General features: G+C 41.0%; 1 protein-coding gene across 4 annotated transcripts; it reads right to left on the bottom strand.

Moving 5' to 3' along the window:
- Positions 1–28,589: 28,589 nt before the first annotated feature.
- On the bottom strand, positions 28,590–133,964 carry LOC124717173 (mitochondrial 2-oxodicarboxylate carrier-like). 4 transcript variants are annotated; one of them, XM_047243947.1, is made up of 8 exons: positions 133,830–133,964; positions 101,176–101,293; positions 69,830–70,053; positions 68,380–68,442; positions 59,833–59,985; positions 52,566–52,685; positions 48,967–49,148; positions 28,590–29,190 (listed from the first exon to the last, which is right to left on the bottom strand). In XM_047243947.1, the coding sequence occupies exons 2-8, from the start codon at positions 101,219–101,221 to the stop codon at positions 29,070–29,072; spliced, it is 909 nt and encodes a 302-aa protein (XP_047099903.1). In that variant the 5' UTR covers positions 101,222–101,293; positions 133,830–133,964; the 3' UTR covers positions 28,590–29,069. The 4 variants fall into 4 exon arrangements, with proteins under 4 accessions (XP_047099903.1, XP_047099902.1, XP_047099904.1 ...); XM_047243946.1 differs by lacking the exon at positions 133,830–133,964 and adding an exon at positions 133,706–133,817; XM_047243948.1 differs by lacking the exon at positions 133,830–133,964 and adding an exon at positions 133,521–133,692.
- Between the last annotated feature and the right edge of the window lie 10,215 nt (positions 133,965–144,179).

Here is a 144,179-nt window from a genome sequence, read left to right as displayed (position 1 = left end):
AGTTTTGAACCTTTAACAAAACTACTCAAAAATTCATAGTCCTCCAATTTACAGGTTTTCACAATACTGCTTTCTGACCTGGGAAGAGTACTGCATACCCCCCCCCCCCTTTTTTTTTTTTGCAGATGTAGAAAACATGTGATGTCTTCTTTTTCTTGCTAACAGGACAGACTCTGCATGTTTTCCTATTCTTAGGGCCTACATCTGCTTCCACTGTTTCTTCTGTTGGAGCATCTAGGCCTAAGATCTGGCAGGTTGTTAGTCACAACTCATGCGGAAATCATGGGTCCTGAGCCCAATTTTGCATAATGTTTTAGCACAAGACTATAGGCTAGTTCTCTTGGAAACATATGTGTCAACACGAGCTCCATCTGACACACTCTTCTGTAGAACATAAGTATTTACTGTGCTGACACCCAATCATACACATTCGCCAACACTGAGTTCTTCAACTGCAGAAGTATACGGAGCACTTCAATCCAGTTCATCGACACCTCATTTAGTGGCATTGTAATACGATATGAATTCTGGGTTTAGAGAAGACAAATCCTCATCAGGGCTATGATTTACAAATGAAACACGAAGACCCACTTTGTTTGTCTTTGATATATATGACAAAAGAGTGGTGCATTTCATAAAACAATACAAAGCTGAACCATCTCACCTATGCTTATTTGGTTGAAATGCTTCAGGAGTCTCTCTCTTATTCTTTTTTCAAGCTCCTACAAAAGTCAATCATCTATTTCTCAACTCTTCCACAGTCTGTGTTGAGCTGAATCAGTTATCAGCAGCAGTGTTCCAATTGTACCATGATGAATAAGACCACTTCTGCTGTACAAGAAATCTTTATTTGTGATACAACTAGTTTCATGGCATTAAAGCCACGTCTTCAGGGTACATACTTATTTCATAACTTTCTCCAAACGATAACCAGTGGATGACCCACCATTCTCCGTCCAACTGTGATAAAAATATTTAACTATCAAGAGATTGGTAGTCCAATTTAAAATGGAACAGAATGCAGGGATCATCATCTCGGGAGAGGAAATCTAAAGAACAACACTGTCATGACAACATGAGGTCTGTAGTCATCATCTAAACGAACCACAATACAAAAATTTTCTGTAGTGTTGCATTACAGTAACATTTCCGTGATAAATCATTAAAGTTCTAGTAATATTAATGGAATACATCAGTAAGGCAAAGACACAAATCGTTAGTGAACCTCCTGAAGGAACTCGTGGAGGCTATAGAAGCAGTGACAAGTCAAATATGCTTTAACAGTTGCTTTAATTTGTGCGAGAAGTTTATTATAAATAACTTCCCCATATACAGAGTTCCTTTTTTATTCAGGTTGGTGGGCTCTAGATGAAAGTCTCCTTTTTGCCTGGTGTTATAGGAGTGGATATTTTCATTTTTCTGGAAGAGAGTGGGATTTTCCATTGAATATTTTTTCACAAACACCATTATCTCATACACGTATATACATGGATGTGGGAGGATTTCTGCCTTTTTAAAGAGTGGTCTACAGGTTTTATTCCATTTTACACTTTCCATTATTCTTATAATTCTTTTTTTGTAGGCTAAAGAGCATTTGGCTAAGAGGAGAGTTACCCCAGAAAATAATTCCATATTTCAGTTGTGAGTATACATATGCATAATACACAGTTTCCAGAGAATCTTTGTTCCAGCATCCCTCTAATATTCTCATTAAGTATCATGTAGTGCTTAATTCCTTACAAACTTTTTCAATATACATCCCCCATTTAAGGTTGTCCTGGAGCCATACCCCTAAGAACTTAATGTTGTCTACATTCTGAAGGTCTTTCTCAGATACCTGAATCTGAACAGTTTGCTCATGTTTTTTTCACATTATAGAAATTTAGTGCCACTGTCTTACTTGCATTTATTACCAATTTGTTGTGACTGAACCAGTTTTCAATATTGTTCAGTGTGTCTGTTGTAGACTTCTTAAGCACTGCCATTTCTTCCCCACTCACTAGCACTCTTGTATCGTCAGCAAACTGGATGACGTTCCCGCAGAATTTGTTTAGGTCATTCACATATAATAGAAATAGAAGAGGTCCCAGAACTGAACCTTGTGACACTCCACTATAATGGTTTCATAGTTTGAATAGTGTTGAGCGAGTTTGATGAAATTTTGATGTTGCACTTCAACCACTTGTTTTCGACCGCTTAGGTATCACTTTATCCAGTTGTTAGATGTTCCTCTATTCCCTATGTTGTCAAGTTTAGGCAATAGTTTTGTGTTATCTATGATATCAAAAGCCTGAGAGAGATCTAGACATATTCCAATGACATTTTCGCCATTATCTAGTCTCTGAAGTACTTCACTTAATAGTTCAAAAATTGCTGTATCAGTTGATCGGCCTTTCCTAAAGCCATGTTGTGCTGTAGATAGTATTTTGTGCCCTTCCAGATAATGTATTACTATTCTTTGAAAAAAATTTTTCTATGATTTTTGAGAATACAGATAGTACAGAAATGGGCCTGTAGTTAGCCACTTCATCCTTTTTACCTTTTTTGAATAGTGGTTTGGGCTTAGCTGCTTTTAGGCATGGTGGGAAAATTTAGGTTTGAAAAGAACTATCATAAAGGTGAGCTAATGGTTCACTAATGAGATCTCCACATTTTTTAATAAGGCTGTCTGGGACGCCACCTATTCCAGTGAAATGATTCACTTTTAAAGTTCTGATAACTGACAGGACTTCTTTCTGGGTTGTTGGAAAGAGAAACAGTGAAGTAGGATTTATGTTGGTATTTACAGATGATACTGGGCAGTTTATATTGCAAGGTTTGATTTCAGTGATTAATTGCTCACTTATATTGCTAAAATAAGTATTGAACACATCTGATATTTTTTTAGGATCATTAATTTCTTTGCCATTACAATTCAATTTAATATTGGAATTTTGAGGAGAAACATTGTCAGTTTGCTATTTCACTATACTCCATACAGCTTTCATTTTGTTATTCGCATTATTTATATAGCAGTCATTTGCCATTACTTTAGCTTCTTTGATCACTTTTAAAGTATCATTTTATAATTCTTGAAATATGCAAGGAATTCATTTGATACTATGGAAGACTTGGAGATCTCATATCATCTTCGTTTTTCAGCACATGACTCTTTTATACCTGTTGTCAACCAGCAATTTTTTTCTGTTAAGCTTACTACACTTGATTTTCTGATTTTTAGCTGGAAATGTCATAGTAAAATAATGTGTAAACATATCCATAAATATGCTGAACTTCTCATCTGTGTTTTCGTATCTGTACATTTCAGTCCATGTTTCCTTCTTTAGTAAATTCCTAAAGTATTCAATGTTTTGATGGCTGAAGGTGGTTACGTTTGGCACTGAAGATATTTCAAGAAGCTGTGCATAGTGGTCACTGAAGCCTGTGTTGAAGTTCCTAGCTGCATATTCATGGCTATCATTGCTTATCAGTATCATATCAATAGTGGTGCTGAATACACTTGTAACTCTGGTAGGGGAATTTATAATTCGGAGCAGGTTGTATGTTGCACAAATAACCATAAGATGACCACTATCTTTTGAAACTTTGTTAAAGTCTCCACATATTATAACTGTTTTGTGTAGGTCACTGATACTGTCAAGTTGGTTAAAGAATATTTTTACGTTTGAGTTTGAACTTCTGTACAGGCAAATGATGATTGTTTTTACTGAGGTTAGTTCTACAGCAAATACTTCAAAATCGTCTTCTTTTCCTAAATTTTCAAGAGATTTTAGGCAGCAATAGCTGATACTGTCTTTCACAAATATACATGTTCCTCCATTCCTCCATGTGTAGATATTTTTCTATAGAAATGAGATGTCATAACATAAACCTGTATACTTGTGATTGCTAACATCTCATCAGTTAGCCAATGTTCACTAAAACACATTACAGATACTTCTTTGAATTGATCTGACAGTAATACCTCTAGCTCATTCACAAACCCTAGGCAGTATGATATTCTTATTGAGACTTCTGCCCCAATTTTTTTTTTTTTTTTTTTTTTTTTTTTTTTTTTTTTTTTTTTTTTGTGGGGGGGGGGGGGGGGGGGGTGGTCCTTTTTGCCAAATCTTCATGACATAATCGAGAATTACACTGAAAAGTGGAGGGTTTAATGCATCACCTTGTCTTTAAGACTCGATTTTATTGTGAAATCTTTTGAAATTTTTTCTCTCACTACACCTTGGAATTTGTGTCAGTTAAGGTTAGTTCCATGAGTTTTATTTTCCACGGCCAAATGTCTGAGGGGGCATCTTCAGATGATGATGAGAGATAAAGAATGATGCTGTTATTTAATACAGATTTCTTTTGTTTTTGATCACTAACGTCACAGACATAGCCAACCAAAGGAAGAAATATATCATATTATAATAAAAATGGGAAGTCAGAGCAAATTGTTTTGCTAGGCCACTACCTTTTGGAAATTTATTCAGTACGGACGGTTTTTCAGTTATTCACTCCAAATCTGAAGAAAAACTGTCAAACTATTCTTGTAACATGTTTTTGAGAATGCCAATTACACAATGTTTGTCTACACTTCTGTCAGTTTGGGCTTGGTTTCCACTTTATTTTCAGATCATACAAGTTTTTTCTTCTCGAGGGCAACTTTTTCTGAAGATATATGTTACAAGTGACAAGTCCATGAGAAATACTTATGTGGTGGACCTTATTAGTCTCTTTCTGGAATGAAATTAGCCAAAGCATTGAAAATAATTATATATAAATAAAGAATAATGTACTTACTCAGGCAGGTGGATATTTTTTAAACAAACTGAGCTTACCAACACTGCATGTCTTTGTCCCATAATTTAATAATGATGCAATGTGTTATACATATGCAAACAGAAAGAGAATAGTACACTGGCAACATTTCTTTTGTGTCTATATTACTTTCTGAAAATTAGGCTCTAGTGACAGGTGTATGTACTGCAATCCAAAACCTAAGTTGGGTTGGAACTGGCAGTTTTGTTGAGAGTTGATTGAAGCCAACGAATTTGAATATGAAATACTGGATCTGATGACATACTCATCTGCAGCTTAGCCTACTTTGGTTGTGAACTAGCAAAGAGGTATTGAATACTTCAGTTAACCCACTTTTTTCTATATCTATCACTATATTCAGTTGTCTAGCGTTTCCTATGTACAGCATGCACACATTTCTTCTAAGTGTTTTGGATTTTACTGTGCAGCCCTTATAAATTTCTTTCGTACCAATGCACCATTACTTGTTATCCTAAATTTTCTTCCTATCAAGTAGAATACATAAACAAAGCACCCTTTTCTGAAACTCAGAGAGGAAAGTCTTACATACTGACTGGGTGAAAGGCACGATATCACAACTCCACAGACACTGCAATTATGTCTGATGATATCACCAGTCAGCTCACAGGACATTACTGAGGAACTTAGACCACAGATCCTATGGTCTAAGCTCAGTGCAGCTGTTCCCATGAAACAGGAAAGTAACTATGTCCTGTAAAGTCCTGTTTGATGGACTGACCGAAAGATATGACATCATTTAGAATAGTACTCTCAAGGGGTTACTGAAAATTCTGATTGTCGATTTTCAGTCATTCAGTTATGACAATTATTTCCACAAGAGAATTCTGTATTGTATTTTATATCAACAAAAGAGAGGAAGCACAGAAAATATAATCAGTTATACAAGAAAATGTGAAATTCCTTTTTTCTCAGTTGCACCAATAGCTTCTGAAGGAGTAAGCTGTACGCTCATATTTGAATGCATGGTTTATTTTTGTGAACTGAAACATTTCATAACCTGATGTACAGGTACTTACAAGATGATGATGTTCTGAGTATATTCTTTTGAAACAGAAAATTAACTGTTTGGGGATACACCAACAAAAAATGTAAGGTTTCATTTACTGTTTACATGATACCACACTTGTTAGGGGTTGCAGTTATCGACCACGGTCCGTACAAATATCACTGGACCTGCGAGTCACAAATAGTGCCACTCTGCGGCTTCTAACAAGTCTCTAGCGAGTGCTCGTCCACTCTTGCTTGGGACATCAAGTGGGAAAGTAGGATAGCCGTCACCTGATTGGAAGCAACCTCTAAAAAGGCGCTTAGTTAAAGAATGGCCTATGTGATGCCTCTATAGCTTTCTGTTTGTAATTATATTCATCCTGACTATGAAGACTCCTGTACCACCAGTTAAGTACAATATGTTATTTTTTATCAATTCCTTTTAATTATTATAGTCACTGTAGACCCAGACCACGCGCCCAGTTCCTTATCGACTTCACTGACAAACCTGCTGTATATGCAAAGAAGAGATTTGTACGTTTCTATTTAGCATTGGCCACCAGTCATTCACATTGGCGATGGATTCATTCATCATCATCATCATCATCATAACAATTGGTGACGAGGGTAAAAGTATTTCATCGTTATTTAACAGTGTCGACAATGTACAGTGTATATCTCTTGTTCATTTCTTCCATCGTTATATGGGAGCAGAACAGTGAAAGCAGAGTGTTCACACTATCTCTAATTATGTGTGTTTACAGGCTATATACCCAGCTGCGCCACCCATCCTCTCGGCATCGTGTGACTGAAGAGTGAAAGACATTCTTCCTACTACCATTTGTGATTATTTGATTTATCTGTGGTGACAAATCTGGAGGAACACAATGTACTGGCAGACCTGTTACGATTACAGAATCAGCAGTCCAACGCCCTACTGCAAGCCTTCGGACAGCTCATCCAGGGACAGCAACACGCTGTGCCACAGGTACCGGCTGCACAGGAGCAGCAGGCCACAGCCCCGCCGTTTCGAGCATTCAACACCAGTGTGGAAATCTGGCAGCAGTGGCACGCGCAGTTTTCACACCGCCTTGCTGCATACAACATCCAACGTAAAACAAAGCTGCATGCGCTTTTATCTCGTGTTGGAGTGGCATCGTACAGAATTCCCCTCAAAATCTTCCCAAGAAGTTCTCAAGATCAGCAAAGTTTCGAAGAACTTGTTCGGGCATTAACCAATTATTACAAGGGAAAAAAAAATATTGTGGCTAAGCGGTACATATTTTTCTGCACAACACGTGCCCCTCAGCTGAATTACCATGAGTGGGTAGCCACTTTTCAAGGCCTCACTCGCGACTGTGAATTTTCATGTTCTTGTGGAATATCATATTATGATATAATGGTAAGGGACACTATTGCGCAAAACGTGTTGGACGCGTGCATTAGAGAGCAAATTCTTAAATCATCCAACCTCACTTTAGAACAAGTGTTGGACATTTTGGACAGACAGGACACTTTGGACTTTGCTGCAAATTCTTTCGAATTGCCTCCCGCTGTCGGTCAGTTAGGAAGCCAGCTGCGTGCGTATCACAGATACATGCTGCTATATTGGCTCGGCACACTCCTGCCTAATTCGCTTCCGGGAAACAGACACCTGTTACGTTCCGGCAGCAGCCACCTGCTTTGGGCTCATGCCTGCAATGTAATTCAAAGCACTCATACCATAATTATCCATCCCGCAAGGCCGTCTACCATTTTTGCAACAAGAAGGGACATGTCCAGGCAGTGTGCCTCAAAGGACAAAAATCTGGCACTCAGTATCACGTTTCCAGAGAAAGTAACTTCTGCCAGACCGGTTCCTGATATAAGACTTCCTATCACAACGAGCCACAAGCAATGGAAATAAACGTAGTAAATTCACCTCCAGTATCTGTGCTTTTGCCCAATTGTGACAATTTTGCTTGTAAGGCTAGTGCATGCCGACAAAAGGCATCCCGCCACGCCCCCATCTGCCTGTCCACATTTGGCTTCTCAGACTGACATTTTTTTGCCGACGGCAGAACCAACTTTTTGTCGACTTGAACATTCAGAATCATACGATTCCTTTTCAGTTGGTCACTGGAGCATCTGTTTCACTAATGAATTGTGAAACGCACGAATTGCTTGCTTCACCTCCATTGCATTGAAAATGTTACATTAGATACCTACGGTGGTCAAAGTATCTCGGTATTAGGACTGTATAGTTTGCCAGTAACATACTGTGGACAAATTAAAGTGGTTTCTTTTCATGTACTGTGTTCCCCCTCATCTGTAAACATTTTTGGTCTTGATTTATTTGATGTGTTCTCCTTAACTGTGTGCAATGATGTACTAGCCTCACTAAAAGTGTTCCCCACAAACTGTGTTTCTGAACTATGTAAAGATTTTGCTGACATTTTTTCGCCAGGTTTAGGCTGCATGAAAAATTTTCACGCGCATATTGAATTGCAGGACAATCCACAGCCTAAATTTTTCTGTGCTCACACAGTGCCTCACGTGCTTTGTGAAGAAGTTGCTAAAACACTGCGTATCAACTTGAGGATCAAGGAATGATTGAACCAGTGACAGCATCACTATGGGCTTCACCGTTGGTTATCTTAACGAAATCATCAGGCAAATTGTGACTCTGCAGGGATTTTAAAGCCACCATCAATCCTCAAGTTGTTGTTGCAACATTTCCTTTGCCACGTCCAGAAGACTTGTTTGACAAATTGTGTCCAGGCAAATATTTTTCTAAGTTCGATTTGCAAGATGCATATATTCAAATTCCTGAAGAGTACCAGAAGATTCTTGGAGTGAATATCCATTTATGTCTCCACAAATTTAAGAGACTTCCGTTTGGATGTGCCTCTGCCCCGGCACTATTTCAGCAGTACTTTCAGACTCTTTGTGTGTCGATTCCTTTTGGGTGTAATTACCTAGATGATGACATAGTTTCTGGTTCTACACAGCATGAACATTTGCATAATTTGAGACAGTTATTTTAAGTGCTACGTGAGAACGGACTTAGACTCAATAGGGACAAGTATAGTTTTTTTTCTGGACAGTTATCCTACTTGGGACACATAATAAACTCTCAAGGCATCCATCCAAGTCCGGATCATTTACGAGCAATATCAGAGCTACCAGCACCCAGGACAGTTAAAGAATTACAATCTGTCCTTGGAAAGCTCAATTCTTATCACAGGTTTTTGCCTCACGCATCACCTCTTGCAGCACCATTACATCGACTACGTTGAAAGAACGTTCCGTTCATTTTCTCACCTGAATGTGAACGTGCCTTTCAGCAGCTTAAATCTGCAGTGTTATCTATTACATGTCTTACGCCCTCGATCCTACAAAACCTCTTGTCCCCATGGTTGAAGCTTCAGATTTCGGGATTGGAACTGTTCTTGCTCACAAATTTGGTTTGCGCGATCACCCGATCGCATTTGCATCATAGCTACTCTCCTCTGCACAGCATAACTACTCGCAGATCGAGAAGGAAGATCTCACTTTGATTTTTGGAGTTACAAAATTCCACGGCTTTATATATGGTCGCAAGTTTACAGTTCTTACCGACCATAAGCCTTTGACGTCTTTGTTTCACCCGTCAAAGCCCGTGCCTCTGCGTATGGCTCAAAAATTTATTCGTTGGTCACTATTTTTGTCGCAGTACCATTACGTCATCTACTACCCAGCATGGTAATGCCGACACATTATCTTGATTGCCAATAGCTGAAGACACGCTGTTCGACTCTTCTGAACAGGCTTGTATGTTCATAGATGTGCAAAATAATGATGTTGTGGAAAGTTTTCCTGTTGACTTTCGTCATATAGCCACACCAACAGCTACCGACCCAGTATTAAGTCTTGTTTTGCGTTATGTCACTATGCAATGGCCTTTGTCTGAAAATCAGATTGAAGATTAGTTGGTTCGTTGTCTTTTTGTGCACAGACAACAACTTTTTGTCCAACATGGTGTCCTCTTGCTCCACACGGAATCGATTGGTCTCGTGTTGTTGTTCCATGTTCTTCACAGTCAGCTGTGCTACGACTTCTTCACCAAAGTCATTGGGGTATCGAATGGACAAAACAGTTAGCTTTTCATCACTGTACCTGGTTTGGAATTGATGCTGACATTACCAAGAACTGTTCTTCTTGTTCTGTGTGTGCAGAAAATCAACCTGCATCTCCGTACAAAATTTTCTCTTGTCTTAAGGCAACTTTGCAGTGGAATCCTTACATTTAGATTTCGCTGGTCCTTTTTGGTACGCATGATGATTAATTCTTTTTGATTCTTTTAGCGGTTTTCCATTTGTTGTTTGCATGTCATCAACGACACCGTCTGCTACAATCAAAGCTTTGTCTTCTATATTTTGCATACATGGGTTGCCACAAGTCACTGTCACCGACAATGGACCTCAATTTGTGTCTGCGAAGTTCAAAACCTTTTGTGAATATAATGGTATTCAGCATTTAACTTCAGCACCATTCTCTCCTCAATTGAAGGGAGCTGCTGAAAGATTCATTCTGATGTTTAAGTCGTAAATGTGTAAATTGCGTGCCTCTCATTCTCGTGAGGACGCTCTTTTGTTGTTTTTATCTTCGGACCAAAAGCAGCCCCGTGACGGTTCTTCGCCGTCTTAATTGTTGCATGGTCATCCTCACAGAACTTTGATAAATTTGTTGCATCCTCCGCACCACGTTTCTTTGCCACAGCAGAGCCACAAATTCTTGCCAGATGATATTGTCTATTTTCATCATTTCCATGGCAATCGCTGATGGTTGAAAAGGGTGCATTCTTCGCCATCTTGGCTGCACTATGCTTGTCATATCAGATCCACCTGGTGAAGTGTGCAGGCATCAGAATCAGATGTGCCTCTTTAGTCGTGAGGTCTCTGCTGCTTACTCTATGTTTCCAGTGTCGGCACCGACAGGGCTGCCCCCATGGGGACCTCTTCCTTGCTCTCCTCACCCCTGGGTGCCAGGGCCCCTAGCTCCATCTTTGCCACGCGCCAATGCGCCGGCACGGACGCCATGTCTCGCACTGGAGTCGCCCGCAGTACCAGCATTGCTGCGTCGAGCAGATGAGCATATGGACCAGGTGCCTTCAACTGTGATGGTGCACAGTGAAATTACGATTTCAGCGCATCACCCACCATAGAACAGTCTGCACTTCTGAGTTTCCAGTCCTTGTTGCCAGTCAGGTGCCCCGACCCGATGGAGGTCGGCCCTTTGGTTCCTCCCATAATTGCAGAAGTGCAAACACCTCATGTTGACGAGCACCCTGGAGTAGGTTTCCAGGTGTTTCCACTCTCCCCTTGGTCTGAATGGCTAGGTGTAGGTGGGCATGCCCCGCCTGCAGTCAGGCTCCCAGCCTCCTCAACTACATCAGCATGGGGTCCTCCACCCGGCGGTTGTAAGCCATATTCAACAGCCATTCGCAGATTTGCGGGAGAGGAATGTGGTATCAACATTCGATACCATACTTGTTGGGGTTGCAGTTATCGACCGCGGTCCGTACAGGTATCAGTGGACCCGCGAGTAGCAACTAATGCCGCTCCGCGTCTTGTAACAAGTCTCTAGTGAGCACTTGTCCACTCTTGTGCCGGCCGTTGTGACCGAGCGGTTCTAGGCGCTACAGTCTTGAACTGCGCGACCGCTGCGGTCGCAGGTTCGAATCCTGCCTCAGGCATGGATGTGTGTGATGTCCTTAGGTTTAAGTAGTTCTGAGTTCTAGGGGACTGATAACCTCAGAAGTTAAGTCCCATAGTGCTCAGAGCCATTTTTCCATTCTTGCTTGGGACATCAAGTAGGAAAGTAGGATATCCTTCAGCTGATAGGAAGCAACCTCTAACAAGGTGCTTAGTTAAAGTATGGACTATGTGATGCCTCTATAGCTCTCTGTTTGTAATTATACTGATCTGGACTATGAAGACTCCAGTACCACCAGCTAAGTACAATATATTATTTTTTACCAACGACTTCTAATTATTTTAGTCATTGCAGACCCAGACCATGCAGCCACCTCCTTATCGACTCCAGTGACAAACCTGCTGTATGTGGAAAGAAGAGATTTGTACGTTTCTACTTAGCATTGGCCACCAGTCACTCACATTGGCGACTATTCATTCATCGTCATCATAACAGTTTATATACAATCTATCTACAAGTAGTTTATGTCAGATGGTAAATATTTTTGACAGTTTGATTTCATTTTTTTTAAACTGTGTCTTAGGAGGTGGCTAACTGTATTCAAAATGTAGTTACTTCACCTACACCTGCTGTTAATAATTCCTAAAGTGACGTACATTTTCATATCGACATGTCACAAAGAAATGAGATCCTCAGGATGCAAATAGTAAGACAAATGGAACTTATACAACATGTTTAAAAATGCAGAACTAATAACAGAACTAACTGGGATGACGACAAAAAAGAAGTTTGTAAACGGTATCAGCAAAGTGAACTACATTGAATTTCACTATTTCTTTTCAGACTTTTACAACAAATTAGTTTAAAAACAAAGCAATCCAGAAAATAAAGTGACTCAACAAAGTAAGATGCACTCTCTTTGCATTTTGTTTCTGACAGTAAATGTTTCTCTCTGAGTTTGTGAACTTGGGTTCCTACTGTAAATTTTTTTATTTCTCAAAACAAAATGACAGTGAAAAATCAGCTGAATGAGTGTGCCTTAATTTGCAAATTTCAATTAGAAAGACTTCAGTTTGTGAAATTTCCATTTACTAAAAAGTTAAAGCAGTGTATGGTTGATTAATTACATCAGTTCACTTGTTACAAATATTGATATATAAGCAGTATTTGATTCTACAACAGGTTAAAAAATTATATTCATAGGGTAATGATATGAAACAGGATAGATTGCTACTCACCACGTAGAGGATCTCTCGAGTGACAGGCAGCAGCATTAAAAGAAGACTGTTAGGTATTACAAGCTACCAGAGAGAATCCTTCAGATGTGGAAACACACACACACTCGGACTCTGTCATCTCAGGGCACTAGTGCCCAACTGCAACGAATAGCGACCTCAGCTGGGCGGCTAATGGAAGTACATTAGAGGTATGGAGTGGGAGGCAAAATGATACTATAGTGCTGCCTGAGTGATTCAGCAGGGGGAGACAAAATGGTGGCAGATCCACTTGGGGGTACACGGCACGTGTGAGGCTGGGCACAGAGGTAGATACAGGGACTAGCGAAGGTTAAGATCAGAGGGGCTATAGGAACAAATGACATACGCTCACGATCGTAAAAATCACACCACTCTGAACGACTAGAGATAGGATATTCATATTCACAGGATGTGTACATTAGTATGCTATGCAGAAATGAATAGCATTTGAACCATGTCGGCCTGCGGGTTCGAGGTCAACATCAATATCACAGTGCAACACCACCTACAGGTAAAATGTGCATGCGATTCTCATTGTCACTATAAACCAATGGTAATGTATCAGTGACAGCTGAGCAGGCATGCAGGATGCCTAGCAGATGTATGCACGACCCGTACCGTCAAACCAGCGAGTTTGAAAGAGGGCGCATTACTGGTATGAGAGAATGTATGCATCCATCTGGGAAATTGCAGCTCATGTAGACACAGTGCTTCAGTAGTGCAACAGATGTGTGCAGAATGGTTCACGGATGGACGTAGAACAGAATGAGATGGGTCAGGTCACACAACCCAGACAGCCCCCACCACCCGAGAAGATCGACACCTTGTCTGAATGGCACTGTAGGACACATCTGCGTCCTCCTCAGCTCTGGCGCGACAATGGAGAAGTATAACACATTGTAAACTATCATGGGTGACAGTCGGTTGCCATTTATTACGTGTAGTGTGGGTTACATGTGTGTCGCTCACTTCTCCACCTACCTTTGAGGAATGTGCAGAAACATGCTTGATGACAACAGTGTATGAAACAATGTCACTGGAGACAATAATGGCTTCAGATAGTGTTTTCACATCAATCCAGGTTACATTAGTTTGAAAATGATGGCCACATTTTGGTTCGCTGCAGGCACGGAGAGTGGCATCACAGTGACTGCATTCACACAATATATACATTGCCAACTTGAGGCCTTATGATGTGGGGTGCTATTAGGTACAACCACAAATCACAGTCGTCTGTCCAGGGCACTGTGACAAGGGTGACATACGTGAATGAATCCTGCAACCCATAGCCATACTCTTTCTATACAACACCATTTTTCGGCAAGACAATGCACGATCACACATTGCTGCAAGAACATGTGCCTTCTTGGTTTCACAGGACATCACCCTGGCCTGCCAGATCACCAAACTTATAGCCAACAGAAGATGTGTGGGAAATGGCAAAATTATGGGTGCAGCGCTGTGACCCAGTGCTAACCACCACAGATGAACTATGGAACCAGATGAATGCAGCACAGATAGCTTATACACATCGATGCCATCACGCTTGGAACAAGTTATCAGGGCCCATTGCAGATCCTGTGGCTACTAGGTAACAGGACACTTGCTGAACCAAGGTGACTGAAATGCTAATCATTTCTGCAGAACATACTAATGTACATGTCCTGTGAATATAAACATCCTATCTCTAGTTGTTCAAGATATTTAAATATGTCTGCTTGTGTCTGTATGTGTGGATGGATATGTGCGTGTGTGCGAGTGTATACCTGTCCTTTTTTCCCCCTAAGGTAAGTCTTTCCGCTCCCGGGATTGGAATGACTCCTTACCCTCTCCCTTAAAACCCACTTCCTTTCGTCTTCCCCTCTCCTTCCCTCTTTCCTGATGAGGCAACAGTTTGTTGCGAAAGCTTGAATTTTGTGTGTATGTTTGTGTTTGTTTGTGTGTCTATCGACCTGCCAGCGCTTTTGTTCGGTAAGTCACCTCATCTTTGGTTTTATATATAATTTTTCCCACGTGGAATGTTTCCTTCCATTATATTGAGATTATATATATATATATATATATATATATATATTTTTAAATATCTTTTTCCCACGTGGAATGTTTCCTTCCATACACTGTCCCTTTTTTATATTCTTTGTCAAATGCTTTAGCGTCAAATCAAGAGATTCGAATAAGACTTCAACTTTTCCAAATGCTTCTACCTCAGACAACATTCCCTACTTGTGAATTACTGTTCCAGTTTCTTCTGACAGGCAACTGTATCATTCAGTACATTACTCAGCTTTCTTTCAAATATTTCCTCTGAACAAGCATTTCCTACCAACAACATTTGTAGAAACAACTGCTCCACTGATGCACACTCGAAAGTAACTGACAGAAAAACTCATTTGTCAGCCCAGAAATACTTATCAAACTTAACAGACATAGTGTTTGCCCTCTTATTGTTAGTGAGACCCCACAAAATGTTCAAATGTGTGTGAAATCTTATGGGACTTAACTGCTAAGGTCATCAGTCCCTAAGCTTACACACTACTTAACCTAAATTATCCTAAGGACGAACACACACACACACCCATGCCCGAGGGAGGACTCTAACCTCCGCCGGGACCAGCCGCACAGTGAGACCCCACAACAAGCACATTTTTTTCTTCCCAGGAAACAATGGAACAGTATCAAAGGAATTTGGAAGTCAGCAAACTCGGCATCAATCTTAGCCTCGCTATCTGCTACTACACGGATGTAAGTGATTGAGAGAGTGCAAAAGCTTTCACACGACTGGTACTTAAGGAACTCAATAGACTAATATACACAAATGCTAAATACATTCCAGATTTCTCAATGATATTAATGTCACTGAGACTGGTCAGTCATACTGTACAGTTGCCTTGTGGTGCTTATTAGAACCTGGAATGACATGCAGCATTTATAGTCATCTGGAATGCTTCATTGTGTGATTTTGTGTGTGTGTGTGTGTGTGTGTGTGTGTGTGTGTGTGTGTGGTTTTTTTTTTTTTTGGTGGGGGGGGGCGGTGGCTTACAGGCGCTCAATGTCTAGTTCATCGGCGCCCTGACACACATTAAAAGAAATGAATGTCGACAAATTTAGTAAAATGGAAGAATATACACAAAGAAAGTGGGGAAGGATGCAAAACAGAACGTAAGGAAAACGAGAAAGGAGTGTCAAGGATGCCACAGGCACTGGCTGGCCATTTACGTAAAATATGGGTGAGGCAGTTATCCTGTGAACAAATTAAGACTCTCTCCCTAAAATCTTGGTAAAAACATTGGACAAGTCACAGAACTTTAAAACTTTAACCACATCCATTGAGTATTTCCTAAAAGAGATGGCATATCCGCCAGCAAGTCAGCCGTGGCCCACTGGTCAGAAAATAAAACACAATCCAATAAAATGTGGCACACGGTGACCTGGACACCACAAGTACCACACATTGGAGGGTCCTCTCGCCGGAGCAGGAAGCCATGCGTCATAGGACTGTGGCCTATCCGAAGCCAAGTAAGGATAACCTCGTCTCGCCTACGGGGCTGGAAAGAGGTACGCCACACATGAGTTGTAGGCTTACCTAAATGGAGCTTATTGTCAATCATTCCCAACCACTCATCCTCCCACCAACGCATGACTCGTGAGCTCAACAGCAAGGAGAGTGCATGCAGGGGGAGGGCACACTGAAATACTTGCGGATTGAGACAAGCCTCCTTGGTTGCGAGATCTGCCCTTTCATTCACAGCAATGCCAATGTGCCCTGGAACCCAGCAGAAAATCACCTCCTTCCGCAGTCATTGTAGTTGGAGGAGGGCATCCTGGATGTCCTGGACTATTTTATCTGCTTGATACAAACATTGCAATGAGTGAAGGGCACTTAGTGAATCGGAACAGACAAGAAAATTAGGATGGGAAGAGCATCTCATCTGCTCCAGTGCCTGCAAGATTGCAGACAATTCTGCATCAAAGAAAGTAAATGCTTGAGGCAGTCGGACATCGAGGACACGATCCGGAAAAGCAACAGAGCAACCGACGGAATCCCCTTGTTTCAACCCATCCGTAAAAACAGCTACATAGTCTTGGTGCTCGGATAAAATAGCAGAAAATGTTGCATTAAACACGGTGGCAGGAGTGCAATCTCTCTTGTAACACACCAAATCTAAAATCACTCTGGGCCTCTCCAGTAACCAGGTGGCAGGCGGTTAAAACCCTGGATTTGGGGCTGCATGGGCTCTACACCAAGGGACTCCAGCACACATTGCACACAGATCCCTAACGGCATTGTGGCTCATGGGCAGTTGGAAAAAAGGCACTCCAGAGGCGGACGAGCAACAATATGGTGAGTGGGTGAGGTTGGAGCTGCAAGAAACTTACAAGCCTGGTGAACCAACAGGAGCTGCTGCCAGATGGTAAGTGGCGGTTCTCCCGCCTCAGCACAGAGGCTGGGTATGGGACTAGTCCGAGAAGTGCCCGTGGCCTGTCAAATACCCGCACTGTGGACAGCGTCAAGCATCTGCAAATAAGAGGGCCTTACTGACCCATACACCGTGCACCCGTAATCTAGCCGCAAATGCACAAAAGCTTGATAAAACTAGAGAAGATGTGCTCCATCTGCTCCCCAAGACCTGTGGCTAAGGCACTTAAGGATGTTCAGCACCTTCAGGGTTCTGGCTTTCAAGTCTCGCAGGTGTGGCAACCCTGACAATCTGGAGTAAAAAAGAAGGCCCAGAAACTGCACCGTGTCTCTGAAATGTAGGATAGTGTCCCCTACATGCAAGGGAGGCAAATTAAAAGGACGACGAGAACTATTAAAATGAACACACACACACACACACACACACACTTATTGGCAGCCCACTCCCCAAACTGCTGCACTGTAAGTTGCAACTGACGGCTTACCGTTGCAACACTGGAGGAGGAACAGGAAACAGCAAAGTCGTCCACAAATAAAGAGCACTGTACTGGACTGTTTACCCTAGATGTTATACTGTTGATGGTGATGGCAAAGAGGGTAACACTTAAAACACTGCCCTGGGGGACACCATTCTCCTGCTCAAATCGATCAGGCAGTGTGTGACCAACTCGGGTCCGAAAAAACCACTGAGACAGGAAAGACTGAATGAAAATGGGGAGGTGGCCATGACAGCCCCATTGATGCAGTTGTGCGCGAATACTGTGTCTCCAAGTAGTATTGTAAACCTTACTGAAACTTACGGAATCCACAGAGAGCGGCTAAGGAGTTGCCTGGTCTCTAAAAGCCAGACGAGATGACAGTTAACCACCCGTCCCAGGGTCTTTCCTACACAGCTCCTCAAGGTGATACCCCGATTAATACTGGGACATGTGCGGTCCTTTCTTGGTTTGAGGAGAGGGATTAGAATTGCCTCCCTCCACGAGTTGGGGAAGACACCTGTCTGCCATATTAGATTAAAACTTTCGAGGAGGCTTTCCTTTGATGCACATGTCGAAGCATGAAGTACCGGATGTGGTCATGACCGGGTGCAGTGTCAGAAGTCTCAGTCTGTGCCGATTCAAGCTCCCACATCGAGAAAGGGGAGTTGTAGGCCTCAGAACTGTTCGACCTAAAGTCCTACTTTTCCCTCTCAACAGTCACACGGTAGTGACGAAACGCTGGATCCTGGCTTGCATTGGCAGTAGTTTGTGCTAAATGCTCAGCCAGCGTTTGAGCAATGTTTCTAGGGGTTGTTTGGAGGCACCCCTGGTTCAACACTGAAGCTATTGGTAAACGGCTGTGTTTACCAGAAATCCTCCGGATGGCTTCCCATACTTTTGAGGAACAAGTGGAACGATTGATTGAGTTCAGGAACTCATGCCATGACCACTTTTTGCTCTCTTTAATGAAAGGGCGAGCCTTGGCTCTCGCGATTCAAAAGGTTGAGAGATTGTGCGCTGTCGGGCGGTGTTTAAACTGTCGAGGAGACGCATGCCTGTCCCGGATGGTTAAATGGCACTCTTCTGTCCACCAAGGGACAGGTCGCCTCTGAAGAGGGGTGAAAGACGTTGGTATGGATAGATCGGCAGTGTGATGGATCACAGGCATGATGTGATCCACCCATTCTGGACGCTGTCACGTTGTTCAAACACAGCCAACTGGCCGAACAGCGTCCAGTTAGTGCTGCCAATCATCCATGTCGGTGGCTTCTGTTCCAGCAACACACCATCGAGTAGCTGGAGGATCGGGAAATGGTCGCTGGAATGAAGGTCGTCAATGACCTCCCAGTGAACAGAGTTGGCGAGTGCTGGAGAGCAGAGGCATGGGTCGATGGCTGAGAATGACCCAGTAGCGCCATAGAAATGAGTCGGAGTACCAGCGTTTAGGAGGCACAGCTCTCGAGATGTCAGGAGGCTCTCCAAAACTCGACCCCGATGGCAAGTAGATGTTGAGCCCCACAAGACACGGTGGGCATTGAAGTCTCCCAGGAGGAGAAATGGTTGGGGGAGTTGTGCGATAAGGTCTGTGAGAGCCTCAGAGTCTACTGCATCCAGTGGAGGTAAATAAAGAGAACAAACTGTAAGCCACTGACGTGCAGAAATTTCAGCTGCAACTGCTTGCAGGTCAGCATTGAGGGGAAGAGCAGAGGAGTGGTGCACATTATTGACAAACACAGCAACCCCTCCTCTGGCTCTTTCCCCAGTCATATCATCATTGCGATATAGGGTATAGCCCTGTAGTGCAGGGGCATCAGGTGCTTTGAAATGTGTTTCTTGCAAGCACAAGCACAGATGGCGCTGCTGCTCTATCAGTTTCAGTTCCTCCATGTGTGTACTGAACCCATTCATGTTCCACTGTATAATGGGAGCCATCTATCGGGGAATAGTACTTTCATCCTGACTTCCTGACGGGGAGGGGAGCCCACAATGGGTGGAGGCTCAGGTTTGGAACGAGATGGTTGCCCCAATCTGACATAAAGCTGCATAGCCTCTAAAGAAAAATCGACCGAGATGTCAGAGAGGTCAATGTCGACATTGTCGGGCTGTTTTCTGCACGATTCCACCGGTGTTGGACGTTTTGCCTTGAATTTTTTTCCCTGGGTAGACTTTGCAGCCACAACTGCAGTTGAGGGCATGGCAGCATTTGACAGTGGACTAAATGGAACCTTTGGAGAGGCAGGGAGCTGCACAGTGTCAGCAACCACAGCTTTTTCTGGAGTTCTCAGGGGAACGACAGGCCTAGACACAACTACAGCAGTGCAAGTGCAGGGACACACGCAGGTGCTTGTGCTAACAGCAGCAACCTCCATTTGTATAGCGGTATCAGTTTTCAGGACCGGCTGTTTCAGAACGGAAGAAAAGGAGGCAGTGAACGTGGGTGGCTGCACGGACTTATATAGCTTTTTCGCTTCACCATACGGAATGCGCTTTGTGGTTTTAATCTCCTGTATCTTCTATTCCTCAAGGAAAACTCTGCAGTCGTTGCTCCACACAGGATGATCCCCAGAGCAGTTGACACACTTGGGAGGAGAGGAGCAAGCAACTCCCTCATGGGTGGCTTCACCACATTTCCCGCAAGTGGCGTCCCCTCGACAGCCGTGAGTAGTGTGCCGGAAGCGCTGGCATTTAAAAGACAGCATTGGATCGGGGTAATAAGGCCGTACACTGAGATGTAGGAGACCTGCCTTCAGACGCTCCAGTAGTTGGGGCTGTTAAAAGTAGGGATAAACGAGTCTAACTTCACGAGAACGCCATCCACCCGTTTCATAAAGTGTTGCATATCGACAATACCTTCCCGGGACCATTCAGCTTTCAGTTCTTCTTGGGGAATGTCAACGAGATCCCTGCAAGTCAAAACACCTTTGCTCTGTAGTTCAGGGTGTTGGGAAATTCAGTTTCTATCGCAAATTCCCCAAGGCATTGTACTTCCTGAAGGTTCTTGACTTGTTGGAAGCTAGATGTCTGAATCAACAAGGTCCCATTTCACAAGCACTTAACAGTTTTCAAGGTGTCTGCAATGCCTTCTAAGCCTTTCTGTATACAAAAAGGTGGAAACTCTCCTCTTTTCTTTTAACTACAAGACACACATTCTGCAAAGCAGCATGTGTTCTGTTACTATTGACTGAATCAGGAGGACTGGCTACACAAGCCCTCTTATTGGATTGGGTGTTAATACCTACCTAGCGACCCACCCTTTCTGCTGGGAGGAGGCAAAGACAATTTTGAAGGATCTATCTCGGTCCCACGACCAGCTAGGGAACTAGAAGTCCACCTAGAAAAGAGCCCCACATGCCTAGGTAAGCCTTAAAAAGCTGAGGTGTGGCAGGTTGCCCAGAGGTTGCTCGCTAACGACTGTTCCACCTCAACAGCCATGCATCTCATCAGCGCGCAGCACACCTTGAGATTGAGGTTTTTTTTATAGAGCTTTATTTCATCCTCGCGGTCGGGGCGGTCAAGCCAAGATCCCCATTCCCTGAGACACACAACATTCCACCGCCGCACCACGCGGTGGTCGCTGAAGCATGCCCAGAGCTTACGGTGCCAGGGGACTGGGCGGTGCTAACCAGTCCCCACCTCAGGAACCCCAGGGTCGCCAAGCCAGCACTCAGCAAATGAATGCCAAGTGCCTGGGGGCATTGTGTTGGCAACAGTAGTTCTTAGTACTGTTATAAAAAGGGGCCATATCACCCATATCTTTCATTCTGAATAGAATAGCATCCCATAGTGCCCAATGTCCTGAATTGACGTCAGTTTCACACCTAGCTATTTCTATACTCATCACTTTAGCATGTGTACAACAGTTAAACTTTGGGGCTGTTTGTCTTCAGTTAAGCAATTTTGAAAGACAAAATTCAGCATTTGAACTCTTCTTTTTTTCGAGTGAACGGCTTTTACACAAACTTTTAAGAAGGAATTGAAAGGGAACCTTAAATATAATGAAATGTTGGTGAGTTGTAGCAAACAAAGCCTACTATAGAATTTCAAATGAGATGATTATGGAACACTAGTATCTTAATGACAATATCCCAAAGTTGAACATTTCTCATCTGGGAAGCCTTAAATGTGTAACACCTAAGTCCAGTATTACAAAGCTGATATGTCAAATATTTATGTCAAAGAGGTTTGATGGTGTAATAGGGCACTTTGTCAAATCTTGTCTGTCGTCAAATAAATCTGATTGAGTCTAGGGCCTCACTGTAGATTTGATCATAATAGTCGCTTGTCTTCTGTTCAATTCAATGTGACGTGTTACCAAGTGGAGTGCTAGCATTGCTGCAGCATTCTGTCATCTGTAGTGTGTTTATAAACATGGCTAGTAAATGCAATTGGTGTGTACTATCAACTACAAAATTAATCAAGATGTATGAAGTTGATGAGGCGCTTCACAATATGAGGCACCATGAATACAAAAATAGTTTAAGACGATTGGAGTGCTATAAAAATATTGTAGAGGTCATTAGCTGTGAGATACGATTTTCGGACAAAAAATGTAATTGATTTGTTTGTAAAATAAAAATAGTTCTTAATGCACATAAAGTGTATTGAACATTTATTTACCTTCAGACATTGGTCCTTTAGTTCTTTTATAAATTGCTGCACATGTTTCAGGTATTATTTTCGTTAATGTGCACTGTGGTATTCGAGTGCTGTACTGTAAGCTACAGTAACTCTCTCCTGTAGCAAGGAATCAGAGTGTTACAGTGAGCCTCTCTTCTGCAGATATGTTGTTGTTGTTGTCTTCAGTCCTGAGACTGGTTTGATGCAGCTCTCCATACTACTCTATCCTGTGCAAGCTTCTTCATCTCCCAGTACTTACTGCAACCTACATCCTTCTGAATCTGCTTAGTGTATTCATCTCTTGGTCTCCCTCTATGATTTTTACCCTCCATGCTGCCCTCCAATGCTAAATTTCTGATCCCTTCATGCCATGGTAAGACAGAGATTTAGGAACGAGGTTTTAAATTGTAAGACATTTCCAGGGGCAGATCGAGCTTCAAGTAGCCTCAGAGAGCTATTGGCAGCCGACTGACACAGAGACATTTACAACTCCTGGCTGTGAACAGTGATTGCTCTGGCTGCCAGCAGCTGGTTGTAATAATGCGACTCAGCATTGCAGCTGTTAAAGCTTGTGTCATCATAAAAGAGCCCCTGTTAAACAGCACAAGGTGAGCTGTGTGACAAAGAGCCCTTTCATGCATTTTTCCTGTCTGTCTGTCATCCCACATACAAGGAGAGGTTGCAGTGGGGTCATCTTTTTGAAACCATTTACACAGTGACGTAGGTTAAGATCCCAGCTACACCACCTTGTAGCCATTCACTCTGGTGGCCCTTCATTTACAAGTTATGGGGGGGGGGGGGGGGGGGGGGGTGTAATGGATAGGGTAAGACATTGATGTGATGGATAAGGTAAGACACTGATGTGCGTACGGTCGTGGGTTCGATTCTTGTAAGGTACTTTGATTTTCTTTTCTTTTTAAATTTCTATCAATGTTATTTTGAACATTATTTTTATTTAACTAATTGGTTCAAATGCAATTTTTATTTCTATTCCTTTGTCACATCATTTTAATCATCATTTGAACTTCTTCATTTGCTCTCATTTTTCTCCCTATAATTCTTTTTCCACTTGAAATCTTTGTTCGTGTGATTTTAATTAATTTTAAGTATTAATTTCAACTTGATTCGTTTTGTTTTATCATCCTTTTCTTTTGTCCATGTTATTGCATCCATTATTTCTATTCCTCATTTTGCTTGAATTTAGTTTTATTTATAATCCCTTCTTTCATTTAAATCTTCATCTGCGTTTATTTTTCCATAACACAATAGGAATTTAGGCTATGTTTCAAATGCTTGTACAACAATTACACACACATCTTCGGGCAAAAAATACAATTTTGACACTATTGCACAGTCAATATAAATAGATTGTTTCGTCTTTTGATTTTTAACCAATAGATCAGCATTTTTAAATATATAGTAGATAAGTATGATTAAATTCACATTCAAAAAAATTCCGAGTGGAAAAGGAATGATATAAAAAAAACTGTGAAGAAATATAAATAAAAAACTACATTTAAACCAATTAATTAAATAAAAATAATGATCTAAGTCATTTAGACAAAGATTTTAAAAAAAATTTAAAATACCTAATGAGATTTGAACTCACAATCTTCAGCTTGAGAAGGCCTTCCCTTTCCATTACATCAGGCAATCTGTCTACAAAATTTTTCTCTTAACACTACTGAGTGTCATGTAAAATTCAAAAATTTTTTTTCCATCGATTATTCGAAAATGAGGGTCCACTAGGTTGTATGGCTACAGCATGTGATACCTGAGATCGAAACCTATACCACCTCTCCTTGTTAGCCCTGGAAGGAAGGAGCACTGCTACCTCCACATTACATGTAAAGTCATTCCATGTGGGTGGTTACAGCAATGTGTATATCACAAATGAGAGTTCAAGGTGGCTACTGAAACTTGGAAGAGAGAGAGAGAGAGAGAGAGAGAGAGAGAGAGAGAGAGAGAGAGAGAAAGGGGGGGTGGGAGGGGGGGGGGGAGCTGATAATTCCTGGTTTCAGGAGGAAGGGTGGCAAGAAGCTCCTGATAAATTACTGGTGAGTGGGAGGGGGAGGGGGGAGGTATACAACAATACTGACTTTTCTTTCCTCTCACTTGAGCTATATACCAAGCATGAACTGTTTTTTAACCACAGTTGTAAACATTGATAATTTATAAGGAATAATATCCATACAGTTACCACACTTTGAAACATTAAGTATTTTAAAATTTGTGGTTTATAAAACTGAGTAAGATTGAATCTCAACGCTAGGTTAAAACACAGCATTCCCAGAGATTTTATGAAATTCCCTGATTTTTCCAGATAAAATGCAATTCCTTCAGAATTCTGGGTTTTCCAGGAGAATCGCCACCCTGGAATTACATATGTGGTCACCCTTCAAACACAAATATAGTGCCAATAATAAGCCAGCATACTCTGGTAACATTTTATCTAATATGGGATGAGCAAGGACAAGAAGATGACTCTGCAGTCTTTCCAGAACTGAAAATTGAGAAACACTGATAACTTTGTTTATCATGACAGCATATTTGAATTATTGTGTCATTCACACTTGCTCCTCCAGCATGTCACTCAGGCTATTTCTTCTTCATCCACAAATCTCATACTCACTTCTCCGTAATTATGTTTCCTCCATTGCTAATGGAAATGTCTTGACAGGATTTGTTGGGAACCTGTTAACATTAAGTCTTGCGTAATTAAAATGTGAAACCCATCAATATGGGTACTGGATGGAAGCCTTTGTTCAACCCACGTGAAAACAATGTTTAAAACTCTAGAAATGGACAACATTCTTATCTGAAAGTTACAATAAGCAAGTGATTCAATTGGAGGTGAGGACAGCAATGTAACTGTAGTTTGTTTTCATTATGTCCTGTGTTTCTCTTTGCAACATGGTAATTTTACACTGCCGAATGTGTGAACCAGTCAGAAAAGTGGTTGGCCTATTCTGTTACCAAATTCAACAGTGTGCAAGAATACAGAATGTGTAACTGTATCCAGTACAGAACCGCACAGCTGGTACCACATGTGCACTGCAATGGTGAACCAATAACACTGCCCCCTTCCACACTTAGGTATCAGTGACTTTGTTGTTTCTACCCTGGTGTGTAGGATGTCCTATTTATCTTCATCACCACAAATAACTTTTGCCCAGAAGCAAAATAAAAAAAAAAAAAATGTATCATGCAATTAATATTCTATATGAGTAGACATTAACCAGCATTACTGCCTTTCTGGTAACTATGTTTGTTATGAAGATAACAGCAGCAATAAGTCTTTTCTAAGTAGCAGCCTATATTTCTGACTTGGGAATTCACTTGCTATCACAGTGCATTTTTCACACAAACATCACATTACTACAAATGTAGTGGAGTAACTTTGGCGGATTCATCTGTGTGAGTTTAACGATGAGTGCTTTGCCTCATGTCAAAACTTCCTCTTTCCTGAAGCATCACAAGGTGGGAAATCCTCTGCCTGAGTAGTGTTATGCCCACCTTCAACAACAGAAGAAAAGTAATGAAGATGCAGTTTTGAATCAAGGACTGCTAGTACTGTGCACAAGATATTACTTGAAAGCTGTAGTGCTGTCCTAAATACCTATAGTGTCAATAAGAAATAATTATAGCACTTACTGCATAAAAATTTCTCAGCTCATTAGCCACATCAAATTTGGATAAAATTCCAAGCTTTCAATGGTATCCTCTATCACCTTCATCAGCGACTAAAGCTGGCTGTCATGAAATGGCAAGATTCCCTCTTTTACACCCACAGAAGAACATCTGATTGGCCGGATTACACGACGATGGCACATACAGAGGTGGCGCCCCTCTACATCTGTAGATTTTGCTCGCACTCTATACCTAGCGTTGCTTGCAGTAACACCCATCGCATCAGGTGGTGAATTGTGAGTATTCCTCTGTGTTTTTTCCTTATCAAGTGCAAGCTTCCATGCATTGCTAAGGGCATAACTGGTGTCTCTATTGAAGTTGTTTTCACAAAGTCTAGTTTCAACTGCTTCTCCAATCATAGGGTCCCAATAGTTTGATTTGTGAGCAACTATTCTCGTATGTTCAAACAAAATCTTGTGCGTATTTAACAGGCTGTGCCCTCTGCCAACACATGGAATTATTGGGACTCATGATCAGAGAAGCAGTTGAAATTAGACTTTGTGAGAACAACTTCAAAAGAGACACCAGCTATGCATTTAGCAATGCACGGAAATGTGCACTTGACATGGAAAAAACTCAAAGGAATACTTCTTGCAATTCATCACCTGAAGAGATGGATGCTGCTGCTAGATAGAGAGCACAAGCAAAATTGACGGACATAGAGGGCACCACCTCTGTATGCACCATCGTGACGTAATACAGCCAAACAGGTGCCATTCTGTGGGTATAAAAGAGGGAACCTTGTCAGTTCGTGACAGTCAATTTTAGGAGGATATTACGGAAAGCTTAGAATTTTATCCGAATTTGACACAACAAGTGAACTGAGAAATTTTTATGCATGAAATCTGTCATGAAAAACTTCATAGTCATTATTCTACTTACTGTTCTGCTAACTTACATTCTCCATAGATGAGTAGTGTTTCTACTTTCTCTTCATTAGTGAACACTGTACTCACACACTCCTTAACTAAAGATGGTTGACTGGATGATCAGGGTGCATTTTTTTGTGTGTTTCAATTTGCTTACTGTCAGCTCCAGCAAGTGGAAGAGTTAAGTTACCCCGCGTACCTGCGGTGTATGCCAGTACTTGAGAGTCAAAGTTAATTTTCCAGGTATGCAGGAAAAGACAGACTGCTATTTACCGTGTAGATGACATGTGAAGTTGCAGAGAAGCACAATTAAAAGACACTTACACAAAGCTTTTGACTGCAGCCTTCATCAGCAAAAGAGAAACACACGCCATTCACACACACTAGCAAGCACACCACCAACTCTGGCAGAGAGAGACCCTCAGCATACAGAACAGGGAGTTCTCGCCACTGCAGATACGCCTTCCACATCTCGAAAACGGCTTCACAGACACTATGCCCCAGACCTAGTCCACAAACAGATCTCCCAGGCCATTTCCCCTCGCACCCCCAATCCCCCCACCATCACCAAGAATCAGATCCAAAGGAGTGCCCCCTTCATCACCCAGTAACACAACACACTGGAACAACTGAACCACATCCTTCACCCTGAAAAGAGAAACATTCTACCAAAGATCCTTTCCACCCAACCTCCAAACATCCTAGTTCATTACTAAGTCACTCCCAATTCCAACTCCTTACCACAAACAAGGATCGTGTCCCTGTGGAAGATCCAGGTGCCAGACCTGCCCAAATCCCTCCCCCCAAGCCCTTTCTACACCAGTCCTGTCACAGATTTACCCTACCGCAACAGGGACCCTGCCACCTGTGAAAGCAGCCAGGTCATTTACCACCTCTACTGCAATAATTGCACAGCTTTTTATACGGTATGACTACCAACCAGCTGTCCACCAGAATGAACAGCCATCACCAAACTGTGGCCGAGACCAAATTAGACCACCTGGTGGAACAACATGCTGCTGAAAATTACATGCTCGATTCCAGTGGCTGCTTCACTACCTGAGCCATCTGGAACCTCCCATCCACCACCAGCTTTTCTGAACTGTGCAGATCAGAGTTATCATTACGATACATTTTCTGCTCCCGTGATTACCCTGGCCTCAACCTAGGGTGACACACTGTCCCCACATCCTCCACCCAACAGTTTCCACCCCTATGTCCTATTATCTCCTCCCCATTCTCGTCTGAATGGTGTATGTTTCTCTTTTGCTGATGAAGGCTGTGGCCAAAAGTTTTGTGTAAGAGTCTTTGAACTGTGCCCATCTGCAACTTCGTGTCATTTTTATGGTAAGTAGCAGTCTATCTTTTCCTACATTGTTAGCTACAAGAAAGCTGACTGTGCTGGTCGATGGCCCCCTCGTAGCTAAACATTTGCTTGATACATTTTTTATTTTGCTTCTGGACAAAAAGTTATTCAGGGTGGTCAAGAGAAATGGAACAGCTTGTAGCTGGCCAAACACCTTTTGACATCAAATTATTGGTACAGCACTAGCCTATCAAAATTTCCATCACCAACTTCTGTATTTCTATAAACACTTCAGTCATTTACCTCCTCCTCCTTTTCTGATCTGGGAAGAATGTTAAGTTTTCTGTCACCGAGCATGCTGACTGCTCATGGACATGACTGTCAGTCACTTAAACCAACAACAACAAAACATCAGTCTGTCCAATAAGTGTGACACCGAGACTGACAGTGCACAAAGAAAAACAATTTATATAAAATATGAATCCATAAATTATTTTCATATTAAATTTCACATACAAAAATAGCATATCTGAACATTTGAAATACATTTCTACACTCAAAACTACCAAATGGCCAAGACGGTTACAACTCCGTTACCTTGGAAGACTTTGCACACAAACATGAGTTAGCACCAATAATATTCTACACACATTGTAGGAGATGTTGAAATCTTTTCAGTGTTAAAAAAAAATCCACAAAGCAATCGCCAATATTTTCATTCAGCTCCCAAAGCGTTAACAGTGATCAAGGCACAGATAAGTTTCACAGCCTGTTGCCACATCACTTGCTCAGCTTAATGGCTCCTGCCATATGAAATGTTCTATAATACTAGTGTTTAAAATCCCAGGAAAAAGACCCGTATGCTCCCATGCAATTCTGTTGATGCACACACTCCATTGCTGACTGGACTAGAGAAACTAGACAAAAACTGTGATTATATCACCAACAGAACTACTCTGAGAATCCATTGGTAAGGTACCGATACGTGTAGTCATAAGCAGCCACCATTAGGGCACTTCCAACACCTCTTCGCAGAAGTCTCGGAAGCAGACCTTTGAAAAGAGCTCGCAATCTGTAAGGGGAAAGAAAGCTTGGTTACATACAAGAAGATAATTTACAAAATTTTATATTTCGTATTTTTATGAGTTTTTTCAATAAACAAAGTCTTTTTTTTTCCTTTTTCTTTTCCCAAGCTGTTAATATATATACGAGGAATGTCCCTTTAGGTGCTTCAAATTCTATGTTTTTTCTGCTTGTGTGTGAAGTTTCAAACAATTCCAACAGATGACAGAGCTGTAGTGAAACACCAAAATGGTATCAGCACAAGAGTTACAAGGAATGTGCTGTAATTAAATTCTTGGTTGTAGAAAAAGAAACTTTGTTGAATATCTATAAACAATTGTGTGCAGTGTTTGATAATGATGCAATTAACAAGAGTACTGCTGGACAGAAACTGAGCTTCACGGCTGGCCACGTTCAAGACATCCTGTAACAACAGCTGTTCCCCACAAGGCAAATCAAGCAGATGCCATTATTTGTGTAGACCGTCATATCACAATTGACAGTTGGCTCTACAGGTACCAATGAGCACTGGAAGTGAGTCTACTATGATTGACACTCTTGGATATTCAAAGGCATCCTCAAGATAGCTTCAATGAACACTCATAACAATCTACAATTTTCAAAGAAAAGCCATTTCATCTGAACTGTTGGGGTAATTTGAGGCTGATGGAGGGGCCCTTCTGTCACAGATCGTTGCAGATGATACAGACTGGATGTAATGGGAACAAAAGGACAGTCACTGGAGTGGCATCACCCAAAATCGCAAAGAAAAAGAAAGAAAGAAATTAAGGCTGCTCCCTCTGCTGGCAAAGTCGTGATGACAGTCTTCTGGCTGTGAAGGAGGCATTCTCATCAATGTGTCGGCAAAAGGCTCAAACATTACTTCAGAGGCATATGTAATGACTGAATACTGGGCTGGTACCCATGTAATACCTCAGATAAACAATGTGTAAACATTGAACATGAGACTCAGGATGATGCCCACAGATGGGTGCACAGACTCCATCCCAGACGTGACCCTGTAGATATATGGGACAAGGCGAAGAAGAAGAAGAAGAAGAAATGTGAATACTGAACAAACTCTAGAATTGTTTTCAATGTGTTAGGTCTAACAAGAATACAAAAAAAAATCTTCCTCCACACAACAATGCACATCCACACACAAAATTCAGGTCCTGGGAAGACATCGCCAAACTGGGTTGGATACAATTTGTCATCCAACCTACAGCTCAGACCTGGTGTCCTTGGACTTCCATCTGTTTGGGCCACTGAAGTATTATCTATGTAAGACACATTTTGAAGATGATGAGATCATAAGTTGTGCAGTGAAAATGTGGCTAACAGCACAGGAGAAGAGCTATTACCAACAGGATATTCATGCTCTTAAAAACACAGGCATAAGGCCATAGAATGTGATGGAGACCATGTACAAAAATAGTACATGTAAAAGAAATGTTGACTGATATTTTCTCCATATTGTAACTACTGACACTTGGGCGACTGTGCCCGAGCATAGGTCGGGCCACAGAACTGCTTGCCTATTAGCCGTCTGGGCAGGCCAGCTACTGTGGTAGTGCTTCGTGGAACACCTTCCTATATGTCCCTCAACTGCTGCTCCCCTCTGTGTTCCGGTTTTAGAACTACGTCAAAAGAAATGGCAAGATACGTATAGCAACTTCCGTGACACGCTGCGCCATTGTGCATTGGTGTAGATGTGAGTTTCAAATGTTCTCATTGCTGTTTGCCATTTCTTGTCAATTTTTCTCAAATATGTCATGTTTTCTGATTGAGGTAGAAATTTTAGAAGCCTTAGAAGAAGAATTTGATGATTCTGGTTCTCAGTGGGAATTGTCTGAATGTGAAGAGAATGAAGAGGATCCAGATACAGGTTAGGAGCTGTCTAGTGCAGCTTTTTTTCAGTGTTATTATTAGAACTTATATTGCTCGAGTTGCTTCAGTTAGCAGAAAATTTATTTCTGTTCGTCTTGTCTATCTTGCAGAGGAATCTGATGAGCCTGCATCTGTGCAGTCAGTGTTAACTGATCAAAGTACGTCCTCTGCAACACAGACGTTGGCTGCAACAGAGCTGTCTGTACCTCCAACAAAGAGGCAACGAATTTTGCCGGAAAAACCCACTGGTGCCGAATTAGGCTGTAAATTTGCTGACAATCAGGGTACAGTGCCACAATTTGTAGAGAAAAACAGAGTAATGGCAGCTGTTCATGAGAATTCCACTCCTCTCAATGTGTTTTCGATCTTTTTCCCCGATTCCATAATGAAACACACAAAATCCAAAACGAACAGATATGCAAAGTCTGTTTATGACAAACTCAAAGCAGCTTCCAGGGTAAGGCCTCACAGTTTTTGTAATTTGTGGGAGGGAGTAAAGCTGCACGAAATGTATTTGTTTTTTGGCATATTTATACACATGTGTCTTGTGAAAAAAAGCAAAACTGACAAATTACTGGTCTACCAACAATTTTATTTTAACCCCTATGCCTGGTTCTGTTATGCCCAGAAATATATTCAACGCAATATTATCAAACCTGCATTTGAATGACAATGCAAAATACGTTCCAAAAAGTCAACCTCAGCATGACCCCATGCATAAAATCAGGCCAATCCTGGATCATTTCTTATTAGAATCACAAAAAATCATTTTACCAATCAGAAAACCTCACTATTGACAAAGGCATGTGTGGTTTTTGTGGAAGACTGGTATTTCGGGTTTACATAAAAAATAAACCTGACAAGTATGGAATCAAGATGTTTATTGTGTGTGATTCCAAAACTGGTTAAGTTATTAGATTGGATGTATATGCTTGGAAAGGAACACAAGACAACTCTGTAATAACATTATTGGAGAGGTTGCTAGCAGATTACCTGGGAAAAGGCCACACTGTTTACAAGGACACATTTTGTAGTTCACCAGCAGTATTCGATTTTCTGTGAAAACATAAAATGAAAGCAATAGGTTCATGCATGACTAAATGGAAAGATCTACCAAACGAAATTGTTTCCAAAAAACTGAAAAGGTATGAGTCTGTGTCAATGAGGAGGAATCATCCTCTTTGTCTGAAGTGGAAAGACACAAGAGATGTACCAAGCCTGTTCACTGTGCACAAAATGACCAGCTCTGACACATCTGTTCATACAAAGGAAGGTATCAAAGTACAATCAAAACCCAGATGCCATTCTTGACTATAATATTTACAAAACAGGGGTCGATAGGAGTGATCACATGACTTCTTAATATGCATTTAGGAGGAAACAGATGATGTGATGGAAGGAATTGTTCTTCACATGCTTATAATGGCTGCAACAAATGCATTTGTCTTATACCAGGAAACCAGGACTCCTGCTCAAAGAAAGAGCTGCTATTTTTCCACTTTTCTACAACAAACTGGTGAAGGACTGATTCACAAAGGTATGAATTTGGCACTATACAATGTTCCTAGTGAAACTCACAGCAACAGACTTCTAGGACACCATTTTGCAGAAATATTCCAGCCACTGAGACAAAGGAGCATCCAACTAGAGTGTGAGTTTGCTCTGAGAAAACAAAAAAACTATCTAGTGTAAAGCAGGTAGGAGGGAAACCAGCTGGTGGTGTCCAGACTGCAATGTACCACTCGGTGTGCCAGAGTGCTTCAAACTCTTCCACACTGAAGCTAATTGCCTGTGAATTTACACTAAAAAAAAAAAAAAAAAAAAAAAAAAAAAAAAAAAAAAAAAAAAAAAAAAAAAAAAATTTGTGAAACTGAAACCATACGTTTTATGTTTGTTGTTATTAATTTTGTCATCAACCAATATAATTAAAATAAACATTTAAAATAAACCATAAAGACTGTTATTTCATAATATGTTTTATGTTTCAAGATACCTTAAATAGAAACGTGCCAGTGACATTTAAAAAAAACGCTAAAAATTGCTGGTCCACTGGGCCAAGAATGTGTCTAAGCTGCCGGTGCTCAAGGTGTTAAGAACAAATATGTTCTGAGAAAGAAATTTTGAGTCCTTATTTACTGACTGACTCTCAAATATAACAAAATTCTGTCTGTTGGATCAAAAATTCTACTCACATCAAGATTTTCCCACTTCACAGTTCATTTACGAATTTGTTGTTCTAAACACAAATGATCTCAGGAGAGGGGTTACGGAACTTAGCGTTGACTTGCACCCTTGCAGTTAATTTCCAGAAGTGTTCTTTTTTATTTTTTATTTTTTTGGTTTTTGCTCTTGCACTGAAGCACCTCCCTAACTGTGCACCAGTTAGTGCTCAATGGAAGTGCCCCATAGTGTTCCATACACAGCCCACCACTCACTGGTCCCTGCACCATCAATGCTAAACTGAGATATTGCTGCCAGCATCTGGATTGGACAATGGTCCTCTTTTCATGTTTCCACTTGTAAGGAACTAGTCAATGACATTTTTCTTTAATGTACTTTTCGATACACCCAAATAAATGTACTACTCGATACATGGACATCGTTCAAAAATCATAATAATCTTAATTATGCTTTAATAAGGTATAGAGTATTATTTTACTTATGTACAAATGTAAAAACATGTAACAAGAAATTTTTTCAAAAAGAGAATCTAACCAGTGAAGTTATGTCGAACATTTTTTGTTTTAATTCTGAAAAACATCTGAAATTATTATTATTATTATTATTATTGTTATTTTTCATGCTTTCCCAGCAATCTGTTGACATCTTGGATATTCGGGAATCCAGCTGGATGTTCGCATCGTTCTCGCACGATATTTCAACAGCGTGCCTCGCTGTCTTCTTCAGGTGCTACCTGAGGCTGGTCCTTGGGTCGATCGAGTCCAGTATTTATGCCTGGAAGGAGCTGGGCATTCCCTAATTGGTCCACACCGAGTCGAGTGCTCCGTCTGTGGTCTGTGCCTGCCAGACTCGGCTTCAATGGACCCCTCCAGTCGCAGACGTTCCGACTGTGCCCATTTTGGCTGTCCTCAACGATTGTGGTCGTCATCTGAGGTGTGTCAGACCCGATCTGCGATGTTGGGTACTCTGTCTCATGACTGTTACTATGATTTCCACTTCTGTTTCGTGCTGGGTGCTCCATAATCGGTCTGCACCCACCAGACACGGCTACATTGGCCCTCTCTTGTCACCGGTGTTCCGACCGCCGTCTGCGCCTGGCCTGGCCATCTTCTGAAGTCGAGTTCATGATCTGGGGTGTGTAAAATCTGGTCTCTAATGTCCAACACTTTGTCTCACGGCTGTTCTCTCGGCCTCCACTTCTATTTCTTGTAGAATCCCGGAGTGTCCTGCGTTGAGTTTTCACAAGCTCAAGCGCTGGATTCCAGGCAGTGCCGATTTGGTATCCCGAGTCACGGTTGATTAGGTTGTCTGTGACCTTAATCTCAATGGCTTCTTTAATGACACTGTCCCAAAATCTTGAGGTCTTTGTCACAATCTTGGTGTCATTGTAATCCATTGAATGACCAAGTTCCAGACAATGCTCTGCTATGGCTGATTTAGTTGCATGTCTGAGTCTGGTATGTCTCTGGTGTTCTTTACACCTGATGTCCACAGTTCTGGTGGTCTGGCCAATGTATGACATCCCACACTGGCATGGTATGTTGTAAACACCTGGCTTGCATAGCTCCAGGTCATCTTTTACATTCCCCAGCATAGCCTCAATTTTGGTGGGTGGGCAAAATATGCTCTTGATGTCATATTTCTGGAGAATCTTGCTGATTTTGGCAGAGATAGGTCTGGCATATGGCAGGTATGCCATGTTCTTTACCTCTTCTGGTTCTTCTTCTGGATCCTTCGGCTGATTGGCAGGTTGAAGTGGAGACAGAGAGAACAGCCGTGAGACAAGGTGTCGGACATTAGAGACAAGATTTGACACACTCGAGATCATGAACTCGACTTCAGAAGATGGCCAGGCTGGGCATGGATGGTGGTCAGAACACCGGTGACCAGAGAGGGCCAATGTAGCCGTGTCTGGCAGGCGCGGACCGCAGACGGAGCATACAATGCGGCACGGACCGATTATGGAGCACCCAGCATGAAACAGAAGTGGAAATCATAGTAAAAGTCATGAGACAGAGTACCCAACATTTCAGATCGGGTCTGACACACCTTACATGACGACCACAACTGTTGAGGATGGCCAAAATGGGTGCGTACGGCAGTCGGAACATCCGCAACTGGAGGGGTCCATTGAAGCCAAGTCTGGCAGGCGCGGACCACAGACGGAACACTCGACTCGGCAAGGACCGATTAGGGAATGCCCAGCTCGTTCCAGGCATAAATACTGGATTTGATCGACCCAAGGACCAGTCTCAGGTAGCACCTGAAGAAGATAGCGCGGCACGCTGTCGAAATATCATGTGAGAATGATGCGAACATCTGGCTGGATTCCTGAATATCCAAGATGTCATTATTATTATTGTTGTTGATGTTGTTATCATTGTTGTTGTTGTTATTTCCATAATTTTTGTATTACAATTTGAAAAGCATTTCTAATGTAAATTTTATGAAATATTAATTGCATGTAACTTTTACCTTTGGATGCCCAGATTGATATCTAGATATAAATAGATCTGCCCTGTGAGTTAAGCATCACTGATCACTTTTGTTAGTCTCACGTTTTTAGTGTGACTCAACAGTGTTCTGTAATGTGGTGTGGTTCAATTCTACATCTACATCTACATCCATACTCCGCAAGCCACCTGACGGTGTGTGGCGGAGGGTACCTTGAGTACCTCTATCAGTTCTCCCTTCTACTCCTGTCTCGTATTGTTCGTGGAAAGAAGGATTGTCGGTATGCTTCTGTGTGGGCTCTAATCTCTCTGATTTTATCCTCATGGTCTCTTCGCGAGATATACGTAGGAGGGAGCAATATGCTGCTTGACTCTTCGGTGAAGGTATGTTCTCGAAACTTTAACAAAACCCGTACCGAGCTACTGAGCGTCTCTCCTGCAGAGTCTTCCACTGGAGTTTATCTATCATCTCTGTAACGCTTTCGTGATTGCTAAATGATCCTGTAACGAAGCGCGCTGCTCTCCACTGGATCTTCTCTATCTCTTCTATCAACCCCATCTGGTACGGATCCCACACTGCTGAGCAGTATTCAAGCAGTGGGCGAACAAGCGTACTGTAACCTTCTTCCTATGCTTTCAGATTACATTTCCTTAGGATTCTTCCAATGAATCTCAGTCTGGCATCTGCTTTACCAACAATCAACTTTGTATGATCATTTCATTTTAAATCACTCCTAATGCGTACTCCCAGATAATTTATGGAATTCTAGAAATGCTGCGCTGTTCTGTTATGTGCAATGCTGAAGTGCTTTACTACTTAATCCAGTAAGTTATTGTGAAAACAAGACATTATGTAAATAATAAAAATCAACAAGGCTCTGTTATAGTTTATTTCTAACATTTATGCCTCAATAACTAGAAATCTGGATTCCACCAGGTAAACCAGGAATATATCCTGAATTTGAGGAAACTGAAACAAACTGAGAAAATAACAGAAAGGCAATATATTACATAGCTTTTTTTTATTTCAAATACTGCTTTCTAACTATATACACTAATTTGCCATATCTTTCTATTTTATCATATGCAGCTCTGAATAAAACTCGCCATTAAAGATTGCTGCACAAATACAAATATTAATTTTTGATATACCATCAATAGAAAGATGAGAATACACACTGTAATTACTTATGTCTCTGTATGTGTCTGTAGATGGTAGTTCTTTGTTTTTTGTGGTTTTGCTAGTAATTCTGCACTCATTGGCACTCCAAAATAGAAACCATTAAAGAGAGTACGAATGCTATTGTGAAAAGCTAGAACTCATATTTATGTAACATGAAAAATACGAAATACAAAATTACAAAACGTTTTCCTTGTCATCCCTTCCGGTAAGTCTCCCCTGATCCAGGATTCTGGGTAACATTGCCAGCCTCTACAACTTTTCCTAAACCTCTCCAGTCCTCCTACTGCCAGAAGAAGGAGCCACTGGCTCCAAGACCTTGCATATGTAATACCTTTTTTATACTTGTATTCTATTGCCACCGCTTGCTTAGCAGATTTTTTTATCTATACAGTTACATTATATTTTCAAAAGCACAAGTAATCAAGTGAAGCACGACACATAGAAATCTATGGATCTCGTTTGTGATACAGGTAGCTGCATGTGTCAGGGTCATCAGCTGTTGCAAATGTTTCAACATATGTCCCTTCTGGACTATACTGTTTGTAAACAACTGATGACAGTATTAGCAAAAGACACAGTAAGCTGATATTTGAGGGCTCAGGTTTTCACACTGTGACCGATTAATGGTGTGCTTCAGGTTGTTCAGTCTAGTTGTCGATTGAATTTTTCTACACAAGACTTTGATGACCGACCCATTTGTCTCCTTCAGGTGGTGCAAGTTGTGCTGTTGTGTGTACTTGCTGCCTGAACTCCAATCAGACTGTCACCTACAGTCAGTCCCAAGCTGCTACTTATAGCTGAATTTGACTCCCAATGCCTCTTTTCCCTTTTTGCTCATTTGTTTTTCATAGGCCACACTGGCACTCTGTGAAAGGCACTTTCCCTCCATTTCCCAACTCTAGTGAGTATGACGCCCAGCAATATCTTAATTACTCGAGTGCCAGACCCCAAGCCCCTTTTTTAAACTGAAACCTCTAACCTGGCTCATCAGGTCTTCCAAAATCTTTATTTTGTTATTGGATAGGTAAAAAATCTACTCACCAAGTAGTGGCAGGAGAACAAACATACAAAAGGTATAACAGTGTGCAAGCTTTCAGAGTCAGTGGCTTCTCCTTCTGGCAGAAGAGTTGAAGTTGAAGGAAGAGTGGTGAAGGTAAAGGACTGAAAGATTCCTCCTCATCCCATCTGGTAAGTCTCCCCTGACCCAGGCTTCAGGGCAACTTTTTCAAACTCTACTATTTTCCCAAACCTCACCACTCCTTTTCCTTCGCCCCATTTCTCTCCCTTCAACCCTACTGCCAGAATGAGGAGCCACTGGCTCTGAAACTTGCATACATTTTGTGTGTGCGTTCTGCTACTGCTTGGTGAGTAGATTTTTTACAACCCAATTATGTTTTCAAAAACTGATTATTTCTGTTGATATATTAACATCTTTCTTTCAATAGACTGCTTAATTATACTGCCCCAGAAACATGGCATTTACACCACAGTACTCACCTCATCATATTTCAATTTCATGACTGTACTTGAGGCCTTGCACAGCGACAGCTGATTTGCTCGACTGAGTTAGCCGAGTGTGTCGTTATGTGTGTGATCTTTGCATATCATCCCAATTGTTCTAACAGTCTGCACCAGATAAGTCATTTCACATTGACAAGGAATGTGGTAACCACCTGAATTTGGATAACTAGAGTGTTGTAATGTTGCAAAGAAGACTTTTTATCTCTGTTGAAGAGAGTGAAATAAATAGGTGCCAAGTTCCCATATGAGTCTACTGATGTATCTGCAGACTGGGCCAATGTAAGGTAAATAAGTGATTCTTGGTTTTGTCTTTCTTTCTCAATTATAGTCTCTTCCTCAGTAGTTGATTTTGGCAGCATCAGCCATTTAATTGGTCAAATGGAATAGCTCTTCTTTCAGAGCTGTTTATATTCTTCAGTGAGGCTCTCCTTGTCTGAAAGTGTACAAGCTTTTCCAGAATCTTCGGCACAGAATATCTTTCTTACAGATTGTGATAGCTCAAGGAATGGACACAGAGGTCAGTGTTCCTGTGTTTTTGCATACACTGAGAGCTAGAGATCCTAAATGTGAAGAAAATGTTGCTGGCCCTCTTTTTCAAGTTCATACCTTGAGCCATCATCAGCCATCACAAACAAATTTGGTGCTACAGACTTTCGGAGTAAGAGAGCCTCACCGAGCAATTAGAACACCTACGAATAGTGTTCCACAACAATGGGTACTCTGATCGAAATACTGAGTGGGTGTTGCAATCAAAATGAATAATACTTGCAAAAGCGCTAGAAAGCATGACAAACAGAGAGAAGCCAAGAATCACTACCTACCTTCTGTTGGTACAATATCTGGAAAGACTGCTGGACTCCTACAGAAACATGACATCCAGTGTATTTCAATGACATTAAAAAATTCAAAACGTGTTCTCTGTACTGTTAAAGATGATCTCGGTCCCCGAAAGCCAGGTGCACTGCGTGCGAATGTAGCATGCCGTAAGTGGAGCACATTATCAGAACAGTCAAGGAGAATGTAAGAAATATCAGCAACACAACCTGACAAAACAACCAAACGAATCAGCTGTCACTAAGTACTGCCTTAAATATAATCATGAAATAAATACAACGAGACCAATGTTGTGGTGCAAATGTCACGTTTCTGGGATGTCACGGTTAAGAAGTCTGTTGAAATAAAAATGTTGGAAAACCAAATAACCGAGACGGTGGTTTCAATTTAAATGGGGCTTGGGATGTGGCAATTGATTTAGTAAGATCTCACTAGCCATCATACCCACCAGAGCCGGCAAAAGCTGAGAGAATGCGTGTTTCACGGGACTTCAGTGTGGGCTCCTGGAGAGGAGCACATGGAATAACAGTGGGTAAAGTTTAAAAGAACAGTTGACCACGTACTTGATAGATACAGATCTAGGAGAACAGCTCGTGAAGGAAATGACCACCATGGTATACAGTCACTCGAAATCTACTTCTAAAGAAACCGAGACAACTGCATAATAGGTGTAAAACAAACCACCTGGCTATAGACAGAGAGATGATGCATAAAACGTATCTGCCTGTATGAATTCTCCTTATTCACCCCACCCCTCAACTCCTCCATGGATGGATTCTGTGTACCCCACCTGTCTGTGTCTGGCGTTAATCTCATATGAAAGCATGAGAACATTAGCCCAATGTTTCCACAACGTGTATCTGGAGCGGGACATGGGTACGTGCCAACTGTTCACCTACTGCAATGTCAGAAATGGCCTAAAAACCACAGCCAGGCTGACCAGTTCACCAGCCTTCATTGTTAATTCACAAGGCAGATTTGATCTGGATCAGGCTCACCTTCCTGTGTCCTGGAAGCAGTGCTTTAATGCGCTTGGCTATCAAGGCAAGTAACTTAATTTCTGAAAAGCATTTGACTCAGTACCACACTCATGCTTGTTACCAAAAATATGATCATATGGAACATCAACTGAAATTTGTGACTGGGCTGAGGATTTCTTGGTATTGGTACGAACAATGCAACATCTTATTTCAGCTGGAGAGTCATCAATAACTGTACAAGGTTGTTATAATTTAAGTGCAGCAACTCACAGAGTTTGTGTGGATGGTAATTATCATATGGCAGTGACACTTGGTAGACTCTAAGGGGGGGGGGGGGGGGGTTGGAATAGTTCAAATCTGGCACGGTGAACGCAAGAAAGATGTATAGAAATGTTTCCATGTGTAACAGGTTAAGAACCGAACATGGGCAGAGAATGTTAAACAGGTGAGAAAGGCATAATGTTGATTTTATTAACTGCTGTCTACACAATTTGTTCTGTATGAGCACCAGAGACATCAACAAGATGCTGATCCATAAAACGACATGATCAACAGTTGCTTGCAGCAGTTCTGGTGGAATCTAAGCAACATATTCCTGTATAATGAGCTTCAGGTCTGATAGAGACTGAATGGGTACCTGGTAAACACGTTCTTTAGATAGCCTCAGATCCATAAGTTTCAGGGCATCAGATCAGGTGATCTTGCAGGCCATGCATCTGGAAAACCTCTGGAGATAACACATTCGTAGAAGGTTGCATTAAGCAGATCTTTCACTGGAAAATCGACACGAGGTGTTGCCCCACGCTGCACAAGTAGGCCTCGGTAACGTGGAGATATCTTGACAAGCCCTCTTGGTGTAGTCTCTTCAAAGAAGAACACACCGAGAATAAAAACGTTTGTGAATCTACATCATACAAAAATACACGGCAAGTGCAATGGCTCTTCGTGTACAACATGTGGTTTAAAAGTATCAAAATTTGGCACTTCTGCGTATTCACTGCACACTTAAGTGTAAAATGTGCTTTGTCACTCCATAGAATATTACATGGCCACATGTCGTCAACTTGGATCCGTGCCAGACACTGAAGAGCAAATTCAGAACATCAGAACATTGCTGTAGATTATGAGTTTTCAGTGACTGCACTGCCTAGTTCTTGTTTTGGTACCAGTATAGCCTAGATCTTGTGCTGGTAACAATGTAAAACAGACTGCAAAAATTTCTGCATGTTGGGACTATGGTGTGGACAATTCTCATGACACTGTACAAGAACTAGCAGTAACCGGGGAACATGCTGCATGGTCAGTTACCTTGTCAATAACTTCCACCAGGATAGGAGTCTTCCTCTTCCAGGTTTCACACAAAGCTCACCCGTGTTTTCAAATTTCATCATCATCATCTTTTATCCGTTTAGTGATATCTGGCCTCTCCTCAAGCCCTTCAGTTGGTGGTAATCTCTCAATGCAGCACAGTAATTGCTGTTGTTCACGTAAAACAGTTTCACTGAAAGCACGCGGTCTCTCTTATAGATAGCCCTACTATTCACTCAACTTGTCAAATGACAGTGTGGATATCATAGAAACAGTGTACAGCATCAAATCTGCACCTGGTGGCAAAAACTGGAACTAATTTTTTTCTGGCATAAATCGGGTCTGCAATCACACGTCACCTTATGTGCCGAGTTTTCTGCCATGAGACAATTACAGCCCACACTGGACCTCTGTGAATTGCTGCACTTTAATTATGAATATCTGATAGAAGTAAGTTCAGTTGTGCCTTAGGGAAGTATGTTGTGACCCTAGCTGTTCATGTGGTATGTTTATAACCTTTCAGACAATATTAATAGTAACCTTTGATATTTTGCAGATGATGAAGTTATCTATAATGAAGTATTGGCTGAAAAACATTTCTACAAATATTTAAATCGGATCTTGATATTATTTCACAGTGGTGCAAGGACTAGTGACCTGCTTTACATGTTCAGAAATGTACACTTTGAACTTCAAAAAACAGAAAGGTGTAGTAGCCTATGACCATAATGTCAAATGAGTCATAGTTGGAATTGGTCAACACGTGCGAATACCTGGCTGTAACATTTTGTATGGATATGAAATTGAATGGTCACTTAGTTAGTTGTAGGCACAGCAACGGGCAGAATTCAGTTCGTTGGTAGATTATCAGGAAAATGCAAATACTCTACAAAGGTATTGATTACCAAACAGTTGTGCAACCTATCCCAGAATACTGCTCAAGTGTGTGGAGCTCATAACGAATGGCATTGACAGCAGATATTGAATACATACAGAGAAGGACAGCATGGATAATCAAAGGTTTTTCTATAGTATCTGGCTTTTTTCAGATATTCTACATTGTCACTTGAAGCTCTGCACACTACACTTGTAGCTATTCAAAGCACTCAAGGGAAGAAGATCTGTAAGCTTGGCAATGTGGCCGAGTACTGAAACAGAAATGCTGCACGAGCCACCGCGAACATCGCATAGGGCAGCATTATGCAGGGATCTGCTCTTACACAAGTGGCCCCTGCCACACTAAGTGCATCAGCTACCTTTCTGGACTACACACACTTCTGATGATGGCAAAATGTCTGTACATCTGAGACATTATAAAACTATTGAACTAGTTTAGATTCTTATCATTACACTCAGAAGATACTGGACCTGAATACTGTGATGCAATTAGTTTTGCAGACAACTAATTAGCTCAGGAGATAAGATTCTGTAAATCTGGAAGTCAAAAATTAATACCTAGCTAGTTTCTTTGTAGCCAATTTTTGCAAATTATGAGAAGGTATTAAGTTTCTCCTAAAATGTTATATTTTAATACCTATTTGCTAAATAATTTAAATTTTGGACACCACTAATTCTTATACTGAGCCATATTTCTGAAATATGTGTCAAAACATTATAGCCCAAAATTTTCCAAGCACAAAGGTGGTTTTACATTTCCAATAGCTCGTATCTTAAGATAAATACCCTAAATTTGAACCGAAATTCAGGGAACACTGCAGATGAAGCTGTTGTTGTTGTTGTTGTTGTGGTCTTCAGTCCTGAGACTGGTTTGATGCAGCTCTCCATGCTACTCTATCCTGTGCAAGCTTCTTCATCTCCCAGTACCTACTGCAACCTACATCCTTCTGAATCTGCTTAGTGTATTCATCTCTTGGTCTCCCCCTATGATTTTTACCCTCCACGCTGCCCTCCAATACTAAATTGGTGATCCCTTGATGCCTCAGAACATGTCCTACCAACCGATCCCTTCTTCTGGTCAAGTTGTGCCACAAACTTCTCTTCTCCCCAATTCTATTCAATACTTCATCATTAGTTATGTGATTTACCCATCTAATCTTCAGCATTCTTCTGTAGCACCACATTTCAAAAGCTTCTATTCTCTTCTTGTCCAAACTATTTACCGTCCATGTTTCACTTCCATACATGGCTACACTCCATACAAATACTTTCAGAAATAACTTCCTGACACTTAAATCAATACTGGATGTTAACAAATTTCTCTTCTTCAGAAACGCTTTCCTTGCCATTGCCAGTCTACATTTTATATCCTGTCTACTTCGTCCATCATCAGTTATTTTGCTCCCCAAATAGCAAAACTCCTTTACTACTTTAAGTGTCTCATTTCCTAATCTAATACCCTCAGCATCACCTGACTTAACTCGACTACATTCCATTATCCTCGTTTTGCTTTTGTTGATGTTCATCTTATATCCTCCCTTCAAGACACCATCCATTCCGTTCAACTGCTCTTCCAAGTCCTTTGCTGTCTCTGACAGAATTACAATGTCATCGACGAACCTCAAAGTTTTTATTTCTTCTCCATGGATTTTAATACCTACTCCAAATTTTTCTTTTGTTTCCTTTACTGCTTGCTCAATATACAGATTGAATAACATCGGGGAGAGGCTACAACCCTGTCTCACTCCCTTCCCAACCACTGCTTCCCTTTCATGGCCCTCAACTCTTATAACTGCCATCTGGTTTCTGTACAAGTTGTAAATAGCCTTTCGCTCCCTGTATTTTACCCCTACCACCTTTAGAATTTGAAAGAGAGTATTCCAGTCAACATTGTCAAAAGCTTTCTCTAAGTCTACAAATGCTAGAAACGTAGGTTTGCCTTTCCTTAATCTTTCTTCTAAGATAAGTCGTAAGGTCAGTATTGCCGCACGTGTTCCAGTATTTCTACGGAATCCAAACTGATCTTCCCCGAGGTCGGCTTCTACTAGTTTTTCCATTCGTCTGTAAAGAATTCGTGTTAGTACTTTGCAGCTGTGGCTTATTAAACTGATGGTTCGGTAATTTTCACATCTGTCAACACCTGCTTTCTTTGGGATTGGAATTATTATATTCTTCTTGAAGTCTGAGGGTATTTCGCCTGTTTCGTACATCTTGCTCACCAGATGGTAGAGTTTTGTCAGGACTGGCTCTCCCAAGGCCGTCAGTAGTTCCAATGGAATTTTGTCTACTCCGGGGGCCTTGTTTCGACTCAGGTCCTTCAGTGCTCTGTCAAACTCTTCACGCAGTATTGTATCTCCCATTTCATCTTCATCTACATCCTCTTCCATTTCCATAATATTGTCCTCAAGTGCATTGCCCTTGTATAGACCCTCTATATACTCCTTCCACCTTTCTGCTTTCCCTTCTTTGCTTAGAACTGGGTTTCCATCTGCGCTCTTGATGTTCAGACATGTGGTTCTCTTATCTCCAAAGGTCTCTTTAATTTTCCTGTAGGCAGTATCTATCTTACCCCTAGTGAGATAAGCCTCTACATCCTTACATTTGTCCTCTAGCCATCCCTGCTTAGCCATTTTGCACTTCCTGTCGATCTCATTTTTGAGACGTTTGTATTCCTTTTTGCCTGCTTCATTTACTGCATTTTTATATTTTCTCCTTTCATGAATTAAATTCAATATTTCTTCTGTTACCCAAGGATTTCTACTAACCCTCTTCTTTTTACCTACTTGATCGTCTGCTGCCTTCACTACTTCATCCCTCAGAGCCACCCATTCTTCTTCTACTGTATTTCTTTCCCCCATTCCTTTCAATTGTTCCCTTATGCTCTCCCTGAATCTCTGTACAACCTCTGGTTCTTTTAGTTTATCCAGGTCCCATCTCCTTAAATTCCCACCTTTTTGCAGTTTCTTCAGTTTTAATCTACAGGTCATAACCAATAGATTGTGGTCAGAGTCCACATCTGCCCCTGGAAATGTCTTACAATTTAAAACCTGGTTCCTAAATCTCTGTCTTACCATTATATAATCTATCTGATACCTTTTAGTATCTCCAGGGTTCTTCCATGTATACAACCTTCTATCATGATTCTTAAACCAAGTGTTAGCTATGATTAAGTTGTGCTCTGTGCAAAATTCTATCAGGCAGCTTCCTCTTTCATTTCTTAGCCCCAATCCATATTCACCTACTACGTTTCCTTCTCTCCGTTTTCCTACACTCGAATTACAGTCACCCATGACTATTAAATTTTCGTCTCCCTTCACAATCTGAATAATTTCTTTTATTTCATCATACATTTCTTCAATTTCTTCGTCATCTGCAGAGCTAGTTGGCATATAAACTTGTACTACTGTAGTAGGTGTGGGCTTCGTATCTATCTTGGCCACAATAATGCGTTCACTATGCTGTTTGTAGTAGCTTACCCGCATTCCTATTTTCCTATTCATTATTAAACCTACTCCTGCATTACCCCTATTTGACTTTGTGTTTATAACCCTGTAGTCACCTGACCAGAAGTCTTGTTCCTCCTGCCACCGAACTTCACTAATTCGCACTATATCTAACTTTAACCTATCCATTTCCCTTTTTAAATTTTCTAACCTACCTGCCCGATTAAGGGATCTGACATTCCACGCTCCGATCCGTATAACGCCAGTTTTCTTTCTCCTGATAACGACATCCTCTTGAATAGTCCCCGCCCGGAGATCCGAATGTGGGACTATTTTACCTCCGGAATATTTTACCCAAGAGGACGCCATCATCATTTAATCATACAGTAAAGCTGCATGCCCTCGGGAAAAATTACGGCCGTAGTTTCCCCTTGCTTTCAGCCGTTCGCAGTACCAGCACAGCAAAGCCGTTTTGGTTATTGTTACAAGGCCAGATCAGTCAATCATCCAGACTGTTGCCCTTGCAACTACTGAAAAGGCTGCTGCCCCTCTTCAGGAACCACACGTTTGTCTGGCCTCTCAACAGAAAAGTAATGTCTTGTTTTCTAGAGAAATACCAAAATACAAATTATTTTGTACTTGGAATTATCAGTCTTAAAATTCAGTTTGATTGACTTTATATTATTCAATTTTTTGTTTTATTATTCAAATTATCAATTATATGTAATTAAACAAAACCAAGAAGTTGTTAATTCCCGCCAAGGGGCTTATCGATAAATAGTGAGAATCAAAGGCTGACAGGGCAATCACACAGTGTTTCTGGTTGAATACAGTCTACACTATACATATTGCTGAACACTGTAGTAATGTGTGGCAGGTATGAATACTGTAATAGAATATGAGCATTCCATATTACAAAGAAAATAGCAGGCAAGCTTTTATTGGGTTAGGAGGATTGTCAGGACATCACCATGGTAGGTGGTGTGAGTAAATAAACTGACCATAAGTTGTAATTAATTAACTCCAGTGGTTTTTTCCATACCTGATGTACCACAAATGATGTAATTTTAGAAACTCAGTTCACAGTGTCACCTGACCCTGAGTGAAACGACACAGAAAGGAATGGAAATGTTCCAGTAAAAAATCTGTTACAAGTGTCACTGCATACTACACACAGTATCATGAGAGCATACAGAGTAGGGGAAGATTTAATCTGCTAAACAAAATAAGGGAAGAGGAGTTAAGCTAAGTGAGAGACGAGAATGACAGAATGGCATTAACAATGGAAAGGTGAGGATGGAATAAAAATAATATCACGAAAAGGATAGATTACTAATTGCCATATAGAGGAGATGTTTAGTCGCAGACAGGTACAATGAAAAGACTGCTATACATTTTAGCTTCCAGCCAAAAGGCTGTCTTCTGAAGTAGAAAACAATACACATTCACACAAGCACAACTCTGACATGCATGACCACTGTCTCTGGCTGCTGTGGCCAGACTAAGTTGTTACTGTGCTTGGTGGGGGTTCAGAGGCAGCATGGGGCAAGTAGGGAGGGAGGGGGGATAGCAGAGTGGAGTGGGGGGAAGGTGAAGTACTGCTTGTTGAAGCTTGCAGGGGCATGGTGGGGGCGGAATATAGCTGCTAGGTCCAGCTGGAGGTTGGGGGCAACAGAAAAGGGAGAAGTAGAGAAAGGGAAAAGGACTCGTGGATGCGGTGGTAAAACAGAAGGCTGTGTCGTGTTGGGGTGGGAGAAAGGAAGGGGAAAAGCTGGTGTCGGTAGGAAGGATCCAGATGGTGCCTACCATAAGAAAGTGTGCTGTAACTATGTCAAAAATAAATCACAACATATAAGGCAAAGTACAGAAGGCACTGAAGTGTGGGATACCATTAGAAATACAATGTTGGAAGGAACACGAACAGAAAACAGAGAAGTGAAAAGAACAAGGAATAAGAAAGTGTGGATGACTGGAAATATATTGGATAAAATGGATGAGTTGGAAACTGAAAACTGACAGTTTGGGAGAAGGGACAAGACAGTAGAGAAAACCGAACTATGAACAAAGAAGGTCAACTGGCCAGGCTAGAGAGGAATAAGTGGGGACACCAATGAGAAGAATTAGAACAATCGGAAAACAAAGGCAAGCTGGAAGAAATGCACAGAACAGTGAAATCTTTAATGAATAGAGAAGTATGGAAAACAAGCAAACAAGAGCTGTTAAATAAATATGTGAACAAGACAGTATGTACAGAAGAGAAGTAAGTTTGGATGGATTACGTGAAAAAATTATATGGTGCACAGGCAGATAACAGAAACTGGTTTTGGAAGGTGAAGAGGGAAAGATGGGAACTGGAGAACAAGTCAAGAGCTCCGGGAAAAGAAAGCATTGGGCTGTGACAGAATACCATCTGAGGCAATGAAATGCTTAGCTCTAAGCTCAGTAGCCAGATTCACTGATGTAGTAAGCAGAATTTATGGATAGGAATCTGGCCCCAAGATCTACTTAAGATTACGATAGCTGTAATGAAAGTCCTTTTGAGGAGGATCGAAAGAAAACAGAAGAAAATACTGTGGAAGACCAGTACAGGTTAAGAAAGGGTAAAGGCAAGGAGATGCTATAAGCTCCATGACAGTGATTGGAGAAAGAATGATAGAAATGAACACAGAGGTGTGTAGTTGTTTTATTGACTGGAAGAAGGCGTTCAATAGAGTCAACTGGTGATACAGCTGAGAATTTTAAAGACGATGGTACAGACAGGAAAGATTAGAAAATTAATAAAAGGCATTTCAGAGCCCACATTTACTGGACTTTTCTCCCGTTTCGACCCATACTACCTCCTCTCAAAACATGGAATACTTTTTTAAACATTTTGTATATGCATCCCTACACTTATACAACATCGAAAAAACACATTACCTCAGGCATTAATCTATTTGGAGTTTCTTTACGAAGGAGATCATACATGTTGGATGCATGAAACATTGCACATGGGGAACCTTCCTTAAACTTACATTCAGCTTTAGGGAAAATATAGCCTCAAAACTGCACAATTTGTACTTACTCTGAATAAATAATATAGTTTGTAATACAAACCTCTCTTCTCTGTAAATAGTTGCCACAGTAGCAAGGGGGGACCGGTATTTTCTGACACCGGGTTCTGGCTGAGGGCCCTGTATTCGAGTCTTTGCAACATCAAATGGATTACTGGCTATGGATGCCAGCGTACCAGCTGCAAAGCCAATGCCCATTATGTGGTACAGGTACAGCATTTCATCCTGCAGCACAGAGTAACTTAGATCAAATACATTCATCAAGTATCCTGTCTAAGGATGTTTTCATTATAATATGTTTTTCACATGTCACACACCTGAGTCGATTAAATAGTAATTATAATGTAGTTATTGTGTGTCAGGGATGTTCTACGAGAGTTTAGACTGTAAAAGGAAACAATATTTAAAATAAAATGTTTATTTTATGTTCAGTTTCAGTGTTTTCCATGTGATGCTCTGATATACACACAAGTCTGCCAAAATTCCACCATCCTTCTCATTGGGTATGAGGAGCTCTTTCTGAAATGTCCTTGGTTTTGTTGTCACAGTAGATGTTTCAGCTGTAACTATACTTATTCTGCAGCTCCCTCTTTCAGATGAATTTACTCTAAAAAGGTTTGGTGGCCCTCTGTTGTTTAAAACCATCATTTGGAACCTTCAGTAGAGATAAATTGTATTGAATTGTCACGTTCTGGTGCTCTGTGCTCTGCACTATGCGCTCTTCGAGTGATATGATAAACACTGGATGAGGCATTCTGTGGAATTTGTTGATGCAGAGCTTGGAAAATCACTCAGGGAAGAAATATGTTTACACACAGGTGGGGCCAATGCAGTGCCCAACACTCAGTTGCATTGTATACGAGTCAATTTATGAGGGATGTTAAAAAAGAAAAGGTACGAAACAACACTGTGGATATAATTGAAGCCTTTATTCAAAAGTAATTTCCAGAGGCCGAAACTCAACTATCACACACTGATTCAACAGCTGAAGGATTCCCTGCTCCCAGAATTTCTGCGGCTGTGATGGGAGTCAGTCCTCCACTGTGTCCTTCAGTTCGTTGTCCGAGTCCAAGTACTTCCCTCCAAGATGTTCTTTTAGTGGACCAAACATACGGAAGCATGTGAAAGGCGCAGGATGACACGTCTGCATCTTCATCTACAGGGTGACAATTATTGAACTATATGAAATAAAATTGTCATAACTTCTGAATGGTTTGCATTAGGATTTCAAACTGCACGGTTGTCTGCGGGGCACGATGGGAATTAGTACGCACTATATGGTTTAGTTTAGCGACAAAGTCCATTTTAATTTGGACGGGTTTGTCAATAATCCAAACTGGTGCTCTTGGGGGACTGAGAATCCACATTTTGCAATCGAGAAGTCTCTTCACCCTCAGTGGGTGACGGTGTGGTGTACAGTGGCCGGTCACAGAATAATTGGTGTGATATTCTTTGATGGCGCAGTGACTAGCGAACGGTATGTGAAGGTTTTGGAAGATGATTTCATCCCCATTATCCAAAGTGACCTCAATTTTGACAAGATGTGGTTCACGCAAGATGGAGCCCGACCCCACTGAAGCAGGAGAGTGTGTGATGTCCTGGAGGAGCACTTTCGGGACAGCATCCTGGCTCTGGGGTACCCAGAGGCCACTGGCATGGGCCTCGATTGACCACCACATTCTCCGGATCTGAACACTTGCGACTTCCTTTTGTGGGGCTATATCAAAACCAATGTGTACAGAAATAGCCCAAAAACCATTGCTGAACTGAAAACAGCCATTCAGGAGGTCATCGACAGCACTGATGTTCCGACACTTCGGCGGGCAGTGCACAATTTTGTTATTCGTCAGTGCCACATCATCACCAATGATGGCAGGTGTATCGAACGAGTCATAACCAAAATCCGAAAATCTGTAGAGATGTTTACGTGTTAATAACATGTGTGCATGCCACAATTTGTAACTAATTTACGTTCTGTTTTCATATTGTTCAATGATTGTCACCTTGTACATCTGTACTCTGCAAACCACATCTGGGCTGTAGGATGGATGCTCAAGTGCTCCCACTCAGCATTGGCCATTACACTTTGTGTGACCTTGGAGATGTGTGGACACATGTTATCGTGGAACAGGATCACTCCCTCTGCGAGCAGCCTAGGCCCTTTGGCCTCAACGGATTCCCATAGGCTATGGAGTGCCTCACAGTACACGCCACTGTTAACAGCTCTTCCCGTGCTTGAAGAATTCAATGAGTACCGGACCTTTGACGTCACAGAAGACTGTGAGCATCACCTGCCTGGTCAGGGCACAGCTTTGAATTTTTTAGTGGGAATGACGACATATGCTTTGACTGCATACTGTCCCGATTTCTCTATGGCTCGAAGTGATGGCACCAGCTCTTGTCACTGGCAACGATCTACTCCAGGAAAGCGCGGTCCTCACGATAGCAGAACAGGTGTTGCAGTGCTCCATATGGAGCTCCTCTTGCGGTCTGTTGCACTTCTTCGGAACCTACTGTGCACACACCTTCCGGTAACCCAACCTGGCACGCACGCACGATCGTCCACACTGTTCCCCATCATCACAATCACCATTCGCATCAAGAGAGGCCAATCACTTCTCCTCGAGTTGTTCACCTTGTCGATGAGTTTGGCCGTGATTACCGTGTTTGCCTGGCCTGTCACTCAAACACACCTGACCTTCAAGAAAATGGCCACTAAAGATTATCACTGACTGCAAATATGACATCCTGCAATGAATATCGGCTGGTTTAACCCCATTCACAGTGATGAATCTGATATTGCCTCACTGCTCCTCAATCGCTGAATTTTGCAATGTGAACACCACAATGTCCTCACACGCACTGCCGCATCAGATGGACAGAATACAACTGCCTGCTTCTCACCAAAGTCACGAGCCTGTGTGTGTGCACAACCATGGCGGGCACTACATTTGTCCCCCTAGATGTCTCACTACATTTTCCCAAAGAGGCATATGTAAATTTCAACTGATTTGGTTGTTGCAATGTTTCATACCTTTTTATTTGAGCACTACGTAATCCCCCCACCACCACCCTTCTTCCAGGGTTTACCATATCTCTCAAAGAGTGGCACGCTCCACACACTAGTGCACAGCATTCTCAGCAATGTGCCTGATGTCTAACTGAGGTTACAGTCCAAAATGTTACCTGCACCTCCTACTATTATTACATGTGCTTCTTTTCCAAGATGAGAATTGTATCAGTGTAGATCACAGAACACCAGACTGCAAGGATTCAGTACAGTTGACCTCTACTAAAGCTAGAAAGAGCTGCTAGTTCTAAATAGTGGTTTTAACAAGTTACCACACATTTACATAGTTATATTTCTCAAGTCTTACCCCCTGCCAGAATAATACCGACAGTTGCTTGGCACAAACATTATGGCAATTTGGATGTGGTTGCTGTCAGTTTAGGATCCCTGATGACAGTCTTGTTCCAAATTCCAATAGAATAAAAATAATCTATATAAAGTGTATAGGTGTTTTTACAAATGGATCATTTATCAAGAATATGAAAGCTGAATAGTGAATGAATAGTTTGGAAATTTATACAAATATTTTCATACACATAGGATTTCAGAGAATGTGGAAACACAGAACTTACAGAAAATGGTCGAAGACGGCTCTTGAGCGACTTAAAGACACCGAAATACACCATATTGAAAATCCCATGACTTATTATAGTAGCAGACATTCCCCTGTTGAGGCCTTCCACACCATAGCCCTGCAAAGAATGTGAGAGTGCTTAATGAATATTTATAACACAAAAATGGTCAATTATTGATACAATTATTATATCGGATACATAAAAATCTACTCACCAAGCAGTGGCAGAACACACACATAAGAGACTGTTGTGATTGGCAAGCTTTCGGAGCCGGTGGCTCCTTCTTCGGGCAGAAGGGTTGAAGGGGAAGGAATAAGGATGAAGGAAAAGGACTGGAAATGTCTAGGAAAAAGGCTAGATTTTGGGAAAGTCACCCAGAACTGCTGGTCAGGGGAGACTTACTGTACTGGATGAGAAGGAAAGACTGATTGTTGGGGACTGTATCGGATGAGATTTGAAAACCTGAGACCTTACAGATGCAAGACAGGGTATTGTGCAAGACAGAGATTATTACTAAAACATTGTGCTCAAGTTTATAAGAGTGAGAAGCTAAGTGCAATGTACGTAACATAGGTGGGAGCGGGCAGTGAAATATAAACAGGAAAGACAATGAAAGATGTTTGTGGTTATGTCATACAATGGCGCATTTTCCGACAGAATTGCGCAGGCCTCCAAGAAAAACAAAAATAAAAATTGGGTATCAGACAAAAGGTACAAGTGGTTGTAAGCTATGGCACAAAGTTGGCAACTACAGCTATAAATATATGGGATCTGGTGTTTATAAGATTAGCTGCCAGTACTGTGATAGATTTTACATCAGTCAGACAGGAAGAAATTTCCACTCGTTTTGGAGGACATACATACAGTCAAAATAAGAGCGCTTTCGGTACACATTTGGACAGAGCAAGACATTCAGTAGGATATACAGACAGTAATATGAAAGTGTTGCATAGGGCGTCAAAGGGACAGTTAAGAACCTCCTTGAAGAAATGGAAACTTATGTGCACAGAAAACAACAACCGGAATTACTGCTGAATGAACAGAACGAGTTTAAGCTGAATGCTCACTTTGATAAATTCAGAGACCTACTAGTTTGAATAGTGTGGAGCACCCCAGCAGATTGGCATGTGCCGGCCGCTGGCAACGAGGAGACTGGGCCGTCCTCCGTTAGCTCAGCCACAGGAAAACAAGGAAGTCATGCAGAGAAGCCATGACATATTCACCATTGATGCTGCACTCTAATATAATATTGATTATAGATTTTCTATTTTTAATTAAGGGGCACTACTTTATTAATTGTATTATGTTTACGTTCACTGTTAACTAATCTCTTAGATAGAAGATGTTGTGATTTTTTATTTTTATACTTTTTATACTGGCATTCAGGCTAGGGGCTGTATTGTGTAGTATTTGTGCTTTTTATGGCTTTCACGTATGAGTGCAATTTCACATATAGTATATCAGCAAATGTTTTTAATGTCAGATGCTCATTTAGCCAAAGGAAAATTTTTTAACTAAAGACAGTGCATACTGCATTTTAATCTTTATATTGGCGACACTGTTTTACTATGTACTCCAGCTAAAGTGCCCTCTGCTGGCAATAGGTTCTTGTATTAAATACCTGACGCAATCTGAGTATTATCAGCATGTACCATGTACTCACATGTTTAACTTGACGATGATTTTTATCAGAATATTTCAACGGTATGTATGACTGCTATACACATATTATATTTTTATATTTCATGCATCACTAATACTTGTATAGATTTAGGCTTAACTAATTGAACCTGGTCACTTACACAACATTTATACTAACAACAGATCTTAAGATGGCGGTAAGCCAAAACCAGTAATAAAGTGTAAAGAAATCTGTGTGAACAAGACAGACTTGTGAAAACTAAAGTGCCAAAAAATAAAATGATTGCCGACTCATTTACAGACTTCATGTCTTTAATTGATAAAGATGCGAGAAATTAAAACGGAGTGAAGTAAAGAGTAGTTGCAATGAAGTATATACCCTGTGCCTATGCCCATTCATCCTAATTGATAATTTTGTGGTAGTCGTGCTGATATAGAAGGCTGAACAGTCTTTACATAGTAGCCAGTACATGACGTGTCGTTTTGCAGTTGGCTCCCTCATTCATGGTATATGTTTTGCCAGTTACAGGGCTATTATAGGTGGTGATAGGAGGGTGCATAGGGCAAGCCTTGCAGCAGGGTGGTCACAGGGGTAGGAGCCGTAGGGTAGGGAGATGGGTGCAGAAGGAGCATAGGGTTTAACAAGAATATTGCAGAGATTGGGAGGGCGACGGAAAACTATTCTAGGTTCAGGCAGAATGGGCCTCATTTCAGGGCATGATTTTAGGAAACCATGGCCCTGTCGAAGTAGCTGATTAACACATTCCAGACCAGGATAATACTGAGTCACCAATGGTGTGCTCCGAAGCTGTTTTGCAGAGGGATCGAAAGTACCAGGATTGGATGCGACAGCTTAGGAAATCTGCTTTTTTAACTAGGCTGGTGGGGTAATTATGTGCAGTGAAGGCTGAGCTGAGAATGGTGGTATACTGCTGTAAAGAGTCTGCTTCCGAACAAATATGTTTGCCTCAGATGCCAGGGCTGTATGGGAGGAAACGTTTAAAATGGAAAGGATGGCAATTGTCAAAATGTAAGTACTGTTGTTTATTGGTAGGTTTAATGTGGAAGGAAGTTGGTAGTTGACCTTGTGAGGACGAGACTAACATCAAGGAAAGTGGCGTGGGATTCGGAATACGACTATGTGAAACTTAATTGGGAGAAGGTATTCAGGGATTCCAGGAATTCTAGCAGGTCAGCCTCACCATGAGTCCGTATGGTAAAGATGTCATCAATGTATCTAAATCAAACCAGGGGCTGAAGACATGGATCCCAGGAAAGCCCCTTTCAAGTGAACCATGAAAAGGTTGGCATAGGAAGGAGCCATCCTGGTTCCCATGGCCATACCCCTGATCTGTTTGTGTGTCTGCCCCTAAAAGGTGAAGTATTTGTTGGTAAGTAGAAAGTTGATTAAGGTGAGTAGCAAGGATGTCATAGGTTTGAGAATCGGGTGGGCACCGACTGAGGAAATGTTCGGCAGCAGACAGACCATGTATGTGGGGGATGTTGGTATAGAGGGATGTGGCATCAATGGTGACATGCAAGGTGGGAGTGGGACGGGTACGGATTTTAGACGATCTAGGAAATGGTTGGTATTTTTGATGTAGGAGGGGAGTTTTTGTACTATGGGTTGCAGGTGTTGACTGACTAAGGCAGATATACGTTTGGTGGGTGGTTTGAAGCCAGCAACTGTAAGATGGCCAGCATGATTGGGGTTGTCCTCTGCAGAACTCCAGGCTCTATGTTCCCTAAAAGCTGATGACTCCATCATTATCCTCCCAGCAGTCAGAGGATCTACCACTATGGTACTTGACCAAAGGGAATATGCTAATGAAGATCTATGCCAGCTGTCTGACAATTCTACATACAGCGTCTGCCATCAAGATCTCATCCCTGTGATGCAACTGACCTGCAGATCCTCATTAAAACCTCACAAGGACTAACACCTCAATCCATAGAACTTTTCATGCCACCTAAACCACGCACCCCCATCTTTTACCTTTTTCCTAAGATCCACAAACCCAATCATCCTGGCCGTCGTATAGTTGCTGGCTTCAAACCACCCACCAAACGTATATCTGCCTGAAGTGAAACACCTGCCACCCATAGTACAAAAACTCCCTCTTACATCAGATACCAACTATTTCCTAGATCGTCCGAAATCCGTGCCCGTCCTACTCCCACCACACACCTTGCTTGTCACCACTGATGCCACCTGCCTCTATACCAACATCCTCCATGTACATGGTCTGTCTGCTGCTGAACATTGCCTCAGGCAGTGTCCACCTGATTCCAAACCTATGACATCCTTCCTACTAACCTTAATCAAATTTATACTTACGAACAACTACTTCATCTTTGGGGGGCAGACCGACAAACAGATTAGGGGTACGGCCATGGGAACCAAGATGGCTCCTTCCTATGCCAGACTTTTTGTGGGTCGCTTGGAAGGGGCTTCCCTGGGATCCATAAGTCGTCAGCCCCTGGTTTGGTGTAGATACATTGATGATATCTGTTGATCTCGTCCTCACTGAAGGCCAGCTACACACTTCCGTCCACATTAAACCTACCAACAAACAACAGTACTTACATTTTGACAGTTGCCATCCTTTCCATGTCGAACATTCCTTCCCATACAACCTTGGCATCTGGGGATTTGAGGAGATGGGGCCTTGATAAACTGAAATAACCAGAGGTTGTACAGAGTTTCAGGGAGAGCATTAGGGAACGATTGACAAGAATGGGGGAAAGAAATACAGAAGGAGAAGAATGGGTAGGTTTGAGAGATGAAATAGTGAAGGCAGCAGAGGATCAAGTAGGTAAAAAGATGAGGGCTAATAGAAATCCTTGGGTAACAGAAGAGATATTGAATTTAATTAATGAAAGGAGAAAATATAAAAATGCAGTAAATGAAGCAAACAAAAAGGAATACAAACGTCTCAAAAATGAGCTCGACAGGAAGTGCAAAATGGCTAAGCAGGGACGGCTAGAGGACAAATGTGAGGATGTAGAGGCATCTCTCACTAGCGGTAACATAGATACTGCCTACAGGAAAATTAGAGAAACTTTTGGAGAAAAGAGAATGAATTGTAGGAATATCAAGAGCTCATTCTGCAACCCAGTTCCAAGCAAAGAAGAGAAAGCAAAGAGGTGGAAGGAGTATATAGAGGGTCTGTACAAGGGTGATGTACTTGAGGACAACATTATAGAAATGGAAGAAGATGTAGATGAAGATAAAATGGGAGATATGATACTGCGTGAAGAGTTTGACAGAGCACTGAAAGACCTGAGTCGAAACAAGGCCCCGGGAGTAGACAACATTCCATTAGAGTTACTGATAGCCTTGGGAGAGCCAGCCCTGACAAAACTCTACCATCTGGTGAGCAAGATGTATGCATTGAACTTACATGTTAATGTATTCATTGCTTTGGCTGATGGAAGTCCTGGGCCTCGCACTGGCTGGCATTCTCTCCACGATATGACACTTGGCATAAGTCTAAGGACACCCAACAGAGCACCAAGTACAGAACAGCACTGAAAATGCTTTTTTCGAAAAAATGGCACTTGACATGTTTTTTTCAATTTCCAATCTACATTGATTCATCCATCTTTAAACATCAGCATGCAACTGATGTCAACCGTAATTTTTAAAAATTCCATATAACATTAGGAAACAAGGTCGCTTATTCTATAGTAATATACCGGGTGATTAAAAAGTCAGTATAAATTTGAAAACTTAATAAACCACGAAATAATGTAGATGGAGAGGTAAAAATTGACACACATGCTTGGAATGACATGAGGTTTTATTAGGAAAAAGGAAAAAAAGGAACAAAAAGAAAAAGAAAAAGTTCACAAAATGTTCGACAGATGGCGCTGGACAGCAAAACGTCAGTGACTGCGCATGACAATCGTGTATAAAAGGAGCTGTCGGGCCCTTTTTCTTTGAGGAAATGTGTGATTCCGGTTTTGTAACTGCTACCGTGACGGGTGAGAGGTATGCCGATATGTTACAGAATCAAATCATCCCCAGCCTGGCTGATAAACACCTGCTGGAACGTACAATGTTTATGCAGGATGGCGCTCCACCCCATATTGCTAGACACGTGAAAGATCTCTTGCAAGCGTTGTTTGGTGATGATCGTGTGCTCAGCCGCCACTTTTGTCATGCTTTGCCTCCCAGGTCCCCAGACCTCAGTCCGTGCAATTATTGGCTTTGGGGTTACCTGAAGTCCCAAATGTATCGTGACTGACCAACATCTCTAGGGATGCTGAAAGGCCTGACATCTCTAGGGATGCTGAAAGGCAACATCCGACGCCAATGCCTCACCATAGCTCTGGACATGCTTTACAGTGCTGTTCACAACATTATTCCTCAACTACAGCTATTGTTGAGGAATGATGGTGGACATATTGATCATTTCCTGTAAAGAACATCATCTTTGCCTTGTCTTACTTTGTTATGCTAATTATTGCTATTCTGATCAGATGAAGATCCAACTGTCGGACATTTTTTGAACTTTTGTATTTTTTTTGGTTCTAATAAAACTCCATGTCATTCCAAGCATTTGCATCAATTTGTACCTCTCTATCTACATTATTCCATGATTTATTTAGTTTTTAAATTTATACTGGCATTTTGATCACTATACTACAAACTGAAGTGTATCACAAACAAATGGATGTATATAAATAAAAGAACACTACACAAGATCAACTACATAATCCTTGAATGATGCTACAATACATAATCCTTGAATGATGCTACAATCAGTCTTACAAATTACGTGGTAATTAAAATCAGCTTTCACACATTTTTGAAATTCAAGTGTATAAAAAGCCTTTTCTTTCAGCCACTTCTAGCAGAGAGACCTGATGTGCCTGTGACAGTAATTTCTTAAAATGCTTTATACATAGACATTCATAGTTGTACTGCATTTTTTTAAGGCTGGTTATAAGTATATCTACTTTTAATGTTTGGCAATTTATGAATAGATTGCCTTAGGCTATTTCTGTTAGGGTCTTCTTTTACACACAAGAGACTAGTGCGTGTGAAAGTCTGCATCAAAGAACACCACTGCTCTTTCTTAATGCTTCCACAGTGCCACAGTGGTGTTGATGATTACATTAGCTCGATACAAGCAAATACTTGAGGCACTTCTGTACTGCCAGTTTTGAGGAGTCCTGTAAGTGATTACATTATCTTTGGAAACAAAAGTCCTCGTCTGTCACAATGATTACTCAAACAGCACCGGTCCCTCTTTTAGTCATGACTGCATTCATTGCTTTATATTCCCAGCTTGCATTAAGAGATGAACTGTTCAACAAAATATCCTTAATATTCTTAGTCAAATGTTAATAACTTTAGTTTGTTATTCTGTGTGACTATAGATTCTTTTTTTGCAGCCTCCATTCACACTACACATATCGCTCACTTTGAGAATGTCGACCATACACAAAAATCATTATTGAAAACTGATGCAAACTCACTCTGCTAAAAAGTTCTCAAAACATTGCCAAATAAAATGTAATTGCTCCCAAAGCACAACTGAAGAGGCTGGGCCAGACTAGCAGCAGCTGGCAGAATGGACCGATACGGCTTAAGAAAGCTGTGTGCGTTGGCTACCTTGTTGCTGACGATCTTCTTTAGGACGTCCCACGTGCTGGGCGCCTTTTCCACAGGTGACCTGTCTGCCATCAGGGTCACTTTCACATGCTCGAATGGATTCATCACAATCGCTTCGGTCACACCGACACACAACCCTGCTGTAAAATATGTCTGAAACATGCCACATTTCAAAACATTTATTACTTTTGTTCATCATACACGGTTGTGCAACTTTATACCTTTGTAGATAAATATGCAAAAAAAAGACATTAGAAACCAGTCGATTAATCTAGTTATTTTCTTTGGAGTGGAAAATTCTCGTTATGTAGTCTACAGAGTGTTAAAAAAAGAATGACCTGACTTCAAAACTCCAATTCCAAAATAATCACAAAATCTTAAAGTTTTAGCTATGCTATTACAAATGTTCTTCGTGCCCCACAGCAGGAGCACAAACTACATCTAGACAATAGCTAAATTCATCATAATGCATCTGCTTTTACAGAAGTTGTGGCAGCTAATATTCTATTCTTCACTTCTACTATGCCATGACATAAAGGAAGGATCATCATACCTTCCTTCACATATCCCCATAAGAAAAAAAATCTCAGGGGGTCATGTCTATGGATCTTGGAGATCACAAATGCAGCACAGCGTCTCTGGGTCACCGTGCACCCTATCCAGCATTGAGACACAATGTCATTGAGAAACTGACATACATTGTTTTCACAGTGTGGTGGAGCTCGATCCTGGTGGAAAATGAAGTCATTGGAGCCCTCTAGAAATTTTGGAAAAAGCCAATTCTGCAGCATTTGAAGACAGCTCACTCCAGTCATAGTGTTTTCCTCATAAAAAGAAGGCACAAAAAATGTTCACTTCAGGTGAATCTCTTTCATACTCAACAGAGTCATGAGGGTTCTGGAGCCCCATATGCGCACATTATGTTGATTTATTTTACTGCTAAAATGGAACGTTGCTTCATCACAGAAAATTAACCGTGGTAAAAATGTATCGTCTTTCATGTCCTTTAGCAGACGGGTGTGTACACGGACAAGGAAAAAAAATTCCCGGATTTCACAGTTAAAAATACACTTTTTCCATGTTAAGTGACAGTATACTTTTCCTCAGAACTGTAAGACTTATCAGTTGTTTGAATGGTTATGGTTTCATACACCAGCGTAGAATTTCCCAACACTTTAGAAAATGAAACTTGGGGGAAAAAAAACACATTTTGGAAAGATGTCTCATGTGCAGCAACATGTCTGATGGGCAGCAACATGTACACAGCATATTTTCGTATTTCAAAAGTGTAAATTCGAATTCCACCAAACACCGCACGTTACTTTCCCAAGCATTGAAATCGAGATTGCATTGCGCTTTTGTGAACCAGTCATAGCTCATGTCACGTGATCTTGCCAGCCTATGGCAGCGGCTGTTCAGAGCATAGGGCACATGATGTAGTCGGCCAATAGCAACATCACTGTTAAGTAGTGAGAACACACAAATAAGAAAAGTTAATGCTTTAAATTAATATACATAGTGTTACTACAAGAAAAGTAAAGTTTCACATATAATATTGGTCTCTAAAATTAATAAGCTGCAAGAGAAGCTAAGCTTTCACATATATTGTTGATCTTTTTTGTGCATATTACACTAAAAGAAAGATACAACACACAAATGTGCCAGTAAAATTTTTAACGACTACAGAAATGTCTTATCCTCTGGGCTCGAAATTATTCTAAATGGTCGTCCTCAAAGAGTTGATTTTTAAATGAGAGTCAAACGCTCTGTGATTTAAAAAATTCATCGTACATTCTCACACATAGTTCATCTTGTGTAAAAGGAAATTTACTTTGGAAGTAACGCTTCTCAAACCACCACTCGCAATATTTTCCCGCAACCTGTTAAAAATAGACTTGTTTCAGCAGTTGCCAGAGAGCGCCAGATAATAGGCGTCACTGCGCTTGCGCAGCTATGACGAAGCAGGAAGCCTGTATGTTCGTGTGTAAAACATTAGAAGATCTTACATTATGTCATTAAAGAAACAAGACATCAGAGGATACTCCTAGAGCATCGGAAATTCGTGAACCATACAAAAATGCATAATTCGGCTTAAAGTGCACATTCGTATGTCCAGAGTCGGATGTGAATCTTCTTGGAGTACCAGCACCGTATTATCTCATGTTTGGTTCCTTATAATGGCATAATGCGATACGTGATAGAAGATGAAAACGTGCACTTGAAATGCAGCGAACATCTGAAACTAGCCAATTGTGTGGATTTAAACATGTTGTTTCAAATAAATGGACTGCCTCAGCGGAAAAGATTAATGAAAGCCAAATTTCTTTAGCAAACTGACAAATATAACTTCATTGTTCTGCGAGGCGATTAATGCTTGACTGTCAGAAAGGTGGACATATAATAAAATCTGAAACTAATAACTTATTTTAACCTTGGGTAATTACGTGAATGTATTTTAATTCACCTGATAGCTCCTGGCCATAGAAATCTGTTTCGTTTTCATTTGACATGACAGCAATAAACGAAGAGGAAACAGCAGAATCACTAAACGTAAACACAGGTCACGTGAAGACTACTCACCTCCGCACTGCAACTCTGACTCTCTGACTGCTTTGTTGATCAGTCCCGGATCTACGACATTTCTGAACCGGGGCAATACTAGATAGTGGCACCCCCCTTTCCTCGAGCGTTTGAGGTAAGTCTCAAAAATATGTTTATTTTGTAGCACACATCTTTCTGTAGAGTCTGATACATAAGACATATATGTTAGAGGAAATGTAAGACATGTTATTTGGCCTAAGGTGTGTCAAAGTGCAGTGCCATGCCTCTTCACACAGCAGTCTTCTATCGCATGTCACTGTATTTCACTCTGTGGAACTCAAATGTGTAACATTTTGTAATGGGTGCCATCAAACTACATTCAGGACAGTGGAAATTAAATGCCCTGTGGTGCCTCTATTGCTCCCAACTCGCAATTAATAGCGGATGGGATTAATTGGAACTTGGAGAACAAGAACTCTTCAGTAAATTTGCACTCTTTATTACCTACTATCTAATAACTTGCTGCTTTGTGAGACATCAAATTAAATATGAGATACATAAAACCTGTAAAAACAAGAGACAAACAGGATAGTAACATTTCTTCCATCCTTAATTCATAGCAATTTTTTCTCTCTAATCTTGCTATAGCTTTACATGGAGTGCTTTCCTTTCTGGGAAAGGATCTATTAAATATTGAAAAAGCTGTTAAAGCAATAGTATCAAAGACTGATGTGGTTTCTCGATCTGATTACACATATTTTCTCACTGTCTGCTAAATAAAACGAAACAAGCCTGCCTAATATTGCAGCAATTGTAACACACACCAAATAAACGAGACTGTTTTGGCACAAATGGTCACTTTTATAACGCAACTCAATTCACGAAGTACCAATATCAGATGCCTATTAGGCTTACTACAAGCAAAAAGTTTTATATTAGGAAATTGTTTCACATTTCATTCACATGCTCTAGCTTCTGAAGAATGAGATCAAAAAGCAGTAGTACGAAATTTTTATATAAATTTGGAATCGTCATATTAGTCCATAATTTATGTGATGCCCCAGTTTCTCCTCCATCCTCTTTCTAACAAACAATCTTCTCATCACTAATTCTGTAACTATTCCCGCCAGTGTCAAAATGTATTCTCCGGTTACCTTCAGTAACCCTGTTACAATCACTGGTTTAGTTATCCCGCATTTATTCTTTGGTTAGGTGTTATTACGTTTTCATATGTGTTTTCTGTGCTACTCCCAGAATAGAACTTTAGCATCTGCTAGCTGGGGACTGTACAAATGGCCTTTACTAGTGTAGCGGTCTGGGCAAATATTTTCTGTCAAAATTTCATTTTCTTAGATACACCAAGAAGATAATACGTGATATTTCTTGCCTGTTACTCCTGTTACTTGTTTATTTCCACTCTGGTAGTCTGAATCTATGGATTTTGTTAGTAATTATAACAATGCTCATCATTCTCAAACCCAGTCAACCAAACTGGCTTTCACCCGTTTGGTTTTATTCTGCTCAACTCGTATAGCCCCGTCCCCTTTTGTCTGCAGGAAAGTTTATCTCTAGATGCCACAGGGATTCCCATAGCAGAGACATCACATACACTAAGAACGCATTAAAAAAAAAACTTACGATTCATTCAGGATGATCTTAGAATTTGTTCAAAAATGTTCAAAACCCAACAGGGATGTGTTTCAAAGTCATATGAATAATCGAAAGACCAACGCGCACTGGATGCTAGGCGTATTGTGAAACATGGTCTTTTTCCTCAAGAATATGAATTTGCCCTCCCCGTCCCCTGAAATTGCTGCCCAGGGTAGATACCCCAGTTTGTTCCCCGACCCCTAGAGCCAGGCCTGTTGACCATGCGTGAATCTGGCAGCTTAGATGTGCCAGTAAAATTTTTCTGAGTAGTATTGGCTGCTTGCTGCTATTGCTTATACAGCTAACTTCCACACTTCTGTAGCTAGAAACGAGAGAAGATACTACTCATATGCGACGCTACAGTACATGCGCAAGAGCTCACTCGCAACCACTCAAACGCTACTGCAGTTGTGACGTCACGCTCATCGGAAGCAATTCATTGTTGTGAAGCACTGCATAGTCTTCCTAAAGCCTGTGACACAATTTGCTATTGGTAGATGATTGTATGAGCACTGAGTTTTGTAGTTGTATATGGCGCATTTCCTTTGCAACTTAAGTTTTATTTTCATTTTTTTTTTTCTCTTGTTGATGTTTTATTGCTCCAATATTATTATTCAGTAGCGAAATACAGTAAATTCTTTGGTAGAGTATTGGTTCTTAATAGTCAAAGTTACAAAAATTTAACTGAAAACTAAAACAATAAAAATTCCCACATTTCTCCCAGATGAAAATATTCCCGGTTTTTTTCCCGATCTCCTGGGTCGTATAAACCCTGAACAGAGCACTACTGAAGTCAATCTATTTCCTTTCATCATCAACCCAAATAGTTTGCACTAACTGTAGTCTGTATGGTTTACAGACCAAATGATGTCTTAACATTTCCCAGTCTCATGAGGCATTGTCAGTTCTCTGCCTGTGTGGCAAGCAGACTTTTGGACCTCGCTTAAACATTTGCCGAATTCTTTCCACCGAGTGCGAGATCAACCTAGACTCTTACCTTCATACAAGCACACTGTCTCTTCAAATTGGCAATACCAATGACAAATGTTTTTGGGACAGGTAGATCAATGCTAAAACATGAATGAAAAGCACTCTGGACCAAAATCAATGACTCAGTCTTTGCAAACTGCAGCACACAAAACACTTTCTGTTGAGCAGATGTCATCTCACTTCTGACTCACTGCTAACTGAGACAACACATTGACTGACATCTAACTCTAGACCAGGCTCATCCAAACTGTGTTCCTGGGGTGCTAGCACCCCGAGCCAATTCGTTTGTTGTCGCAGTGGCCGAGCCGTGTCGCTTAGCTGGCCGTGCGGACCGCCTGCCGAGCCTCGCCATGCCACTGTACGCGCGCTTCGTGCCCACAGAGTAGAAGATAAGGTCTCAGATATGGAGCAGCAATTAATGGAGAGAGCAGCAAACTTTATTTCACTTTCTATCGCTCTTGACGAGTCCGCTGACGTTGCGGACATATCTCAGCTCGTCATATTCATTCGAGGTATTGATGACAATCTGAGTCTCACCGAAGAATTTCTCGATCTTATACCATTAAAAGACACAACCACAGGCTTGGATATTTTTCTAGCCATGGAAAACGTGTTAAGAGTCGATGGGCTTAAAATGGGAACATCTGACCAGCGTAACAACGGATGGAGCCCCTGCGCTACGAGGGATATGACAGTCGGCTGTTCCTTATTCGCGGCAGTCCATTGTCTGATACACCATAAGGCACTTTGTGCGAAGATTGTCAACATAAAAACATGTTATGGACACAGTTCTTCGAACGGTTAATTATCTTCGACCGCAAGGACTCACACATCGCCAATTAAAAGAATTTCTGGCTGATATCGAAGCGGAATACCCGGACATCCCCTACAACACCAAAGTAAGATGGCTGAGCAGGGGAAAGGTGCTTCATCAGTTTTTCTCATTGAGGGGTGAAATAAATACCTTTTTGGAAATGAAAGAACGTCCTGAAGAATTACTTTGTGATCTTAAGTGGGTGGCGAATTTGGCTTTTTTGAGTGACCTTTCTGGTCATTTAAATTCTTTGAACATTTCACTCCAACGCGATAATCACTATGTTGTTGATTTAGTGCAGACGATTCAAGCATTTAAAAAAAAAAATTATTTTTTGGGAAAAACAATTGCACAAGAAGAATTGTGGACACTTTCCTGAACTACATAGCATTAAAGAAGATGCAGATTTTTCAGATTATGTTGAAATCATTTGCAAATTACAAGAATGGTTTGAAAACAGATTTTTGGAGATAAGTGAGCTTCAATCAGCCTCAGATATATTTGTTCGCCCGTTTTCCCTTCAGCATAGGACGTCTCACAAGTCCTTAGCCGAGCGGTCTAAGGCGCTGCAGTCATGGACTGTGCGGCTGATCCGGGCGGAGGTTCGAGTCCTCCCTCGGGCATGGGTGTGTGTGTGTTTCTCCTTAGGATAATTTAGGTTAAGTAGTATGTAAGCTTAGGGACTGATGACCTTAGCAGTTAAGTCCCATAAGATTTAAAAAAAAGAAGTTTCACAAGTGCGTCAACTAGAGCTGATTGACCTGCAGTGCGATATCCGCCTGAAGGACCGCTTTCTCATATGTAAAACTGGGGTGACTTTTACAGCTGTCTTCCACGAGAGAAATATCCTCTTTTGCACAAGCACGCTGCCGAAGTTCTCTCAATGTTTGGTTCCAAGTATATCTGTGAGCACTTTTTCTCTCTTTTAAAGCTTGCTGAAACTAAGAACCGTTCATTACTTTGCGATAAAAATTTAACTAATTCTTTGAGGTTATCAGTGTCAGGGAATATTGAACCAAACATAGACAAAACCGTTTCCTCAAAAAAGGAAAAAAGTGTAACATGTTAATTGTCTTCTTTAACAATGTTAACTGTATGTATTAAAGAGCTTTAAAGCCTTAATTCTATTTTTAATAAGTTTTCAAACTTGGTCGGTTAAAATTATTACGTACAAAACAGAAACTAAGGATCAGATTTCTAAACTGTGAAAAGGGATACAAAAAGATGTAGCCCGAAGTATAACAAAAAATATTTACTTGTAACTGCTAACAGTAAGAAATAGACTCTATATCCCTTACAGAAAATTATTTCTAAAATAGAATATTTATGACTCTAGTTCATTTAAGAAACTGATATATTTTTCAGAAGACGCCTATTGTACATATGACGAGTGTGCATGTGCAGTACTAATAGAATGAACCTGTGGGCCAGAAAACAACTCAGATGTTCTTCGATTCTTGTTTTGGATATTGTTGTCTAAAGCTTTGAGTAGTAATTCTGCCACACGAGCACTAGTTGCTACCTAAACAGTAAATGGTTTGCTTGTTTTACCGCTCATCGGCCTCTTTTACAGAGGTGCGCTTCCTCTGTTATCTTGTTTGCGCTGGATCTGACTGTGGGACAGTCCACCGCAGAGCAGTGCTGTGCGGTCTCACTCACTCCGCAGCTCTCTCTCTCTCTCGCTCCTATGCCGACACTAGCGACACACGGTCGTGGCCGGGATGCTGAACTACACTGCCTGGGACCCGCGGGCAATTCTTGGATGAGCCTGCTTTAGACCGTGCCCATTCCAACACACTCTTCCTTTCTGGCACATCCCAATGTTTTATATTTGTTGCCATTCAAAATCATGTCATTCTTTTTGAAACACCCTGTATTATTGGTACCACCTCCCCCACACCCCCCACAATAGATTCATACACCATATTATTACTCATTGAGAAGTTCTTCCATGGAGTAGAAGTAGTTGTCAAGCATACATAACTTCAGTTTGTACGTATCAAGCAAACACAATTTCAATTTGTATTTGTCAAGCATACACAATTTCAGTTTGTATTTTAAGTTGATTTTATTATCTGTCGAATTCTTTACATCAAATGGATAGGGGGGTCAAATATTTTTATGGCTGAATTCATTTACTTCTGCACTACCCTAAGGCTGAGGGAAGGATAGTGTACACCATTACTCTTTCTAGTATTATATCTATTATTAATATTACTGTTATTTTTGAACTGTGTTTGATTGTTGATTGTTGACAGCAAAGTTCGTAGGACATCTGAGGATGTTGTCAATATACCCAACAGTTTTATGAGCTGCCTAGAAAAGGTTCTAGCTCTGAGGGAAAGTTTTGCAATGCTTTCGATCTCATTTACTGTACTTGTAGATTAGGCTGTCTCAACCACATGGTGAGTCGGAGTGGTCTACAACTAAAATACAAGAAATAGTCTGATTTTTTACTCCTTCCATTATTTACAGATCCACATTTCTTTTATAAACACATTGTTAATAAAAGTAGTATAAAACAGGATCAATCTACAACATGTTATACTTACCAATGGTTTTGCTGTTTCAGCCCCAAACAAGAGGTACTGCTCATAGTTTTCAAAGAGAAGAAACTGTAATATGAGATAATTAGTTCAGATTAGTGATACGCAATACACTATGTCAGTAGTAAATTACAAGATGTAAGTGAAATATGCAAAAAAGAACAGAAATTTAGCAATTACAAGCAAATAAGCGTACCTGTGACAGACACAAGTACCAAATGAATTAAATAATGAGCGAAAATAAAAAAAAAAAAGATTTGAAATTTGGGAAAACAACACATGTGTCACTGAACAATATCTGCAACATTTAAAAACAAAGGGATACATGGGATGGATAGGCTGTCTGTATACTAGTGCCCCATATAATTTCAAGTCTCTGCTTGACATACTGAAGTTGCTCTGCAGTATTTGTGTGCTATGCCCTTTAACCCCCATGACATAGCCAGCCTGCTACACATTTTAAATAGTATCTGCATGTACCCTGCCAAAATTAGATGTCCTTGCACATATCTAGAAATCTAACACTTGCCTCCTTATATTTCTGTCATTATTAGTTGAAGAAAAAGAGTTGTTATAACATCAGATTGAGGCAATTATGCTTTGGATTGGAAAAACTACTTTACAGGAAATCCCCAAAATTCAACCTAAGGCTCCATTTTGTTTGCATTTTACTTAAATGATCTACTGCTCAATAATGACTGTCACTCAGCTCTCTTTTCAGTGATACATCTGTACCATTGAAACTACCAGTGCTAACTAAATTCCTCAAACTGCCATAAATACGACAAAAAATTAGACAACTGATTTAACCTGGATGGTTTAAAATTAAAACAGAAAAAAAAATCAGTTAATGCAGTTTCAAACAAAACAAAGAAAGTTAAACGATGTTCGAATCCATTACAAAAACCAGGATTTGCAGGATTCAGACCCTGAAAATATATGAAACAGCCTGGCATTTGCACTGATGATATTATACAATGCAACCAGCACGAATATAAGTAATAATAATATACCCAGAACTATATTTTGAGGCAGCTTGAACAATATGTCCCAACCATTAATGCTTCAAATATCATCATTAGAAATTGCACAATGCAAAGCAAAGAATATCGTGCCACCTACTTAAAAATAATCTCCTCATTATACTAAATGTTCCCTTGCTGTACATTTATGAACTGGTTATACAGGGTGTGGTGTGGGAACTTCCTTATTTGAAACATGCACCACACACCAGCCATTACTCATTCTTGTGTGGGGTTGATTTGAAAGGATGGGACCTAATGTTTTTCTGAAGATCAGTTAAGTGGTTATTATTAACAACAATTTTGGTTGAAGCAAAATTATTACATATACTTCTGAAAGAAAACATACAAAATAAGGGGAATACTTATATAAAACTACAGTGCAGTGACTATACTATGAAGAGATTGTCTCAGAAGCAAATTGAGTGACTCACATTCATTGCTCTCCTCGGAGTCTCAATGAGTACGGAAGGGACGACTCCCTTCCACAGTGAGAGGAAGCTCTCCTGGCGGTAGACAGTCCGAAAACAGTTGACAACGCCAGTGTAGTAGTACTGGGCTACGCCCATGGACGTGGATCCGGCCACCGGTGAGTGCTGCAGCTGCAAACGCGTCTTCACCACGTCAAGGGGGTGCATAACGCATACTTCCATAAATGCTGTAACATTGTGCATGTCCAGGTAAGAGTAATGTAACCGTGTAAAATCTTGAACAAAATAAACATGACAAATGGGTAAACTATATACATAAAAAATGATTGACTTGCAGTTTCTTTTTAACCCTCCCCACACTATCCCCCAGGGAAGGTGCTATATTTCCTAAATCTAGAAAGTGCCTCACTTTCACTTAGGTAGTTGTAATATAACAACCCTAGATTTTCATATAGTAGTAGCTGATACAGGCTTCTATTGAAGCACGTGATATGCCATCAGTTTTATTAAGTCGTCGTATGTTAACAATCATGTTTTTTCCTGTCATAATACCATAAAACTGGGCAGTATTGTGAGCAAGGTATTACTTTGTGACAACAGTGTGTTCCAGCTTTTTAAAATTTTTTGTTTTTAAAATTCAGTCTTAATCACACCACGTTTGTTACAAGAACATAGGTGACCGGTTTTGGTCATATCACATGACCAACATCAGACCCATGGCATCCTTCGAAGATGGTAGGTGGAGCACACTTCTCAGCTGTTGTGATATCACGTATGTTCTTGTAACATACCTGGTGTGATTAAGACTGAATTTTAAAAACAAAAAAATTAAAAAAATTTTAATCACTGTTCCAAAAATGTTTATTACAATTGTTCCAGCTTTTTATTCTTGTATACTGTAACTCGGGTCAACATTCGACAAATACTTCTGTCACAGTGTGTTTTCAACATTTACCTTTGCTGCAGTGCGTTTCTACACAATGCTGCTATTAGTGATGAAAGCAGCGAACTAAAGGTAAGTTGGTATAAATAAGTGATATGTGCGAACCATTGTGTACGAGCTGAATTTTATAAAATTATTTCTGCAGATTATAGGGGTAACTTTGTGACAGCACACACACCTGCGCGCCAGGTACATATAGTCTGCGCCCGCGAGCTCAGCTCCAGTTCACCACCGGCAATGGAGTGTGAAGCTTTGACAATGCCAGCCACTCGTGCTGGCGAAACGTCAGAAAAAATCATTAGATGAACGTCGGCCGAAGAACCAGAGACAGAAGCCAATAGGCAGTTTGTCAACAAGTAGCCACGAAAGCCTCAACAATTTTGTATATTCCTTATTTTTTTTAAAATTGATTATACCTTTTGTGGCCCAACAAAATGAAGAAATAAATGCATTGGTGGACAGGATAACAGCACTGTGACAAAAGAACTGCTTTCAACAATACTAAAAATTATAGAGCAGAGCCATTTATTGGAGGTTTGACTTCATTTAAAATTCTCCTAAATTTTCTTATCATACATAAGGGAGAAATTTGAGCACAAAATTAAAATATTTTTTGTCAGAAAAATGTTTATATTCCTTCAAAGAATTTTATGAAGATGTCATGTATTAAACGAAATTACAACAATATTATGAAAATCACGGTTTGCTACTTGCCACATAGATGAGGCATTGAGTTACAGACAGGCACACTGAGAAAACTACTACACATTTCAGCTTTCGGCCACAAGGCCTTCTTCAGAAATAGAAAGAACACACATATTCACACAAGTACAACTCTCTCTCTCTCTCACACACACACACACACACACACACACACACACACACACACACACACACACACACACACACACACGGTCACTGTCTCTGGCTGCTGTGGCCTGACTGCAGACTGGAACGTCTGACATGAGCAGCAGTCCTGGGTGGAGGGGATAAGGAGGAGGCACGGGGTGGGAGAAGATACTGTGCTGCCTGTGAGAATGTAAAGGGATGTGGTGGGGACAGGATAGGGCTTTGCTAGGTGCAAAGTTGGGACACTGTGATAGGTGGGGGGAGAGGAGGGAAGGGGGAGCAGAAAAGGCAGAGGAGAGACGTGGAGAAGGGGAAGAGAATAGTGCATGCATTGGCAGAATGGAGGCATGTGCAGTGCTGGTGTGGGAGCTGGGAAGGGGATAGGTAGGTGGAGAACAGAGAATAGCGAAGGTTGAAGCCAGGGGGGTTGCAGGAACAACAAACAGGTTTTAGGGCGGGCTCCCACCAGAACAATTCAGAAAAGCTGGTGTTGGCAGAAAGGATCCAGGTGGCACAGGCTATGAAGCAATTGTCAAAGTGAAGTACATCGTGTTGTGCAGCACATTCACATTCAGCAACTTGAACAGTCCAGCTGTCTCTCACTGCCTATTTGTGAGTGATCATTTGCGCCGACAGACATCTACTTACTTGTCATACCACATGGTACAATGGTTGCAGCTTAGTTTGTAAATCACATGGCTGCTTTCACAGTTAGCCCTGCCTTTACTGGAATAGGAGATGCCTTTGACAGGACTGGAATAGAGTAGGTGCTGGTGGGAGGAGGTACGAGACAGGTTTCACATCGACGTCTATTTCATGCAAGGATATGAGCCATGGGACAAGGAATTGGGAGCAGAGGTGCAGTAGGGACAGAATGCTTGGTCGATTTAGGGGAAGAAACCAAATAATGAGGTCATCGGTTTCATCAGATTAAGGAAAGGATGGGGAAGTAAGTCGGCCATGCCCTGTCAAAGGAACCATTGCGGCACTTGCCTGAAGCGATTTACTGAAATCGCGGAAAACCTAAATCGGGACAGCCAAACGCGGGATTGACCCGTCGTCCTCCCAAATGCAAGTCTAGTGTGCTAACCACTGTGCCACCTCACTCGGTAGTAGGGACAGAAATGGGTACTGTGCAGTCTGGTTGGTGCTGGAATACTGATATGGGAGGGATGGGGCAGATAGTGGGAACAACAGTGGGTAGGACACTCTTCATTTCAGGGCACAAGGAGAGGTAGTCAAAATTCTGGTGGAGATTTGATTCAATTGCCCGAGTCACGGACGGTACTGAGCCACAAGATGAGTGCTCCTTTGTGGCCGGACAGTGGGAGGTCGTGGTCACTGGAGAGACAAGGCATAGGAGATCTGTTTCTGGACGAGGTCGGGAGGGTAATTTCGGTATATGAAGACCTCAGTCCCCCCCATGAACCGTGGACCTTGCTATTGGAGGAGGTTTGTGTGCCTCAGCGATACAGATGGCCGTACCGTAGGTGAAACCATAATGTAGGGGTATCTGTTGAGAGGCCAGCCAAATGTGTGGTTCCTGAAGAGGGGCAGCAGCCTTTTCAGTAGTTGCAGGGGCAACAGTCTGGATGATTGACTGATCTGGTGTTGCAAAACTAACCAAAACGGCCTGGCTAAAAGCAAGGGGAAACTACAGCCGTAATTTTTCCCGAGGGCATGCAGCTTCACTGTATGATTAAATGATCATGGCGTCCTCTTGGGTAAAATATTCCAGAGGTAAAATAGTCCCCCATTCATATCTCCGGTCGGGGACTACTTAAGAGGATATCGTTATCAGGAGAAAGAAAACTGGCATTCTACAGACCGGAGTATGGAATTTTCAGATCCCTTAATCGGGCAGGTAGGTTAGAAAATTTAAAAAGGGAAATGGATAGATAAAGTAAGATATAGATACAAAATCAAATAGGGGTAATGCAGGAGTAGGTTTAATAATGAATAAAAAAATAGTTGTGAAGGTAAGCTACTGCAAACAGCATAGTGAATGCATTATTGTGGCCAAGATAGACACGAAGCCCACACCTACTATGGTAGTACAAGTTTATATGCCAACTAACTCTGCAGATGATGAAGAAATTGATGAAATGTATGATGACTATAAAAGAAATTATTCGGGTAGTAAAGGGAGATGAAAATTTAATAGTCATGGGTGACTGGAATTTAACAGTAGGAAAAGGAAGAGAAGGAAACATGCTAGGTGAATATGGATTGGGGCTAAGAAATGAAAGAGGAAGCTGCCTGATAGAATTTTGCACAGAGCACAACTTAATCATAGCTAACACTTGGTTTAAGAATCATGATAGAAGGTTGTATACATGGAAGAACCCTGGAGATACTAAAAGGTATCAGATAGATTATATAATGGTAAGACAGAGATTTAGGAACCAGGTTTTAAATTGTAAGACATTTCCAGGGGCAGATGTGGACTCTGACCACAATCTATTGGTTATGACCTGTAGATTAAAACTGAAGAAACTGCAAAAAGGTGGGAATTTAAGGAGATGGGACCTGGATAAACTAAAAGAACCAGAGGTTGTACAGAGATTCAGGGAGAGCATAAGGGAACAATTGAAAGGAATGGGGGAAAGAAATACAGTAGAAGAAGAATGGGTGGCTCTGAGGGATGAAGTAGTGAAGGCAGCAGACGATCAAGTAGGTAAAAAGAAGAGGGTTAGTAGAAATCCTTGGGTAACAGAAGAAATATTGAATTTAATTCATGAAAGGAGAAAATATAAAAATGCAGTAAATGAAGCAGGCAAAAAGGAATACAAACGTCTCAAAAATGAGATCGACAGGAAGTGCAAAATGGCTAAGCAGGGATGGCTAGAGGACAAATGTAAGGATGTAGAGGCTTATCTCACTAGGGGTAAGATAGATACTGCCTACAGGAAAATTAAAGAGACCTTTGGAGATAAGAGAACCACTTGCATGAATATCAAGAGCTCAGATGGAAACCCAGTTCTAAGCAAAAAAGGGAAAGCAGAAAGGCGGAAGGAGTGTATAGAGGGCCTATACAGGGCCGAAGTTCTTGAGGACAATATCATGGAAACGGAAGAGGATGTAGATGAAGATGAAATGGGAGATATGATACTGCGTGAAGAGTTTGACAGAGCACTGAAAGAACTAAGTCGAAAGAAGGCCCCAGGAGTAGACAACATTCCATTAGAACTACTGGGAGAGCGAGACCTGACAAAACTCTACCATCTGATGAGCAAGATGTACGAGACAGGCGAAATTCCCTCAGACTTCAAGAAGAATATAATAATTCCAATCCCAAAGAAAGCAGGTGTTGACAGATGTGAAAATTACCGAACTATCAGTTTAATAAGTCACAGCTGCAAAATACTAACACGAATTCTTTACAGACGAATGGAAAAACTGGTTGAAGTCGACCTCGGGGAAGATCAGTTAGGATTCCGTAAAAATGTTGAAACACATGAGGCAATATTGACCCTACCATTTATCTTAGAAGAAAGATTAAGGAAAGGCAAACCTACATTTCTAGCTTTTGTAGACTTGGAGAAAGCTTTTGACAATGTTGACTGGAATACTCTCTTTCAAATTCTGAAAGTGGCAGGGGTAAAATACAGGGAGCGAAAGGCTATTTACAATTTGTACAGAAACCAGATGGCGGTTCTAAGAGTCGAGGGGCACGAAACGGAAGCAGTGGTTGGGAAGGGAGTGAAACAGGGCTGTAGCCTCTCCCCGATGCTATTCAATCTGTATATTCAGCAAGCAGTAAAGGAAACTAAAGAAAAGTTCGGAGTAGGTATTAAAATCCATGGAGAAGAAATAAAAACTTTGAGGTTCGCCGATGACATTGTAATTCTGTCAGAGACAGCAAAGGACTTGGAAGAGCAGTTGAATGGAATGGACAGTGTCTTGAAAGGAGGGTATAAGATGAACATCAACAAAAGCAAAACAAGGATAATGGAATGTAGTCGAATTAAGTCAGGTGATGCTGAGGGAATTAGATTAGGAAATGAGACGCTTAAACTAGTAAAGGAGTTTTGCTATTTGGGGAGCAAAATAACTGATGATGGTCGAAGTAGAGAGGATATAAAATGTAGACTGGCAATGGCAAGGAAAGCGTTTATGAAGAAGAGAAATTTGTTAACATCCAGTATTGATTTAAGTGTCAGGAAGTCATTTCTGAAAGTATTCATATGGAGTGTAGCCATGTATGGAAGTGAAATGTGGACGATAAATAGTTTTGACAAGAAGAGAATAGAAGCTTTCGAAATGTGGTGCTACAGAAGAATACTGAAGATTAGATGGGTAGATCACATAACTAATGAGGAGGTATTGAATAGATTTGGGGAGAAGAGGAGTTTGTGGCACAACTTGACAAGAAGAAGGGACCGGTTGGTAGGACATGTTCTGAGGAATCAAGGGATCACAAATTTAGCATTGGATGGCGGTGTGGAGGGTAAAAATCGTAGAGGGAGACCAAGAGATGAATACACTAAGCAGATTCAGAAGGATGTAGGCTGCAGTAGGTACTGGGAGATGGAGAAGCTTGCATAGGATAGAGTAGCATGGAGAGCTGCATCAAATCAGTCTCAGGACTGAAGACCACAACAACAACAACAACAACAAGAACTCAGTGAAATTACTTGTATTATATGAAATTATATGTGTTGCGAATCAGTTCCAAGCGGATGAATTGCAACGTACTAAATATATAAAGCAGATATAAAATGCATCAGTCATCTTATGTAAGATATAAACACACGAAAAAAAAAAATTGTTCACGGCTTAAAAGAACACACTGGTCGCTAAGGAGCACCGTGACGGTGTAGGATGGACACCAGGCAGTCATCTTACCCTCCAGCATTGGCATTTTGGAGACATGACAGAATGGCAGGAAGGAGCCATAGTTGGATGTGCATGTCATTACAATGTGAATCGAGTGGTTCGATCTGTCGGTATCAATGCAGGCTGTTCGACACACGAACAGGGGTGGTTTGAAAATCGCAGAATCAGCACCGGATGTCGATGGTAGGGTGACAATGTACCCCAGTAATAATATTTTGTAATTTACAAATAAACATGTGCCACACTAGTGCTCTCGATAAGAGAGCTACGGTGTGGGCGTCCCGTGTAGTGATTTCTGGTTGGTTGGTTTTGGGGGAAGAGACCAAACATTGGTCTCATCGGATTAGGGAAGGAAGTCGGCCGTGCCCTTTCAGAGGAACCATCCCGGCATTTGCCTGGAGCGATTTAGGGAAATCACGGAAAACCTAAATCAGGATGGCCGGACGCGGGATTGAACTGTCGTCCTCCCAATTGCAAGTCCAGTGTGCTAACCACTGCGCCACCTCGCTCGGTAGTGATTTCTGAAGACAGCAAAAATCCGAGATTCAAGGAGCGATTATGTAGTTCATAAAGAAAGTATGAAAATGAAGGAAATTTGTGCTGATTTCCAGAACACAATGGGGGACTCTGCTCCTCCTCATTTGACTGCTGCAGAATGGAGGGCCGAGTCGGATGGTGATCTGCAGTGTGGTGCCACTACCCCTAATATTTCTGCGAAATTGCATAAAATAGTCACAGAGGATAACTGACTGAAACTGCAAGGAATTGCCAAAGATGCAGGGATGTCACCTGAAAGCAATTGTTACATTTTAACGGTGAAATCGGACACGAGAAAAATAACTGCCAGACAGATGCCGTGACTCTTTAAGAGTGCAGGCTCAAAAATGGATCAGAATGGAAATGTCCAAACAATGTTTCACTTGTTCTCAGAGCAACTGATAAGATTTTCTGCACTGGTTAGTAACTGCACGTGAAACATGGGTCCACTGCGATACAACTCAAAACAGTGGAAACTTCTATACCACTCAAAATAGTGGAATTATGTCAATTAACTGTCAGCCAGGAAAGCAAATGCAATACAGTTGGCCACAAAGGCAAGGCATCAGTTTTCTGGAATGTGAAAGGCATTCGCCGAATACATTATTTTCTCACTTGTCAAATAATTACAGGTTGCAGTAGGTACTGGGAGATGTGTAATGGTACTTTGACAACCGCGCCTCGGCCAGTACAGATATAATTTACGATCGCCCACGCAGAAGAGCGCTGCGCCAGCGACCGATTTTTATAAATAATTTTGTTCGTCTCTTTTTACTTTTGCGTAGGTTTTTTGGCTTTTAACAACTAATTGAGGACTCACTCTCTCTTGTCTTCATACGAAAGACGTGTATTTTTCGGCGCTGTGTTGAATGTGCTTTTGGGTGGAAATTAAAATTATATTACAAAGCAAGGTTGTTTCAATAGTGATTCGAGGTGGTTATCCCCAAATTTGTAAATTGATCATGACAGTGACAACTTGAAGAAGTTTTCAACAGACGGAGAAAAGTGAAAGATAGGTCGTCCTACAAGAGAAATTAGGAGGACAGCCATGAAGACTATATTGTAATTAATACTGCGTATCTAACAAGATTATAAGGTAAATTTCAATTAGTTTCTGATGCTATTTCCGTACAGTCGCTTTTTGTAGTGTTGCCGACCCGGTCTGCCATGCATGGTCAAATTATAGCACGATCTCAATCAATAATACGAAGTCCGCCTTATCGGTAACTGAAACCACCAAAATTCAAAACCCAATCAGATTTTCTATTTTATATTTTTCACAGTATTTTCCCAAGACAAAGGTAACACTACAATTGGCATCCTGGTGACAGGACTTACAATCTTCGGATTTGATACAAGTGCAATTATTATAAATTTTGGACATTTTATCTAATTTTAACCACTTAATAGCATCAGAAAATGAATTTGGACTAAGTCTCATTCATTTCAATTGTAATGTTACGTGCATGAAATTTACAACAATATTGTTTTCCCTGTTACTAATTCGTGTTAATTTTCATTTTCATGCTGAGGAAATTAATTTGGTAAAAAAAAGGGAAAAGGATAACGTTCCATAAAATAATTTGCATGGATGTGAAAGAAAAATTTTGGATTGAAAACTGTATATCTGACGCTACATTTGCAACATAAGACTGAAGAACAAAAAAAAATTGGTGAGTACAGAAATTTACATTTTTTCCAGTTTCAAGCAGCCATCTGTACTTCCTTAACTCCGATCCATTTATTTCAAAATTATTTTTTCAAATTGTAGTTAAAATTGATTTACTATTATTGCAAATGATAAGTGAAGAGCATATTCACAGTCATTTATTTGTGAAAGGGAAATTTCAGTACCAGTTCAATAATTCAATTTCTAATTAAAAATCATATAGAAATATCCATTTCCATAAGAGAAATTTCAGATTTCAACATATGACATTTAAAATTTTTTTTTTTTTCCATTGGAATATTTTATTTGCAATTAATAACGAAAACCGCAAGATGGATGCTAGACGCGTAGAAATTGTTTCCGCGGACGAGCTTAGTGAAAGTGACACATTGCAAAACATGTCTGACAGTCAAATGAATATTGAACTTAATTGTGAGGATGTTCAAGACATAATTTTACCGGATCGATTAAGACAACAACCCCTATATTTAAACAGATATACAGGCGAATGGAGAGCGAGTACTACGCAACATTGACAACGTCAACTTCAGAACCAGACATCAATCAGACACGAAAAAATTACGAAACTAAGACACAGGACTCTGACATGCTCAACCAGATTCTGAAGTTACTTGGTGACCAAAACAGAAAATTTGACAAAAGATTTGATGCTTTAGACGAGAAAAATGACAATTTAAAATGTGACATTGGGAAATTTGACACAAAATTCGATGAACTGACACGGGACATAAAACAAAATTTTGAAAAACAATCGAGACAAATTGCCGACTTGACAGAAACCACCAGTAGTCTTGGAAGGAAATTTACTGACTTATCAGACAAGGTTCCGAGACAAGAAAAGGTATTTGTGGAATTCAGTGACGAGACAAAAACTGACTTACAACGATGTAATGAGAAATTGTTAACAGCAGTTTTTGAACAACAGAAAACCAGTACCCAAGTTGACGAATTACAACATTCACACAATTCCATAAAAACAAACCAAGAACACTTAGACCTGACGATTTCAGACAGATTAAATGATGTAACATTGGAGCAGAAATCCTTACAGGAAAAGTTAGAAAAACTTGACGACAGAGCAGATGTAGCATCTTTAAAGAATGACACAACTCTAGCAGAGAAACTTGTACATGAACGCAAATTATGTGATGATTATTTAGATGAGAAGTTTGAGACAATGACACAGATCATTTTAGATAAGACAAAGGAACAAGTAAAGGGAGAAACAGATAATATTCAGAAAGAGGTACGTAAACTTAAAGAAAATGTGATACCAAGTTTGTCAGTGATACCAAAACCCATAACAGGCAACCAAAACACAAATGAGAATCCGAATAATGCTAGACTCAGCACACAGCCGAAAATACAGGGCGATTCAAAAAGAATACCACAACTTTAGGAATTTAAAACTCTGCAACGACAAAAGGCAGAGCTAAGCACTATCTGTCGGCGAATTAAGGGAGCTATGAAGTTTCATTTAGTTGTACATTTGTCGCCATTTCAGCCAATAAAGTTTTTGGTCCCTTTTTCTTCGAAGGTGCTACTGTAACTGGACTACAGTATCTGGAGATGTTAGAGAATTGGCTGTTCCCTCAGCTCGAACAAGAAGCACAACAATTCATATTTCAGCAGGATGGAGCGCCACCACATTGGCACTTATCTGTCCGTAACTACCTGAACGTCAACTAGCCGAGGCGATGAATCGGCCGCCAGGCAGCCCGTGACAGAGCACTTCATCACTGGCCTCCAAGAAGCCCTGATCTTACCCTCTGCGATTTTTTCTTATGGGGGTATGTTAAGGATATGGTGTTTCGGCCACCTCTCCAGCCACCATTGATGATTTGAAACGAGAAATAACAGCAGCTATCCAAACTGTTACGCCTGATATGCTACAGAGAGTGTGGAACGAGTTGGAGTATCGGGTTGATATTGCTCGTGTGTCTGGAGGGGGCCATATTGAACATCTCTGAACTTGTTTTTGAGTGAAAAAAAACCTTTTTAAATACTCTTTGTAATGACGTATAACAGAAGGTTATATTATGTTTCTTTCATTACATACACATTTTTAAAGTTGTGGTATTCTTTTTGAATCACCCTGTAGAATTACCAACGAGTGATACAAATCCCAATGAACCATTTTCAATGCTACCACAAGATCAAAATTACTATCAGACATCACCACATACTATGCACAGTTTGACACAAAATGCAGGACCCATAATACCATCGGGAGTAACTGATGAAACATTAGTAGGACATGGATACTTTCAGACATTTTCATGTGATGAGAAAGACAAAGTGCATCCGATTGTTTTCATCCGCTCTTTTGATGGTATTTTCCCGAGACATTGGTTAGAAGCCGATAAAATTCGATATGTTACAAATTTGTTACGTGGAAGAGCAGCTAAGTGGGGAGCAGCAATGAAAAGACGATGTTTAACATTTGAACAGTTTGAACAAGCATTTCTTGAGGAATTCTGGTCGATCACAGAACAGCAAAGTTTAAAACGAGAAGTACACAATCCAGAAATTTACAACCCGAAGAAAGAGACTTTACGTCAATACTTTGAACGCTACCTAGACAAAACATTATATTGGACAAAACCAGCAGATTTACCAGACGTAATTAGAACACTTAAAAGCCACTTACCATTTCCTTACTGTGATAAATTAATAGGAGTGTCCGAGGACAACATAAAGAATTTTTTTCAGTTGTGTTGATGAGATAGATGTTGTTTACAGAGATGAGATTAGGAATTTCAATGAATTGTATCCGATCCATCCAAGCAATTCGCGTACGCACAACAGAAATCACAGAGGCTATTGGAATCCGCCTCCGACACCACAACAAAACACTCAAAGAAACAATTTGCACTACACTGGGACAAATCCATTCAATATTAGGAGAAACAACTCGCAGCATTGGTAAGGAAACAGTAATTATTACTATAATGGTTATCCGAACAGTAATTACAATCAGAACAATAACAGTTATATTCAAAATAACAACAATAGAAGAAGGAACTGAAATCATAGAGGAGAGGATAACAGGTACCATCCAGGATATTTTCAGAGAAACAACATCCAAACATGTATTGCAGGAATAACAGTAATGACAATACCAGTTACAGTCATGGGCGAAATAATGTATGGGGAAATCACAATGGACCACCGCCACGACACATGCAATACAGCAACCTTCAATTCCTACCTAACGGAACTCCCAATGTGATGCGAAGTAATGTCAACAACCAAATAGCTGATACTTGGGTGACACGCGACAGAAATGTAAATATTATTGAGTTGGGCAATCAACCCAACCCGCAGCAACAACCGAATTTGCCGGAAAACGAACGACGACCGAGCTAAGCGCTCGAGTTACGGTCGATAGGGAGCAGAGCGCAACGGAACCGACGATTTGTTTTCTCCGATATGATGACAGTAAGAAAATAGAAAAAGAATTATATCAGGATGTAGATTTTAATAGTACCAGTAAAACAAAATCAAATGGTTCAAATGGCTCTGAGCACTATGGGACTCAACTGCTGTGATCATTAGTCCCCTAGAACTTAGAACTACTTAAACCTAACTAACCTAAGGACATCACACACACCCATGCCCGAGGCAGGATTTGAACCTGCGACCGTAGCAGCAGTGCGGCTCCAGACTGGAGCGCCTAGAACCGCACGGCCACCGCGGCCGGCAGTAAAACAAAGAAGATTATTCAGGTTATAATACAAGTTATGATTGGTAGTTATGAAGTGGAAGTAATGTTAGATACAGGAGCAGCAGCAAGTGTCATTTCAATGTCCTTATATAATGAACTCCAACAAATAATGAACATACAAACATTGCCAGTACAGAATTGTCACATTATAAGTGCCACCGGTAAAAAATCAAAGAATGTGAAATTTCAAGTGCTAATTAACTTCACATTTTCAAATATACCACTCAATTACAGTTTTCTGGTAGTAGACAAATTAGTTATGCATTGCATATTAGGAATTGACTTTTTGAATGAATATCAAGCAATCATAGATTTAGGAAAAGGGAAATGTCATTTGACCGTAAACCAACAACAACTGACAATAGAGTTAACACAGGGTAAAAACTTAAAACAGTAAACAAGGTAAGTTTGAACAGTTACATTTTGTGTATCCACCAGCAACAAACATACGTGATTTAATTTTTAATGAAGCTGTAGCTCAGGGAATTAAACCTAATGATTTATATCAAAAATGCACAGAATCTGAATATCTGACAAAGGAACAACAACTTGAATTACTTGAAGTTTGCAGCAATTTGCTGAGGTATTTGTGGAGAAACCTGGAATTATTAGAGGCTATACTTATGAGATGGATGTTAAACCACACAAAATATACTGTAGAACATATTATAATATTCCTTGGTCAAAGAAACCCGCAGTTTTGAAAGAGATTGAAAAAATGCAAGCTTGGGGTATCTTTGAAAGGTCACATTCACTATATTGCAGTCCGATCCTAGCAGTTTTTATATCGACCTCCGCTCATCGTTTTGGCAGGTGAACACTCATAAAAACAGTCGTAAATACACTGCATTTCTATGTGAGGGACGTAGTTATCAATTTTGTGTTCTACCCTTTGGTCTACGAGTGAGTGCTGGAGTATTTATTGAAGCCTTAGACGCTGTTCTTGGACCACAATTGTTACCGCAAATCACAGTTTATGTTGACGACATTGTCATTGCCACCACTACTTGGGAAGAACATGTTAATCTTCTGAAGCAACTTCTGACTAAATTTTCTGACGCAGGTGTCACTATCAATTTATCAAAGACCAAATTAGGGAGGAGAGAAATCAAATTCCTTGGTCATATCATATCAACTGAAGGCATTTATCCAGACTCAAGAAAAATCGATGCAATTAAGAATTTTCCATCCCCACAGAATCGTAAACAACTCAAAGTCTTTCTTGGTCTATCTTCATTCTTAGGAAATTTGTACCCTACCACCTTCTTAACAGTCCACATCTTCTATCTTTACTCAAAAGAAATAATATTTGGAAATGGACAGAGTTCTGTCAGACAAATTTTGAAGCGATTAAGAATGCTTTAGTAAATGCACCGTTGTTATGTCATCCTGATATGACGTCAGACTTTTGCCTAGTAACAGATGCAAATTCCTATGGGCTCAGAGTATTTTTATTCCAAATTCATGTAGAAAATGAACAAACAGTCATCAAACCTATAAGTTTTGCTAGCCGCACGCTCACTGAATGCGAAAAGTCATATTCAGTGACCGAGCGCAAAACACTTGCCATAGTATGGGCATTTCGCAAGTTTCGCTACTTTCTATGGGGAAAACGTACTAAGTTTTATACTGATCATCAAGCTCTTTCTTCCCTGCTATCATGCAAGTTATTACATTCACGTCTTGCACGCTGGTGTGCATCACTACAATAATATGATTTTGATATTATATACATAAAAGGAGAATCCAACATTATAGCCGATGCTCTATCTCGTTTGCCACAAGGCCTAAAAGAACACCCGTCAACTCCTATCCTTAATAAAAGTCCTTAATCTTTCCTCTCCCACATTCACACCGGCTGTTCAGAGCATCCTCCTACAGGCCAACCGCAAATTAGAACAGCATGCCACCCTCCACCTCAAAAAACTATCCAATCTCCTGGTTTCCCACCTCCGGAAAGGCAACTCACTCACCCTTCACAACCTTTCCAGCAAACCTCAACCTCCTCTCATTGCACACAAACCCAGTCTCTCCCATCTACTCAATCTCCCACTTCCAGCTCCACTCCCTCCAAAACCTCAAAATTCCAATCAACACAATCTGGAACCACAACACCCTAATTCAGTAGTTAACCTTTCCTCCAAACCTCTCTCCCAATCCGAAACCTCTGTCCTATCCAAAGGTCTCACCTTCAGTCCCACTCCCAGATTCAACAAAACAGCCCTCGTCAAAGATTTACTGTCCTACTCTCGTACTCTCTGCTGGAAATATCACTTTGCCACGAAGAAAAATGATCTTAATCCTACTCCTAATGATCCAACTCCCCAGGACACTATCCAAATTGAACCCTGCCTGGAACAGTTCCGTCCTCCATCGCAGCGGGAACCACCTCCTCTTCCTCAAAATCACCCTCTCCAATCCTTCCAGGAATTTCTGACTTCCAGCCTTGCATCTCAATCCTTCTTAAAAAACCTTAATCCTACTCCCAACATCACCACTGCTGAAGCCCAGGCTATCCGTGATCTGAAGGCTGACCGATCCATCGTCATTCTTCCGGTGGACAAGGGTTCCACGACCGTGGTACTTGATCGTCGGGAGTATGTGGCTGAGGGACTGCGTCAGCTTTCAGACAACACCACATACAAAGTTTGTCAAGGTAATCCCATTCCCGATGTCCAGGCGGAGCTTCAAGGAATCCTCAGAACCTTAGGCCCCCTGCAAAACCTTTCACCTGACTCCATCAACCTCCTGACCCCACCGACACCCCGCACCCCTACCTTCTTCCTAAAATTCACAAACCCAATCATCCCGGCCGCCCCATTGTAGCTGGTTACCGAGCCCCCACAGAGCGTATCTCTGCCTATGTAGATCAACAACTTCAACCCATTACATGCAGTCTCCCATTCTTCATCAAAGACACCAACCACTTTCTCGAACCCCTGGAATCCTTACCCAATCTGTTACGCCCAGAAACCATCCTTGTAACCATTGATGCCACTTCCTTATACACAAATATTCCGCACATCCAGAGCCTCGCCGCGAAGGAGCATTTCCTTTCATGCCGATCACCTGCCACCCTACCTAAAACCTCTTTCCTCATTACCTTAGCCAGCTTCATCCTGACCCACAACTTCTTCACTTTTGAAGGCCAGACATACCAACAATTAAAGGGAACAGCCATGGGTACCAGGATGGCCCCCTCGTACACCAACCTATTCATGGGTCGCTTAGAGGAAGCCTTCTTGGTTACCCAGGCCTGCTAACCCAAAGTTTGGTACAGATTTATTGATGACATCTTCATGATCTGGACTCACAGTGAAGAAGAACTCCAGAATTTCCTCTCCAACCTCAACTCCTTTGGTTCCATCAGATTCACCTGGTCCTACTCCAAATCCCACGCCACTTTCCTCGACATTGACCTCCATCTGTCCAATGGCCAGCTTCACACGTCCGTCCACATCAAACCCACCAACAAGCAACAGTACCTCCATTATGACAGCTGCCACCCATTCCACATCAAACGGTCCCTTCCCTACAGCCTAGGTCTTCGTGGCAAACGAATGTGCTCCAGTCCGGAATCCCTGAACCATTACACCAACAACCTGACCACAGCTTTCGCATCCCGCAACTACCCTCCCGACCTGGTACAGAAGCAAATAACCAGAGCCACTTCCTCATCCCCTCAAACCCAGAACCTCCCACAGAAGAACCACAAAAGTGCCCCACTTGTGACAGGATACTTTCTGGGACTGGACCAGACTCTGAATGTGGCTCTCCAGCAGGGATACGACTTCCTCAAATCCTGCCCTGAAATGAGATCCATCCTTCATGAAATCCCACTCCATCAAGAGAGGCCGTCCACCTAACCTTCATAACCTGTTAGTTCATCCCTATGAAATCCCCAAACCACCTCCCTTACCCTCTGGTTCCTATCCTTGTAACCGGCCCCGGTGTAAAACCTGTCCCATGCACCCTCCCACCACCACCTACTCCAGTCCTGTAACCCGGAAGGTGTACACGATCAAAGGCAGAGCCACGTGTGGAAGCACCCACGTGATTTACCAACTGACCTGCCTACACTGTGATGCATTCTATGTGGGAATGACCAGCAACAAACTGTCCATTCACATGAATGGACACAGGCAGACAGTGTTTGTTGGTAATGAGGATCACCCTGTGGCTAAACATGCCTTGGTGCACGGCCAGCACATCTTGGCACAGTGTTACACCGTCCGGGTTATCTGGATACTTCCCACCAACACCAACACCGGAGATGGGAACTTGCTCTTCAATATATCCTCTCTTCCCGTTACCCACCAGGTCTCAATCTCCGCTAATTTCAAGTTGCCGCCACTCATACCTCACCTGTCATTCAACAACATCTTTGCCTCTGCACTTCCGCCTCGACTGACATCTCTGCCCAAACTCTTTGTCTTTAAATATGTCGGTGTGTGTGTGTGTGTGTGTGTGTGTGTGTGTGTGTGTGTGAGTGTGCACGCGCGCGAGAGAGAGAGTATACCCGTCCTTTTTTCCCCGTAAGGTAAGTCTTTCCACTCCCGGGATTGGAATGACTCCTTACCCTCTCCCTTAAAACCCACATCCTTTCGTCTTTCCCTCTCCTTCCATCTTTCCTGATGAGGCAACAGTTTGTTGCGAAAGCTTGTATATATATATATATATATATATATATATATATATATATATATATATATATATATATATATATATATATGGTTATAATAGAGGGAAACATTCCACGTAGGAAATATATATCTAAAAACAAAGATGATGTGACTTACCAAATGAAAGTGCTGGCAGGTCGACAGACACACAAACAAACACAAACATACACACAAAATTCAAGCTTTCGCAACAAACTGTTGCCTCATCAGGAAAGAGGGAAGGAGAGGGAAAGACGAAAGGATGTGGGTTTTAAGGGAGAGGGTAAGGAGTCATTCCAATCCCGGGAGCGGAAAGACTTACCTTAGGGTGAAACAAGGACGGGTATACACTCGCACACACACACATATCCATCCACACATATACAGACACAAGCAGACATATGTCTGCTTGTGTCTGTATATGTGTGGATGGATATGTGTGTGTGTGCGAGTGTATACCCGTCCTTGTTTCATATGTCTGCTTGTGTCTGTATATGTGTGGATGGATATGTGTGTGTGTGCGAGTGTATACCCGTCCTTGTTTCACCCTAAGGTAAGTCTTTCCGCTCCCGGGATTGGAATGACTCCTTACCCTCTCCCTTAAAACCCACATCCTTTCGTCTTTCCCTCTCCTTCCCTCTTTCCTGATGAGGCAACAGTTTGTTGCGAAAGCTTGAATTTTGTGTGTGTGTGTGTGTTTGTTTGTGTGTCTGTCGACCTGCCAGCACTTTCATTTGGTAAGTCACATCATCTTTGTTTTTAGATATATATATACACACACACACACACACACACACACACACACACACACACACACACACACACCTGAAAATTGAAATAAGAACATCGTGAATTCATTGTCCCAGGAAGGGGAAACTTTATTGACACATTCCTGGGGTCAGATACATCACATGATCACACTGACAGAACCACAGGCACATAGACACAGGCAACAGAGCATGCACAATGTCGGCACTAGTACAGTGTATATCCACCTTTCGCAGCAATGCAGGCTGCTATTCTCCCATGGAGACGATCGTAGAGATGCTGGATGTAGTCCTGTGGAATGGCTTGCCATGCCATTTCCACCTGGCGCCTCAGTTGGACCAGCGTTCGTGCTGGACGTGCAGACCGCGTGAGACGACGCTTCATCCAGTCCCAAACATGCTCAATGGGGGACAGATCCGGAGATCTTGCTGGCCAGGGTAGTTGTCTTACACCTTCTAGAGCACGTTGGGTGGCACGGGATACATGCGGACGTGCATTGTCCTGTTGGAACAGCAAGTTCCCTTGCCGGTCTAGGAATGGTAGAACGATGGGTTCGATGACGGTTTGGATGTACCGTGCACTATTCAGTGTCCCCTCGACGATCACCAGTGGTGTACGGCCAGTGTAGGAGATTGCTCCCCACACCATGATGCCGGGTGTTGGCCCTGTGTGCCTCGGTCGTATGCAGTCCTGATTGTGGCGCTCACCTGCACGGCGCCAAACACGCATACGACCATCATTGGCACCAAGGCAGAAGCGACTCTCATCGCTGAAGACGACACGTCTCCATTCGTCCCTCCATTCACGCCTGTCGCGACACCACTGGAGGCGGGCTGCACGATGTTGGGGCGTGAGCGGAAGACGGCCTAACGGTGTGCGGGACCGTAGCCCAGCTTCATGGAGACGGTTGCGAATGGTCCTCGCCGATACCCCAGGAGCAACAGTGTCCCTAATTTGCTGGGAAGTGGCGGTGCGGTCCCCTACGGCACTGCGTAGGATCCTACGGTCTTGGCGTTCATCCGTGCGTCGCTGCGGTCCGGTCCCAGGTCGACGGGCACGCGCACCTTCCGCCGACCACTGGCGACAACATCGATGTACTGTGGAGACCTCACGCCCCACGTGTCGAGCAATTCGGCGGTACGTCCACCCGGCCTCCCGCATGCCCACTATACGCCCTCGCTCAAAGTCCGTCAGCTGCACATACGGTTCACGTCCACGCTGTCGCGGCATGCTACCAGTGTTAAAGACTGCGATGGAGCTCCGTATGCCACGGCAAACTGGCTGACACTGACGGTGGCGGTGCACAAATGCTGCGCAGCTAGCGCCATTCGACGGCCAACACCGCGGTTCCTGGTGTGTCCGCTGTGCCGCGCGTGTGATCATTGCTTGTACAGCCCTCTCGCAGTGTCCGGAGCAAGTATGGTGGGTCTGACACACCGGTGTCAATGTGTTCTTTTTTCCATTTCCAGGAGTGTGTGTGTGTGTGTGTATATATATATATATATATATATATACACTACTATTTATGAAGTAGTTAGCAACCATCCCATGAACCTATCCTCCTACGGAGGGCTGTCTTGAAGCTTGAAATATGTCTAATTTTTATTCCAGGAGGCAAGATGAATTTTAAGTTGAATATTCTAGCGAGTTGCCACAATTATCTTCAAATGTTGCAAGTGTAACGAAAGGGAAAAGAACAAAAAAAGGAAAAAGAATGAGCTAACAAATAAAATAAATAAATGTATATTTCAATCTGAATGTAATGTAATTCACATGTCAGCACAATGATATTGAATGTAACGTAAAAATTTACTAAATTTTTCCATTTAATTCTGTATATGTACTATATGACAACAATGTAACTATCTCATGTAATGATTAATTGGGTCATTCCATGTTAAAGAGACTTTGTGACAAAAAAAATTAAAATTACAATATTACAAATATAACCTTAAAAATGCCAAGTTAAAAGTACATTTGTTCTTGCAAAATAATCATGAACATGAAAAAATTAAATTTCTACCTTCACTAAGCGTTTAAAGTGCACTACTCTATGGCACCACAGAGAGGTATGTTTTATGCTATTTCCAGATGAGTATTAGTTGTGTTATCTATGGCTGATTGTTCTATTGTTGCAAAGAATATTGAAGTCAACATTGTTATAGCTCATAATAATTCGTTTTGTTGAAGTAAGCTAATTGCATTTCTTTATTTTGTTAGTTTTATAATATATATGCCGCTTGTAACACCCGTAACAAAAAAGATACAAAAGTTTAATTTGTGATCTAGTAAATTTGTTCTGTACAATACCTTTCTGTAAAAGTGAGGTTATGCACATGTTTTACAATATCATACCATTAAATGGCATTTTGAAATCTTATTTAACACTCTTAGAGCTGTTACGGGTGTTACTAATTTTTGTTTCGGGTGTTACTTAACACATGTGTAACACCCGTAACTTGAATTGGAAGGTTTAATGCCACCTTCATCTTTAGTAGGTCTAGGCCCTACACTTAAATTATAACCAAAGGGTATTATTATGAATCAAAAATGTTTTTTTAACTATGTTTATTAAATATAAAAACAGTTTTGGGCATGAAAACTAAAATTTTTATTCCTCTGCATACATTTCTTTAAGCACTACACCTACATTATAAAAGTTAATTAGAGCATTAACCTGACTCAACTGATGTTCTTTTAACCAGACTCAACTGATGTTCTCCTAAAATGTTAATTAAGCCCAAAATTCTTTAGATTACATATAGTTTATGTTTTCCATTCTAACTTTTCCAAGAACAACAATATTTCTAACCTGTTTTAAATTTTATATAGGCCCAGTAAACTGCTTATTGAGGCAAATTCTAGTCATTCATTTTAAGAGCCTATGTTTAACAATGTACTGTGCTGGGCAGTTCAAAAACAAATATACTCTGTCCAATCTATGTTATTTTGAGAGAGACTTTGGACTGACAGTTGAGTGGAATTTTTTGCCAGTTCACATGGTAAAGGAGCCATGGATGGCATTGGAGGTGCACTGAAGAGGAGCATGTGTACAGCTGTTAGATCTAGGAAAATTATTATTAACAACACAATTGACTGTTATGACTACACTCTGAAGAATTTTTCTAAAATTAAGGTATTATGGGTTGATAACATAACAGTGGAGCATAACAGTCCTATTTTGGATGAAAGGTGGAAAATTTTACAAGGGATTCCTCAAATTCAGGGCTGCCATCATTTTTGGCCTTATAACACAACTGATTCGCTGGTTTAAAAAACAGCAGAGTCATTAATGACAAGGGTGTCAGTATTTATTACTGAGGAGGCCAAAGTTAAAACATTACATGCAAAAAGATGCATAAACTTCCATGAAATGTGCAGTTCTGATGATTCTGATCAGGAGACTGTTTCACTATCTGAATCACAAGACAATATTGGAAGTGCTTGTGAGTTAAGCCTAACTAATAAAATTGAAAAGTCTGATTTAAAATTTGGATTATTTGTCTTGGTTGACATTCCAAGTGACAAAAAGAAGCCAACCCTATCCAAAATTCAATACTGTTACTTGGGAATATGCCAGAGTGAGGTTGATGAAGAGGAGGATGTGAAAATAATGTTTCTGAAGTCAGTAGGAAAAAGTAAAACACATTTTAAACTGGATGAAACTGATGTTTGTTTTGTGAAATTCAGTCAAGTACTATCTAAGGTAACAACACCAGAAATAAAACAACAAGGTAACCGTTTGTATTATGACTTCAATTATGAGTTGGATGTTGCTGAAAAAGATTATTAAAAAGTTTTTAAGCCTATCAATAATAAGAAAACATTTTTGTCATAAATTTGTTAGGCCTACAAAAAGAGGTAAATGTAAGTAACGATATCTTGGCCTAGTTGTGCTTTAAAACTGTAACAAAATTTTTTGTGTAATAAATAGCTGTATCCTTCAAATATGTTTTCTTAAGTACATACTTCTATTCCAAATAAACTACAATACTTCTTTTCTTTTTATGCAATTGTAAGAGGTAGATTTATTCCTTTAAGAATGAAATCTGATGCATCTATGTAACACCCGTAACAGCAAAAAATATATAAATACTGAGTTATGATGTGCAAAAAAATAAAAATTTATATTTCAAAATAAAATTTGGGGCAATACCTCTTAACAGTTGTTTTACAAGAATAAAAGCTTCATCAAGTTTGCAGAAATTAGAGAATTCCCTAACTCATAACAGGGGCCAGGTCTACTTTTGGTAACACCCGTAACACTACTTTTTTGATTAATAACCAGGAGAACAATAAAACAATTCCAGTATCAACATTTATAACATGAAATATAATGTAAGCCTTAAAAGTTTTCAATATTAAATCCAATAAATATTTTTCCTTACATTATTTTTCCTGATTTTAATGTGTGTACATGTAACACCCGTAACTATGGAAATGCCCAATTGTAAATATTTGTATATTTATGTAATTACTATATCAAGAAATGTATTTTTAAGGAGATGTTAATGACTGCAAGGGACTTGTGGATGTAGCACATGATTCATATAAATGGAACTGAAAATGCAAAGAAGAAACCAACGTGATGAAACACTGGTCAAGAAATATTTACGTAGTGTCAATATGCCTTGAAGTGTATGGTGTAGTGGAAGTCGGCAGGTCTTCAGGTTGGTGTAAAAGACAAGCTCATCACCTGTCACAGGCAGTGAGGTGTTTCCTGTGCCCTCACTGACCATTTATACGCCGGTTACACCACCAAAATTCGACTGCTGGAGACCACAATTTCGTGTTTACACATTGAACAAACTTTGGATTTTCTTCGAGTCACACGCAAGAGATCCAGGCAGTACACACACACACACCCAGAATCCGATACTAAGTTTAAAGACATTGGAGCAATATAATAGAAATATTTATTCTTCGAATTAATTCCATTGTAAACACGAATCATGTGAACTGAATTCAAACGCTGTGCTAAGCAACGATAATACGCTGCAATTCAAAGACATTAATGTTACGACTCCTAAAGAAGATACACACCGAAAAGACTGTATACAAAGACTGTATACAAAGACTGATATGCAAAGAGCATTGTGCTCAGAAATATTTTTTGTAATACGTAAATTTCTTATTTTCTCATATATATGTATCTATGTAAATTTTTTATACTGCCACGCTCGCTTGCGGAGCGTGTCAGTAGAGGAGGCATTGTAATGGTACTTTGACTACCGCGCCTCCGCCAATACAAAGATATAATTTACGATCGCGCACGCAGAAGAGCGCTGCGCCAGCGACCGCTTTTTATAAATAATTTTGTTCGTCTCTTTTTACTTTTGCGTAGGTTTTTTGGTTTTTAACAAGTAATTGAGGACTCTCTCTCTCTCTCTCTCTCTCTCTCTCTCTCTCTCTCTCTCTCTCTTTTGTCTTCATACGAAAGACGTGTATTTTTCGGCGCTGTGTTGAATGTGCTTTTGGGTGGAAATTAAAATTATATTACAAAGCGAGGTTGTTTGTAAATTGATAATGACAGTGACAACTTGAAGAAGTTTTCAACAGACGGAGAAAAGCGAAAGATAGGTCGTCCTACAAGAGAAATTAGGACGACAGGCACGAAGACTATATTGTAATTAATACTGCGTATCTAACAAGATTATAAGGTAAATTTCAATTAGTTTCTGAGGCTATTTCCGTACAGTCGCCTTTTGTAGTGTTGCCGACCCGGTCTGCCATGCACGGTCAAATTACAGCACGATCTCAATCAATAATACGAAGTTCGCTTATCCGTAACTGAAACTACCAAAATTCAAAACCCAATCAGATTTTCTATTTTATATTTTTCACGGTATTTTCCAAGACAAAGGTAACACTACAGAAGCTTGCACAGGATAGAGTAGCATGGAGAGCTGCATCAAACCAGTCTCAGGACTGAAGACCACAACAACAACTACACCAATCTCACCGACTGATTACAGTGAAAGATACACAAAAAGAGGCTCAATTTGACAACAGAGAAAGTCATCTTTCATAGTGACAATGCACTCAGACACGAGTATCACAGCCACGGCAAAAATATGTGAACTAAGACACGAATTGTTGCCACAACCACCTTTTTTGCCTGATTTGGCTGCATCAGACCTCCATCTCTTCCTCGAGCTAAAAAATTACCTCAGTGGACAGATATTCTCTTTGAATAAAAAACTCACAGCTGAAGATGATGGATATTTTGCATAGCTAGAGGAATCTAATATATCACACGGAAACACTAAAAATGCAGGTGGCGCTGACCTCCATCGTTGCTGTAGCACGTAAATGGCAACGGAGCTGTAAAGTGGACAAATTACAGCAGTTCGTGCCCGACGCTGTGACAGCACAACCTCAAGATACTTATTTAGGTGAGAACTGCTATAGTTCCTGAGAGAATACTGGGAAGTAAACTGTACAGAATGGACATCTGAAGTCATATAGCATTGCTCACAGCGGCACAGTAAGCTGCATGTCTCCAATGGGCCAAACAACATAGTAACTGAGTGGAGGAGTCTACTGTGGTATGAGAAGTAATGAATTTGCCTCTGCTCAGACAACACGAGGCGAAGTGTCAAGTGGGCTGATAGCCTAGTGACGTGTTCGACCACAGTGTGTGGAGGGTGCAGGACAGGCCAGAGTTTGTTCCCTGATGCTCTCTCGGGTGTGCTTTTCGTTACCACGACTTGGGCTCACTCGTTCAAGCTACGGTGAACATCAACCGTGATGTTTATTTGTGCATTCCTGGTGAATGAGCATTAAACTTTCTTGTACATCTTCATGATGAGACTGTACGCAGTGCACACCTCTGTCTTCCAACATGACAATGGCTGTGTCCTCAGAGCTGCACACATACATTCCTGGTTCAACAAACACCCACTCAGGAACTCTTTCACACCTCGAGTGGCCCTCGAAACACGTGACAGTCAACGTGGTCCCTATCACCCACTAGAGGGCCTTCCAGCTTTCACAGTGGATGGTATGCAGTAGGGCAGGGCTTAACAACTGGCCGGTTTTGAGCGCGAGTACTCGCGTCTGCTCAGGCATGTGCTCGCGAGCAGGTGCAAGGTCGGTCGCCGAGTATGGAAGGTGGGGAGGGAGGGGAAATGCGCGCGCACGTTTGAATAGGGCCGCAGCATGCCTATTGAATTCGCACCTACTGTGTAATATTTGAAGTACTACGATCAGCTCTAACAGTCACTTCGCTGGTTAAGAATCATGTCAAGTCGCCGTTGCGTAACCCCAACCATGCTTTCGCAGTTCAACCGCCATTGGCAGGAATTGTATCTGTTTACAGAAAAAGATGGAGTTGCAAAATGTTTAGTATGTCACAAAACGCTGAATTCTTTTAGGAAATTTAATTTGCAGCGACATTATATGTCGTACCACGCGAAAAACTACGGAAGTGGAAAATGTGATGGACCAGATCGTGCACAGGAAGTTATTAAACTTAAAAGGAAGCTATTCGAAGAAGATCTGGACGACGAAGAAAAATCAACAGGCAGCTCTCAGAGTGAGTTACAAAATTGCTTTGCTTTTAGCAAAATCCCTGCGCCCCTTCACTGATGGCGATTTAATAAAAGAATGTTTGGTAGCTGCAGCGGAAAATTTGTGTCCATCTCAAGTTGAACAGTTTCTGATTGTGCCATTATCTAACATGACCATTATGCGTCGCATACAGGACATGGCAGACGACGTCCAGGGCCAGCTTGCAAATATCTGTAAAGATTTTATGGCGTATTCTCTAGCTCTGGACGAAAGTGTTGATATCACTGGAACAGATAGCTTCTCATATTTATTAGAGGTGTTAATAGAGATCTTCAGGTGAGGGAGGAGCTCCTCGATGTAGTAGCCATGAAGAACACTGCAACTGGAGGCGATATTTTAAGTAGTGTTGAAAATATAGGATTGTCGTGGAATTCTTTAGTTTCAGTGTCTACAGACGGTGCACCAGCGATGACGGGGAAAGAATCGGGTTTCGTTGCGCTATTGAAGGAGAAAATGCAAAAATTGATCGTGCCGAATGAAATAAGGGGCGTTCACTGTGTGATCCACCAGGAAAACTTATGTGCAAAGAGTATCACTCTAAAAGATGTGATGAGTGTTGTTGTTCGTACAACCAATTATATAAGGAAGCATGGGCTACAACACAGACAATTTAAAAGCTTTCTTGAGGATGTAGAAAACCAGTATGGTAGCCTGCCTTATTACAGCGAGGTCCACTGGCTTAGTCGTGGCGAATTATTAAATCAATTTTTTTGCCTATTAGATGAGATAAATATGTTCATGGAAATAAATAACATGTGTGTTCCTGAACTGAAAGAGCCTTCATGGAAATGTGATCTCGCGTTCTTAGCAGATTTAACTAGCCATCTGAATGCTTTGAACATTTCACTACAAGGTAAAGATCTGCTAATTACTCATTTCATAGATCGAATACGAGCTTTTAAAATGAAATTGACAGTTTGGGTGAGTCAGCTGGAAACAGGAAATCTAGCTCATTTTCCTAAATTACCATCCATGCAAGATGTTCACAAAAACTGTGAACGTTATTCACATAGTTTAGTTTAGTTCCAACAACTCACCTAAACAGACAGAGAATATTCTCTATCTTCCAATTTCTTTTCTTTATTTGCAGCTTTTACAGACCATTCGTCACTGCACCCAGCACCCAAATTGCCTTACAAAAGTAACTGTACATATTTTCAGCCCACTATTTTCATTGCAGTAGAGTGAAAGATATTTGTTTGTATGGTTTTCTGAAACCCAAGTTTTACTGAAGAACTGAATTTGATCAACGCTTTCAAGATCTGACACCACTAGACAGTGATTTTGATCTGTTCTCCTCTCCATATTCAGCGAATATTGAAGAGATTCGTCCTGAGCTGCAACTAGAAATTATTGACCTGCAGTGTGACAGTATACAGAGACAAATTTCAGAACAAGAAAAACATTTTGGAATTCTACAGACACTTCCCTCAGCATAGATTTCGTCGTTTGCACAAACTGGCGGTTACAATAATATCAATGTTCGGTTCCACGTATGTTTGTGAACAACTGTTCCCTGCAATGAAATGTAACAAGACGCGCCTGAGAGACGCATTTTCTGATCGAAATTTAAACTGCACGCTGCGCCTACAATGCACAAGAACAATTACTCCGAACATAAACGCAATTGTAAAGGGCAAAAAGTACAAGATAACCGAGAATCCCACACTTCAGTGACACCTTTTATTGTGTAACAGTTCACAAATTAATACGAATGTAGAGGGATACACTAAGCTAATAAAATTATCTGGCACGTGTACATTCTCCTTTATTTGTTTCATTTGTCGCAGTATAATTCGTGAGTGATATCCCTACAGGCGGCCGCGGATTTACATTGACTGGTGGCAGCTGTTGTGTGCCTCACATGACTCTCCCCACTCTCCACTCTGGTCCGGTAGTGGGGGTAGCGTGCTCACACTGCTCCGTGCTCGCTCTTTGCTGCTCACAGCTTGCTCCGCGAGCACGTATGTTGTGAAGCCCTGCAGTAGGGGTTTAAAATAATTTTCATTAGGTATTCATAAAATTCGGGCATGAAATATTTGCTATTTAATTATTGTTATGTTGGTGCATAATTGATAGCAGTTTTGTTTTGCATGTTGGTGTTCTCACTGCTGTGGCTTTATTTATCATTTGCTATTTTTTATTTCTAGTTCACTGTTGCTATCCGAGATTACATCTTGTCACTTTGTCCTTTGGAGATAATGAGCGGAGCTGCAGACACTAGAAAATGGGAGTGCCAAGTGGAGAAATCAGAACATTTCCCATGTATTCCTCTGTTTGCACCGTGTATGGTGATAGCACCACTGGACAGAGCATGGCAAGAAAATGGTTTTCTCGGTTTAAGGAGTATCATTTTAACATTAGTGTCTCTCCAGTATCAGGAAGGCCTTCGGGGTTTCGTGAAGCTCATTTAAACACATTAAGCCACAATGACCCACATCAGTGTAACCAAGAACTGGCAAATGTGATGAACTGTGATCATTCCACCATTGTACGGCATTTGCACGGAATGTGGAAGTTTCAAAAACCGGGTGTAGGGGTACCACACGCTCTGAGCCAAAATCACAAAAATCAAAATGTCCCCATTTGTGTATCTCGGCTTGTTCATCATCAACTTGTTCGAGGAAATAGGCTGAGCATTCCTATTCTGTATTATTACTGGTGATAAGAAATAGTGTCTTTATGTAACATCAGGAAAAGAAAGGAATGGCTGAGCCCAAAAAACAGCAACTCCCGATACAATGACCTGCATGCAACCACAAAAGATCACTATACAGGAGTTGGGTTGCGAAGTCATTCTGCACCCACCTTGTTCACCTGATGTGGCACCCTCAGATTTTCACCTTTTCCATTCTCCATCAAACATTCTTCAAGTAACTTCTTTTCTGGATGAAAATAAATGCTTAACATAACTCAACGAGTTCTTCACCTCAAAACCACACAATTTCCAGTCGCGGAATCAAAACGTTACCCCAGCGTTGTAGATTATTGTAAATAGTGAAGAAGAATATATTATGTGTGTGTTACGTGTTTATTAAAATTATGCAAAAAGGTTAGAAACTTTTGCACCAACCCAACATTATAATCTGTAACTTACTATAGCTCTGTTTTATACATTTCATAAAGTTATTTCCTACTTTATAAGTTGTTAGAAAATTTTACTACCAACAAAGGTATAAAAGTGAGTAGTAGATAAAAAAGGGTTGACTACCCCTGCTCTAAATCCTCAAATCCTAATCTCAAAGGAAATTTCTTGCATTATTTGGAGCAGCAGGTGTATAATGTGTCTGGTGTTACATATAACCCCAGAGGAGTGATGTGTTCCGTAAGCATTCTTATGGAGAAGTGATACTTGGGCATGAAAGCAGTAGAACAAGTTATAGTAGAGAAGAGCACAAATATTGTGCAGATTTTTTATTTCATTTGGGCATGTGGAATCATGCCAAGGGATGACGTGTGTCTTTCAGATGGGGCGGTGACTGCAGCCCCTTCGTGAATGGAAGTACTTGTGCAGATGTGAATACAGAAGCTCCTAGCATCATCGCTCTACCTCAGAGAGGTGTGAAATCCTCACAGAATATAAATATTTTTTAATATAGTTAAGACTGATCAGGCAAATGAAATGTCACTCATATTCATTCATTCTTTGAACAGACTTATATGTCCCAGATGTTAAGATCTGACAAAAGTTACATGTTATCCAGTCAATCAATTTACATTTATAGACAAAACAATGTAAGAAATGCAGTATTAAATTTCCTTACAGTGATAATTACGCACGGAAGAGACAAAGTCCATAATAGCTGCATACAAGGCGACTGTCAAGCAGTGAAAAGATAACAGAAAAACAATATTAAATCTCAGCTAAAGAAATCATTTCCATTGAAAATGAGCACTACATGCTGCAGTCAAAATCCCCATAATTTGGTAACTCTACAGGATCTGACGTTTAGTGAGTATCATCAGCTGGATATGGTACACCTGAAGAAACTTGCGGCCTCCACGCTGATTTGAACCCATTATGAGAGTTAAAGGCAAGGGCCTGATGATTCCTGAAGGTGAGTAACTTTTTGTCTAGTGCGCTTATTTTCAGAGCATAATTATTGTACTCTGTTATTTACTACACTAGCAAAAAAGGAAAAATAAAAAGATAAGTGAAAACTCTAAAGAATAAAATACAGTAACATAGACATAAATGTGAGAATCATTTGGTGCAAATTGATGACAAAAGATGAAAAGATGACTTTGACAAGTGAGGCAATTTCATCAATCAGCTGAAAGGAAAGAGGGAAGACCACACAGAAGATGAACCTTGGACAGCAAGTAACCTAATTCATTACATGCAGATGAAAAGAAGAAGCAGCAGCCGAGAACCTAAGCTGCGGTGATAAATGAGTAAGCTATTTCCCTGTCAGCTACTGAGTGTCACTCTCTTGTTGTTGTCTTACCTTGTAACAATGTTTACACATATATTTTCAGTACACAGCTTGCCTTTAAAACTCCAACACCAGATATAATAGTAAATAATACAGTTGTACTTAATGTGCATATATAGTATGTGATTTTGGACTGTACAGCAGTGCAAAATTCATTACATAGAGCTGTAACCTCTGACAGCAACTACGGCCTTAACCTGGTTGGACAGAGTGACCAATTGAGCCCCATGCCACAGTTCATCAATCATAGTGACTGGTGAGTATCAGTCCCTCGACCAGATGTTTTCACTGTGTGAGAGATCCAGAGAATGTGTTGGCCAGAGCAACAGACAGTAAAGCAAAGGCGACGCCGTATGGTCTCACTTTATCACGTCGAACAATACTGTCACAGAGACCTGGAAGATGAGGCACCATAGGTCCAAAAAACCATCAATACAAATTGGAGGTGACGTCTCGATAAATGTTAACTCGAGCCTGTAGTAAACTTGCGTAGTTGGTTCTTTGCACCAGCAAGATGTGATATCTTTGTGTTACTTTGCTTAGAGAGTATCTTTGTAGAGTCATGGTCGTGAACAGACACAGGAAAGAGGGACTGAGACATGGCTTCATGCCGATGAAGTATAATTTTATCCTGTGAACTAAATGTGGTCAAAACCATGCGTAACGAAGATGTTAACTTTTGCAAATTACCAGTTTCAAGAAGAAATACAAATCCACCACTCATAAAGTTAGTCTTTATTTTAAAACTGGCCCTTTATATCCTGTTTGTTGTACATTATTAATGAGGACCCATGGTTATGCTGAAGTTACAATTATAATCGAACAATTTGTTTGAACATATTAACATCTTTCAGAACCATATAACAAAATGTACTGGATGACAAGCTGAGGTACCAATTTCATCGAATTATCTAGACCGTCATCATCAACTTACATGTCCGACAGAGCAACTGAAGAAATGTTGCTTTAAAACTTAAATTTCATCATTTTCATATCTTTGTATTGTTCAAACTGAGGGGACAGCCAATTACAGTGTCAAAGAAAGTTGCAACAATGGGTGCTTTGCTGACAGTCCATCACAATTTGAGACCTCGTCGCACTGTCTACTTGCATACTCATCTCACTGCAAATCTGAGGAAGCAAAACACTTTGTGATAATTTGACATCTGTTGCGTGTCATCTCCAGAATGTTGAATCTGTAATGGCCAGTAGTGTAGCACAGTGAATTCAAAAACAAGTGTCCTGGTCAGAACTGTGACCACACTCTTGGTACGGTGCCGACTCATCGCCTCTGCACAGAAATTGAAGAGCCCGTATGAAAACTTACCTGTAATGCCACCTGCGGCTATCATCATAGCAGTGTTGTCCGACATCTTCAGCTATGGACGTCCCTTTCACTGCGACACACTGAAATGAGCCTCTCTTCAACTGGTCACATGCAATATCTGTCAACAATACAGACGTTACTGGTAGTTATCCTAATGAGCAATGAGCCGTGACCACAGTAAATACTATTATTACTTTGTGTGCAAATTCTTGACTCATTTTGCACAAGCATTGGGAAAACATAGCTTCTCCAGTTTCACACTGTCGAAAATATACCACCCTCATCTCGGGTAGTGTCACAACAAGAAATAATGAACAGCAAGCTGTTAGCTCCAGTAGCAGTGCACCTAAATTAAAACAATGTTTATTCATCAAAACTGAACAGGGAGAATGTTATGTAAAGTAGATGATTGCACATTTTGCAGAGTGGTGTTCAAGGACTTTGGTACACTTACATTTGCTTTCCATTACTTTGTAATGGCATTTGTTGGTAACAATAAAAATCAGTTCAGATTTACTGTGACCCTTAGGGTGTGATCACAGTGTTAAGCTTTTTCCTATGATATATGTACAACATGTAGGATGCAGCAGCAGCAGCAGCAGCAGTAGTAGTAGCAGTAGTTGCAGTAGCAGTAGTAGTTAGTGTTGTTACATGGATGAAGGTCAAAGCGTATTCACTTGTTCATTCAGTTACTTCGGGAAGAAAAACCTTCTGCAAAGTGGAACAAGTCATGGTATACATTTACAAAATACAAGGAAATTTTAGAAAGTTAATCTGTGTGCTTCTAGCAGTGAGCTGTCATTTTAGTGTTTATGGCAGCAAAAGTTAATCAAGTTAATAGAAATAAAGTGATTACTTTGGAAAAAGCTGTTGTTTCCTCAGTGATACTAAGTAGCTGCACCTTAATATTTACATGATCATGAGAAAATAGTTAGCTACATCTGTAAAAACTGAGTCCAATCATAGCACGTTAGTACCTGTCACACAGCTAACAGGATAACTGAATTCTCAGGTCTATATAATGGCAGAGTTCCAATGCCTTCCCACCATAATACATAACTCTACCAAGAACCCTTGACAAGAAGGTAAAGTCTATGTATAAATTATTTTTGTGTCTTGTACTGTTTGTGTGTAGCTTGCAGCTCTGCTTAAACTGAGGTTACTGTCAGTAACAAAACTCGCGATGGAGTAAATGTGTTGAAAAATGAATGTAAGAATTCTGACATTCTTAAACAAGATTCTGTGAGATGTACAGTTATCTCCTCTACACAGTATTCTGTATGCTCTCCTCTGATGAACAAACATTTTATTTACTGTAGGTTCATTGCCCCAGAAGATAATTGCATATGACAACAGGAGTAAAAATATCCAAAGTAATGCATCACTGGTCTTCAGATGAGAGATGTTTCTATGGGCATAACAGAGTCAACTGACTTTCTTGCTTTGTTTATTCATGTTTTGAACCCACTTGCCCTTGTTAACCATCTAGAGCCCAAAAATTTTTATACAGGGTGGTCCATTGATAGTAACTGTGCCAAATATCTCACAAAATAAGCATCAAATGGAAAAACTACAAAGAATTAAACTCGTCCAGCTTGAAGGGAGAAACCAGATGGCGCTGTGGTTGGCCTGCTAGATGGCACTGCCATAGGTCAAACAGATATCAACTGCCTTTTTTTTAAATAGACACTCCCATTTTTTATTACATATTCGTGTAGTATGTATGGAAATATGAATGATTTAGTTTGACCACTTTTTTCGCTTTGTGATAGATGGCACTGTAATAGTCGCAAACGTGTAAGTACGTGGTATCACGCAACATTCCACCAATGCGGAGGATATTTGCTTTGTGATACATTACCCATGTTAAAACGGACCATTTACCAATTGCGGAAAAGGTCGATATCGTGTTGATGTATGGATATCGTGATCAAAATGCCCAACAGGCGTGTGCTATGTATGCTGCTCGGTATCCCACATGACATCATCCAAGTGTCCGGACCACTCGCCAGATGTTGTTGTTGTGGTCTTCAGTCCTGAGACTGGTTTGATGCAGCTCTCCATGCTACTCTATCCTGTGCAAGCCTCTTCATCTCCCAGTACCTACTGCAGCCTAGATCCTTCTGAATCTGCTTAGTGTATTCATCTCTTGGTCTCCCTCTACAATTTTTACCCTCCACGCTGCCACGCTGCCCTCCAGAACTAAATTGGTGATCCCTTGATGCCTCAGAACACGTCCTACCAACCGATCCCTTCTTCTAGTCAAGTTGTGCCACAAACTCCTCTTTTCCCCAATTCTTTTCAATACCTCCTCATTAGTTATGTGATCTACCTATCTAATCTTAAGCATTCTTCTGTAGCACCACATTTCGAAAGCTTCTATTCTCTTCTTGTCTAAACTATTTATTGTCCATGTTTCACTTCCATACATGGCTACACTCCATACAAATACTTTCAGAAACGACTTCCTGACAATTAAATCTATACTCGATGTTAACAAATTCCTCTTCTTCAGAAATGCTTTCCTTGCCATTGCCAGTCTACATTTTATGTCCTCTCTACTTCGACCATCATCAGTTATTATGCTCCCGAAATAGCGAAACTCCTTTGCTACTCTAAGTGTCTCATTTCCTAATCTAATTCCCGCAGCATCACCCGACTTAATTAGACTACATTCCATTATCCTCGTTTTGATTTTGTTGATGTTCATCTTATACCCTCCTTTCAAGACACTGTCCATTCCGTTCAACTGCTCTTCCAAGTCCTTTGCTCTGTCTGACAGAATTACAACATCATCGGCGAACCTCAAAGTTTGTATTTCTTCTCCATGGATTTTAATACCTACTCCGAACTTTTCTTTAGTTTCCTTTACTGCTTACTCAATATACAGATTGAATAACATCGGGGAGAGGCTACAACCCTGTCTCACTCCCTTCCCAACCGCTGCTTCCTTTTCATGCCCCTCGACTCTTAGAACTGCCATCTGGTTTCTGTACAAATTGTAAACAGCCTTTCACTCCCTGTATTTTACCCCTGCCACCTTTAGAATTTGAAAGAGAGTATTCCAGTCAACACTGTCAAAAGCTTTCTCTAAGTCTACAAATGCTAGAAATGAAGGTTTGCCTTTCCTTAATCTTTCTTCTAAGATAAGTCATAGGGTCAGTATTGCCTCACGTGTTCCAACATTTCTACGGAATCCAAACTGATCTTCCCCGAGGTTGGCTTCTGTTAGTATTTTGCAGCTGTGACTTATTAGACTGATTGTTCGGTAATTTTCACATCTGTCAACACCTGCTTTCTTTGGGATTGGAATTATTATATTCTTCTTGAAGTCTGAGGGAATTTCGCCTGCCTCATACATCTTGCTCACCAGATGGTAGAGTTTTGTCAGGACTGGCTCTCCCAAGGTTGTCAGTAGTTCTAATGGAATGTTGTATACTCCCGTGGCCTTGTTTCGACTCAGGTCTTTCAGTGCTCTGTCAAACTCTTCACGCATTATCGTATCTCCCATTTCATCTTCATCTACCTCCTCTTCCATTTCCAAAATATTGTCCTCGAATACATTGCCCTTGTATAGACCCTCTATATACTCCTTCCCTCTTTCTGCTTTCCGTTCTTTGCTTAGAACTGGGTTTCCATCTGAGCTCTTGATATTCATACAAGTGGTTCTCTTTTCTCCAAAGGTCTCTTTAATTTTCCTGTAGGCAGTATCTATCTTGCCCCTAGTGAGATAAGCCTCTACATCCTTGCATTTGTCCTCTAGCCATACCTGTTTAGCCATTTTGCACTTCCTGTCGATCTCATTTTTGAGACGTTTGTATGACTGAAGATGGCCGACTGAATATTCGAGCATCAACTTTTCCTTTATACAGGGTGTTAGAAAAAGGTACGGCCAAACTTTCAGGAAACATTCCTCACACACAAAGAAAGAAAACATGTTATGTGGACATGTGTCCGGAAACACTTACTTTCCTTGTTAGAGCTCATTTTATTACTTCTCTTCAAATCACATTAATCATGGAATGGAAACACACAGCAACAGAACGTACCAGCATGACTTCAAACACTTTGTTACAGGAAATGTTCAAAATGTCCTCCATTAGTGAGGATACATGCATCCACCCTCCGTCGCATGGAATCCCTGATGCGCTGATGCAGCCATGGAGAATGGCATATTGTATCACACCCGTCCACAATACGAGAATGAAGAGTCTCTACATTTGGTACCGGGGTTGCGTAGACAAGAGCTTTCAAATGCCCCCATAAATGAAAGTCAAGAGGGTTGAGGTCAGGAGAGCGTGGAGGCCTTGGAATTGGTCCGCCTCTACCAATCCATCGGTGACCGAATCTGTTGTTGATAAGCGTATGAACACTTCGACTGAAATCTGCAGGAGCTCCATCGTGCATGAACCACACGTTGTGTCGTACTCGTAAAGGCACATGTTCTAGCAGCACAGGTAGATTATCCCGTATGAAATCATGATAACGTGCTCCATTGAGCGTAGGTGGAAGAACATGGGGCCCAATCGAGACATCACCAACAATGCCTGCCCAAACGTTCACAGAAAATCTGTGTTGATGACGTGATTGCACAATTGCGTGCGGATTCTCGTCATCTCACACATGTTGATTGTGAAAATTTACAATTTGATCACGTTGGAATGAAGCCTCATCCGTAAAGAGAACATTTGCACTGAAATGAGGATTGACACATTGTTGGATGAACCATTCGCAGAAGTGTACCTGTGGAGGCCAATCAGCTGTTGATAGTGCCTGCACATGCTGTACATGGTACAGAAACAACTGGTTCTCCCGTAGCACTCTCCATACAGTGACGTGGTCAACGTTACCTTGTACAGCAGCAACTTCTCTGACGCTGTCATTAGGGTTATCGTCAACTGCACGAAGAATTGCCTCATCCATTGCAGGTGTCCTCATCATTCTAGGTCTTCCCCAGTCGCGAGTCATAGGCTGGAATGTTCCGTGTTCCCTAAGACGCCGATCAATTGCTTCGAACATCTTCCTGTCGGGAAGGAGCTCTTTGCGGTGTGGGGGAGTAGCCATGTATGTGAAAAACGGTATCCCATTTGAGTCAATTGACGTTTCAAAGTACTGCACTGAAAAGGTGTTTTATTGTTGTGCAGGTGTGGTTAATTTAGTGGAGCTAAACTTCTTACTGTTGTTATTTATAGATCCCCAGACTCCGATTTCACAACATTTTTACTAAAGCTAGAGGAGGTTCCTGGTTCACTTTATAGGAAATACAAAAAGTTAGTTATATGTGGTGACTTCAATATTAATTGTATAAGTGATTGTGCTAGGAAAAGGATGCTGGTAGACCTCCTTAATTCATATAATCTTATGCAAACTGTATTCTTTCCAACGAGAGTGCAAGGGAACAGTAGAACAACCATAGACAATATTTTTGTTCATTCCTCATTACTAGAAGGGCATTCTGTTAGCAAAAAGGTGAATGGCCTTTCAGATCATGATGCACAAATTTTAACTCTAAAATATTTTTGTGCTGCAACACATGTTAAATATAGTTATCAACTTTTTAGGAAAGCTGATCCAGTTGCTGTAGAGACCTTTGTAAACCTTATCAAGGAACAAGAGTGGCAAGATGTTTATAGTGCTGATACAGTAGATGATAAATATAATGCTTTCCTCAAGACTTTTCTCGTGCTCTTTGAAAGTTGCTTTCCATTAGAACATTCAAAACAGGGTACTAGCACAAACAGGCAGCCTGGGTGGCTGACTAAAGGGATAAGAATATCTTATAGAGCAAAGTGGCAATTATATCAAAACGTTAGAAACAGTCAATCTAAATGCAGCAGCCCATTAGAGACAGTATTGTAAGGTGCGTAAAAAAATTATTAGGAAGGCAAAAAGTATGTGGTATGCAGATAGAATAGCTAAGTCTCAGGATAAAATTAAAACCATATGGTCAGTCGTAAAGGAAGTGGCTGGTCTGCAGAGACAGGTCGAGGATATAGAAACAGTGCATAGTGGGAATGTTCGTGTTACTGATAAGTCGCATATATGTTCGGTATTTAATAATCACTTTCTGAATATAGCAGGTGAACTAAATAGAAACCTAGTCCCAACAGGGAATCAAATAGCGCTCGTAGAAAAAAGTGTTCCGAGACTGTTACCTGAAATGCTCCTCCATGATACTGACAAGAGGGAGATTGAGTTAATAATTAAATCACTAAAGACCAAGAACTCTCATGGATATGATGGGGTATCTAGCAGAATACTGAAGTATTGTTCTATGTATGTTAGCCCAGTACTTAGCCATATCTGTAACTTCTCCTTTAGGAGTGGTTGGTTTCCTGACCGATTAAAGTACTCAGTAGTGCAGCCACTTTATAAAAAGGGAGACAGAGATAATGTTGACAATTATAGACCTATTTCTATGCCATCGGTGTTTTTTTCTGAAGTTATAGAGAGGGTTGTATATACAAGGTTACTGGAGCATTTAAATTCACATAATTTGCTGTCAAATGTACAGTTTGGTTTTAGAAATGGCTTAACAACTGAAAATGCTATATTCTCTTTTCTCTGTGAGCTTTTGGACGGATTAAATAAAAGGTTGCAAACGTTAGGTGTTTTCTTTGATTTAACGAAGGCTTTTGACTGTGTTGTCACAAAATATTACTGCAGAAGTTGGACCATTATGGAGTAAGGGGAGTAGCTTACAATTGGTTCGCCTCTTACTTTAAGAACAGAAAGCAGAAGGTAATTCTCCACAATATTGAGAGTGGTAGTGATGTTCAGTCCCAATGGGGCACTGTTAAGTGGGGCATTCCCCAAGGGTTGGTTGGTGCTGGGGCCACTGCTGTTTCCTTATTTATATAAATGATATGCCTTCTAGTATTACAAGTGATACCCTACACGTGACCCCTGGGTGGTGCTAAGAAAGCAACAACGATAAGATGAGACCGAACTGTCTGAAAAGACCTCTCGGTCAAAGAATGACGAAGGACACGTGCGGTCCTATTCAGGACCCACAAGCTCGTAGAATTGGACCATCTCTGCGCATCTGTCAACTGAATATCGAAGGGATAAGTCGAGCAAAATGTGAGTATCTTTCCAGGCTCACACAGAAATATGCAGTTGATATCATCGCACTTCAAGAAACGCACACAGCTGATGAACCACAGCTACAGAGTAGGGGGAAAATACTGGGCTTTAAACTGATAGCCTCTAATCACCATCAAAATTATGGCCTTGCAACTTACGTCAAGAATCACATAACAAACTACCAGCTGCTGTCACAAAATTCTGAAAATGACATTTTTACAACTGCTGTTAAAATTGAAAACCTAACGATAGTTAACGTGTACAAACCCCCAGGGACTAATTGGCCTAATCCCGTTCTACCGTCTCTGCAACATCCAACTATATACCTCGGTGATTTCAACAGTCATCATCACCTGTGGGGATATATGGAGAATGACCTCAACGGTGAAGCGCTTGAGGACTGGATGGAAACTGAAAACCTGAATTTAATTTACGATGCTAAAGATCTGCCTACCTTCCACTCAGCTCGCTGGTCCCAAGGCTATACCCCAGATCTGTGCTTCACAACTCAGTCTCATAATTCCCTAAATCAAGTACGACGAACTGTGCTCAAGGAGTTCCCACATAGTCAACACAGACCTGTTATATTGGAGGTGGGGATGTCTATACCTGTTGTACGATCACATCCTAAACCGAGGTGGAACTTCAAGAAAGCCAACTGGACTGAATTTGCAAAGCAAACAGATTCCAATATCAGATGGATCAAACCAACGTACAACAACTACAGCAGATTTGTTGGGGTTATCAAAGGTGCAGCCAGACGATGTATTCCTAGAGGGTACCGTAAAGAGTATATCCCTGGTTGGAGTTCCGAGAGTGAGGAGTTACTAAAAGAATATGAAGACCATCCTAACTCTGACAATGCAACAAGCCTCCTCCAGTCCCTGGATGATAATCGAAGAAAGATCTGGCATGAAACTGTGGGGTCCCTAGATTACACCCATTCTAGCAGAAAAGCCTGGTCTATCATCAGGAAATTAGACTCTTCAAACCCTACAACAAAAAGATCAAAAAATGCCACCAATTTGAATGACTATGCTAAACACCTTGTGTCAGTTACAAAGAATATAAAGGACAAGCAAGCCAAAAGGGATATCAAACTACAGTTGAACACCAAGAAAAGAGCAGCCCTACAGTCTTCCGAATTCTCTACTCCATTTCAAGAAGAGGAAACTAAAGCTGCAATCAAAAGTATGAAACTTGGAAAAGCAGCTGGATATGATGGAATATACCCAGAATTCCTGGCTCACTGTGGACCAGCTACAGTAAAATGGTTGACCAACTTCCTTTCAAACATCCTGCAAACTGGAAACATCCCACATCTGATGAAGAAATCAAAAATATTAGCCATACTGAAACCAAATAAAGATCCCACAAAAGTGGAAAACTATCGTCCAATAGCACTCTTAAGTATCACTTATAAACTCCTTGAGCGTCTGATCTACAACAGAATCTGTGAAACAATCAACCATCATATTCCTATCGAGCAAGCAGGATTTAGACCTGGGAGAAGTTGTAACGATCAGGTACTATCTCTCACTACGCACATTGAAAATGGGTATGAGAAGAAATCAGTAAGTGTGGCTGCCTTTTTGGATCTATCTGCTGCCTATGACACTGTCTGGCGAGAAGGACTCCTTTTAAAATTTGTGAGTGTTATCCCATGTCGTAAACTCACGGCCTTACTCAACAATATGCTAAGCAATAGGTACTTTCAGATCTACTCAGATAATGATAGGAGCAGAATGTTTAAACTAAATGACGGCTTACCTCAAGGGTCTGTTCTGGCTCCCCTCCTTTTCAATTTGTATACACACGACTTACCAGAAACATCTTCAAGGAAATTCATATATGCTGATGATATTTGTCTGGTGACTCAGTGCTCCAACTTTGCTGATGCTGAAACTATTCTATCCACTGATCTGGAAGCCTTAGACAAATATTTCAAGAAATGGTGCCTCCACCTAAATCCTCAGAAAACAGTTATATCTGCATTCCACCTACGTAACAGACAGTCAAATTACAAACCAGAAGTTGTATTCAGAGACCAAGTGTTGCCATACTGTAGTACACCAAAGTACCTGGGATTAACACTAGATAGAACTCTGTCTTTCAAGCAGCATTTATCAAATGTGGCTGCTAAAGTTAAAACTAGAAATAATATTCTTCAGAAGCTTGTTGGTACATCATGGGGAGCCAATACTAACGTCCTGAGATCTACAGCATTAGCTCTGTCATATTCTGTTGCTGAATATTGCTGCCCAACCTGGATCAACAGTGTTCACACTAAGAAGATAGACGTGCAACTCAATCAGGCAATGCGATTAATCACAGGATGTATTCGGAGCACAAACACGCTGTGGCTGCCGGTTCTAAGCAATATCCCACCTCCAGCCCTAAGAAGATCAGAAGCTCTCCTAAAGACGTGGAAAAACATTCAGCAGAACCCCCAGCTCCCCATCCATCAAGATATTGTACAAGGAACACACCAACGCTTGAAATCGAGGAAACCACCATGGCGCACAGCACTCGACCTTGAAGGATCTGCTTTCAACATTAACAGTTCATGGAAACTCCAGTGGGATCAGTCTTCAGTAGCCAATAAACATCTAGTCGAGGACCCTTCCAAGCAGACGCAAGGATTTGATCTTCCAAGGCGTCAGTGGAGGATCATTAACCGCATTCGAACTGGACAAGGCAGATGTGGCTATCTACTGCACAAATGGGGATGGGTTGGCTCTGCAAATTGTGACTGTGGTGCCCCCTCACAGACGATTCATCACATTGTTGCTGACTGCCCTCATCGTACTTTCAGAGGAACTTTAATGGACATTCATCGTACATCGGATGAAGCAGTCAAGTGGATTGAAGAACTAGACATAGAGCTGTAAAATTGTACGAACTTGTGATTGTACATTTTAGTCCTGAAAATATTGTATATAAATGTAAATCAATGTACACATCATACGATAAATAAAAATTACAAGTGATTCAAAAATATTTCTGTTTGTGGATGACACCAGCTTGGTAGTGAAGGATCTTGTGTGTAATATTGAAACATTATCAAATAATGTAGTTCATGAAATAAGTTCGTGGCTTGTGAAAAATAATTTGATGCTAAATCACAGTAAGACTCAGTTTTTACAGTTTCTAACTCGCAATTCAACAAGAACTGATATTTTGATCAGACAGAATGGGCATATTATAAGCGAAACGGAACAGTTCAAGTTCCTAGGCCTTCAGATAGATAGCAAGCTGTTGTGGAAAGCCCATGTTCCGGATCTTATTCAGAAACTAAATGCAGCTTTATTTACCATTAGAACAGTATCTGAAATAAGTGACATTTCAACACGAAAAGTAGTCTACTTCGCATATTTTCATACGCTTATGTCATATGGTATTATTTTTTGGGGTAATTCTTCTGATTCAAAAAGGGTATTTTTGGCTCAAAAACGGGCTGTTCGAGCTATGTGTGGTTTAAGTTCGAAAACCTCTTGTCGACACCTATTCTATAATCTGGGAATTTTGACATTGCCCCCACAGTATCTATTTTCTTTAATGTCATTTGTTGTTAGCAATATTAGCTTATTCCCAAGAGTTAGCAGCTTTCACTCAGTTAATACTAAGCAGAAATCAAATCTGCATGTGGAATGCACTTCCTTGACTCTTGTGCAGAAAGGAGTGCAGTATTCTGCTGCATCCATTTTCAGTAAGCTACCACAAGAACTCAAAAATCTTAGCAGTAGCCCAAACATTTAAGTCAAAACTGAAGAGTTTCCTCATGGCTCATTCCTTTTATTCTGTCCAGGAGCTCCTGGAAGAGCTAAAAAATTAAGCAAATTCCAGTGTTACATTGTTGATTTTCTTTATTTAAACTTACACTTGTCACCTGAATATGTTTCTTATATTTCATTTTATCCGTTTCTACAATCGTGTTATAATTTCATGTACTGACTCATTCCATGACCATGGAGACTTTTCCTTAATGTGGTCCCATGGATCAATAAATAAATAAACACCTTCGTTCTGGAAATCTGTCTCGATACAAATGTACCGCGCCACGGCTATTGCCCAGTGCTAATCCATACATCAAATGGGCATCTGCCAACTCCGAATTTGTAAACATTGCACTGACTGCAAAACCACGTTCGTGATGAACACTAACCTGTTGATGCTACGTACTGATGTTCTTGATGCTATTACTGTAGAGCAATGAGTCGCATGTGAACACAAGCACCGAAGTCAACATTACCTTCCTTCAATTGGGCCAACTGCTGGTGAATTGAGGAAGTAAAGTACATACTGACGAAACTAAAATGATCTCTAACATGGAAATTAAGCGTTTCTGGACACATGTCCACATAACATCTTTTCTTTATTTGCTTGTGAGGAATGTTTCCTGAAAGTTTCGCCGTACCTTTTTGTAACTCCCTGTATACTCCTTCCACCTTTCTGCTTTCCCTTCTTTGCTTAGAACTGGGTTTCCATCTGAGCTCTTGATATTCATGCAAGTGGTTCTATTTTCTCCAAAGGTCTCTTTAATTTTCCTGTAGGCAGTATGTATCTTACCCCTAGTGAGATAAGCCTCTACATCCTTACATTTATCCTCTAGCCATGCCTGCTTAGCCATTTTGCACTTCCTGTCGATCTCATTTTTGAGACGTTTGTATTCCTTTTTGCCTGCTTCACTTGCTGCATTTTTGTATTTTCTCCTTTCATCAATTAAATTCAGTATCTCTTCTGTTACCCAAGGATTTCTACTAGCCCTCGTCTTTTTACCTACTCGATCTTCTGCTGCCTTCACTATTTCATTCCTCAAAGCTACCCATTCTTCTTCTGCTGTATTTCTTTCCCCCATTCCTGTCAATTGTTCCCTTATGCTCTCCCTGAAACTCTGTACAACCTCTGGTTTAGTCAGTTTATCCAGGTCCCATCTCCTTAAATTCCCACCTTTTTGCAGTTTCTTCAGTTTTAATCTACAGTTAATAGCCAATAGATTGTGGTCAGAGTCCACATCTGCCCCTGGAAATGTCTTAGAATTTAAAATCTGGTTCCTAAATCTCTGTCTTACCATTATATAACCTATCTGAAACCTTTTAGTATCTCCAGGGTTCTTCCATGTATACAACCTTCTTTCAAGATTCTTAAACCAAGTGTTAGCTATGATTATGTTATGCTCTGTGCAAAATTCTACCAGGCGGCTTCCTCTTTCATTTCTTAGCCCCAATCCATATTCACCTAGCATGTTTCCTTCTCTTCCTTTTCCTACTGTTAAATTCCAGTCACCCATGACTATTAAATTTTCATCTCCCTTCACTACCCGAATAATTTCTTTTATCTCGTCATACATTTCATCAACTTCATCATCATCTGCAGAGCTAGTTGGCATATAAACTTGTACTACTGTAGTAGGCATGGGCTTCGTGTCTATCTTGGCCACTATAATACGTTCACTATGCTGTTTGTAGTAGCTTACCCGTACTCTTATTTTTTATTCATTATTAAACCTACTCCTGCATTACCCCTATTTGATTTTGTATCTATATCTAACTATATCTAACTTTGTCTATCCATTTCCCTTTTTATATATATATATATAATGGAAGGAAACATTCCACGTGGGAAAAATTATATATAAAAAAACAAAGATGAGGTGACTTACCGAACAAAAGCACTGGCAGGTCGATAGACACACAATCAAACACAAACATACACACAAAATTCAAGCTTTCGCAACAAACTGTTGCCTCATCAGGAAAGAGGGAAGGAGAGGGGAAGGCGAAAGGAAGTGGGTTTTAAGGGAGAGGGTAAGGAGTCATTCCATTCCCGGGAGCGGAAAGACTTACCTTAGGGGGAAAAAAGGACAGGTATACACTCGCACACACGCACATATCCATCCACACATACAGACCCACTTCCTTTCGCCTTCCCCTCTCCTTCCCTCTTTCCTGATGAGGCAACAGTTTGTTGCGAAAGCTTGAATTTTGTGTGTATGTTTGTGTTTGTTTGTGTGTCTATCGACCTGTCAGCGCTTTTGTTCGGTAAGTCACCTCATCTTTGTTTTTTTATATATAACATTTCCCTTTTTAAATTTTCTAACCTACATGTCCGATTAAGGGATCTGAAAATTCCTCTTGAGTAGTCCCCGACCGGAGATCCGAATGGGGGACTATTTTACCTCTGGAATTCGCAGTATCAGAACAGCAAGGCCGTTTTGGTTAGTGTTACAGGGCCAGATCAGTCAATCATCTAGACTGTTGCCCCTGCAACTATTGAAAAGGCTGCTGCCCCTCTTCAGGAGGACGTTTGATACCCCTCCGTTGCAGAGCGGGGGGGGGGGGGGGGGGGTGTTCGCCAGATAGTTACATTATTTATTTAAGGAAACAGGAAGTGTTCAGCCACATGCGAAACGTCAACCATGACCTGCAACAAATGATGATGCTCAAGTAGGTGTTCTAGCTGCTGTTGCAGCTAATCTGCACATCAGTAGCAGACAAATTGCGGGAGAATCTGGAATCTCATAAACATCCGTGTTGAGAATGCTACATCAACATCGATTGCGCCTGTACCATATTTCTATGCACCAGGAAGTGCATGGCGACAACTTTGAACGTCGTGTACAGTTCTGCCACTGGGCACAAAAGAAATTACGGGATGAACACAGATTTTTTTGTACACGTTCTATTTAGCAACGAAGCGTCATTCACCAACAGTGGTAATGTAAACCGGCATAATATGCACGATGGCTGCAACAAGTGGAACATCAGCGACCTTGGCGGGTTAATGTAAGATGCAGCATTATGGGAGGAAGGATAATTGGCCCCCATTTTATCGATGGCAATCTAAATGGTGCAATGTATGCTGATTTCCTATGTAATGTTCTACCGATATTACTGGAAGATGTTTCACTGCATGACAGAATGGCGATGTACTTCCAACATGATGGATGTCCGGCACATAGCTCATGCGTGGTTGAAGCGGTATTGAATAGCATATTTCATGACAGGTGGACTGGTCGTCATAGCACCATACCATAGCCCGCACGTTCACCGGATCTGACGTACCCGGATATCTTTCTGTGGGGAAAGTTGAAGGATATTTGCTATCGTGATCCACCGACAACGCCTGACAACATGCATCAGCGCATTCTCAATGTATGTGCGAACATTATGGAAGGCAAACTAATCGCTGTTGAGAGGAATGGGGTTACACGTATTGCCAAATGCATTGAGGTTGACAGATATCATTTTGAGCATTTTTTGCATTAATGTGGTATTTACAGGTAATCACGCTGTAACAGGATACGTTCTCAGAAATGTTAAGTTCACAAAGGTACATGTATCACATTGGAACAACCGAAATAAGATGTTCAAACGTACCTATGTTCTGTATTTTAATTTAAAAAATCTACCTGTTACCAACTGTTAGTCTAAAATTGTGAGCCATATGTTTGTGACTATTACAGCACCAACTATCACAAAGCGAAAAAAGGGGTCCGACTAAAACATTCATATTTCCTTATGTACTACACGAATATGTAATAAAAAATAGGGGTTCCTATTTTTAAAAAACCAGTTGATATCCGTTTGACCTATGGCAGCACCATCTAGCGGGCCAACCATAGCACCATCTGGTTACCCCCAAGTTAGACAAGTTTCGTTCTTTGTAGTTTTTCATTTGACTCTTATTTCGTGAGATATTTTGCCCAGTCACGATCAATGGACCACCCTGTATAGTATGTTTCATTTAGTGTACAACCACTAATGTCTATTTCTAGTGTTGACAGGTTATTATTGCTTGTCTGAACTCGTGTAATATTAGTACTTGTGAGTTTAGATCTTGAACCATTACCTGTGATCCATTAGTAACTCTATTTAATAGCTTCCTATCTCTGTTAATTTAAGTCAGTGTAGTTCGTAATACAACAATCAAAATAATCATAAACTATTAAAAATTGGTATAAATAGAAGCGCACAGAAGGATGTAAAAAGTTGAAAGAGACCCAAATAGCAGGGTCACTTGGTTACCTTGCAGAAGCAGTTAAGCATTGCTCACAACATTCTGTTAAGAAAGTTGAACAGATAAAGCACAATTCAGACGTGGGACACTGTGTGTTTTCACCTAAAACAGAGTGCATGTCTGTAACCAAATTATAGACTGTCCTCTCTGGTGTAAACTGTATGTACTCTCCTACATGTAGCATACATCACACGCACTGAACGTAATTTGAATATTGGGACAACTTTTCAAATTTTCAGTGAACTTCTGAAAACTTCATATTTTATAAACATTTATTAAAAATAAAACTTAGTGGCCTACTTATCAACTGAAACGTTCTTTTAATAATACAGACACAGCAAGCAGCAGTCCATACTTTTGGAATTAGTGAATTCAGAAACTTTTTTACACACATCATTGTGTGTGACCACATTCCAATGAAAGACAAATCCTTCAGACAGCTGCAACTAGCACATCCCCACATACGTGTCAGAAGCCTTCTTTTTGTCTCAAGTTTTTTTACTTACCTGGAGCTCCTTCTATGTACCTTTCCAAACTGCTTTTTTGGCTTATAAGAGCTTAACTTTGTAGTACTATTTACTTTTCAAATAAGCATTGCAAACCATATTCCTCTGCTCAGTACCTCAATTATCATCACTCTTATGTATTTGGTACAGTATGAGCACATTTCTCTAATTTGTGCCAATTCTTTTGCGTACCAATTAACTTTTTTACTTTTAAGTTTACCTGAAAAGCTAACATCTGCTTCTGCCAGTGAACACATAACTTGACTCATCCCACATTTGTGAAGCCTCTTCTTCATAGCAGACTTTACGGAACATGATGCATGAACAAATGGATGATTTACACTAACACAATACAAAATGTTGTAACAATAATTTCCATGTAGACTTTGCATCTTTGTTTAGGGTGAGAGAGGAAGCTCTTTAAGTATTTGATGAAACAAAAGCATTCAACAAGCTATGATAAGTCATCAAACAATCAACTGGATATCCATATACACCCAAAAGAAAATTAAGAAGTTTTCTCCTTCGTTGCTCCTATAGCATAACTGGATTTCTTGTGTACAGCTACTGAAAGTTTCTGTTAGTTGCATGACAAGTGTCATCATTCTTGTAAAGATATCTCTACTCTTACATCACATAAGTAACTGTCATCTCCAAGTTTTTCTTGGCACAATTTCATTTTTCTGTAAGACATTTTGATGACCAATCCAGTAACCTTCTTTAGGTGTTGCAAACTGTATTGTGGACTCTGCCTTGTCTTCTCTAATACCCACCTCTGTGCTCATGTAGAGGTTCAGCACACAGTATGCAGCAGTAATGTAATATAATTGAGGAAGAGATGGTTTCACTTCAATATAGCACCCTTCCTGCTAATTTCACTATGTTACATGTAACCTGGTAACACACAAATAACATAAAATAGGACTGTGATAGTTAATACTAATCTTCGCTCATTTCATATACCTAAAGGCTCTATGCTGTGATTGATGAAAATGTCTTGGGTTTGTGTATCACTGGAAAAAAAAATTGGGGCTATCAAAATGTTCAGATACTTGCACCACAAGAAAAATTGGCTACGTCGCAGGTACAGAAATCACATATTTTGTGCAATTTCATTCATCGGTGCATCTGAGATTTGATTTTGGGGCAACCTTTCACTTAGGCAAACAGTGTCCATCGTATGTGGGTTCCAAAACGGGAATTCCTTAATAACAGCAGTTGCAACCTTTGTCCATGAACTGCTAAACAGACTGGATAAAGGAAACAAAGTCACTGGGGTTTATAGATTTGTCTAAGGCCTTTCATTCTGTGACTCATGCAGTTCTATTACCCAAATTAGAAAGTTACAGTATAAGAGGAGTAGCACTTAACTTCTTACAACTGCATCTCTAATATAGTGTAGTAAACTGCATTATGAGAATGAAAGTAAAATCCTAATTGTAAAACCAACATACAAAACTCTCAGCCCTGGAGTTCCTCAGGGAAGTATTCTTGGGCCATTTTTGTTTACTGTATACATCAATGACACAGCTCAGCCACAAAATGCAAACCCAGTTAATTATGTTGGTGATATGCTATTTATTAACTGGGGCTGTACTGATCAGCTAGCCTTATAAAGCAATAAATAGAACTCTGAATTTATCACAGAACATCTAACTATGAATAAACTTACAAGACTGTTGTAACGACATTCTTGTTGAATTAAAACTAATCTCATACTTAATCATAATCTACAGCTGGAACATCTGATAAATGTGTCTTTAGGCATTGTGATTGAGAAACATCTTAAATGGGAAGAGCATTTACTTACTGAAACATCTCTCAAATATAATAAATTCTCCTGTTCTTAAACAAGTGTATTATGGATTAATTCACTCGTATTTGCAATACAAGACTTGAAATTTGGGGTGGGGCATCCACACTCTACATGGACAGAATATTCAAGCTTCAAAAAAGAGCAGTTAGCATGACTGCCAATATAAGGAAATGCCAGTCCTGTAGGGACTACTTCAAAAATTATAATTTATTGACTGTGTATTCATTGTAGGTACTTTATATGTAAAAGAGAGTGATGAAGTAAATGTAATTAACACAGGCATTCACAAGTAAAAGAGAGTGATGGACCAAGTGTAGTGAATAGACATCCATAACTACCATACATTAACCAGATGTGATTACCATAGGATACTAATAAAAAAGCTATAGATCACAGTCCACTTGAAGCTGGAAGACAATTCTACACTAGTTTGCCGAATTGTATGAAGTAGCTCCATGAAAATCTTTTTAAAGAAAAATTAAAACAGGTCTTAAGTAAAAAATATTTATACTCAATGAAAGATTTCTGGGCTCCATTACAAACAATTCTAGTTTTGTATACCTCAGCATACTAACAGTGGCAAATGCCTATATAATGTATAAATCTGCTGTATACATCCGTTATATTTGTGGCATGATATCTTTGTAAATGTACTAAACTGACAATGTCTAAGACTGTAAAGTTATTATGGACAAGTAAATAATAATAATAATATTATTATTATTATTACTACATAAAAGAAAGTAATTAAAATTCCTGGACCAAGATTCTGTAGAGGTTGTTCATCAGTGTGTGCCAGACATAAAGCCTTCATACTTAGCAATAAAATTGCTGACATTGTTGAATTCTTTGCCTTTTGATAATTATTCTGTTTTTCATTTTCTCATCACTGAATTCTCAGATTGCGGTGTACACACACATTTTCAATTAAATGTTCCAATACGGTTAGGTTAACTCAAACTGCAACATTTCTGGTGAGCCCCAAAGTGATCTTAGGCACCAAGTAACATAATCTCAGTTGACAACAAATATCAATTGATGCAATATGCATAATGTTGCATACCAAACATCGAGTGTAAACAAACTGCACCGCCTGCACCATGTGCCACCCACATACTACAATGCTTACTTGTTTTTAATGTCAAGCACGAGTCTTTCATGCCAGCTGTGTGTGCACCATCCATGTATTGAGTGACAGCAACATCAGACCAGACACTGTATGTTGATGTACCTGTTTCAATTAACTGAGTCACATTTACATACCTCCTTTTTGGCAACAGAATTCAGTTCTACAGTTCATGCAGCTCAAGAGGCAATTTGTGCTCGATAACATCACAGCTGATGTAAGCAAATGTGGCTATGTTGTGGCTGCGCTAAATGAAGATGGCTTTTGAGAGACTAGATATTTTGGCCTTACCACCAGGCACTGACTGATACGTGACTTAAGAATGCCCTGATCACTTGCCTTTCTTAATCGGAAGCAAAGCATCTTGAGAAGTTCCTGTTAACAGAGGAGTTAGGAGACCACACTCCCTCGCAGCCAATTGCCTTCGTCGACAAAACTTTGCTGGTACCACAGGCGGTTTTGTTCTCAACTGCAGAAATGCAGTCCTCCATGTGAAATTAAAAACAAGGAGGAAGTCATAACGTCAGTGACTGGCTTACCAAACAGCAGCTGTTAACTGTTTGTCAACGACCTCTATACAAAGCTCCAGCTCTCGGCAGACACAGGTGCATACGTGTCTGCATACCCATCCACTCAGCTGCGTCGTCGTAGTAGTGATGACTGTCATCTTGACTGTCAACGGATCTACGATACAGACATATGGCTGCTTAACACAATCCTGCCCACTGAACCTAGGTATGCACTGTTAAGTTTGAATGGCAGTTTATTGCAGCACACATGACACATCTTATACTCAGAGCTGATTTTCTGTCATTTTAGGTCCTGCTACCAGACCTCCGACATCATCGTCCCCTCGATAACACTCCCAGTCTGGCCAGTCTGGGGTGTGTGCATTGTGTGGACAATACCACACTGGTGACTCTTCTTACGTATAACTTCTTAAACAGTTCCCAGAGATAACCCGACAAATACCTACGCTATTCGGCAATTTATTATATCCTAACGACACCGAGGCCTCTGACCACGCTTGACTGTGATGCTTGACACCAGAGAAGTTGCAAGTAGCCAAACACAAAATTTCTTTCATGCTTGCACACGGAATTGCAAATATTGTTGGCACTGGGAGAGGGGAGTGTGAATGTAGTGGTTGTGCATCAACTTGTAGAAGTGTGCAAGATGTAAAGTGCCTACACTTAGCAGTAATATCACTGACATTGTTTTATTCTTCACTTGTGGCAATTATTCTGTTACTGATTTTCTCATTACTGAATTCTCCAATGCAGTGCACACATATGTATGCAATTAAAGTTGCAATAGAGTTATCTGGAATTGCAACAATTCTTTCCCATTTATGAATGTCCTCAATTGGTCCAATGGACACTATGACCATCAGGGTATCCTGTTATGGCTTAGTTTATGACAAACAAAGGACAAGATGTCATCTGCTTACATCTATAGAACGCACAGCAGAGACCTGACCAGTATCGGCAAGTTTAAAAATGTACTTCAATCTCAAACCTGGAATATTGTTTACAAGGAAGATGATGTCAGCAACAAAACTGACATCATGTGTTATTATTCCAACATCGCCTTCGCATTAAAATGAGTGAAGGTACAACATTCAGCCAGGGACATTCAAAATGGCTGGATCATAAAGAGTACAAGAATATCATGTACGACTAAGAGGACACACTGTGAACAAAGCATAACTACAGACGATCCAAATTTCCACAGTTATTTCAAACTGAACAAGAAAGTCATATGTACAATAGTACATAAGACAAAGGACTAGCAAATAAAGCCTACATAAATTATTCAAAGAACAAATGCAAAACTATATGGGATATTGTCAGAAAAGTTTTACAAACTGATATCAAATAGGAATCACCAGAATCTCTTCAATGTAATGGTTAATAAGTAACAGACACCAAACTCATTTGTGATACATTTAATAAACATTTTTCTTGGATACCTAGCATCAACAAAAACTTGCCTTCTTAAGTGTACAGTACCTGAGAAATCATATTTTCTAGTGCCTGTAATACTGAAGAAAGCTCTCTTAATTATTACAAATATGGGAAATTACCTCTCATCTGGCCTTAGTGGTTTACCTACCTACAAAATAAAACACGTTGCTAATGAAATAGACAATCATTATGCAATATACTCAGCAGCTACATGATTACCGACATTTTCCCTCAACCACTTAAAACCTCCAAAATAGGGAACATGCACGACGTCACACCTATCAATCTGTAACCCTCATCTTAACTGTATCCAAAATAACAGAAAAAATGGTATGTCCTTTCTTGAAAATAACTCCCTGTAACAGCACATAGTTTGGTTTTTGGAAAAATACGTCCTTGAAGCTCTCTTTTCAATTACTGACCAGAGAAATGAAAATACAATTCTTCTGGACTTTTTATTGATATTACAGAGTCATCTACATTACTAAGCTGCTAAAATAGGGTATGGTTACCGGGTCTCGCTTGCATGTTGTCTACCTAATGGCCTTCAAAAATATTACACAATTATTTACTGTATTTAAAATTTTAAAATAGTGTCATAATCTAGAATAATGTTATGTAAAAGGTTTAACAAAGCAAGACAAGTATCACAGTTGTGTCATAAATTCCTTGCAAGTGCGCCAAGAGCTACGTGGGCCTGTCTACATGGATGGTTGCCAATCTTGGTGTCATAAATACCGGCATTTGGACAAATCAGTGGTGGCACAGCACAGCAAGGTAAACAAACACAAGAATACTTACTAATGTTTCGAACTATTAGGACTCTGTGATCAGAGAGGCAGTTGAAATTACATTATGTGAAAACAACTTCAATAGAGACACCGGCTATGCACTTAATTATGCACGGAAGTGTACACTTGACAAGCAGCGCTAGATAGACAGCACAAGCAAAATCTATGGACATAGAGCGTGCCACCTCTGCAAGTGTCAGATAAGTGGACCCCTTTCCTTGTGTGTGTGTGTGTGTGTGTGTGTGTGTGTGTGTGTGTGTGTGTGTGTGAGCGTACACGCGCGCACTTGCATCCCACATCTTACAGTGGACAAGATTCTATGGATATATAAATTATCTGTGGAGTTCACAAACATACATTTTCTAACAATTTTTACACATAAACATGTTTTGCAGGCTACCTGTAAGAGAGTTTAGATTATAAATAAGTGAAAATAATGTAACCAGTCACTAAACATGAACCATTCAACTATGATGTATTCTGCGACCTTTACTCTGTCATCAAATGAAAGTTTTTGTATTTAGATCAGCAGCATTGCTCCTGGGAAGCCAGCAACGTTGAAATTTCTACACTGTTTTAATTTTATCAATTTGATTTCAAATACTTTTGGCAGTTTAGCAAAAATAAACACTTTAAGAATTGATGGTTACACGTCTGTGTGAGAGTATGTATCACTACTCACCAAATAAAGAAATGGAGTCAGACAAGAAGAAATACTCAGTTAGCTGTGAAGCTTTCAAAAGATATCGTCGATAAGAGAGCTAGTGTAAACACGGCCGCTTATCTTCCTGGAACTGCGGCCTGGCTTGACAACAGCAAAAGAAAAGTAAACAAATTTTTGAGGTTCAGTGTCAGTGAGAGCAAAGTATTTTCTTATGCTCAACGAAGCACAATCCAGTTCATGCAGATATCCTACATTTGTAGTAGCTAAGTCAGACTTATATACATCTTTTTCTACACATTTAAAAGGCCACTTTTGGAGGTTATCTGATCACACAGTGATAACAATATGTCACTTTCTGAGAGGTCTGCACTTGTTTCATAGCAGTTTTTATCTGAATCAGTTGTCATGTCCAGTTGCAGATAACTAATGCATCTCAAGCCAAGCAATTGGCCAAGTACAGAACACTATGGAACCCTTCTCCACAACTATCTTACTCTCATTTATTACAAGACCAGATAAATTAAATTCATTCTCTCAATTTATTGAAACTTTCTGCTTACTTTTTGAAGCAGCATCTTCCTAATTATGTCCATTTTTTTTTAGACTGACACACTTTTATTTTTGGATCCTCAGAAAGAATACACATTCATAATCAATATACTGTCCTGAATGACACAAGATACAATTTAAAGTGAATCAGTTCTTATGGCTAATTGCTGCATCAGAGTTTTCTGTCTCAATAGCTACTTACCTTAAATCACACAATAATACTTACAACCATGTGGAGATGTCATTCTTAGTCATCCACTCAGTAACTCTGATACAATGTTGAAAGTGAACACTGGTGCCTAAAAATTAAGTTTAATGGGGAGCAGAGAATTATGTCTTAACACAACATGGAAAATAGGACTTATAATGCCCACTTTACAGCCTGAATCATCTACATGAATAGTATGCTGTTGGAAACTGTTTTATTCATTCATTCAATTACCATATTCTGTGAAACCCATCATGAAGGAGAGCCTTTTGGATGTGGAATGATAAAGGTAAAAACTGCTGGCTGCAAACAACAAATTATGATTAGTGCTAACCAAATTATACTTATGGGAATCTCTTCTAGATTAATTATATATCTAAAAACAAAGAAGATGTGACTTACCAAACTAAAGCACTGGCAGGTTGATAGACACAAAAACAAACACAAACATACACACATAATTCTAGCTTTCGCAACCAACGGTTGCTTCATCAGGAAAGAGGGAAGGAGAGGGAAAGACGAAAAGATGTGGGTTTTAAGGGAGAGGGTAAGGAGTCATTCCAATCCCGGGAGCGGAAAGACTTACCTTAGGGGGAAAAAAGGACAGGTATACACTCGCATACACACACATATCCATCTGCACATACACAGACACAAGCAGACATTTGTAAAGGCAAAGAGTCTGGACAGAGATGTCAGTCGAGGGGGAAGTACATAGGCAAAGATGTTGAATGGCAGGTGAGGTATGAGCTGCGGCAACTTGAAATTAGCGGAAGTTGAGGCCTGGTGGGTAACGAGAAGAGACGATATACTGAAGGGCAAGTTCCCATCTCCGGAGTTCTGACAGGTTGGTGTTAGTGGGAAGTATCCAGATAACCCGGACGATGTAACACTGTGCCAAGATGTGCTGGCCGTGCACCAAGGCATGTTTAGCCACAGGGTGATCCTCATTACCAACAAACACTGTCTGCCTGTGTCCACTCATGCGAATGGACAGTTTGTTGCTGGTCATTCCCACATAGAAAGCTTCACAGTGTAGGCAGGTCAGTTGGTAAATCACGTGGGTGCTTTCACACGTGGCTCTGCCTTTGATCGTGTACACCTTCCGGGTTACAGGACTGGAGTAGGTGGTGGTGGGAGGGTGGATGGGACAGGTTTTACACCGGGGCCGGTTACAAGGGTAGGAGCCAGAGGGTAGGGAAGGTGGTTTGGGGTTTTCATAGGGATGAACTAAGAGGTTACGAAGGTTAGGTGGACGGTGGAAAGACACTCTTGGTGGAGTGGGGAGGATTTCATGAAGGATGGATCTCATTTCAGGGCAGGATTTGAGGAAGTCGTATCCCTGCTGGAGAGCCACATTCAGAGTCTGATCCAGTCCCGGAAAGTATCTTGTCACAAGTGGGGCACTTTTGGGGTTCTTCTGTGGGAGTTTCTGGGTTTGAGGGGATGAGGAAGTGGCTCTGGTTATTTGCTTCTGTACCAGGTCGGGAGGGTAGTTGCGGGATGCGAAAGCTGTTTTCAGGTTGTTGGTGTAATGGTTCAGGGCTTCCGGACTGGAGCAGATTCGTTTGCCACGAAGACCTAGGCTGTAGGGAAGGGACCGTTTGATGTGGAATGGGTGGCAGCTGTCATAATGGAGGTACTGTTGTTTGTTGGTGGGTTTGATGTGGACGGACGTGTGAAGCTGGCCATTGCACAGGTGGAGGTCAACGTCAAGGAAAGTGGCATGGTATTTGGAGTAGGACCAGGTGAATCTGATGGAACCAAAGGAGTTGAGGTTGGAGAGGAAATTCCGGAGTTCTTCTTCACTGTGGGTCCAGATCATGAAGATGTCATCAATAAATCTGTACCAAACTTTGGGTTGGCAGGCCTGGGTAACCAAGAAGGCTTCCTCTAAGCGACCCATAAATAGGTTGGCGTACGAGGGGGCCATCCTGGTACCCATGCCTGTTCCCTTTAGTTGTTGGTATGTCTGGCCTTCGAAAGTGAAGAAGTTGTGGGTCAGGATGAAGTTGGCTAAGGTAATGAGGAAAGAGGTTTTAGGTAGGGTGGCAGGTGATCGGCATGAAAGGAAGTGCTCCATCGCAGCGAGGCCCTGGACGTGCAGAATATTTGTGTATATGGGAGTGGCATCAATGGTTACAAGGATGGTTTCTGGGCGTAACAGATTGGGTAAGGATTCCAGAAGTTCGAGAAAGTGGTTGGTGTCATTGATGAAGGATGGGAGACTGCATGTAATGGGTTGAATGTGTTGATCTACGTAGGCAGAGATACGTTCTGTCGGGGCTTGGTAACCAGCTACAATGGGGCGGCCGGGATGATTGGGTTTGTGAATTTTAGGAAGAAGGTAGGGGTGCGGGGTGTCGGTGGGGTCAGGAGGTTGATGGAGTCAGGTGAAAGGTTTTGCAGGGGGCCTAAGGTTCTGAGGATTCCTTGAAGCTCAGCCTGGACATCATGAATGGGATTACCTTGGCAAACTTTGTATGTAGTGTTGTCTGAAAGCTGACGCAGTCCCTCAGCCACATACTCCCGACGATCAAGTACCACGGTCGTGGAACCTTTGTCCGCCGGAAGAATGACGATGGATCAGTCAGCCTTCCGATCGCGGATAGCCTGGGCTTCAGCAGTGGTGATGTTGGGATTAGGATTAAGGTTTTTTAAGAAGGATTGAGAGGCAAAGCTGGAAGTCAGAAATGCCTGGAAGGATTGGAGAGGGTGATTTTGAAGAAGAGGAGGTGGGTCCCACTGTGACGGAGGACGGAACTGTTCCAGGCAGGGTTCAATTTGGATAGTGTCTTGGGGAGTAATGATCCAACTCCCCAAGACACTATTGTGCCACTTCCCTATACACAAATATTCCGCACGTCCAGGGCCTCGCTGCGGTGGAGCACTTCCTTTCACGCTGATCACCTGCCACCCTACCTAAAACCTCTTTCCTCATTACCTTAGCCAGCTTTATCCTGACCCACAACTTCTTCACTTTCGACCAACAATTAAAGGGAACAGCCATGGGTACCAGGATGGCCCCCTCGTACGCCAACCTATTTATGGGTCGCTTAAAGGAAGCCTTCTTGGTTACCCAAGCCTGCCAACCTAAAGTTTGGTACAGATTTATTGATGACATCTTCATGATCTGGACCCACAGTGAAGAAGAACTCCAGAATTTCCTCTCCAACCTCAACTCCTTTGGTTCCATCAGATTCACCTGGTCCTACTCCAAATCCCACGCCACTTTCCTTGACGTTGACCTCCACCTGTGCAATGGCCAGCTTCACACGTCCGTCCACATCAAACCCACCAACAAACAACAGTACCTCCATTATGACAGCTGCCACCCATTCCACATCAAACGGTCCCTTCCCTACAGCCTAGGTCTTCGTGGCAAACGAATCTGCTCCAGTCCGGAAGCCCTGAACCATTACACCAACAACCTGAAAACAGCTTTCGCATCCCGCAACTACCCTCCCGACCTGGTACAGAAGCAAATAACCAGAGCCACTTCCTCATCCCCTCAAACCCAGAAACTCCCACAGAAGAACCCCAAAAGTGCCCCACTTGTGACAGGATACTTTCCGGGACTGGATCAGACTCTGAATGTGGCTCTCCAGCAGGGATACGACTTCCTCAAATCCTGCCCTGAAATGAGATCCATCCTTCACGAAATCCTCCCCACTCCACCAAGAGTGTCTTTCCGCCGTCCACCTAACCTTCGTAACCTCTTAGTTCATCCCTATGAAAACCCCAAACCACCTTCCCTACCCTCTGGCTCCTACCCTTGTAACCGGCCCCGGTGTAAAACCTGTCCCATCCACCCTCCCACCACCACCTACTCCAGTCCTGTAACCCGGAAGGTGTACACGATCAAAGGCAGAGCCACGTGTGAAAGCACCCACGTGATTTACCAACTGACCTGCCTACACTGTGAAGCTTTCTATGTGGGAATGACCAGCAACAAACTGTCCATTCGCATGAGTGGACACAGGCAGACAGTGTTTGTTGGTAATGAGGATCACCCTGTGGCTAAACATGCCTTGGTGCACGGCCAGCACATCTTGGCACAGTGTTACATCGTCCGGGTTATCTGGATACTTCCCACTAATGCCAACCTGTCAGAACTCCGGAGATGGGAACTTGCCCTTCAGTATATCCTCTCTTCTCGTTACCCGCCAGGCCTCAACTTCCGCTAATTTCAAGTTGCCGCCGCTCATACCTCACCTGCCATTCAACATCTTTGCCTATGTACTTCCCCCTGGACTGACATCTCTGTCCAAACTCTTTGCCTTTACAAATGTCTGCTTGTGTCTGTGTATGTGCAGATGGATATGTGTGTGTATGCGAGTGTATACCTGTCCTTTTTTCCCCCTAAGGTAAGTCTTTCCGCTCCCGGGATTGGAATGACTCCTTACCCTCTCCCTAAAAACCCACGTCTTTTCGTCTTTCCCTCTCCTTCCCTCTTTCCTGATGAGGCAACAGTTTGTTGCGAAAGCTTGAATTTCGTGTGTATGTTTGTGTTTGTTTGTGTGTCTATCGACATGCCAGCACTTTCGTTCGGTAAGTCACATCATCTGTGTTTTTAGATATATATAGAGTTGGTTTTACTGAGAAATTCATCAATGGAGTCGAAGGAGTTGGCCACCAATAAATCCTTTAGGCTTCTCTTAAACTGAATTTCATTGTTTGTTAAGCTTTTTATGGCTGCTGGCAAGTTATTGAAAATGTGTGTTCCTGAATAACGCACACCTTTTTGTACAAGACTAAGTGACTTTGGGGGGTTGGTTGGTGAAAGAGACCAGACAGCGTGGTCACCGGTCTCATCGAATTAGGGGAGGATGGGGAAGGAAGTCGGCCGTGCCCTTTCAGAGGAACCATCCCGGCATTTGCCTGGAGCGATTTAGGGAAATCACGGAAAACCTAAATCAGGATGGCCAGACGCGGGATTGAACCGTCGTCCTCCCGAATGCGAGTCCAGTGTCTAACCACTGCACCACCTCGCTCGGTAAAGTGACTTTAAATCCTTGTGAAGATTATTCTTATTTCTAGTATTGATTCCATGAATTGAGCTGTTGGTTTGAAAGAGTGATACATTTTTAATGCCAAATTTTATTAAGGAATAAATATATTGGGAAGCAGTAGTTAGTGTACCTAGTTCCCTAAACAGACTTCTGCAGGATGTTCTTGAGTTCACACCACATATCACTCTCACTGCACGTTTTTGTGCCCGGAAAACTTTAGCTTGGCTTGATGAATTACCCCAAAAAATAATCCCATATGACATTATGGAATGAAAGTAAGCATAGTATGCCACCTTTATCATTTTTATATCCACTATGTCTGACAAAATTCGCATTGCAGAGTTTTTTTAAGACGCTTCAGCAGTTCTGTGGTGTGCTCCTCCCACTTGAATTTATTATCAAGCTGTAATTCCAAGAATTGAACACTGTCCACTTCTTCTATCTTCTTGTCATCGTATGTTAGACATATACTCGTGGGACACCCCTCACAAGTTCTGAACTGCATGTAGTGTGTTTTTTCAAAATTTAGTGACAAAGAATTTGCTAGGAACCAGTGATTAATGTCCACAAATATTTTATTAGCTGATCTTCCTAAGAACACACTTGATTTGCTATTTACTGCAATGTTTGTATCATCGGCACACAAAACGAACTTGGCATCTGGTAATGTTACTGATGAAAGGTCATTGATATACACAAGAAAAAGTAAGGGCCCCAAAATGGAACATTGTGGGATCCCACATGTAATTAGATCCCAGTTGGATGATGCCTGATAGCTTGATACATGTCTCTTTCCTAATAACACCCTTTGTTTCCTGCCAGAGACATAATATTTGAACCATTTTGCAGCATTTCCTGTTACACTATAATATTCTAATTTACTTAAAAGGATATTGTGATTTACACAGTCAAATGCCTTTTGACAGATCACAAAATATACCAGTTGTCTGCAATTTTTTGTCTAATGAATTAAGCACATTTTCACTGTAAGTGTAGATAGCCTTCTCAATATCAGAACCCTTTAGAAATCTAAACTGTGACTTTGACAGTGCGTTATTTGAAATAAGATGGTTATAAAGCCGACTGTACATTACTTTTTCGAAAATTTTTGAGAATGCTGGCAACAGTGAAATTGGACGGAAATTTGATGCTGTTTCTTTATCTCCCTACTTAAACTGTGGCTTAACTTCAGCATATTTCAGCCATTCAGGAAATATTCCACTGATAAACGACTGGTTACACAGATAGCTTAATATGTTACTTAGCTCAGAATCACATTCTTTAATTAACTTCGTTGATATTTCATCATACCCACTAGATGTTTTGATTTTAAAGATTTTATGATGGACGTTATTTCTGTTGGGGTAGTGAGGGTCAAATTCATATTATGGAAGTTACTTGAAATGTCTGGTCTGAGGTATTCCATAGCAGCATCTACCGAACCTGACAATCCCATCATTTCAGTGACAGTTATAAAATGTTTGTTAAAAAGTTCTGCAACACTATACACATCTGTCACCAATGTATCATTTACCCTTAATGCTATTTGTTCCTCTTCATGTCTGGTTCTACCGGTCTCCTCCTTCACTATATCCCATATTGTCTTTATTTTGTTATCTGATATGACTATCTTTTCCTTGTAATATATTTGCTTTGACATCTGTATTACAGTCTTTAATATTTTGCAGTATTTCTTGTAATGTGCTATAGCATCAACATTGGAACTGTTTCGGATTGACAGATACAGTTTTCTTTTTGTTTTACAAGATACCCCTATTCCTCGAGTAATCCATGGCTTCTTTGTAGACTTTGCTTTAACCTTGGTAAGTTTTGGGGGAAAACAGTGTTCGAATAAGGTAAGCACTTTATTAGCAAAAGTGTTATATTTTTCATTCATGCCATGAGCACTGTAAACATCAGTCCAGTGAATGTCTCTGAGGAGTGTCCTAAAATAATCAATTTTTGACTTATTGATTACCCTCTTGAGCTCAGATTTAACAGATTTTATATCCTGTTCAGTATTAACATTTAACAGAAGGAACTGCATGTCATGGTCTGAGAGGCCATTGACTATTGGTTTTGTAATATAATTTTGTTCCATGGACTTTTCTATAAAGATATTATCAATGGCTGTTTGTGAGCAAGTAACTACCCTAGTGGGGAACTTAACAGTGGGAATTAAGTTGAATGATAGTGCTACTAACTCAAATAAGTTCTTATTGGGAGAGTCTTTAAGGAAATCTACATTGAAATCACCAGCAACCACTATTTCTTTGTTTTTGGTTGTTAAATGTGCCAGTACAGCTTCAAGGTGGTTTACAAACAGATTAAAGTTACCTGCAGGTGCTCAATATACACTTAATATTATGAAGGGTTTTTTGTGAAATTCTAATTCTGTTGCACATGCTTCCATATGCTGTTCTAGGCAAAATTTATGAATGTCTATGTTCTTAAATTTATGACAGTTCCTGATGAATTTCTCCATTTCTGATCTACAAAAGTGAGATGCTAACCTAAACCCTGTAAGACTTAAAAGTTCTATACCAGTGGTCACATGATGTTCAGAGAGGCAGATTATGTCAGCTGGGTTTGAAGACTCTAATTCATCTATGCAGATAGTTAATTCATTAATTTTATTTCTCAGTCCTCGAATATTTTGATGCAATAAAGATAGCTGACATTTCACATTGACTAAGTTAAAATTGGGCAGAGTTAAAATATCTGCTGACTGTTGAAAATTTTTAACCAATAGCTGTTTATGCTGATGTAATAAGCTGGAATTTTTTGATTTCTTTCTCAAACTGAAGGTTTGTCTCAGTTCTAAACTCTCTTAAAATTTGCTTTCTTTCTGTCCTCCCTACCCTAAAAAAGGGTATTTTCTGAACCCTATATAACCACTGGTATTTTACCACTCATGACGGTGCCTCCCCCTTTAACTTTCCTGCTATTTCCCCAGCCAATTTACCCTTCCCCTTCCTGTTGAGGTGAAGGCCATACCTAGTATAGTCCCACCTACTGAGAGAATCAACAGGAACCACACCAATGTGTGACCCCCGCACCCGACATGAGCAGCCGTTCCAGCTCCAAATTAACTCTCTTGACAGAAGAATTCAAATGAGGTCGGTCATGGCGCCCAAGAACAGATACAAACTCAACACTAGTTTGCTTCGATGCCAATGTAATCTTCGCCACACTCTATACTGTACCCAGGATATCTGTCAATGCTGTTACCTGCCCCACCCACGATAACCACGGTGTCTTTCTTAGTGAAATCTTTGCAAAGTGATCCTAAATCCTCTGTCACCTGCTCCAGACCAGCACCAGGTTTAAAAAAATTGGTGACCTGGTATTCTGATCCTAGTTCATCCTGCAAAAGTTGGCCAACACCTCTTCCATGGGAACTACCTAACAACAACACTTTCTTTCTCTTTACTGATTTTCCTACATTCTTACTTTTCAATTTGCTGCTGAAAGTTTGTTGTGCCCTGTCTACACCTGCAACTGCTTGAGGCTCACCAGCTTCTAACTGAAGCAACAGGTCAAATCTATTTTCCACATTCACCATGAAGCTGTCAGACAAAGTTCTAGGCCTGTTCCTCCTGTTGCCTGTTGCCACTTCCCACCTCTGTTTACCCTTCTCCCTTCTTAACCTGTCAAGATCTCCCCTGGCCTTGTCTAACTCAGCCTGAAGGGCGGCAATTTTACCCTCCTGTTCTAGTATCTTCCTATCTCTACTACAAATCTTACAAAACCACTGATGAGTCTCATTTACTTCCCCTATTCCCACACCACTACAGTCACCCACATGGAAAAAACTACAGCACCCATCACACCAAAGCCCCGACCTAACAATTCTACGGCAAGTCAAGCACTGTTCACTCATGATAAACGTAATAGTTTATTAAGAATAAGTCAGTTAAATTACAGATAAACACGAAAATATGGTTACACAAATTTGACCTATGCGCAACTATGTGTAAACAAAAACAAAGTTTCTGAAACAACAACTTAAACTTTACGCTACTTTCCGAAAATGCTAGTTAAATAGTGAAGAGGTACGCCAAGTTAAATTGCTGGAGAGAGCAAGGAACAACCAAACGAAATTCTATAGATTTGCTGCAGCAGAACGTAAACAGAAAATACGACTGTATGGTCTTTTCGTGTTTTCTGCTATATTACGTAAAGAAAAATGAAACCTTTAATGGTACACTTAAAAGGCACACTAATACACCTATTTACCACGTAATCAGTACTAATCTACATGTTTTATAATCTAAATGCTGCAACTGAAGTTTGTCATTTGAATTGCATTACTTCAGACAAAAATAATAAAACAGAAAGTATCTTATTTTCTACACATCACTTTAATATTTCCCCAGGTGTCACAGAAAGGATGTATTTTTATTAGAAAACAAATTAATAACTATTGTAGACTTAAGCTGTTGTGGTCCAAACACTGATTTTTAAATCAAGTTCAAGACAAATAACCGAAGCTCCGTTCAAATAATCATTAATATTAAAATTCGTCTATTATGACATTACAACTGGCTTTTAACAGCGAGAGTGAGGTCTACCATTTCTAATCAATTGATACTACGAACATTTTTAGGCGTTTCGTCATTAAGTTTGAGTCACGTATGATTCAATGACATGTTTGTACATGTCGTAGATAAATTCAAAAGGTCCGGCATGCAGATCCAGAACAGAAACGGTGACAATTCACAGGCTTTACAACAATATCCCATAAAGTACTCGTCATAGTACGAAGAAACAAACTCATCCTTACCAAATTTGGGGTGTTTACTTTACCAATGCCTATAGATTCCAAGAGATGACACTTCCATATGACATGGCTGCTAGCACAGACTAGTTGATACGCGGAAAAGTTCTTTCGTAGGCACAATACTCACCAGTCCATAACGTGCAGCAGATAAGCTTATCACTGTGTAAACAATGATTGCAATCCTGTCCGTCCTGATAACCAACCAGACGTTCATCTGCAACACAGCGTTTTAAAAATCATTCTATGGGAGCCTTTATATTTTATGAAGTAACAGCTTTTTCATGAGATGAGAAAACATTTTAGTTTCCAAGCACAGATCAAAAACTAACAAGAATAAACAACTTGTAACCAAGCCGACTACGGCAAAGATAAATATCTATCAGCTGCAGCTTTCACCCGCTGTTTTTGGCGCAGTGGATAAATGGCGCCGCCACATCAGCCCCCCTCCTTTTGAAACCGGGTGCACCAGGTATGTGGGGAAACTTGCACTTGATTTTTCTACCACCTCTCGTGAAAACATCTGGAGCAGGCAATGGCTGCTCCTGTTCTGCACTTGCTGCTTCGTTGTCCTCTTCTGAAACCGAGGGCTTGGCGAGACTATCTGCTGTTTCTTTGGCCTCCACGTTTGAGGGTGATTTTGCAGACCGAGGAAGGAGTGTACCCTCTTTGGTGTAAGCAGGTTTAAGCCGCTCAATTGAGACTGTCTCTTCTTTACTATCCTTATCGATTTTGAAGCTGTGGCTTCCTCTTGTGATTACCCTGTATGGTCCAGAGTAAGGCGAAACAAGCGGCGGGCGCACCGTATCATCCCTAAGCCACACGTGGGACGTTGCTTGCAGGTCTTTATGTACAAACACTCACCGGTCTCCATGTCTGACAGGGTTAGTGGGTTTGATGTTTCTCATTCTAACGCTGCGTTGTCTCGCGAACTGCGTGCATAGCTCAGGGGCGAACGGCTGTGTAGATGGTGGAACGATAAATTCTCCAGGAACCCTCAATTGCTCGCCATAAACCAATTCTGCGTAAGAGCATTGTAAGTCCTCCTTCACGGCCGTTCTCAATCCGAGTAGGACCAGCGGTAATGCTTCAGGCCATGAAGTGGAACTACACATTAATGCAGCTTTGAGCGTGCGGTGTAGTCGTTCCACCATTCCATTACTAGATGGATGACAGCTTATGGTGCGTAGGTGGTTGCACCCGCACAGTAGTAAAAGTTCATTGAAAAGTTGGCTTTCAAACTGCCTTCCGTGATCTGTTGCTATGTTTTGCGGAACGCCAAACCTGGAGAACCATGAATGCAACAGTGCTTTTGCAACTGACTCCGCAGAAATGTCTTGTATTACAACTACTTCTGGCCACCTGGTAAAACTATCAATGATCGTGAGCAAATAGCGTTGTTCTGAAGTGCATGATAGTGGGCCCACAATGTCCACATGTATATGTGAAAGTCTTAGAGATGGCGTCAGGAGGTCAGCAATAGGTGCAAAGACATTTCTGCTGATTTTATTACGCTGGCATGTTAGGCATGCACGCGCCCGTGCACGACAATCTTTTTGTATTCCAGGCCACACTACTTTGGAGGAAACTAACTTGGCTGTAGCTCGTACTCCTGGATGTGATAGGTTATGTGGTGCACTATAAATCTCGCAACGATATTGTTCTGGTATGTAAGGTCGCTCCTTTCCTTTTGCTACATCACACCAAATTCTGTCTGGAACATTTGGGACAGACACATGTCTGAGCTGCAGCACAGTTCTCTGTTCCTCTATTAGACGGCGCAAGAAAGGATCTTCTCGTTGTTTAGACGCTAACTCGGTCCAACAAATTGAATTTAAACTGGCACCATTCCTAGACAGGCAACCTGCGACCAGGTTGTCTTTTCCTAAAATGTGACGCACGTCAGTTGTGAACTGTGCAATGTACTCGACTTGCCTGCACTGACGTGGTGAATTGAGCTCTGTGTCTCGTTGAAATATAGCTACTAACGGCTTGTGATCGGTAAAAATTGCAAAGTGCCTCCCTTCGACAGACGTGCGAAAATGCTTTATGGCTAAGTAAATAGCAAGCAACTCACGGTCAATAGCACTCCATTTTTGCTGCTGTCGAATCAGGTTTTTAGAGAAAAATGCGAGCGGCTGCCATCTGCCATCAACTTCTTACTGTAGCGCTGCACCCACTGCTGGCGCTAAAGGAGCGCTCGATCTTGGATGTCCCAGTAGTGTTGCCCGAGAAAGACATTTCTTTAAGTCATGGAAAGCTGCTTCAGCATCTGGACTCCATGGAATTTTATGATTTCCTGTTGTATTTTTACCTGCAAGTAACGTTGTGAGTGGCTCTTGGGCAGCAGCTAATTTAGGTAAGTGACGTCTGTAATAGTTGAGCATGCCTAAAAATCTGTGAAGTCCTTTGTAAGTTGTGGGAAGGGGCATCTGTTGTACTGCTTCAACCCGCTCAGGCAAAGGTGACAGGCCTGCTGCTGAAACCAAATATCCCAGGAACTTAACCTCGCATTTTCCAAACATGCACTTTGTTTCATTAATAATTATGCCATACTCTGTTAGATGGCGGAAAAGCTGCCGCAGATGTTCGACATGCTGATAATACAGAACCAGAAAATACTAAAATGTCGTCCATATAACAAAATACGAATGGTAATTCTCGAAGCACCTCATGTATGAATCTTTGTCATGTTTGGGCAGTGTTTCTGAGGCAAAAATGGCATACAATTGTACTGAAACAAACCGAATGGTGTGATAACTGCTGTTTTTTTATTGTCAGATGGAGCCATGGGAATCTGGAAAATGCTTTGGCGCAATCAATCACACTAAATATTTTGGCGTTGTTAATCGTACTGTTAAAATCAGTCACATTGGGTACTGGGTAGCGGTCGGGAATTGTGCGGGCATTGAGCGTCCTGTAGCCTCCACATACTCTCCATGAATTGTCTTTTTTTACGGACCATGTGAATCGGAGATGCCCATGAACTATCAGATCTACTTATAATACCTGTTTTTAGAAGTCTGTCGAACTCAGCTCGCGCTGCGAGCAGCTTCTCTGGAGGCAGACGCCGCGGGCGGAAGGCAACGGGTTGACCTTGTGTCGTGCTGATGTGGTGTTGAGTACTGTGTCTGCATTTCCTGGTTGCGTTGACGGGTTCGGTAAGTGCTGGAAAGTCTTGAAGCAGTTTACGAAAAAGTGATTCCTCCGGCAGTGCTCTGATATTGCCTACAGTATACGAATCGTTACGACTGTCGGGTGTCTTCTTGCATGACACACACATGTGCGCCCCGCTTGGTTGCGGGTACGAAATCGTATCACAATACACCGACGCGGATGACGCGGTAGAGGAGCCGGAAATCTTCGTGCGGAAAGACACGGGCACATCGCACTGCACTTGAACCGACGCGGAAGACGCAGTAGGCAATATCCCTTCTGAGGGAACTGTCACCAAACGACAGTTAACCAGGTCGGGCATAAGTTGGTAGTTCCGTAAAAAGTCCGCTCCAATTATAGGACTCGGCACAGCAGCAACCACAAAAGTCCATTTTGGATGGAAGTTGGAATTCAGATGTAATGCCAACTGTTTCTCACCATAGGTAGATATTCTGGAATTGTTTGCCGCAGTCAGCACATGTTGCGTTGTTGTCGTGAGTATATCACCTCTCTTTCTTGGATAAACACTGACTCCTGAACCTGTTTCAATCAGAAACTTCTCACCTGAAGAGAGGTCCAACACGAACAATCGGTGTGATTGGCTGACTGCAGATACCGTGGCGTTTTCACCTCTTTGAATCACGCTATGACTCGGGCGCCTATGTTGCTGTTGACGAACGTTAGCGCCCTTTAACGCCTGTCTTTTAAGTTTGGGTAGCTGCAGGGTTGAATACATTGACGGGCAGTGTTACCGAAGCGTCTGTGGTACCAGCACCATTGATCTGTCAAATCCTGTTGGATAGCATTTCTTCGTCTTTTCCAACTGCGACTTCGTAGCTGCTGGTGGTGTGAAGTTACTTGCACGTTGAGTTTTGCCACTTGTGCTGCCAGTTGCTGTATGGTGGGTTCGGTCGATGAGCACTGCTGTTGGGAAGTATTATTGCATGTTCCTGGCTCACTGACGTCAGATTCCACCACACTACACGTTCTTGGGCCTCTATCCTGGCTGCAGTTGAATTCGGAACACGCAGAAACTTCGGATAAGGTGTTTGCGATAGTGTCTGCCTTTTTTGCAAAGACTTGCAATGGTAAGTCTGTTTCTGCTGCAATGACGACACGTATGTTGGCAGGAAGTTTACGAAGCCATATTAGACGTAAAGATTCCTCAGGTAGGAGTTCCAGGCCGGCTAATGTACGTAAGGCTTTGAGTACTTGTGACGGAGTCTTGTCGCCCAAATCTTCGTATGCGAAAATTTTTTGTAGTCGCAAATCTGGTGACAACATATAATGCTGTATGAGAGCTTCCTTTAGCACAAAGTAATTTTGTTGCGACAAGGTTTCTTCTACTTGCTCTATCACTTCTAAATTTAGATGTGAAACCACTATATTACATTTGTCAATGTTGTTAGACACCCCACGCTGCCGAAATATGCATTCAGCCTGCGTAAACCAAAGCTGGGGGCGCGTCGGCCAGAAAGCGGAAAGCTTAACATTTCCGTGTTGCGCGTAGGTATCTTTTGCGTTAACATCTGTCGTTCCGTTTTGTGGCGAATCAAAGGGCGTGGACCGCGATCCTTGGTCGAACAGACTGTAGTCTTCAATCTTGATTCCACTGCCCCATGCTTTTGTCTCTGAATTCATTATTCTCGTCGCTATATATATTTTCTTTATGCTTCTGCTACGATTTTTCGGGGTCACCACTGTGGGAGCCTTTATATTTTATGAAGTAACAGCTTTTTCATGAGATGAGAAAACATTTTATTTTCCAAGCACAGATCAAAAACTAACAAGAATAAACAACTCGTAACCAAGCCGACTACGGCAAAGATAAATATCTATCAGCTGCAACTTTCACCCGCTGTTTTTGGCACAGTGGATAAATGACGTCGCCACAATTCCTTTCGCTAGGTGCTCTGCTAATTGTGATCAAGTAATGATTATTGTAAAATGCATGACAAAAACCAAATCAGCAGAACGTTAAATGCCTAATTCCTGTGTTTTGGCAACTGATAAATCTCTCATGGTTTACAAAATCTTTAGATGTCAGAATATTACAGGGCAACGTCTAGATACTACATGTATGGAACAGAATAGCCAAATACAAGCACTCGTGTCAGTGTTCTAACATATTACAAACAATATCAGAAAGAAGTTTTTTCTGCCCTTGAGCATCTTTGTCGACATTGATTTGTGCGCTGTTATCTTGTGGAAATCGCATAGAGTAAATATCTCTGGAGTGAGCATTGCGTTCTGCGCATGTTGTCAACATTAAACCAGGATTGTCATGTGTTTTCGGGACTTCGCTGTGCATGTGTGCTTTCTGCAGCGTTTGAAGTTTATAATATCAAGAGTTTTTGTTGTGTTTCACCGTTTGTTGATAGTGTAATAGCAAGGGGAATTACTGTTGTTGCTACGGATGCAAAGAAAAATATGTGAAAGGAGAGATAGTAACTTTTCATGGGTACATACCATGTAGCTCTAATTATAGTAATCATATTAGTAAGCGACACTGTATATGTTTAAAAATTTCGAGACGCCTTATAATTAAGGCTTGATTCTGTAGACTTATTTTTCTACGATTCTGTGACTATAAAACAGATATTACGGCTCGTACAAAAGCTTACAAACAACCGCTTCGCTAGCGGAACAGGAAAGGGATAGGTTAGTTGTTTCAGTAAATACTATCCTCCATACATTTATCAGTAACTTGTCGATTATGTATATAGATTACTCAGTCTACTATTTATTTAATAAACTGGGAGCAAATACTTAAAATGCGTTAAATAAATACCTCAAAGTGCCACCAGTACGAAAAATTGTGCTTTAGGTCGCAAAAACGACTATCACTGCAAAAATGTACGTCAGGCTCTGTAATACTATAAAGTGCCGTATCATAGCGAAAACCACCAAAAATCCAGTGCATCTGAACTATGACACCTATCGCAAAGAAGCAGAATGTAATATCACTTGCCCTTAAAAGTTACGTAGCTGGTTTATTCCCGGTATCAAATGGATACTGTTAAAATGTCTGCGCAACGACACGTACGAAAAGAATCCGTCTGTACTAGGGATGTAGTGACATTCTAAATATACAGGGCGCTATACGTACAAACACACGATGTCCCGAGATCACGTGACCAGGCCGACAATGTATGTTGACAACACAAAATCTGTTCTGCGCATGTGAATGCTCACTTCACAGATATTTCTCTATGGGAAATCGACAGCGTTTACATAACATCTGTGGTCATCTAACATACGGAACTCATATCACGTCCTACCGATGGTTGTGTCACCGTATAGGTTTTGAACGATGTCATTTTGATTACAAGAGTATTGCAGTTGCGGTAAATTTTTTGCAGATAACATTTAACCACGTATTCGACAAGTATTTACAGGATATCCCTAAATGCGCTGAGAAATTGAACATTTGCAGTTAAACTGCTATATTAGCCATAACAGAAGGAATTTTTAAAACCTCTCTTAGTATACTGTCATCGCCATGTATCTAAAAATTCAGAAACAAACCGTCGTCTGCTTGGCTATAAATTTTAATTAATTTCTAAAGAAAATATTGATGTCGGTATTGATTTTGCTAATATGACTTAAATATGCTGCATACACCTATTTATATAACTGGAGATAAGAAAACCACCTCTAATTAGACTCATTTCATTCCTTCAGTTCCCTTTGTACTGTAAATCTTTGAGAAAGTGGTCTATAATACAGTACTGACATTTATCTCAGCAGAACTTGTTAACTGTCTTTCAGCTTCTTCGGTCATCTCTCAGCGTAGTGTAATGCAGTGTCAAGTTGTGTCGTATGCGCGTGAGCTTCAAGCGTATGTAGAAGTATCATTACCGCACAGTTGTCAATCGGCTTTCTGTGTCAGCAGCCAGAGACGCCGGTATTGTCGGTGAATTATTCCGAGCCGTCATAGAGATTTTATTATTTTTTATATACGTTCTTGTGTTGTTCTTTTCCTTAGTGACAAGAAATAGTTTTAGTTCAGATACATTTATCGATTCTAGGATGGTTTGTCTTACCCATGAGCTTGCCACTTCCTTGTGAAGAACTAAACTCCTTAGGCGAACTCAATAAACAAATGATTCACATCTGGTATAATGGATTCATTGGAGGCGACGATTCCGTCAGTTTCAGTGTGCTTACCTCTATTCTGGCCACACGGCCCGGCACTATGATTCTGTAAGTGGAAACTGCTTTCCTCTCTGCTGGTATTATGGCAGACACCACGAAATTTGCGTTGGTTGTAAGTCAGCTGGAGAATTGTTACACCACTGAAATGGAAGACGTGATCACCACACCGCCTAGAGTCGATATGTTATAAAAGCTAAAATCAGAATTGATACATTGGGTTTCCACATCACAAGATGAACGGCTCTGGCAAGCATTAAGCCACAAGGATATAGGAGATTGAAAATCTTCCCAATATTTATGGCATTTGCACAGGAATGCGGACACTGGAACAGAGCCAGACAACCAGCTGCACACTTTGGAGAGCAGCCACTTGCTGCCACAGACGAAAGCCATCATAGCATTGCAGACAGAGGTGCTTTTGGATGCGGTGGCTGACTTTGCCAATTGGGTAGTGGACTGTATAGTTCCTGCTCCGATTGGCTCATCAGTTGCTACGTGTGACAACATGCCGACAATGTCAAGTAATCCAGTTCATCAACGATGTTCTCTGTTCCAACTGATGCAAGGGCTGTGATGTCTCATAGCCTAGTATCCAAATGGTCACATGGGCAGATTACGACAATCTGTAAGCTAAGTTCGAGACCCTCACCAAGTGAATTGACGAGTTGCTATCTTGGTGTGACAGCAGCAGTGACAGAAACTGGTACCAAAAGAGGTCTCGAAGTCATTCCCCTCCTCGATATCCGGACAAGAACAGCAACCAGTCTGCTGATATCACAGAAGATTTGGGGACCGGGCACACAAGCACATATCACCATGCATGTACAAAAAACCAGCAACAGTTGGACGTAGTCACAGCTTCTGGCTGCCAAGCATTGTCCTGGCGCCAGAATGAGGTTTTCACTCTGCAGCGGAGTGTGCGTTGTTATGAAACTTCCTGGCACATTAAAACTGTGTGCCGGACCGAGAGTTGAACTCGGGACCTTTGCCTTTCACGGGCTAGTGCTTTACCAACTGAGTTACCCAAGCACGACTCACGCCCCGTCCTCACAGCTTTACTTCTGCCAGTACCTCATCTCCTACCTTCCAAACTTTACAGAAGCTCTCCTGCGAACCTTGCAGAACTAGCACTCCTGAAAGAAAGGATATTGCGGAGACATGGCTTAGCTACAACCTGGGGGATGTTTCCAGAATGAGATTTTCTCTCTGCAGCGGAGTGTGCGCTGTTATATCCTTTCTTCCAGGAGTTCTAGTTCTGCAAGGTTCGCAGGAGAGCTTCTGTAAAGTTAGGAGACGAGGTACTGGCAGAAGTAAAGCTGTGAGGACAGGGCATGAGTCGTGCTTGGGTAGCTCAGTTGATAGAGCACTTCCCCGCGAAAGGCAAAAGCCCCGAGTTCGAGTCTCGGTCCGGCACACAGTTTTAATCTGCCAGGAAGTTTCATTGTCCTAGTGCCTTTTAATCAGTGATCGGAAGTTAGGCTGCAAATATCTAGTGGATACTGGGTCAGACACTAGTGCTTTTTAATCAGTGATCGGAAGTTAGGCTGCAAATATCTAGTGGATACTGGGTCAGGAGACTGCTACATTGTTGTAGACCAGCAACCTTATTCTATGTGTCTGCTGTGAACAATTTGTCAGTAGCAATGTACGGCACCCACCCAGTGTATGGAAGTAGACCTGGAGCTGCACCCAGCATTTATATGGGATTTTACAGTCACAGATGTCACTGAAACCATTGTCGGTGCTGATCTATTGGTGAACAATCACCTGCTACCAGATAAGGTGAACACAATTAGTGGATAACGTAACCCATTCTGGTGACTTTGGCATTCCGTCGCTACACGGTGGTGCACTCAGCTGAAGTTATGCAGGCAGATTCTGCAGAGTATGGTTTCCAGCCTTGACGTGACCCTCAGGAGCACCGAAAGCTGTATACTGTACATGATATAAATACCACAGATAGCTCACCAGTTTCCTGTCGACCATGACGTCTGACCCCAGAGGGGTTACGATCACCAATGCACAATTTAATGACATGCAGGGGGAGAGAGGATTATGTGGCCATCCAGTGGTCCATGGTCCTCTAACATACACCTGTACTGCAAGGACTACCCTTCTGTTTAACATACTTACATGACATGCTTATCTTCTTGTCAAGCATGGAACGACACGAGCAATACCTGACAAGTCTTGAAAAGGCTCAATACATAAGACGTGTACTAAACACAGCCAAGTGTAATTTTGGACAGCCACATAGCGATTTTTTAGGACACTGTATTCCATTGAAGGGTTCATTTCCTCTGGCTGAAAAGGTAGAAGCATTTTGCAGATGGTGCGCCCACATACTGTTTGGGAGTTCTGACGTTTTCTAGGCATGCTGAACTTCTATCAGCAACTTCTTCCACACTCAGTGGCATTACAAGAACCTTTTACCACAACACGTACTGGCAGTACTCATGTACATGCACTGTGCAACACTTACCTCCAACTCATCCATGCGGGAGCTTCTCGCTGTAGTCCTCATACATCAGTTGTATTGCTGAATGGTATCATCCCTAGCTTGGAAGTATTTTACGAACTGTGGTAGCAGTGAAGTTTAATGCTCCATTTGCTGTAAAAGTAAATGCAATTGGTGTGTACCATCAACTATAAATTTAATAGAGATGTATGAAGCTGATTAGGTGCTTTACAGCATGAGACACCTTAAATACAAAAATAGTTTAAGAATATTGTAGCATTATAATAATATTGCAGAGGTCATTAGCCAAGAGATACGGTTTTCGGACAAAAAATGTAATTGATTTGTTTATAAAATAAAAATAGTTCTTAATGCACAAACATTTATTTACCTTCAGACATTGGTCCTTTAGTTCTTTTATAAATTGCTGCACACATTTCAAGTATTATTTTCGTTAATGTGCACTGTGGTATTCGAGTGCTGTACTGTAAGCTAGAGTAACTCTCTCCTGTAGCAAGGAATCGGAGTGTTACAGTGAGCCTCTCTTCTGCAGATACAGCAGTTCTTCAATGAGTACTGTGCTCTGTGAATGAGGATACACTTCACTGAGCACATACTGAAATATATGCTCAGCCATTCTTAAGTAATTTATGTATGACTTGACGTCTTCCACTGCACGCTCACATAACACGTTTTGTGATGCTTTTA

The sequence above is a fragment of the Schistocerca piceifrons genome, chromosome 9, assembly GCF_021461385.2.
Source record: "Schistocerca piceifrons isolate TAMUIC-IGC-003096 chromosome 9, iqSchPice1.1, whole genome shotgun sequence".
Lineage (NCBI taxonomy): Eukaryota > Metazoa > Arthropoda > Insecta > Orthoptera > Acrididae > Schistocerca > Schistocerca piceifrons.
This window is presented reverse-complemented; position numbering and strand designations above follow the sequence as displayed.

Coding starts and splice junctions, on each gene's coding strand:
- LOC124717173 (XM_047243947.1), bottom strand. CDS start 101,221: ATGTCGGACAACACTGCTATGATGATAGCCGCAGGTGGCATTACAG. Junction 52,686..59,832: donor AGAAGATCGTCAGCAACAAG/GTAGCCAACGCA, acceptor CATTCTTTGCAG/GGCTATGGTGTGGAAGGCCT. Junction 29,191..48,966: donor ACTATTTACAGAGAAGAGAG/GTTTGTATTACA, acceptor TTCCCCTTACAG/ATTGCGAGCTCTTTTCAAAG.